Source organism: Plectropomus leopardus, chromosome 1 (genome assembly GCF_008729295.1).
Source record: "Plectropomus leopardus isolate mb chromosome 1, YSFRI_Pleo_2.0, whole genome shotgun sequence".
Taxonomy (NCBI): Eukaryota; Metazoa; Chordata; class Actinopteri; order Perciformes; family Serranidae; genus Plectropomus; species Plectropomus leopardus.
Window position 1 is genome coordinate 32,102,752 of NC_056463.1, and position 122,814 is coordinate 32,225,565.

At 39.9% G+C, this 122,814-nt stretch overlaps 3 protein-coding genes across 3 annotated transcripts; all 3 read right to left on the bottom strand.

Moving 5' to 3' along the window:
• Positions 1 to 3,412: 3,412 nt before the first annotated feature.
• On the bottom strand, positions 3,413 to 56,642 carry csk (C-terminal Src kinase). The gene is made up of 13 exons (XM_042483755.1): positions 56,393 to 56,642; positions 27,673 to 27,756; positions 21,925 to 22,038; positions 19,923 to 20,035; positions 14,387 to 14,606; positions 9,946 to 10,039; positions 9,243 to 9,308; positions 9,020 to 9,119; positions 8,749 to 8,839; positions 7,526 to 7,599; positions 6,661 to 6,856; positions 5,234 to 5,320; positions 3,413 to 4,844 (listed from the first exon to the last, which is right to left on the bottom strand). The coding sequence occupies exons 2-13, from the start codon at positions 27,685 to 27,687 to the stop codon at positions 4,662 to 4,664; spliced, it is 1,353 nt and encodes a 450-aa protein (XP_042339689.1). The 5' UTR covers positions 27,688 to 27,756; positions 56,393 to 56,642; the 3' UTR covers positions 3,413 to 4,661.
• Positions 56,643 to 58,203: 1,561 nt separating this feature from the next.
• On the bottom strand, positions 58,204 to 86,101 carry LOC121941053 (enhancer of mRNA-decapping protein 3-like). Its single transcript, XM_042483767.1, has 7 exons — positions 86,028 to 86,101; positions 83,983 to 84,154; positions 83,160 to 83,356; positions 74,165 to 74,524; positions 64,507 to 64,660; positions 61,978 to 62,195; positions 58,204 to 61,411 (listed from the first exon to the last, which is right to left on the bottom strand). The coding sequence occupies exons 2-7, from the start codon at positions 84,144 to 84,146 to the stop codon at positions 61,077 to 61,079; spliced, it is 1,428 nt and encodes a 475-aa protein (XP_042339701.1). The 5' UTR covers positions 84,147 to 84,154; positions 86,028 to 86,101; the 3' UTR covers positions 58,204 to 61,076.
• Positions 86,102 to 86,325: 224 nt separating this feature from the next.
• Positions 86,326 to 90,620, bottom strand: LOC121941062 (cytochrome P450 1A1). The gene is made up of 7 exons (XM_042483779.1): positions 90,526 to 90,620; positions 89,228 to 90,103; positions 88,998 to 89,124; positions 88,820 to 88,909; positions 88,019 to 88,142; positions 87,739 to 87,825; positions 86,326 to 87,487 (listed from the first exon to the last, which is right to left on the bottom strand). The coding sequence occupies exons 2-7, from the start codon at positions 90,065 to 90,067 to the stop codon at positions 87,190 to 87,192; spliced, it is 1,566 nt and encodes a 521-aa protein (XP_042339713.1). The 5' UTR covers positions 90,068 to 90,103; positions 90,526 to 90,620; the 3' UTR covers positions 86,326 to 87,189.
• Positions 90,621 to 122,814: the final 32,194 nt, after the last annotated feature.

Genomic DNA, 122,814 nt, shown 5'->3' on the forward strand with positions numbered 1-122,814 from the left:
AAAGCAACATTCACACCTCGATTAATAACTACAGTTGTGGTGCCATTGAGAAAGGACATTAAAATATCATTATTCAGTGATGTACCCACAATGGGTGAGAAAACATGCAGTTGTTTAATGGATTCACAAATGGGTGTTAAAAGCCTGAGAAACCTGAGAAGTGTCAAAATGACTCCACTCTATCATCATGCACAGAGGTGCCCTTATTTAAATTTTGCAACCACCAGCTGCTCCAGTTAAAATTGACTGGTTTTACTGGGTAGTTTCCAGAAAGAAGTGGTTCATACATGCAAATATAGAGCAGGGTTGTGCAGCAAAAACTATGACGCTTGGGGGAAAAAGTGAGGCAGAGACAGCACACAGATTCATGTGTCTTCCTGGTGAGTCATGTGGCTTCAAGAAATCTGCCATCATGGAACTTAGCACCACCATGTAAAGCCAAGACTGGCTGAATATTAAAAAAACAAAACAAAACAAAACAACAAAAAAAACCCACGACCTGACACCCTCCCCACCTCCCCACCCCACCCTCATTCTGTCACACATGTAAATCTGTCATGTCCAGCTTGAAGCGCGGGACGACAATGCACATGCTATCCTCACAAAAACACGTGCAGCCCTCAGCATCTTCCTTGGACTCCCCCCCCCCAAAAAAAACTGTGTTGGAGTAATCAGATTAATTCAGGAGCTAATTTGTTGCTGTTGAGTGTGTGCCTGGCTGCCGTCAGTAGCACAGATCCATAACTTATCGAAAGCTGATTAACACATCAATCCTCCTGCTTGTGCCCACTAAGAACGCGGAGCTGTGCGGTTGTCAGGATTACTTAAGTGTGAACGAAAGACCACGGCAGGCAGACGTGACAGCTGTGTATTAAGTCTCACTCCTGTCACCACACGCTCTCATCATGATGATACCTCCAGCTGGGCTTTACATTTTAAAATATATTATAAGAATGTATCATAATATATCAAATCAAAAGATTTTACTGTACTGTGACTGTAATGATGAAGGATATGGTGATAAATCTGGAGTGAAGACAAGTTTCTTGTGCTGCTTTCAGGTGCCTTTCACAAGCATTTAAACCTTTGATGCAATTTCTTAAAAAAATGTTTTTTAAAATGAGCAACTTGGTAATACATGTTTCACAAATTGCAGAAATTAGTAGATTTAGAAAATTATTTTTTTTAAAAGCTAGGGGGAAAAAGGTAGGCAAAAACTATATTTAAATTATCATAATTACATATTTTAAATGATTATAAAATTATTATTTTGAATTATACTTTTTTTAAAATACTAATTTTCAGTTAATTTTAAAAATGCTTATGCAATTACTTGCTAAATTTTTTGTCATTTCTTCTTCTGGTGCTCATTGCCTTCTTCTCGTGTCAAGTCAATTATAAACAGCCAATTTGCTCGGGTTTCAAAGGTTTAAAGGATTCCTCTGACCTTTGACCCCTCCAGCTGAATTTCCAAATCTAAGTCTGCTATCTTGACTAACTCCTTCCCAAATGCAAATTTATTCCAAGATTGAGGCTCTGTGTTGCACATTTCAGCTCCCTCTGGGGTTCAGACTGTATTATGCATCCCGGCGGTGTCTTTTGGCAGTCAGGCGACATCCAAAAATGTTCCCCCATCGGCTAATGAGCTGTACTTTTTGCCAGTGAACCAAGGAGACAAACTGAGTGCGTGGGGGTTGGGGGTCTCTGCAGCAGGCCTGTCTCGTGCAGCCGTAGCAGGATGGTAAATTGGAGCTGGCGTGATAGGTCCTGACAGCAGCACAGTCTTGGCCATGAGCATAAACTGCCTTGCTTACGTAACCGGCCCCATTGTTACCGCCCTGCTACTGTCATTAAAATTCATGGGAATCACATGAAATCACGCCTCCAAACACTTGTTTGCTGCAGCAGCAGAAGATGCAGGGCTGATCAAAGTCAAAAAGATGAGATCTGAATGAGTTAAAGTTAAAGCACATGATAAATTCAGTGAGACTTAGGGACTGCTGGTCTCATGTCGCCCTGTTAATCACTTGGGGCGAGTGGACGCCCTCCAAAGAGTGGAGGCGGCACAGTTGAACCCAGCTTAGTGTTAACTGCTCAGCTGATCTTGCAGTAACACTCCTTCACACCTATAAGGCTCTGCTGACACTTCACCACCTGTTCACGGCACTTCTGCTCTCAAAAGATGATCACTGGAGGATTTATTTATAGCCGTACATCTGTGAAGAGATTGGGCTTTGAGACAGATCCGAGACAATCTTTAGAGAATCAGCTCACAATCACTTTGTCTTGTGATCCTCGTCAGATGTTGCTTGTGCAGTACTGAATAGTTGAATCAAAGAAGTATGTTGTTTGATGTGATTCAGAGGAACATGGAGGCTAAAAACTAGTCAGCGTTTAAAAAATAAGAAAGAAAACACACCTGTTGAGAGAATAGTAGTGATGACACATTTTCCATCCTTGTAAGTCATATCAAATCCCTCATTTCTATTTAAATTGATCACTTGTTCAATATATGTAATATTTCTTAGTCTTAAATATCTTTGTTGTAACTGGCTAAAATCTGCAGCCTCTTTATCAATCTTTAATATGAAGGGGGCTTTGAGCCCAGCACTTAACCCTGCTCCAGTAGAAATATGACCTAGCTATGTGCTCAATCAGTATTCCTGAATTAAATTATGGCTAAATATTCAACAATCTGCAGCTGAATATTTCCACTGTGGACTCCAGGGGGCCTAATACGGTCTGTAATTTGAAAATCCTGTATGTTAAAGGCATAATTCACCCCCCAAATTCATAATGTGTGTATAAATTAAAAACACTCCTACTGCACAAAAAACACCCTGCTAACATCACCGGTATTTGGCGCTACTGAGTCAGAACGGCATTGATGGAAACGCAACACGAGGGCGAACGCAGTAATTTCAGCTCCTTAACTTGCGACATGCAATGATGCGCTGACACTATTTACCATCCGTCTCCGCCCAAGCAATACCCATCAAAGTAAATCTGCACAAAGTTTGAGAGAGGGACTGAATAAATAAGAGATATAGAAAGAGAAGTAACCACTGTAAAGTTTTCACAGAACTCTGTCACTGCTGCTTTCAACTTTTCAGCGGTCCGTCCATGACGTCAAACGGACACACCAAAACAACCCCCCAGGTGAAACCAAGGTGTTTTTTATGAATTCAACAAAACACAGGGTGAGTAACTGATATACAAATGGTCATTTTGGAGGGGGGGGGTTTGGGGTTGAGTATTTCTTTAAAGCAGCGTGTATTCCCTTCTCACCCTCACAAACAACTGCACATGAATGGAAGGAAAGACGCTTGTATGACGTCACTCCTTCCCTAACACACAATCGCTCTCTCACCTACACACACACTGATATAATGATGCAGGTGTTTCCACACTGTTCAGATGGAATGATTTATTCATAATCATGATAGCATAATAAAACAATGAACATTGAAAGCACTGACAGTTGAACCCAAGGCCTCTCACACACAGCATGCACCACCCTGACCCCAGCGTTCACAGAGACACTGAACATTCCTATTGCCAAGACACTCCTGGCTGCTGAAAGTCCTCCTTTTTTTTGAATTCTCCGTCAAAGTCAGTTTTTTCCTTGTTCTTTTTTTTTTTTTTAATCCTTTAAATATATTTTGATATAAAAACAAGCCCACGTATGATGAATCGACCATGTTTGTGAACTGCCTCTCCCCGAGCTCCTGTTACTGTCCTGCGCCCCCACCACCACCACCACCACCACCACCACCACTGGGGCTCTACTGGTTGGAGGACAAACATGATTCTGGCCCCCAAATCCTCCCTTGTCCTGTTCATGCTCTCTTCGTGGAAACGTGGGGGGAAAAAAAAATCCCCAGTCTTGATGGGTGATGGTGGAGGTGGGGGAAACGGCACTAAAAAATAAAATGGTTTGATAACCTCCCTGAAAAAAAAAGAAAGCAATAAAAAAGATTTCCTTAAAAAAGTAATAAAAAAAAAATAAAATCAAACCACAACAGTCCAGTTGAAAGACGTGCTGGAGGGAAGTCTGGAGCTCTGTAGACTGGAGGCACTTTAGCACAGAGCGAAGGCCCCACACCTGACACCATGTCGAGGGAGGGAGGGACAGAGGGGAAGATGGAATGACAGAGCTGGGCTGAATTCATGCAGAGCCACATGGTGATACAGAGATCCAGGAATGATGGGGGGGGTGAAGAAAGAGCACCTGACAAACGTGGAGGAAAAGGCCAGCCTCCCCTCTACTTAATGTCGTGTTCAGGAGAGGAGGAGGGGAGGAAAATATAAGAAAGAAAACTACAGGAAAAGAAAGTTGGACCAAGAGAGGAGAGAGAATGAGCAGCGGCAGGTATAGAAGGAGGGGAGAGCAGTGGCCCACCGAGAGAAGAGGAAACTGTCTGGCAAAAGCTATACAACACAAACAGGAAAACAGTCCTTGTATGGAAGCAGAGGGCGGCTGGCGGACGCCTGAGGTCGGGGGGAGGGGGGCGCAGTATGGCAGTCCCACAGGTCAACAGGCTGAGCAGGAGGAAGGGTGCTGTGGTCCCTCTTCTTCTCCTCCTCCTGCTTTACAGCTGTGCTGGGCTTTGTCTCGCCCCCCTTCTCTCCCTCCCCATCGCCCCCCCTGAGCCTCCTCTTCACAGGTAGAGCTCCTTGGCTCTGATATGCTGCAGCTTCTCCCTCAGCATGCGGAAGGAGGGCCGCATCACGGCGTCCAGGGTCCAGCACTGCTTCATCAGGTCATACACCACGGGCGGGCAGCCGTCTGGGGCGTCCATTTTGTATCCATTCTCTACCCGGGGCACCACCTCTTTCAAAGGCTGCGAGACAGAGCAATGATGACATAGCGTCCACATGAACATGTCAGCTGATGCAGCTGACAATATGACTTAAAGGCAACACAACATCCCAGGCAAGTGTTGTTTTTCACAACAACAAACAACTAAATATGTTAATGTGACAAGTGGCGAAGCGTGCAGAAATAATGACATCCATAACACAGTACATATTGCATCATGTTTTCATCACCTGCTCCAGCAGTCTAATGACACAAATGTAATTATTTTGAGGTCAGCACTGAAGGTACAAGATATTTCACTAATCCTGTGTGAAAATAAATAAGAAAAATAAACACTGGTCTTAGCAATGAAGCCTGCCATCTGCTGGTATACCCTTAGACCTCAAAGAGCCACAACAATCAGGTACTTACAATTCTAGGGTAAGGCACGCGCCCAAAGGAGTAGATCTCCCAAAGTAGGATTCCATAACTCCAGACGTCTGACTTGGTGGAAAATCTCTGTTGGACCAAAAAAAGCCCAAATGCACACATTAAACAAAGGCATTCAGTGGGAAGCTCTTCCTTTGCCTCCTTTAGCCAGACAAAATAGTCTGTGCTTGCTTGTTTTAGTGCCATTTTTAGGAGATCAAGTGAGGAAACGAGAATAATAAACACAAAAGTAACACCAAATGTGTTCAGTGAGTTGAAATTCCATGTCAGCACAGGCTCCAAAGAGCATGTGCACATGCAGATTTGGTAGATTAAGAGACGAAAATGAGGGAACAGCAGGCTGCCTCTTAGTTAAACTGCTGCTATAAAACAAAGTCCTTAATGGGATTTCAGTCCACCTTAAAACAAAACAGGTTTTAGGGGCAAAACATTAGAGAAAAGTTATCTAAGCTTTACTATAAACACGCGAGACCTCGTGCAAGGAACACCTGTGCGAACAGATTTGTTCTTAATCTGCATGTATTAGTCATTTGCGAGAATTTGCTGCCAATTTTTCATGCTTTTCCAATCTTGGATATTAACAAAATTCACGAGTGACCCAGACTTGTTGTACAAGTCACACACAGATAGTCTGCCATGCCTAATATTTGTTTTTTTCGTGGTTAATGTGATGTCAGAGCAGTGTCAACTCTGGCATTAAATTATCTAATTGTTTTCATGCCTGCTTAAAGCGACAGTGAAGGACTTAGTACATTTATAAAAATATAAATCAACGTCTGTTACATTCAGACCTTTGCTGAATGAGTGAATGACACCATGATGGTTGAGCCTTTCACCGCCAGGGAAAGCTCTCTGTATTTCCCACTTTAATGGTGCTTCGGGGTCAGTTGGTAGTGATGACTTTCCTGTGCAGGCCTTTTACACGATAAATTAATTGATTTTTTTTATGTTATATTTGTTTGATTTTTGTTTTATTTTGGTACTGTTTTTCGTTCTGTTTTCTCATTGCTTTTTCTATATGATGTTTTTTTCTAGAGTATGGCTGAAGCTATGTCGGAAAATCCTAAGAAGCCTCTAAGAAAAGTTTCTAGAGTGGGTGGTCCAGATAAAAAAACCCCTCAACATTCATAAGAAGGATTAATTCCACAAAAGACTTGAAAAGAGCGCTCCCGGGGATGCGGAAATGAGGCGAGATCACCTGCAGGCCAATGTTATAAACACACTTCCATAGTGTTTATGTCATTACTCTCACTGCCAGAGGGGGGAGACACAAGGTCTGCACTCCAGCTTTAAGAATTGTCCTTTTTATGTTATGTTACGCTGTACTCAAATTAAAGTAGGTGAAGCAGAGAAAAGCGACGGATGGGCAGCCCGGGTCTGCGACCCATCCATCCCTCATCGTCTCTCACCTTCTCTCTTAGTGCTTCAGGGGAGGTCCATTTGACGGGCAGCTTGGCAGTGTCCTGTATGGAGGAGGCCTCCTTGGTGAGGCCGAAGTCGCTGACCTTGGCGATGTTGTCATCGGACACCAGCACATTACGAGCTGCCAGGTCTCTGTGGACGAAGTTGTTGGCCTCCAGGTACTCCATGGCTTCACACACATCGCTGGGTAACACAGCGAGACAGGAGAGATGATGAGTGAGGACGGGATGACTAACATAATAACAACTCACAGGTGTGCATCTACTCCTTAATCTAGGTGGACATATTTGTGGCTGTGATTAAGACCTGCCAGGACACATCAAACAACAACTGCGGTGAAAATTCCAATAATGCAAAAAGATGAGAATGCTGAATCAGAAAGTAACTGCATATAAATTACACTTTTCTACTTGCTTCATGTTAATGCAGTTTAAATCTCATCACATGCACATCTCTAACAAGCTCATACAAGGCTTACATGGGTCAGACTGAAAATGAATCATGAAATACTTCCTCGTGGATGTGCGTTTTTCTGCCTACTGATCTGAATGTTTACTCTTATGTAACGGTTGCGCTCATTTTAACTTGTGCCGGGTTACAGCATCAGCTAAATGACCTCCAGATAAAGCAGCTCTTTATAAAGGCAAACAACCTGCATGATGGCTGCTTGTGTGAGCAAAGGGCTTCTTTTATGTTCCCAGTCAAGAGGGTGACACTCTTCTGTTGAAATTCTATTCAAATCCTGACAGAAAAAGAGCAGCAGTTTACCTGTAGACCCTGAGCTGTGCTGATTAAACATTTGTCTTTTCTACAAATGTAATAAGTACTTGAACAGAGATGAAGAGGACTCACAGCGAGAACTTGAGTAAGCAGTCTCCGCCGAGCACGGTTCGTCCTCGGGAGCGCAGGTAGTCCACTAGGCTGCCCTGTGACACAGTTCAGAGGAGGAGGAGGACATTTTTAGCACCGACTCTCTCAAATCTCAAGTCTCTGACCCCGAAAGTGTTGGTGTACTCTCAGCTAAGCTACATGGGCCCACACTATATTTAGAACAATTTACAAATTCAAACTTTGAGGGGGCAACAAAACAAAGGAGTGTCATTCAAAATTATCTGTTCTTATTTACATTATTTTATCTTATTAATAAGGTATTGCGATTATTGTTAATATTAGTTTAACCAGTGATTTTTTTTTAGGTTGTATATACAACATTAAAAGGAATAGCTTATCATCTCTGGAAAATACTCTCATTTGCTTGCTGACAGAAAGATAGATGATGATTGATACTATAATATCTATACAGTAAATATGAAGCTAACCGGCAAACATTGTCCAGACGGTGACGACATGTTTGTATCCAAAAATTCTCCTGGATGGACACCAAAAATTGCAACGCAGTTATGAGGAAGAGGGCCAGATGGTCTATTCAGAACTCTCTTACAAACCAGGGAATATTGATTGTATTAAATACTATGAGACAAAGCAAATGAATGTATCTTTTAAAAAATATATATTTTATTGACAATGAATTTATTTGGTTGTGAAATGGTTGTTATTAGACAGCCACACTGTGATGTTCACTCCATGTCCAAAGACTAGTATTAATTGCTGCACATTTTTTTAAAATATAAAAACATGTTCATGCCATTTATGTTGGCCTACATGTTAATTGTATTCCTGTTTTTATCATTTTAAGACTGTGGTTTCTTTCTGCCAAAAAGTGAGGTGACATAATACAAGAAATGGACTTTGAGTTTACAGAGTTCTGGTGGATGAATGGGTAAAGCACAGGGCTTTGACCCAGCAGACTTGGGTGCATTCTGGGTTGCTGATTTGGTCGTGTTAACATCGTATTTCAACATTTCTGGGACGCTCAGGAAGGAAGCCCAGCTGACAGCCAGCTAATATTGCAGACATCATCACAACTTTCCTTTTGGAACCATTTTCGAACCATAACGAGACGTTCTGGTTGGACGTTCAAACAAATTTTTCACTGTCTGCTAGGTACCCCCGCAGTTGTTTAGCTCAGCAGCCACTTTAGCTGTGTTGGCTTGCAAAAAATGGTTGTGACAAACCTTAGCCATGTACTCTGTGACGATGTAGAGACTGCTCCTTTCCTCCACGATTACCCCTAGCAACTGCACCAGGTTGTTGTGCCTCAGTTGCCTGAACAGAACAAAACGAAAGCAATCAGGCGTTAGCCTGCTGGAAAACATGAAGGTATCTCTTGTTGTATCTACAACAATAATCAGATGTAAAAGTAAACGGTCTGCACGTGTACGCGCGCACAGACGAACATATTTTGTAGGAAGTGTGAAGTACAGAGCGATAGTCAGAGGAACTTACGTCATGACAGAAGCCTCAGCGATGAAAGCCTGTGCTGTGGCGTCATTTTTGATGCACTTGACCGCCACCTTGGTCCCTCTGTAGTCTCCCACCATCACATCTGACAAGGACACAGCCAGGGTGAGGTTTTAGTAAATTATGCGCAGCGAACTCGGTCTCTGTTATTATGGCTCTGATGTATGAAATTAATGATGAAGAGATCCTTGTAAAGTCAATTCCTCACCTCCAAACTCCCCTTTGCCAATAGTCTGCAGGAGTTTCAGCTCCTTTCTGTTCAAGGCCCAGCCGCCTGCCAAGACAGCACAGATAACACTTAGCAGACCTCACAGTCAACCACAATCACGCTATACGTCTAATAATATGACCATCCAACACCCAGGGAGGAACATGCATTAACAAAGGGATGATATTGATTATTATTACATATTTATATGATTTTGCAAGTAAAACATTGACACAAAGAACCAGCGCTACTTAACTACAGACAAAATGTATTAAAATATTCATTAATATATTCAGCTTTATTTCTGAATATCTGTCATTTGGAAGTTATGGAAGTGAAGTGTTAATTTATTTGATCATTTAGCTTTCCCCAGTTATCCTGTGCTTGTGTTCGCCGGGTCAGATGGGTACATGAAGAGCAACGAAAAGAGACAGAGGTGGAGGAAGACTCTGATTGACCTTAGGAACCGGTGAAGCCCAGCAGTTGTCCCCAGACGCTGAAGATTAATTACCCTCTGTTGATTAATGCTATTAGGACGAGATGATAGGGGAACTCCTGTAGGAGATTCAGGCTTTGTCTGTATGCTGTGAATGTGCCACAGACTGAGGATAGCGTGACTGTATATAAACACAATAACGTCCGTGTGTGTGTGTTGGTGCCAGTGTCCCTGTAGAGCAGCGTAATGAGCTCAGTGTGTACTTACTCCTGGAGAACTCGTCTTGTGCTGCCACTGTTCCTTCCATCAACTTGGGTTTAATCAGCCGGGTGCAAAGGCCATCGGCGTCTTTGGTGTAGTGCTGGGGACAGAGATAAAAAATATTAAATGCATTTTCAATACATAAAGACAAAAGTCAGTATGTAGTGTTGAAAACAACAACAAAAACCCAGGTTTTCTTTCTGAAGGGATTCATTCTTCTTTTTAAAGATCTAATATAGTCAGGATATACTGTAACAGTTCACTCTCACTCTGCCAACTTGAACTACATTGAATGATCAAGGACTGATGTTCAAGGATGGAATCTGAATGGTGAATCTGTGCACAAGCTTTTGATATGCAAAACAAAAGTGAGGCGGATATTTCCAGCAACTCTCTACAGAAGAACATGAAAGTAGTGATGAAAAGAAGATTCAGGTAAGGGTTGATGTGCGGGGGCTCCACTGATTTAATATGTGCAGGACATCGAAGGTGTTTGTCTTCACCAAAGACAGAAAGCATGCATCACTGTAACAGAGGAGGATGGCTGTCTTGAGGGAATTCCTGCCTTATTTCCATTCAAAAGATGAAATGAAATTTCATTTTTGACTTTTGACTTGTTTGGCAAGTTTAGGGTTGGCTGCTACTGCTCTGACTGGAGGAGGAGATATATTCCATCAATGGGGGAGGTGAAGATGAGTTATTGAAGAGAACACCATGTCAACGAACTGAGGATCCAGGGTTGCTTTTGTGGAAGTAGCACTTATTTGAGCTCTGTGCACCCCTAGTCAAGTCCCGCTGGAATTATTAATAGAGAAAAATCAATTTTTGATTGACACATTTCTTCTTATTACATAAAAAAAGAGAACATATAACCTTATTTATAACAACAGATGCACCTGTGCTGAATGGCATCCAGCCTATCATCCTAACCATGACGTCACAAATGCAAGCACGATGGTGATTAAGTTCTTTCAGTTTAAGTGGAGAGTTCGACACTTATCTCATCGGATATGAAACCTTTAGATCGTTATTGAAAGATGATTTATATACAACTATGAACAAAATTAACGCAATTCTCTGAATCCCAGTGCATCCGTGCTGCAATCATACATCAATTGATGTGACAGGATCTTTAGAAATGAATAAACCTCCGCTGATGATTGACAGCCTGTGTTAGGCATTTGAGGAAGACTGTTGAGAGCCCACCATCCCCCCCAGGAGCTGTGGAGTTTATTGTGGGAACCAGCAGCCGAGGAGGAGTGAGTGGATGTAAGAGAGTTCAATCCATCTGATCCTTCACCTCCAGAAACACAGTGAAGCAAACAACCCGTCAATATCTGCTCATCATCAAGAAATCACGTTGGAGATTAGGATTATGAATGCAGATGTCCCCTTTTGGTGATATTTAAATGTGTGAGACAAATCAGTGTCTTCCTAACAAAGATAACTGAATCTCTGTTTGGTCACTAAATTAATAAAGCAGAAGAAGAAACTCTCTACCAACAACAAAGTCAATGTTACACAACTGCAGCATGGCAAATTGACCACCGAGTGTAAGTTACCAATTCAACCACCAGGGGGCAGCATGGTGAAGGAGGGCTCTCCACTACATTATTCAGATGCTCACACATGCAGACACGTATGTGGATTAACAACCGCACCACACTCATACATACATGACATACACAATTATACATATATTCACATTTCTTTCAGCACTCATCTGTGATGTTGCTGCATCATTTGTTATTATATGTGCAGTGTTCTCATTATCATGTTGGTTAACGCAAATTAACATGTTGCATAATTGATACTGCTTTTTAACACATTACAATTACATAAATTCAGTCTTTTAATGCATGAAAAAAGGTATTTTTAGCATGCAGCGGTGCTGCATAAATCAAGATCTTCCCATATGTAATTAACGCAGAAGGGTGTAATCACAGAGCGAAAACACAGAACGGGCATTGTGTCTGAAAATACTTTTCGCCGTGCTGTTACACCCATCTAAATAACATATGGAGCCATCTTTGTTTCAGCAGTATCACTTCATACATGTGAATGACATACAAAACATCACTGTGGATGTTGTGATTGACAGAGAGGAGGCCCAGTAGTTCCAGTGTATAAGTACGCCTGTGGTGTGTGTATATGCAGGTCTGTGTGAAGCCTGCTGTGACAGGCCAATAAGAGCAGGGCAGGCAGAGCAGGGGAACGGTGGGCAAGCCAGATAAACACACAAGAATGTGAGGCATCCTCTCATAGCCTATTATAGAGAGAAAGAGAAGACACGGGGGAATGCAGACGAGGGAAAGGATAAAGATATAGTGAGATTGAGAGAGAGAGACAGAAAGGCAGGGTGGGGGAACAGAGGAAGAGGCTGAGGTAGATAACAAAGAGAGAAGGAAAGAAAGCAATATGCCAGGTATACACGAGGGAACACAAAGAGAGAAAGAGAGGGAGGGAGGGAGGTGGAGAAAGGAAGTGGAGGCAGAACCAAGCCTGGAGGGTGTGAACAAGAGAGGGGAGGATAGAGATGGAGAGATAGAGATTGTGGGTGGCTGATAACGAGAATGCACCGGGGATGTAGATGGTCTCGGTGCCAGCTGGCACATTCCTGTCGTCCACTTCCAATGCCCCGCAAGGCAAAGAGATGAGGTACAATTAAAAGTGTGATAGCCGCCAATCCAGCTCTTCTCTTTATCTGAGAGGATGAAAGGCCTCTGTCTCTCTCTCCTTCCCTCTACCATCATGTCTCCTGCACTCCCCTCTCCATGTCCTTCCTCTGAACCGGCTTTCAGATAACAGGCAGAGAGTGAGAGGATCAGACAGCTTTTTGAAGAATGTGAACGTGTACTTGAGTCTGGTTTTTAGGGAACCTCCTTGGGGACAGTGAATATGTGTGCGTCTGTGTGTGGGTCTTGTGTTTACAGAGTTATGTAATCATACTGCTGCATGATTGAGTTAATTTTACTAATCTCAATACTGGCAAAAAACTGAAAGATGGGTTTCAAATCTCATTCATAAAAATCATAAAAATAATCCGAACATTTAACTGACTGTGAACACTGTGTGATTGATCGAGTTATCCAAGAGGCATTTTTGACAACATGAATGTAATTCAAAACAAAGCGAGAAAAGTTGATGGCATAAATCCCACCTAGTCTTGTACATTAATTTTTTAAGGGGGAGGTAAGTTTGCCAACTCTACATGCAGGCTGAAAACAAGAACTTGCAGCACATTTTGATTATTTTTTAATTACTGACATTACTTTCTTAATTATTCATTTGGTCTAAATAATGTCAGAAAAATAGAAAATAGTGAAAAATGCCCATCACAATTTTTCAGAGTCCAATGTGACGTCCTTAGTAAGAGATTTCATTATTTTTAACGTGGTCTCATTATAACATATGATGAGACATACTAGTTTTGAACTGCCTATGGGAAAAAGGAATATGTAAGAGTCTGTCTGTTCTCAATTAAAAGCTCAGTTTTCGTTGTCTTACACATCACGTGGCATTTCTTTCCTCCGACTAAAACCTGTCATCTATCGTTTCGTCTCTCACGTGTGTGTATCTCACTCGCACAAGTGGCAACAAAATTGTATTGCACAGATTCGATTGGCTGAGTAGCATAACAGAAGATTGTCTGATGAATGAAGTTCGTTTGTGAATTTTCTGGTTACTAAACATATGATACAAATGCTGCACTACTGAAAACAGACACACTCCATCAAAATGTTATAATATGAAACAATTTATCAGCTTTAGGTGTGGGTCCTGATAGGATGGCGGCCGGGTACCTAAAAATGCTTTGTTTACAATCATGTGAGACAAAAAAAGAGCAGCAAATCCACACAACTAAGAAGCTTTAACAAGGGAATATCTGGCATTTCTGCTTGAAAAAAATATTGTTAAAGTTACTAAATGATTAAAATAGTTGGAGATGTTTTTCCTGTTGATCGACTAACTGTTTCTGCTCTCCAGTCTCCCTGAAGAAACTCTAATGTGGTATTAAGTTTGTGGAATAAATATTCTAAATCCCATTTTCTGCCACAGCAGTTGTTTCCAGGCAGAGTGCATTTGCCAGAAGCCTAAAAAAGTTGCCCTACATCTCCATGACTTTCAGAAGAGAGGAACTATCTCCTGGTACAACATGAAACAAAAGCAACCACTGATATTCTGTCCATAAATGTCAGAGGTTTCATTTTCTTACCAACATCCTTCTCCACATGCTCTCTGTGGTTCAGCGCTGAACACTTGGTGACTTTCAGTTCTCACTATTATTAAGTTTAAAGACAAACCAACCAACTGGCACTGATAATGAGCGGCCAATTATCCTTTTCATCTGCCAGACTGAAAGCCAGGCGTGTGATGGGTATCAAGGGTATTATGTGGGGAAAAAATAGAAGCGTGAATGGCAGCTAAGTTGTCTGCTGTCCCTCACCTCAACCAGCTGCATGAGGTTCTCAAAGTACTCCTCCTCGTCGATGGTAAGCTTGCCGTTGTGGTAGATGATGCGATAGTGCTCCACCTTGCCGTCGCAGCTGACGCACAGCGTGTAATCGCCGGGGTAGTTGGTGCTCTCTCTCACCAGGAACAAGCCCGTCTCCGGAGGGTAGAGGAGTCGCTCGGCCTGCTCTCGAGTTATCTTCCCATGAAACCAGCTGCAGAAAGGGAAGATGGGCAGAAAGACAGTGACAAGACAGTGAGAAAAGGGAATAATTTGGAAAACGATGAAGAGAGGATGTAGATGGAGAACAGGAAATGAGAAGGGATGAAAAGTGAAAGGATAAAGAATTACGGAGGAAGAAAATGAATCAGATATCAAAAAATTGCAAATGGGAACAGAAATTGACAAAAACTGACATTTAGTGTTTGCATAGCAGACACACACACCAACACACACACACAGACACAAGTTGATGTAACAATTGTGGACTTTTAAGAGACAAGTCTGATTCAGAGACACAACATGTGACAGTTCTTGTGAAAAACAATCGAACTCCTCATCTGCTCTGTGTCACTGCTAACAACACCAGATAGGCCTAAATCCTTCAACACTCCCCACAACAGATCACACAGGTCATTTTCACTACACTTCTGAAACAGACACAAGGATCCACGCATCACGGTCAGTCGCCCACTTATTAAACGAGAAGTGAAAAACAAGACTGTGGCGATAATGGGAAGCTGCCAGCAGCACTTCCAGTCATGTTCAGCTCGAGCAGAGGGCGGGGTCGCCTCCACTCCTGGAGCTGGTGAGAAAGTACCTGAACCCAAACAACAGGAAACATGGTGCTCACAAACACACATGAACACACACACAAGGAGCCTGAGGCAGAGTCGGAAGCTGACAGGCAGGCGCTGCAATAACAGGAAAATGCAAAAAAGTGCTCAGACGAGGTAGTGGTGGTGTAGGACAGAAACGAGTCACCCACTCTTGGCTGGGGACAGGGAGACCAAGAGACGGGCTGACTCTGACTACATATTTAAAACATTTCGTCAACTCAGGATTCTGCTGAGATAAAAGCTGTTGAGAGTTGTGCTGGCTTTAACGTCCTCTAAGAACAAATAAAGCTCTTGCTTTGCTGACTGCGTAACCCTGCTTCCACCTCACCATATGGCCTGGTGGGTGTATCTATAGGCTGCTAATGGATGGATTAGACAGCTGCATTACAGTGAGTGCATTTACATGCACATTACTAAAGTATTTTTGGATCACATTCAGAATTTGGTGTGTACATGGAACAGAGAAACCTTCAAATATTAATATCCTTGTTCAATCATATCTTATAATACAATATTGTATGATTTCCAATTATTAATGTTGTCATTCATATATTTCTTATTTATATATACAACACCAATTCCAAAAAAAGGTTGGGATGCTGTGTTTTAATTATACACTCATTCTGAACTTGATGCCTGCAACAGTTTTCAAAAAGGTTGGGACAGGGGCATGTTTACCAGTGTGTTACGTCACTTTTGTTTAATACAACACACAGTAAGCATTTGGGAGATGGGTTTGTAATGCAGACAGGCTGATCTAATAACTGCATTTTGATGAAAACCACTGTGTTCTACCATGTGCAGAATGTGGCTTAGCATTGTCTTGAATGGAATAAGCAGGGTCGTCCCTGAAAGAAATGTCTTCTGGATGGCAGCATATGATGCTCAAAAACCTGTATGTACATTTCAGTATTCATGGTGCCTTCACAGATTAGCAAGTTACCCATGATGCCATGGGGACTCACACACCCCCATATCATCACAGATGCTGGCTTTAGAAGATTTTTGGAAATGGAGTTGTACTTTTAGGACTGAGACAGCCTTGCATTGCAAGGATGCATTTCATTGCATTTGAATATACTATTGTTAATTTTAATGTATATGACAATAAACTAACTGGAAGTTGTATTACCACTGAATGAATTGTAACCTATAATCTGCACATGTTTAAGTGTAATGTATCTTAGATATCCCAATAAAATTAAGTTAGACAATGACAATATTTTTGTCCACACTGTTTATAATTTTAATATGAATCAACTTTGGCCTCTATGGACCACTGGTCCGAAGCTTAACCTCACCATCATCCGAGCAACCTCAACCACAAAACAAGCAATGTATCTTCTTATGACCCTCCCTGTGTAAAAGGTCACATTAGCTGCACACAGTAGCAGCCTACAGGGTCTCTCTATCTGCCTTGGCTAGTGAATAGATGGTAATCAACGGCTATAATTGATTTAGCCTGTTTTCCTGCCTCCGTCACTTCCTCCTCCTGCTCTTCATACTCGGCCTCCTCAGACAGCAGAGGCCCTTGTGGCAAAGGAGCTTAATACGGGTTGAGTTGATTAGATCAGTGCAGGCAGCTTCTCCGATGGACAGCAGCTCCTTAACTCCCACTAATCCGAGAGCAGGCGCCAAGCGTGGACGGCCCAGAGACACACATAGCCCTTTGGTGGACACACACTAGCTGCCCTGTCCACAATAATTAACTGCAGTTTTTATACATTACATCATGCTGAAATAAGAGGAGGCGCAAAAATGTGGTCAACAACCTGATGGTGGACAACAGGGGAGGAGGACAGCAGGGTTAAATCTCTCCCCAGCTTATTTAAGGGGGTGGTGCTGTTCTGTGTGATAGATATCTGCCACAAGGGGGCAGCAGAGAGAGCAAGCTGTTAAATGCCAGGGAGGGAGGGATAACTGTATCTGCTGCTGAGTATCAATCGGTCAGGGCGAGAACGGGGACAGAGGACCACAGCTGAACCCTTATGTAACTCAAAGGAGAGGGAGAGGTCTTCACTGAGACATCTGTTAGCGATTCACAACTAAATCAACAAGTCCCTGTGGGTTACAGCTAATGGCTCCAGACGAATGACTTCTGATGACTCCAGCGTTTTGAGAAGGAAAAAAAAAAAATCAACAAAAAAAACCACTTAACTGCGCAGTGATCTCAAGGGCAGCAGTAAGAACATGAGGTTAGCAAGTGTAACCATGCAAAATATTTGAGAGTCTAATAAATCCTTTAGTTGAGATCAAAGAGATGATTTATTCTGTAGTATTGACATTACTCTCAATTTTCTCCCAACAATGAAAGACATTTATATGAAAAAAATTCTGTGAAAAAACTGACTTTTTGTCAGACTACATGGGTAATTGCATTATCAATCAATATGAGCAGCTCGAGGTGAAGTTTAAAGGGACAGTTCTGAATTTTTAAGGAAGGGTTGTGTTGGGTACTCATCTAAAGTCAGCATATTGCATGCAGTAGATGTAAGTCAGCACACCTCCAGTTTGGAGAAGCAGGCTGAAGTCCAACATGGAAGCAAAGCAACGTACTGCTGTCGATAGGGGTTGGCAACAAAATGTATTTAAGCAACCTAAAAGAGAGTAAAAGAGTCCTACCACTCAAAAGAAAAAAAACAAAAAAACAAAAACACATTAGTTAAAGAGTACACTACATTGAAAGTATTTTCACTGCTTCACTCTTGCATCAGACAGCCCATTCTGACTGGCAAGCTATTAACGGCTTCAGTACCTCATCTATGCTCTTCTCAAAGACATCAGACTCCATAAAGAAAAACGGTAATTAAAAAATCTAAACATGGGAGTTTCTGCTTCACTTCTGTTTCAATCAATTAGTTAGTTTGTGCTATTGTGTGACTTTGGACAATTTGAACTAACCCTTTTTAAAACCATAACCACAAAGTAACACAAACAAAATAACTGCTTGAGACAGCAGCTCCTATGTTCAGCAATGTTTAATCACTGATTTTCTCAATGGAGTTTGGCTTTGAACAGAGTGATAGCTTTATTATCCAGTTGGAAATCACTCTCTGACATTAAGGTAACGTGGTGAAAATACTCTAAATATAGCATACACTTAAACTGATAGACTTTTTTAAGTGTGGCTAAAATACATTTTGTTGCCTAACCCTCCACAGCCATAGCTTCTATGGCAGACTCCTGCCTGCTTCTCCAAACAGGGGGTGTGCCAGCTGACATCTATAATATGTAATACACTGACTATGGATAAGTTCCCCAAACAACCCCACTCAATAAAATCTAAACTATTCCTTTAATTTAATCAGAAATCCAGAAAAGTCAGAGCTAGCATTGGAGTATAACAATTCTTGCAGTTGTTGTGTGTTTGAAAAGGCCTTATAGCTGCACAAGGCTAATTTACAGTTACCACTGGGCCTCTTCAGACCACACACATCAACATGCCAGAGCTGAGTGACCCAGTGACCATGCTCAAAATGGTGCAGACAGGCAGCATGAGTGGTGGCAAAGGGAGAGGTTAAAGCTTTCAGCAGCAGTTGATGAAGTGCGACAAAGAGGGTCAAAAGTCTGTTTAAATGTTTCCTGCCAACAGCATGTTACAGTGGCATACCATCAACTCTATAAGCACTGTTGAACTAAAGACTCCCGTGCTTATGACAGATCTGTGTTTATGCAGAGAACACACTTAACAGTCTTCTCTATAGATGCACAAAAGTAGAAACACTGATAAACTTAGATAAATGTTTTTCAAGTATGGGTCTGACTTTCCGACTGCTGTTTTCATTTCCATACAGTTGATGGTGGAACACACTGCATCACTCCTCCCAGAAGAGCGACTTCTTGTAATCCTACATTTCCTCGCATCACCGAAACACTAAAATTAAAAACTCCTTCTAATCTCTAAAGTTGAAATACTTGTTTATTACCACTTGAGGGATGAACACAAATGCTTTGACAACTTTCAGATGACAACATCTCATAGCTATGTGACGATGCTGCAGCAGCCTGTGTGCTCTCGGCTTTCCTGTCTTGCTTCATTTGCATATGTCTCTCGTTATGTTTTCCTCTTTTTTTAAATAGCTGCCGTTTCAAAGAGCCTGATTCAAATGCAGTGTGCAGCTGGTCCTGGCCTCTGTGGCAGCCAGACATCGACAAGAGAAGACGCAGTACAAACCAAGATAGTGTAAAAGATGGAATTTCCATCTTTTGATGTTTTTCCCGACTTTTGAAATCAACACATTTTCCCTCACTGCGGGGAACAGAAGTGAACGGGGGTACGACAACTTGTTCACACACTTATAAAGGAAAGACAGCATATGTGGAAAATGACAAAGACAAGGATGTGGAAGACACTGAGCTCAAATTGTTATTTTAATCTCTGCGTATTGCGTATCATTGTGTTTACTGTGCAATTATATTTCCAAAATACTGTTAACAGTCTTCAGTTATATATCGTATAGACTAACACTGCCTCTATAATGCTCACACAATAAAAAAAAGTTTACATGGACTTAAACATGGGAAATCATTTCTAGAATTATGGGTAAACAAAATAACAGTATAATATTTATTTTTCAAACACATAGTTTGAGTGTTAGTGTATGTTTCGAAATATATGCGACATTTGAGAAAGACAAACACACAAACACAGTAATTTGGGGTTTCTCCTCCATTACCCATCTGATACTTACGGCATAAGACTGAGCTTCCCTCCTGACTTGACTCCTTCCCTTTTCTGGACATAGTTAGCCGGGATGGTGCCCTCTCTGCCCACTGTGTTCCTCGCTCTGTACCAGTTGGGATCCTGAGACAGCCAAACACACAACAACAAAGCCTTAATACTAGTGCTAAGATCTGAGGTGTGCTACCGAAACATTCTGTGGCTGAGGAGCATTTCTGTCCCCCATGTCCCTCTCTAAACACAGTGAGTTTGGAGCACAACTGAAGCAGTGGGGTTAGACACCTACAGTACTTTACATACAGTGGTCAAAGGATGCAGAGATGTACTTAAAAACCACTGGCTCAATTGCATACTTGTGGGCATTTTTTTTGTGGCAAGCAGAACTCCTCCAGATCTCCTTGAGCTAAGACACACCCGCTGACTGGGGATACAGAGCTTTCTAAGCAAATTGAGTTCACTGTTTTTTTTTTTTGCAAGATGATAGAGTGTGTCCTGTAGCTAGTTTTGTGCCTTGTTTGCCTACAGTACTTATGCTAACTGCATATTTCTTTCTGACGGTAAGAAGCATGGCTGTTGATACATTTATTTGTTTGGACAGCAAAGGGTAAGCTTTTGGGTCATAATTTAACATTAAATTAAATTCAGATTGCAACCAGTTGAAACTTCTCCAGCTTAGAATTCCTTCATTGGTCATTGTTCAGGAGGTTTTCATAAGAGCCAAATTCTCCGCAGAGGTCTCCTCTTCTCCAAAAACAAGCGAACCCAGTGATTTAAATCAGTAAAAACACAGAATTAACAACAATAAACACCACATAAAAAAAAAAAGTGTTTTCAGGGCCTGAGGGGCTTCTACTTACAGAAGCCAACTCGAAATGCAAAAGGGCCTATTTAGACACAGTGTTTGGTTGTGCCAGTATCTGTTCTGGGCAACTGTACAAACATGGTGGTGCGACATGGCAGTCTCCATAAACGAGGACCCACTCCCAATGTAGATATAAACTTCCCATGACAAGGTAACTATAACACAATGATTGTTAATTTCAGGCGATTATACACCACAGAAAATATACTATATATATATATATTATATAAAATAATAAATAAGAAATAAATATTTCCCCTAAATCCTACACACTGGACCTTTCAGACAGAGGTCACATTTTAACATAGATACTGTAGCCCAAAAAGACATTAACACAGTGCTTACAGTTATTAGTGTTGTTCTTTACTGAAATCCTTTTTTCCTCTGTAATCATAAAAATAAGTTGTTTTCTGGGACATAAAAGAAAATGTGGGACACGAAGAATAGTAGAGACAACTTTGGCTGTGCTGGTGTTGAGGTGGGTTGTGGAAAAGTGCACATTTATCTGTTGGGTAAATAAATTATCTACCTGAGTACAAGGTTCCAATGTCAGAAAAACAAACAAAAAACATGGAAAAAGAGAGCTTGGCTTTCTACATGTGACTGCTTTTGGGCATGTTTTTTCTGTTTCAGCCCATATGAGACCATATTTGTTGCTTTCTGAAGCAAGATAAAGAGAACAAGGTGTCGATAACAGGTCTTTTATTTGTGGTGGAGTCTCCCCTTCAGGTGCAGCAGTTTGTTTGACAGTTCTGAGGAAAGTTATGTTGGAGCTGATCCTTCAATCCAGCTTTCTAACTAGATTATTTATGTTAAAATGTTTGCATGGAAACATGGTGTTATAGGAGAAGTGTGTCCTTTTCAGAATAAATCAATGGCTAGTGAAAGTGTCGCGAGCGTAAGGTCGAGCAAGAGAGTGGCAGTGAACATGCTCATTGCAGAGACATGTTTGTGATAGGAGCAGAGAAGACAACAGTAAAGTTTTCTAGTAGTGTGCAACCTGGAAGTCAGCATCAACTTCAGCCCTGGAGGCAAAACAAAGTTTTCCCTGAGCTTCCTGAATAATGATCACTTGGCCAGGATAGCAGCTTTGAACATTTAGTACAGTGTGTCACATTTCCAATATATTCCAAACCACCTGCCTACTTACCCTGGTGGCTCCGATGATAGTCAGTAAATCTCCTTTACAGAAAGGCAGGTCCTGTTCGTTGGCAGTCTGGAAGTTGTATTTGGCTACACACTCTGTGCCAGTCGACCATGGTGCCTACATCAAATTAGACAGACAGTAACATTAATTACAGTGGGGCGACTAATTTTAGTCTGAAGAGTTGATCTGAGATATTTGTGACAGACGTGTTACAACACACAGCAACAGAGTCGTAAACAGAGGTAACAGGGCACTGAGGGTTGGCATTAAAATAATAAAATGGACAGCAGGTTCTATTTTGTGGTTCAGTCACTGACACCAAAGCATCCCTGCAAGATGGTGCGATGGTGGACTCTTTGTGGAGATGCTTTTCTCACGTTTGTGTGATTTTCTTCCACGTTGCAAAGGACATGATTCATTGTCTGCTGTGAATGTGTTTGTCCTCTAAAGTTAGCTACTAAACACGCAAGAAAACTGGAGCTAATGAAGCAAAAAGCAAACAAATTGACTCTCTTAACAGCCATTTAAACACAAAGCAGAGGAATAAAAAGATACGTCAAAAAGGACGTCATTTTACATGGAAAAAGGCATTTATAGCGTATCTGCAATTATTACCGCTAAAAACTTCATCCTGCACGTTTAAAGCACATGATGATATTTCAAAAATGACACTGACTGCACGCACATTGGTGTGACACAGATCCCTGGAAATAATCCATCTCTGTGCATATGCATGCTAACACCACCCACTTCAAAGTCAGATTAGCCCTGGGTGGTTGTATGAATCTTGGCATGACGCTGAGGACACACACACCGCACTTTTAAGGCAGAGAGCAGGAATTACAGAAGCAGTGACGTTGAGGGAAAAAAGGGAAAAAGTGTCTATACTGGGCCGCAAACTCTAAAACCAAACCAACAGGAAGGTTATTCCTTCATTTTATGTATTAAGGCTGATAATTTTAGCCAAAAAAATCCCTGCCACAGAACCTACAAAATACCAGTAACTAGAATTACAGTCTCACGGTTGTATGCCTCTTTGGACCAGTCAGGTTGCAGTTACAGTTTACATCCATGTCTGTCTACCCATGGCAGCTGACAATGCTTCAGATATGAATGCTTCTGCAAAAGAAAAACAAATTCTAAAACATGGATGCTTCAAACACATTTTTAACCTGGCAGCACAGAAGATCTATGCAACTGGCACAGTTCCAAGCTGTGCACCTCCGCTTTCGGTTATAATGTTAAATCGAAATGTTTTTGCAGAACATTACGATGTCACAGTGAAGCTAACCTTTGACTTCTTTTGGATATAACATGTCATCACTTTATCATTTTATTTATACATTTGTGTGAAATTTTGTCCGAATTAGTCTATGAATTCCTGAGTTATGGCCAAAACATGTTTTGTGAGGTCACAGTAACCTTTGACCACCAAATTTTAATTAGTTCATCCTTGAGCTCAGGTGGAAATTCACACCAAATTTGAGGAGATTCCGCGAAGTCCTTTGTGAGTTATTGTGTTAATAAGAACGAGACAGACGAGATCACAGTGACCATGGGCCAATAAACATCAAAATCGAATCAGTTCATTGTTGAGTCACAGAGGACATTGTGCTAAATTTCAGGAAATTCTCTCAGTGTTCTTCAGATATTGCGTTCACAAGAATGAAGCAGAAGGATGGACGGACAATCCAAAAACACAATGCCTCTGGCCACGGCTTTCACCAGCGTACAGGCATAAAGATACAGATACTGCATTCTGCCTTGGTATCATCTTGTGAGGTGAACATGAGGTATCTAAATCCAAAATGTGTTTATCTATTTGAGCTTTTTTGTTTAACACAAATAACTTTATTATATTTTTATTTACAGTCCATAGATTAGAGGATTTAAAAGGACCTCTGTTTTAAGGGGTGGATGACTGTCAGTCAGTCACTCTGGGATTAATATGGCTTTACTGTGGCCATCTCACTGGCTAGTTATGGTGTTGCTGTTACTGCAGTTTGTAGGAGACAAATAATGGGCTAAATACACATAATGGGTGGGAGTTGTATCAAATAGCAAGAACAAACAACCCTCCAACATAAACTTTGTGTTTTACGTGTGCTGTGCATTACATTTTCATCCCCACTGCTGTCCTGTACAAGATCATTGACTGACCTTTGTCCTATGCCTAATAGGAAAGTCCCTCTGTGAACCCTCAAAAGATATATGTGAAATTATTAACATCTATGCACTCAGATGGGACAACTTGCGCCTCCATTAATTGTGTGTTTAGCTTTGTGACTTCTAGTATTTTCTTGTGCAGTTCCACCCAACTGAGCATAGGTCTAATCAACCAGAAAGAAAATAATCAAAATCCCTCTGTGGGTTTTCAGTGTCTCCTAAAAAATAAATATTCTGTGCTTTCTGTGAGGGACATTGCCTGTTTTTTTTGAATGAAGTTATAATACTTTAGTTGTTGCCTCAGAGTTTGCCTTACTGAAGATTTGTTAAAAGGCTAGCTGCTCTCATTGTCAGTCACTCTGAATACTGTAAATGTGGCAGCTACATGCCTAAAATACAAATGTAAATGACAGCGAGGATAAGGATGCTTTGTGTATCCGCTTTGCTCTCTCACATCAGTACAGGGGGTGTGATCAAAAACAGCACAATAGAGGGAATGAGATGAAACGAGAAAGCCAGAGTACAAAGCAGCAGGTGTGAGTGAGCAGGTAAGGTCCTCGCACAAGCTGCTTTATTCCTGACAACACGCGGTACAGCTGAATGTGTCGGATGCAGCCTCAATCAAAACTGCATTATGAGTTTGAACCACTGGTGACGACTGTAACTAAGGGGGTATGTAGATGCAGAAAAAAAAATGAGTTCATCCACTCTTATTAATTTCCAGTTGGTCACTTGAACAAATGGACTTTATGAGAACTGGTTTTGCTGGATAGAATGTATTGTTGGGGATATTTCCTTGAGGATCTTAAGTAATTTAAAAGAGTAGCCTAGTGCAATACACAGAGCAACTGGGGAAGAAAACCAATGGCTATATTTAGCCTGAAGCTGGATTCACATATTTTAGAGCCAACACAGGCTTTTCCCGTGTGTGCTTCCTAAAAGAAAAGTGTCGCTAATTATTAAGTTTTGTTAAAATCTGATGTCTGAAAATTGTACATATTGGAGGCAGGGTTCCTACTGCTTAAGGCAAGTTAGATGTAAGACTTTTTAGAACGTTTTTAAAGCCACTCTTAATTAAGTTTCAGACCAATTTTTTTTTTTTTAACCCAAATTAAAAAAGGACAATTTTGTTTTGCCCAGATGCTTACTGTAACAAAAACATGACAGTTAAAAAAGTTAGATTATCTACATCAAATGTTAAAAAAAACTCGTTTTAGAGTGGATCACAAGGAAGACAATGAACATATATTATCATAAAGGTATCTATTTACATTAACCAACAGAAGTGGAAAAGATCCAGGATTTTTGGCCAGTTTTCTGGATGATTTTTGTGTTTCTCTATCTGCATGTGAGATTCATCTGCTTCCCATCATGACGAGTTTAGGGAAAGTAATTTATTAAATGATTTTTTAAAAAAAATGTTATTTTGAGATTTGACAATGCAAAACCAGAAAAAAAGATTATATTATATAAATTATATTATATAAAATCCCACTTCCAATGTCTGAGTATTTGAAATATTAATTTAAGTCAATTTAATACCAATTAAGGCCTTTTTTGATCAAAACTGCCTTTTAAGACTTTTCAAGGATTCGTGGGAACCCTGATTGGAGAACAACTGTATCTACTATTTCATCATTACCTGACATCCAACTCACCTCCTGATTGACTTAGTAAGTCATTTTGGTTTACTGTATTTGTTGCTCAAGGGTTTTTCACCATATGGCTGGATGCTGATAGATGCACAACACAACTAAATCTGAGCCTTTTGGTCACAGGTTGGTAAGAAAGACAATAGGTCACACTGTGCTTCCTCTCAAAATAGTCTGGGTCAAAAAAAATATTGTGACCGCTTGACCTACAGAAACCCACTGTGTAGTTCTAGAAACACACAATCAATATCCACAATGAATCCATAATGCATTTATGATGCTATAAACCAGAGTTTTTTGTCAGGGTCTCGAGGCTGAATAATCTGACATGATTATTGGTTGTGGCATTACAGCATGAACTATTAGTTTCAGCTGAGATTCACTATCAAAAACATTACGCAAACTAACAAGACTCAAACCATGAGAAAATTAAATTCAATTAATTAATTACAGCTGGACACTGAATTTCATCATTTTATGTGAATACACTTCCACAAGAGTGTAACAGTTTTAGTGTGTTAGTTGGATGCCGGCCTTGATCTTTTTAAATTCCAAAAAAGGTGATGTTTTTAAATTGTTCTCCTGACTGTAGTGGTGCACTGTGGTGTGACAGATTAATAACAGCCCAGATCAATAAGGACATGTGAAGGCAGGAAGCAAGGGAGAAAGTAATCCTGCTCTGAAGCTCGCACATGAGAAGCATTAGTTAAACCACTGTGACAGTCAGGTAATGTGAAACCACTAAAACTGAGCCGGACACACTTTGATGGATGTGTGCTCACCAGCCATGTGCATTTATACATCACTGCAGATATGAGTTCCTTTCAGCACCTCTGTGTTCTGCACGTAGTCCCTCGCATGTGCATGCGTGCTCACATTTGTGTACGTGTGTGTGTGTTAGCTGATCTTTTTTCCATCGAGCAGTCTCAGAGAAACAGGCACACATTACGGGAAGGTATTAAGGCTGGGCAGTAAGGCCAAAAACTTATATCACGGTATATTGTGATTATTGGTGAGTAAACATAAAATAGATGCATTTTTTTCCATATCCTCTCAGTATCTGTTGTGATGGGTGTTTTCTGATTATCTAATAATAAAAAATGGCAGAGTACATCCCACATACTGCTAAAACAATAAGTTGATCAACTGAGAGGAAATTAATGACAAACAATTTGAATAATTGACTCATTAGCAAATGCACCAATAGTTTTCTGATTTCGGCATCTCCAGTGTGAGGATTTGCTACTTTTTGATGAATATAAACTGAATGCCTTTTGGCTTGCATTGTTGGTTTGATAAAACAAGGAATTCCAAAAGCTGTCACACTGGGACTGTTTTATGTCATTTTATAGACCAAGTGGTTTTACAAAAAAAAATAAGGTGATTAATTGGTTTTGGTCAAAATCATTAGTTGCAGCTACATCCATAGTTCACCTTTTAACTTTTACATTCCTTGTTAAAATGGACTGAGTGTGTTTTTTTTTTATTTGCACTGACACGTCTACTCATGAAGTATCTTATCAAGTTGGTATATGTACACATGATCTCTCCCAAATTGTTAATAGTTCTAAAATTTCATCTCAGGAAAAAAAACAACAAACCCTGTGCAGTAAGGGAAACTGAACTATATATATATTAGTGTATGTTCTCTACCATTTAGTGCTGTCCAGAAAAATAAAGAATTTCAACAAAAAAAAAATGGACTGAGTGTGTCTTCATGTAGGTGAGGTGGAGTGCAGATTGCATCTTCCTTATGCTGGTGTGACTGCTAAGAAGCCAACAGCTGCAGAAGCTGCTTATCCTGAGCAACTTTGTGTTTAGATGTGTGTAAAATATTGAGGGGGTAGTGCTTAAAAATAATTGCCTACCTGTGCACCTGAAAAGCTGTAAACTGAGTATGTAAATGTGAACCAAAACTTTGTGCTTGACTTACATGCATCCCAGACATGGTGAAGGGAATTGGGCAGCAGGTGTCCTCAGGCAGGTAGCGGTCACTGTTCAGCTAGTACCATCAGAGCTGTAACAAAAAGAGCAAAGCATTAGAAATACATACAACAATCCGTCAGAGGATAAATGCAAGCTATATTATTTCCCTACACTACAGAAAAAAAAACTGATTTTTCTTTGTGTGCAAGATGCGTATGCAGGCCATTGTTTAAAACCCCAATAATGAGTCCTAAAACCAGGAAATAACTTAGCAGCCCTTCCAGTTCCCACTTTTCAAGGACAATTAGTTTTTTGAATGGGTTTTTGTTTAGAAGCCTGAAATAATGTCTGTGGTTGTAGAATTTGTAGTTGTAGAATTATGTACCATGACATGATTTGGCTATACCCTCCATGTAGAAAGCCAAATGAGCACATCACATACACGATGTGACCATTATGTCCATCAGTGTATCTTATTTGCATGGTTTACCTGTGAGGGTATGCTTCCTTTTGTATTAAGGCTGAAGACAGCACTACAGAGCCAGGACCAAGGGATAAAGAAATATATCAATATGTAGAACAGTAAAAAAAAAAAAAAAAACGCTCCGACCCCAACATAATAAGGTCATTGTGGTTCAGTTTTAGAAAGCCAGTGGTGCAAAACAAGCCTTAAATGTGCAAAATGTAAATGTAACACACATATGTATAATCTGCTACAGCAGGTTTACCAACTTTTTGTGACTCTAGTTCAATAACAATAAATGTAACAATCTCTGAAAAATAATTTTCTTTGACAACAAATCATCCAAAAACTCTTAAGGGTTTCCACACGTTGACATGGCACAGTATGCATATTTGCCTGAACAAAATGAATTTATGCAAATGTGACTCAGATTTCTATATAAAATATTGTGATTCCAAAAGGTACAACAACTCTTACCATCTAATCCAGCATCCCCATTTCTTTTTTTTTTTTTAATTTCTTCAACAAATAAAGTCAACTGCTGATGAAAGACAGCAAAAAATATACACAACTAGCTAAAAGGTGGCTTTCTAGCTCTTTTTTTATCTGATTTCTAGTAATATCCTACAGATTGGAAGCAAAATCTGAAATCCTGAACCTGGAAATGAGTAAGAGGCAGCTCTCTGGTGTTAGCCAAGTCTGCTGAGCATCTTGGTTTTGCAGCCAATAACTAGTCTTTAAAGGTGACCTTGATACAGCGGCAAAAAGGAGAGAGGGAGTGAGCTGCAGAGAGAGGAGGGGGGTAGAGTGAGAAAGAACCTGAGGATAAATTGTTAGTGATGAGAGAATAAACATACTGCCTCAGTATGCATCTAACAGAGTCCATGTATGGTGGAGTGTGTGTGCCTAGAGGAGCATGTGCATGTGAAAGTGTGTGGCTGAAACTGGGTGAAAGAATGTATAGGGTGTTGGTGTGAGTCTGAGAGGGTGTGTGTCTGCAGCGGTGCCTATATAGACTCATATCTGCGTGTGTTTTTGTGTGTTTTTGTGTGCTTTGAGTGTTTTTTACATGTCTCTTAAGCGCCACAGGGACGTTAAAAGGTTTTTTCATTTCTAATGTAATCCTTCATTGTAAACGGTGGTGGTAACTCAGTGGCAGTACAGCAAATATTGTTTAAAGGTGTAACAGTTAGTGGATACGGTCTCCCGCAGTAGCCTCCATTCAAAGCATCTCACTTCCGAACAGCTAAGAGAACAGGAAGTTGAAATGGGGAGGGAGGTGAATGAGGAGGAGGAAGTAGCTGACGCATGTTTTCCAAGGGCTTTGTACGAGGTAGGGAGGAGCTTCAGTTGGAGTCCAGTGTGAGCCTGTCACTGCCTCCCTCACTAGACTGATTACAGTAACTCATGTCAGAACAGATCAATAAACACAGCGAACAAAGCACTTGAGTATAATGCATAGCTCAATGATCCAAGCTGTGCTCTTTAACGTCTCCCCTCCCTTTGATTCCCCCTGCATGTCTGAGGTGTATACAATTAATAAGAGCCCATAGCTTTCTCTTTGATTAGCTCTGTTTCACGGTATTGTACTGTACTGAGTACTGAGCATGAGCCAGCTGCTTTCTGCTTACAAAATCACAAAGTGCTCTGTATAATTTTAGAGCCATGAAAATGATGCATCTCCTTCAGAGGGCCTGACTGCTGGCTAGCATACTCCCTGAGAGCATCAATGGCCAAGCTTCACAGCATATCCTGTGTTGAAACAGGAAACAGCCTAATTGCAGACCACTGCAGATCCGAATGCACACTGACAAGAGCCAAATATATCCAAGGCCAGCCGGGCTGCTCTGTCTGCTGCATCCAGAGGGCACCCGCTTCTCTCCCTTTGCCCATTCTTTACGTTCAGAGCAGCACTGCTGGAACAGGGCAGTGCGGCTCACCAACCCACAGCCACACTAGCTAGCCAACAGAGGAGAGACGACTGAGTGCTATTCTTATCTCTCTCCAGAGCTGAGGAATGCCTGCAAGCTATTCAAGAGCTTCAGCGTCACTGTGCTCACACCGTTCTCCTCAATATAGTCGAGTGGTGCTACGTAAAGCCTGTGAGTGAAAAGAATTCTTCAATTCAATTTGGCAAACAGTAGAGTAAAACCACCGTGGACACTTTGTCTACACTTCAATGAGTTTCTCACAGAGAAGAATAGAGTTCCAACACCCAAACGGAAAATGCATTGTGATACAATCCATGTTTGATGCCCTGAAAGAAGGTGTGGATACTCCTCCAGATTTTACACCACTGTATGATGCAACGTCACTCCTGCTGAGTATCTGTGAACAAACTTAAAGACTGTGTCCACACATACATTGGCACCGTGCCCCAAAAAAAGAAGCAGCGTGCTACGTGTGTTGCTACTGTTAATGGTCAGAGGACAAAATATGAACCTGGAAGTCATGTCTGAAAGCTTATCAGATGCCAAGAAGCTGCACAACAGTTTATATCCCTTCAAACAGGATTTTACAACTCTGACTTGCTCCTCTGTCTTGATGCTTGCTGTATAATATACGTATATATATAAACGGGAGAATTAGCAAGGCTCCATGGAGCAACGTATTTTACTGGGTGTGTGTGCTTTGCATCGATTAGGCCCGATCCCAGTACACCCCTTCCCCTACCAATTAGAGCTTATCACTCTGTTTTGAATCTAAGGGCAGAGTATCCCAAGTCTTGTTGGGATAGAGGTGTAGGATGAAGTGTTAGGGGTACGAGGATGTCCGGATGGCTGTGCACACAACAAAAGAAACTGAAAATGCATTTTCTTTGATAATAAAGGTTTTTAGAAATATGATAACTGTTGTATTATCTTAGTTCAGTGTTGTTTCAGGGTATTATCATCCTTAGCATAATAAAAAGAAATTGTTGTTTGCTGACAACTAACTAAATGTAACTAATGGGGTATGCTTATTATAAGCACTTATCTTAATTAATCATCGGTTAAATGAACAATCAATTCAATGAGATTTTTAAAAACATTAAAACTTTGCTTATACCAAATACATTTTTACAACATACATTTTTTCAATCAAAGCTCACAGCAACATACTGCATATACTCTGACAGCAAAAAAATTTCACATTCTTATCGCCAAATGAATCCATCATTGATTAATCATGATCATCATCAACATTAAATATTTTGGTGGATTTGTGCTTGACACATTTTTTTATATTTCCATGGCGTCATATGACATATGATGCCCGAAATTTAACCAAAGCCCAGTGGCGAGAGAGCAGCTTTGTTACTGCTTCGCTAATATCAGTGCATAGGGGCAAAGGTCACCAATGTTCTACTGAGCACTGCTTGTGGTCTAATTCTGATGCAGTGTTCTTTTGTAATTGATGACTTGTGACAACTGATAGCATGAAACTTAAGTTGTGAATGAATTGCAATGTCCTGACAACTACAAAAAGCTGCCTGTAGCCCAAGCGAGAAAAAATTCCACTGCAGAGGCCGGAATATTTGTGCAGTCAGGAAACACTCATCGCGATTGTTTAAGTAGATACCTGCATACCGATGATGTATCAGGGTCTTGAACGGCTGTCCCATTTCGGGGTACCCCTTGTTACTTTGTGCTGAGGGGCAATGAGGCACTCAAAAATGAGGGGTAGGGGTTAAAAAATGAAATGGGAGTGGGCCTTGGATTGGACAAAGCACTTCCAGCTGCAACAATTGAGCTGGAATCGAATGTTTTGCCAGACTGCTTTGCATTTTTTTTACTGAATTTAATTAGGAGCGTTACATGTTTTAATGCAGTGCTATTGTTGGTCTAAACATGGTCTAATAATTTGTATTCAAACCATGAAGATGGACTAGCTGAGTGCTTGACACCAACACTTGAATCTAAATGGTCTCATCTTTGTATGGCTCTTCATATGTCAGGGTCACACTTCAAAGTATACATTTGGCATTGTTATTCACTCCAGCTACCACATGTGCCACACATGAGTGGAGATCACTTCCTCTCCGCTCCCCACCTCCTCCTAATTTTCTCTTGCTGTGCAACAGGAGCTGATGGTGACAGTGTCATGGCAACAAACAGTGATGTAACGGCAGCCTTTGATGTAGCTCTTCCCAGAGTGCAGGCCTCTCTATTCTTTAGCTATGCCAGATGACAGTAATATGATTACTGTTGGTGTCTTATGTGCTATTTTCATTATAACTAGCATTGTGCTCTTCTTTAACTGTCTGCACGAGTCTTTGTGCTCCATGTCTGCCGCTGCAACCTCCTGCTCTGGATGTGCTTTGATGAATCTAAATGAAAGTGGTACAGTGAGTGTGGGGTCCTGTTGCTCATCTGCTATCTACTTTGTATCATCTCGTTTCACCACATTAATATTTCACTGCACTGTGCCTCTAAGACAGATTCCTGCATATTCATTATACTTTTGAGAACAAATCAATGTTATCTTTTGTTTCCATACCACAACAACATCCAGAATCCTGGAGCCTTGCTGTGCAAAAAAAAAACAAAGAACCCCAAAACAACACAGCATAACTATATAGAGCGGTCAAAAACATCAAGTCTGTGTCTTTGCTCTAAGCCACCCAAGGCCTTGTTAAAAACTTCTCAGACATGCCAGACCACAAATCATCACTAAAAAGACAATCAGATGAGTCTCTAACTTGTTGAGATACCAGTAAAGACATGATTACTTACTACACTCACATATCGAGAGAAAACCATAAGCTGTGGGGGTCCTGCTTGATTTTAATGAAAGAGGGGAAAAGATTAAAAAAAAAATAAATGAAAAAAAATTGAATTTTTTTCAAAGGGTTTGCCTTTGCGCAACAGTCAAGTTACACCTACAGTTTACATCCATGTGTGTGAAAACACGGACGCTTCATACACATCTTCCCCCGGCACAAGAGAAGATCTACACAATCAGCACAGTTTCAGGATTCCTTTTGTTCCTGAGATATGATGCAGATATGATGGCCAGAAAAATTGTTTTTTTTTTGCAGAACATTATGATGTCACAGGTGATCTCATCATTTTTATCCATTAAGACATTTGTGTGAAATTGTAGCATACGATTTCTTGAGTTATGGCCAAGTTTTATGAGGTCACGGTGACCTTGACTTTTGACCTTAAATTCTAATCAGTTCATTCCAGAATCCAAGTGTACGTTTGAGCCAAATTTGAAGAAACTCCCTCAAGGCCTTTTTCAAATATTGCATTTACGAGAATTAGACGGACCCAAGGTCACAGTGTCCTTTGAACACCAAATTCTAATCAGTTCATTGTTGAGTCCAAGTAAATGTGCTAAATTTGTAGAAATTCCCTTGAGGTGTTCTTGAGATAAAATGTTCTCGAGAATGGGACGAGCGGACAACCCAAAAAACATAATGCCTTCGGCTACAGCTATCGCCAGCGCAGAGGCATAAAAACTAGGAGGTTGAAATTATAGATAATGAGACAGTAACTTAGTAAATGGCCTTTGGGTCTCTGCTTGTCAAATTGTTTCTTTTGCAGCGGAGTTTGATCACACCTTCGCATTATAAAATGCTCCTCTCTTGGCTTTATGCAGCTGCAATTTGTTCCAATTAGGACATCATTTCACCTTTTCTGTAAAAAAAAATACGCTAAAATACAAAAGTGCATCACAGACATACCAGCTGCTCTAGTGTTGGATGAGAGACTGAGACTGAGACTGAGACTGACTTCATTCAGTGACAGTACAGACTCTGATGGACTAATAGCACTTATTTGCAATTGTTAGCACTGCCATGAAACTCAGCATATCTCGATGTAAAAGCTTAAATCACCATCTTACAATTGCACAAATCGGTCTCCTGGTACCTTGTCAATGGAGCAAGTTTTCTATCTTTCTATCTTACATGCTTTCTATCTCCATATTTCTGCTATAGAGGCAAGCTAACGTTTACAAATCTGGACATTTATCTTGCTCTCTAATCCAGCTCTGACACTTAACCCAAGCATCAAAACGCTGTCTGCACTGGACACCAACCATGCGCAAGCGACTGTGAGAATGTTTAGCTGATTGTTGTTCTGTCAGCTTTCTCTGGATAAACAAAAGCTTGAACACAAATCACCGGGGAGGGATGATGTTTAACTGAGACAGCTGTTGTCAGTTTCCAAAACTACTGTGGTAAAATGCTGGGTTATATAAACCAGAAGTCTGGTCCGAGGAGCCCCAAGGCCATTCAAAGATTACAGTCCTACGAGCATGGCGTCCACAAGAGGTTATAAAAGTCTCCTTTTACTTTGGGTGACAATTTAGCTCGGCTCGGATATATGTCTGTTTAAATAAGGATGTCATTAAATGTGCCGAGAGAAAATTCAATTTACTGAGCCAGCATTAAACAACAGCTCCTATCGCACTCGACAAAGGACAGCATTATATAGATTAAGCAGTAAACAACATTCCCATCAAATTCTGTCTGAGACTGAGACAAATAAAACCACACAAGAGCTCTGTATGCTGAAAGGAAGGCCCTATACACCAAGTGGTTTTACATTTTACATTTATACACATGTGAAAGTTATTAAGATAGCATTCAACCTGACCAAAGTCACATCATGTCAGAGTCAGGTGTTTGTCTTTTTTTGGTTGCTGTGGCTGAATGATTTGAAAATGTGTAACCTAGATCAGATGCAGACCCGGAGCTAAACATCTGCTATGCCTTCCTGTGTGGTCTGACTGCCCGGCTATGGCTTAGCTGACAGAAACAGGCCTGAACACCCTATCATGCCTCACTCTACAAACAATCACACATAATCTACTATTAAATTACACTGGTGTTATTGACAGATTGGAGGCGAGCCACTCATATACTGAAATATGAATGATGAATTAAAATTATAAAATGTAATTTTAGCATCAGACCTGCCTCTGGTGTATTGTAATAACTAAACAATTGTTTAGGAGCAAATATTGACCATTAAGCTCCTCCAGTAACTATTGTATCATCCAAGTTGATGTCAACCTGCATTAAAAGGCTTATTTACGGCATCACATAACCATATTTGGTATAGCATACACATGCTATTACTATTTTCAACCATGACATAATCCCAGCAACAATGTCTTATCTCTTAAAAGGGATTTTCAAGGCAGCATCACAAGTACGGTGCAGTTAAGGCTATCGAACCTTGACTTAGTAAAAACAGTGCAGAGTTTGTATGGTAGAGTCATAGTACTGGCAGCAAAAGAATCGGGAGGGAAAATATGGAAATGTGACCTACTGGGTATGCAAATACACAGTATAAGCTAACAAAAACCTCACAGTGCTAGAGGCTCTGCAGAGTGGACAGCATGGAGCTATCAACAACAAATGACTTGTGGCTACATCACATTTTCCCATATGTATGTATGTATGTTTGCAACAGCAAATGATGCACACATATGAGGTGTTGTCCCGTGAACAAAAATGGTAGCCCTGGCTGAACAATGCAAATATACATGTACACATACACAGAGAGGCCACAGACAACTTTTGAAAGATTTTGGCTAGCAAGACTAGGTGCTCATTAAATCACAGTCTACTGCAAGACCAACAGGCTGGCAGATGAATAACAGAAGCATATCTAACAAGAGAATCGGAAAAAAAAAAGGGGGGGGGCATCCCATCAGAAATCACTTTCCGACCTAACACCTTTCAATTTGAACATTTTTTTCCCGTACATGTTAACCAATATGAGTGAGTGAAGGAATGTGGTTCGATTAACCGGAATGACAAACTATTCAGGTGACAGGGGCCCTCAAAGTTGACTCATATTGGGTGCCAACCCCCTCTAAAATTAGTTGATCTTCATCCTTAAATCTTGATTTGCAAAAAACTGTAAACCCATGAAACTGCTGGGTAGTTGGTTTTTACATATCCTGAAGTTTTCTTGTCATACTTCTGTTGGACTTCTAAGTACTTGGTAGGTAGGTCAGTCAAAAATCTTTCATGCCATTCTTATTTTATCTCAAATATTACTTTGGATTTCCTTTTTTGTTATAATAACATGACTGGAAAAGCCTAACATTTATATTAAATACTATAATAAGGAAGCTAAAGTCAGCAAAAATTAGTAGTGCAAAGTCATGTAAAGGTGTGAAGATCTTTAATTTTTAGGCCACTGGTTGAGTGTTGGGGATGCTTTGCTCGTCTCTTTTGGACTTCGTATGTTCTGCCTGTTGGTGTGTATGGCTCCACTGTCGTGAACATTGCCCAAATCAATTGGTTTCCACCTGATGCTGCTTCAGATCATACCATACCAAGCCGCCAGTCTCTGGCATGTTGAACTGTGACAAAGGCTTTGATTTCAGCACGATCAGGACAACATCTTCAACTGTGATAGATGAAATGACGTACTGTAAGACATATTTGGTCACTGCTTAGTACCAGGATGAGGCAACTTCACTGTACATTTAAACAATGTTCCTCCAAAACAACATCAAAATAAAGGTGTATTTTAAATAAATTTCCACTCTAATGCCCCAATACCCAAGGTCATTTCTGTCCACATTTTAATGGATCTGTACCAGCTTAAATAAAGCTGATCAAAACCCTTTCTGTACTTTGCTGTGTTTTGTCCATCTCATCCTACAATGGGTAGCAGCACTGCTCTCCTCTACAACAACCAAAGGTCATTTGTGGAGGAAGAAGCTCCACTCAGTATCACTACTGCACACTCAGAGTGGACTGAGTGCTGCAGTATTTCCAACAAGTCCAAAAATATGAGGAGTCTTCTCTCGAGTAGATTACGTCACACCAAATTCAGGAGTCAAATTCTACCAGTTAAACTTTGATTAATATCACATTCATAAGCCGAGCTAATGAATTTAATCATTTTGAATCAGGACCTTCAGGATTGGGGTCAAGTACCTTGTGAAAATGAGGTGTTTCAAATGTATCAGTCTGCAGCTGTTATCTCAATTCATTACATATATCAACTGTCAGAATTGAATCAGACTCTTGCAACCCTGACTTGCCTAGAGAACACATCACAATATATTGCAATATCTATTATCTAACTTTGATTATTCAACCTGCTTATAAGAGCGGACTGACAGTCAGGTAAGCTCTTGCCATCCTACATCCTGCTTACCCTGTCTACAACTCCCTCTTACTGTAGCCTCGACCTCAGGGTACAAGCGGAGGCAGTCTCCACTCATTTTACACAAGTGGTAACCTGATTTGAGAGCCGATACTACATTTGAGCAATTTAAGATAAGGTTGCTTTTTTTGTAGTGATTACAGACATATTCCACAGGGTTAACTTCAATTCAATCAGGCTCTTAATTCTATATTTACACATAGGGTTAGGCGATAAGCTGGTTTAGAAATTTGTCAACCTTTAGAAATGTTGCTATATCTTTTAAGCTTTTCCCTTATCTCTATGTACATTAGACCATTGAAGGCTATACCGCAAACCACTGAGCAAGACTGCTTTAAGGCAGTATTTTTGTATAATTTTTGCATTAATGATGAAGCGCCATGTTTTTTCCAGTACATAAATGAACAAACACAGTCTGACAAATAATGGTGTAGTTATGCAGGTAGGACTAGATATGCACCTTCACAATACGTCCCTCAGAAAAAACCTGCCAAGTGGTAATCAAAATCAATAGACAACAATTAAACCAACAAGGATTAAAACTAAAGTGCTAAATCTAAACTTTAAAAAGCTCAGATACTTTTGAGTGTGGATCGATTCCTGCTCCTGAAAGCGTTGGCTGAGATTATACCGGGGTGGAAACTAAAGTTGAGTGAGTATTCTGGTAAAAGCAGGTGCAGGGAAGAGAAGCTGAAATCTCAAGTAGAGCAGAGAGACAGGAGAGAGCTGCGAGCGATGGTAAATAATAAAGGAGGAGATCATGGAGCAAAAAGAAGTTAAGAGAGACTGTGGCTTACTCAGTCATTAGGACTGTGTGCCTGCCTCTGCCATCTGCAACATGAAATATTTCAAGCCTTCTTCACCTTTTTTTTTTTTTAGCTGTGGTACCGTTTTCACTGTCCCACAGAGACTCTTTTCCCTGTTCTACTCTTCACTTTGGCTAAGCAGTAACAGAAATAAGGATGGATGCAGTCTTCTCAGTTGAGGTTGTTGCGGTCGTTGAAACATTTATTTAACTTTCAAAATGCTGCCCGACACAACCACAGACCTCTAGCATCAACCAGCAGCTGCACAAGAGGGATTAGATGAGGGATAAGATATAAGTGCCTTGCTCAAGGTATCTCACTGTTAATCGTTAAGGGTGGAGAGGAATGCAAGATTAATGACATTTCCCCTCCATAGACTCACCAGATGGCTCAGAGATTTGAACTAACAACCTTTAGCGTGCACTTGTGTAACTGGATCACTTTACTGGCTTTCAAATGCTGAATCAAACATCCCGATTTCAAAACTTTTCCATGACTTTTCAAGGACGCGAAATTTGTTTTTTCTTGCCCAGTGTTTTCTAAACATATCAGATTCAAACTGTGTTCAAACATAATTTCAGTCCCATTATGTGTTGAAGGGCTGTCAGAAATTTCAAAATCCAATAATAATTTCTGTTTTACAGTGTCTGGTTTGATAAATTGTGTAATTTTAGCAATCTTTTAGCAAAAGGTTTTCTATTAAAATCACCAATAAAATTTGAAGGAAAAAAACCCTTACACCAATAATGTTTAAAGAAAGCATTCCTTTCAAAACAGTGTTCTTAAAAAAAATAAATACACAAACAAATGAGTTTTCTGTAAAAATCGGCCCAATATAAATTAATAAGGAAAATAAAACTTCACCAAGAATTAAATTCAATCATTTAAATTTTAAAATTTAAAAAAGTCTTCTATTAAAATCGCCAAACAATAAATAAATCACCAAAAATGTTTAAGTTTTCTATAAAAACACCACCACCACGCCCGCAGGCTCTTTGTGTGTTTTGTTGGATAATTCCATGGCTTCTCCAGGTTTTCCAAAAACGTGGGAAACCTAATAATAACACATAATGACTTGAGTAAGTCTGAATGTGTTGGACGTCAACATTTGTCATCAACTCCCGAAAGTAACAGGCAAAACCAACAAAGAGCACCGAGGTGGCCTGCTGGATTTCTGAACTGAGCAAAAGGAAAAAAATAATCACATCCTTTCTTTGCAGTAGAGCAAAGGAGTCATGTGCGTGTCTAACAGCCGTCGTCCCCTATTTTTATCTAACTGAATGAAAAAATAGAGCAGCGTGACAGAGAAACCTCTCCCAGCACAGGCAGACAGACAGGTGGGCAGACAGGCAGCCCTCCTTCCTGCCTCTCTGACGTAACAAGTGACAGGATCGGGCTCGCCACTGATGACAGATTACAAAAGCAGGGGAGGCAGGAAGTGGAAGAAAGAAAGGAAGAGGAGAGAGAACCTCCTCACCCCCACCCCCCTCTCCCTCCCCTTGAGCTCTGGGAGGCTGCTGGACTGGAGAAAGCGGAGGGGAGGAAGGGTAGTGGTGACGGCTTATTGTTTGAGCTCTGTGTGCTGTGGTTCCAGTGTCAGCACACACTCATCCAGGCCCGGCTATTTATATCCTCTCAATATCCATGCAGGCGGAGGCAGGCTGCAGTCGTTTTCATCATTGCATACATTATGGAGGCGCTGCATTAAAGAGTCTGCCTGCTGTGAGTTCGCCCGGACTGCTTTGCTTTCAGGATTTCCCTATTTTTATTTGGGCCATTTTGGCTACTGCGTCCAGAATTGTACGCTATTTTATTGCTTTTAGAAGCACATGTATACAAGCAAAGCAAATAAGCATCATTAAATCATCTAAAAACATTTAAGGCTAAAAGTTTTAACCTAAAACCGAAAAATACAGCAATTTAGCATAGCATGTTTATAAAACTGGGGAACTTATTACAGAGTGAAAAAAAGAATGATTAAAGTTGAAGCAGAAGAAGCGGCCTTTAATTAACAAACACGGGTCAAGCTCCAAAACCTCTTGACCCTTCATATCCCATAATGCAACTCGTAAACATCTTACATGATCTTTTAATGATAATGGCATCATCAGGAATATTTACCCAGGCTTAGAAAGGCTGCCTCGAGAGCCACAGAGGACACTATATAACTGTTTTTGCAGGCTGGGTTTTACTCCTCATGACGAATAAACTGAACTTCATGTGTAAAATAGGTGGAGTTTCCCTCAATTGTTTAATCCTTTCAGCTCATCAAACTAGCAATGATGTGTAGCATGGCAGACGAAGGGTTACAGGGATCTATGCTAACTTTTTCCCTAAAGCAGTGCATGTACTCCTAAATATAATAATTAGGAGCAAAATGAAAAATGTTCATGTAACACAGATTAAAACAACATACTACAACATACTACTGTTATCACAATACTGGGATTTCTCTCTTCAAAATAACACATTGGGTGATATTTGATACTATTTTCTGTTCTACAGGGTAAAAAAAAATTGAGGGTTTAACATTTACAATTTTTATTAAACAATAAATATAACAAGGCTATAAAATGTCAACAAAGACTTTACCTCTCTTAATTGGAAACAGAGACCAGCAGAAGGACTGCAGTAAACATTAACAATGACAGAGTGAGAAAAGTGCAGCTGGTACCAGTGTATCAATACTGCCGATAATTAGAATTTAAACCATTTCTAATATTCAGAAAACATATGTATCTATAAATCAATATTGTTCACTATTATATGCATACTTATACTGCATTTGTGAGTGGGCTGCTTCTCCTTGTGTGCAATTGTGTTATAAAAACCAGTGGAGGAATATGAAAGTGGAAAACCCTTGCATCTAGACGCTAGGCATAGACCATATATATATATAACACTGACAGATTTTTTAAAACACTGACATGTTGAAACACAGCTTTTTAAATAAAACATAACAAGAGATTTTTTATTTTTATTATTATTTTTAGACACTGAAGCACTGAAACAACTTTTTGAACCACTAAAACATTTTTTGAAAAATATTGGCAATGCATTGTATTAGACATGTTGGTTATATGATTTTTTTTCTTACTCCGTGTGTGTGTGTATGTGGATATATACTATAATTGTACAATATTTGCAGAACATGACAGTTTTTGAACTCTAGCCAAAATTTATGAGCAAATTTGCATTAAATTTATCTTCTCGCTCTGCCATTAGATTTAAGTGACAGCGGGGGGTCACAGTAGCTTTGCTAACATTGTTCTCAGCCATCCTGTCGTTACTAGTCTCCATGCTAACTTCAGCCACCTCAGTTAAAGCCAGTTGTGAAACCATGTAGGTTGAATGTTGTGATTCGCCCTCCCCTGAGTCCTCTTTCTTTTGTGCCCTGGGATACCCTCAAAGATTGAACATCCACCAATGCAACAAAATCCTTTCATGCTTTTTAATGGTTATATTAGACTGTCAAAAAAACAAACCTTTTAGATAAATTAGTTTGAGTCTCTTTTGGAGAAATACTTATAATAAAATGACTTGGTGATTATGGTTAATATCCTCTGCTCATCATATACGCAATTTTATGTTGATCATGTAGTGATGACAGCTAAAAAATTAGAGTGGAATATGCTGAAAAGTACAATAGGAGCACTGCGAGCACCAACTATCCATTAGCTATTGCGTGTGAGATTAAGAGGCAATCTTGCTGGTGAAGGTATGCGTGTGTCTGTGTTAAAAGGCAGAGGAAAACAGAAGGACAGAATGACTACTCTGGCCTGAGTGCAAAATCAATGCAGAGGCAGGTGAGAGTAGGAAGCTCCCAAAGTGGTGATGGGAGAGTTGGGAGGTGGAGGGGATGCAGGCTGAGAGCCGGAGGGTTGTGTGGTTCTGGGAGGCTATGTGCTCTTTTGACAAGACATCTGCTTGGCAGGTTGGGCATGTACACACACACTCTTCAACCTTTGCTTATCCTGTCAGTTACTGCACTCTCACTGCCAACATACACACAAACACACAAGTACACACAGAATGCCCCCATCCTCTGGCCTAATATATGCTGCCATTTACATACATATGCGAACAGTCTTCGACCATGGCCTAATATATGCTGTCTCTCAAAACACACACACACACACACACACACACACACAGACAGAAGTGGTTTCAAGCATCAGGAGGTGAGAGAGAATGAGCGAGGAGGATGGGGGGGGAGCTGCTTGCTGCTGCTTTCATTGCCTCTCCTCCTCCTTTGATGGCAACACACGACAAGTCCTCCATTCAGACCAGAGGAGGAGGAGGAGACGAGGAGGCAGAGCACGAGGACGGAGACACAAAGAATGTCATTAGCAGCAGCCACAGCAGGGTGCTGGTACAATATGGCAGCGGCATTAGTGGTGACTGGAGCTCCAAATCTCTTTAAATAAAAGACGCATTCAGCGGCGGCAGCACTGACACCATGGAGGAGAAAAATCAGACTCAGTGGACTGAAAAGAAGGGAGAGAGGGAGATACATAGGAAGAAAAGGGAGACGCCAGAGGCAAAATCCAAATCAAAAAGGCCACCGGTATACAATTTGGCTCAAAACAGAGATTATAAGATTACCTGAACAGAGAGTAATCCTAAATTGAGAAGCTGAATATGTGTGAAATCCAGTAAGCAGCCTTCCAAACACAGACTTGGTTGTCCATGATAAAACCTAAAGACAGAAAGATAAGAGTTGTCCTTTCTTATGAGAAATGTTACTATGATTCTGATCTTATGATACAGTCTAAGGTTGTCACGTTCAGCTGGTGTTTGTTCAAACAGGCCAAACAGAAGGGAAGACACCAGTCCAAATCTGGTGCCGTGGAAAACTGTGGAACCATTTCTGATCAGCAGTCCTCCCTGGACAGAAATTACTTTGACATTATGGATGTCAACTGTTAACCATCAATCGTGCATTTTTGATCAGTTACACATGTTGTTCTATAGCTTAATTTTATTACTCTTTACTGCTCTGCGCACCACTCAGGTCTGGTAGGAGTGAGCTAGTTAGGGACCGACTTATTAGGCATTTTCTGCTCGTAAGGTGGTTAAAGTGACGCCACTCACCAGGGTGACCTGGGGGAACCGAAGAGTGGGCTTAATGTTTCTTAAGCAGTGCGCCACTACTGGGATGGCGTCATGAGCTGTAATAACTGAATGAGCGGCGCCGCTCACTGGCCAACATCACCGCCCACCCAAATGGGTGGTCCGCAGTGCAGAGTGGCCGGGAAACCAGTGGAGACTAAATGCTGGGCAGTGGGAATGTTTTCAATGTTATTGGGCTGGCCAGTTCTCTGTCAGCAAACCAACACAACATAAAAGTAAAGACATTAACGTCACTAAAAAAATAAACAAATAAAAAAAATAAAAATAAAATTTTCACCACCTCTAAATGATCAGAGCTTTGAATTGCAGGGCTAAGGCTCACTTAGGCAATGGAGCACTGGACTAAAAGGAAAGGCCTCTTGTATTTAATGTCTCTATTTTTTTTCTTTTTTTAAAAAAAAATTAACCTCATAGTTACTGTTGGTGTTAGCCTATCATTAGAAAATACACCCAAAATTTGAGACATTAGTAGACACTGTACGATTTACCTGACAAATCAGTATTGGCAGAAAACATAATAAAATAAAGGTAAATTGAGTGAGGTTGCTCTGATGTTCATTGTTCTGTTTAAGTAATTATATGTTTGAGCTACTTTTCAGGCCCAGCTGAATGTCTAATATCTTTCTGTTACATAACATTTTCTTACCACAAATTTAAGATTTTGTTTTTATCTTTAATTTAAGAAACATCTTGATGCAGGGAAACATACTTAAATTTGAATTAAGAGCTCACAACGAGAGAGTGAACAGAAGACAGAGAGACAGAGACAGCACAACAGACGTGAAGATGCAGAGAGGGATACTGGTGATACAGAGGGAGAGAAAGAGATGATCACAGATGGAGAGGACAGAGATCAGGAGAGCAAGGGCACAGCAACAGAGGAGTGTAGACGAGGATAGACACGGACTTGAAAGTGTTGAAGACTGCCTGGTTTTTTGGCGGAGGACTGCATCTGCTGGTCCTTAATATTAACAGCAGTCATCTGTCGGTTCCAATGCCAACCATGAATAATAGAGGCTCCACCCAGCTATGCCAGCACTCTGAATTATTAATTCACAACCACAGACTTGCATTAGCGCACAGTGAGGGGCGCAGGCACATTTTGCCTGCTTTGCCTGAACCACATGCATGCACTCACACAGGAAGTGATTTTTTTGTGTGTGTGCCCAGACAGTATATGTGCACAGATTTAACACATGCACAGTCTTGCATTCATATTCACACACTGACAGGAAATGAAACGATTGTACTTTCTGAAGCGGCTAGCAGGTTTTTCCTTAAAAAGCTCCTTTGGTGCAGAGCTGCTGATACATTTGACATTCTGGGCAACAAGAAAGGTGGTTTCTTTAGCATGAACATGAATTACACCGCCATGTGACCATTTCTGAATCAGTGATTAATAAATATGGAATTATGCGAAATCAATCAACACTGAAAAGGCTCTTTCTGTCTGTTACTGATAATGTAGATTCACTGAAATAAAATACAGGAAAGGAAGTATTTGTTTCCACAATTTCCAAGAGATTAAAGTGACAAACAATTGATAATATCTGGTAAAAAAGCCCAGTTAATAATCATCTTTGTCTCAGCTACAATAGTAGAACCCTAGAGACAATGTTAACTAGGTCATTAGTTTCTTTTCATAGGCAAGGTTAAGATATGTACCCTAATTAGGTGACAGGAAAATTGCCTGACAGATGTAAATCAGTGCTATGCTGCTTTGACAGCACATTATACTGTACATTGTATATACTGGAGGTTTGAGGGCTGAGCGTGTGTCTGTCTGAATGTTAGTGAGTGAGAGATGAAACACTGTGGCATGTGCTGTCACTTCTCCCCATATACAGTATGCCCTAGTTTAAGCTCTTATTAAAATCACGCCACACATACAATGATTCACATGCAGACAAAATCATGCGCACATGGGCAACTGTTACTCTTGTCACCGTCTTTGCATCTGTTGCGAGGAGTACCTCGCCTTGAAAACAGATACGACTCCACACCTCTCTTGATCAAAGCAGAAAACAACTCTGCTTCCCCGCACACACGCACACACACAAAGCCAGTCAACACAGCCTGCCAACCCGTCTCTAGTGTCAGGCAGGAAAACTAAACACATTAGCTGAAGCAGAAGAAAATGAACCACAGTCAAATGATAACAAATTCACATAGACTGCAAGATCAAAGAGCTGAGTTAAGTGTTTTTGTGTAGGCTGTAAAAAATGCATTTATGCAGCACTTCAGAGTGTTTTCACCTGTAGACGAGGATACTGGGCGATAAGGTGATGGTAATGATGTGGGTGAGAAACCCAGGTAGACAGTGAACCACACAAGAGAGATCACGCAGGAGAATTTCTGCTAATGTAAAGCCAGTGTTTGCAGAGGCAGCAACTGCAAATCTTGCCTGCGGAGAGCAGGGCTCAGGGATTTCTTCAGTAAATTCACAAAAGCCTCACACACACTGCGTGCAGTGATAACCCTGTTCACTCTCACAGCCCAGGGACAGGCATACAGCCTTAAAGACAAGTCTGTGTAAATAGGCCTGAGCAGGAGGACCACAGTATCTGTCTAATATTCCCCAGGAACAAGTCTGCCACATGTACTTTCTCACTATTCACGCTGTTTGTATGTTCACCTGGAAGGTAAACCACGCCAAGGACCAATCCGGGGTCCAGACTTGATATTAAGAATATTCAGGAGAAGTAGCCTTAATTATTTCCACTATTTATTCATATCTTTTTTTTGTAATTAATATTTTGCCTATAAAATGTCTTAGAGTAGCAGAAAAAGTCTTCAAATGGCTTCTTTATTTCTGCTAATAATTAACAAACAGAAAATATTCACATTTAAGAAGTGGCTTTTACTTTGGCAGTATTAATTTCTTAAACAGTTAATTATTTAAGTGATTGTGTTGTTTTAAAATTTTATGTATGTGGTGACACACGATAGATAGCCAGTAGGAAGGAACAGCACAGGACACACGATGGACACCTGAGCAAACATCCTGACCTTTTGTTGCATTTTACAGTTTAACACAGCATGAAACTGCCTCTTAAAAATGTAGAAGAAGACTTCAGCCATGTGCCGAATTTTCCAACAACACACCATTCAGTGTATGAAGATATATGGCCATACGCTTACAAAAGTGTTCAAGGCTGGTTCAGGAAAATTGCTTTACCTGAGCATCCAAACAGACTGGTTCTTTATTACTGCAATAACATAATGGCGACAACATGAAGTTCCTCCTATGCCAATAACAATAGGCAATCCTGTGGTTGCCTGGCTGAGCTAAATGCTGGACGCATATTTGGCAACAAGCATTGAAAATAATCTACAATATAACATTTATCTAAACTCTGCCCCTTACTCAACACAATGAGGTTGAAGCTGAAATAAGTCGAAGAATATGGAGGGAGGGGTCTGCGTATCCTAAATAGCTGGTACATTCTTACGTTCCCCAGAGACTCAAAACAGAGCTTCAGAGAAACTTGAGACGGGTGGCTTTATTTTGCTCCGATGCTGACCCTGTGATCTACTCAGGGGCTTGGACATCAGCTTGAACAGCAGGTGACCTATGTATGTGTGTGTGTGTGACAAAGCATGTAATAATATATGGGTCTGAGCGGGTGTGAGCGGCTGAACGTGTGTGTATAAGTTGAGTAAGAACGAGACTGCCATGACTGGAAGGGTGATTTTAATTGTGAATGAATTATTAAGAAAAAAGAAGTTAAAGTCAATAGATTAGGGATGTCAGCATCGACTATTAATACAAATCGCTACAAAAAATGTAACTGCACAACTGCAGTTATCCTGTTTCCTCATGACTTACACCATTTCTAGGAACAAAGAATTGAACGAGCACACTTCCACATAAAAATGCAGAAATAGATCATTATAATACATTAATGAGCAGAGCCACGATTCCACAAAGCAAAGGCCATATAGGCTTTTTGGTATGGCCATCACCTTCTAGATTGATCAAGAAATAAGACATATCAGGTTCTAGGTGGTTTTGCCGAATTGGCTGAACAATTTCCGGGACTCTGTACCAGATGGCAAGCCGATATTGATCGTTCATAACTTGCACTGAGCAGGGGACAGAGAAGAAACTGTGTATTGGCATGCACAATAATATTCTAAACTATATCCTGGATCTTTACTGGGATACAGCGTTTGCATGAGACAAACCAGCACTGGTCCGCATCCCAACAGTAAATAGGATACTTTGCAACAACAACTCTTAAAAACAACTCCATTAACAAACATCCTGAATACGAAGATGATATTAGCGTGCATGTTGAGGTTATAAGCGAGAAGTTCAGGTGAAAAAAAAAAAAAGAGGAAGAGACAAGAGACAGAGTGACAATATTTCTGTAGAAATCTCAAGACTGCTGTTGTGTTTTACAACTGCTCCCTGTGATTGATGCTAATGTCAAAAATTCCAAAAAAGGCCACTAGGTAGTAAATAATCATCAATAAAAAGTGATCATTAGGTCATACTACTAGATCCTTATCATATCATATCACCGTCATATCACCAAAATTTGTGCGCGCATGCAGGTTTTTCAAACACTGGTAAACCTGCTATATATACAGTATATGCATTCTCATTGCATTAAAAAGCCAGATGTTAGTTTTTTCAAGTTTTAAATTACCTGGTAAAGATGGGTTAGAAGAGAGTACACGCACGTGGACTATTGCACATCCAGCTGTTTGTATTTCTAAAAACTATATGCTATTTAACAGTTATTGTCCAGTCCCTACTGATATATGTGTAACATCCTGATGCCACTGGCCCACAACTGGAGCTGGGCTAGCGAGTCGACACTGTTGGCTGAAATGGAAGATCAGCCTTTGCGCTGTTAACAGCTAATGGTTATTCAAATAAATTAATCAAAAATATTGATTCTCAGGCACTGGTGAAGAATATGATGCTAACTTCTTTAGTGCTGGCAAACATCTTATTTCATATTTTAGTTGCAGCCTTTATTCAGAGTGTGAAAGAAGAAGATATGGACCATTTCCCTAAATGTTTGACATTTCAGGCAGAGATTTAAAGGGTACGGACCAAAGTGCCATGATGAAAAGCATAAACCACGGTCAAATTCTCAGTGGTCACTGCTACAAATTTAAATTATCATTAAAACCATTACCGTGTTTAAAAAAGTCAAGGTGAATACAGTCCAGCATCATCCAATAGCCTCCAAGACGCAGGCGCCGCATGCATGGGTTTGTTTAGCTACGCTCTTGTTAACAGGCTGGGCGAGCTGGGCGAGCAAGCTGATGCTAGTAGTCCCTTGTCGTCATCTACAGTGACACAGACACTCAAGCAAGCATCACAAGAACAGACTATCTTCAACGTCAATATACAACTGATATGTGTGTCACGTATCTACATTATGTACTGGCTGTATTATGTAACAAGTGTTGCTCATTTTATTTGTGGTTTTCAGTATAAAACTTGGTGAGAGTACCAGTGCTTTTTTTTTTTACTTTTTCAGCACATTTTTAACAATACCGTGATAAGTCTGATAATCACTATAATAAATGACATAAAATGTTCATGCTGTTTCATCTCTAATGACGACATTCTTGTGCTGCTAGGATTTCCGTTTATGATAAAATGGTGGAAGATAAGAAATAAAGAATTATCCATTTGCCCTTTTCTAAATCCATCATTCGGTATCTATTTATGGATCCATCTACCTTTCAGTAAGTCATGGGGCTCATCATCTGGTGTATGAGAAACATCCCCAGATGTAGGCCACCGTCACCAAAAACATCTCTACAGTGTGCAGGTTTAATCTCTCAATTGAAAACATCAGGAAAAAAAATGTTTGCTTTTATTAAAAAAGATTGCCTGAAGGGAATTCCTCTCAAAGAATAGATCAAGTCAAATCTTCCTTAAATAGAAAAGCCTGTATTAGGGAAGATCTCATTCAGGTCACTTTACTGTTAGGCACTCTGTGTGACATCATTAAAGCAGAAGCATTATGTTTTGAAGAGCACTGGATGACTCAATTTCACAAAAACTACTCGGGAGTGCATTGAGCGTCAGATAAAAGAGGAAGCACTGGAGCCTCCCTGCTGAGGCAGGATTCATTATCATTACCATCGTCATCATCATTAGTCATTCATCCTGTATTTTATTAGGACATTCACAATGATTGCAGCAGAGTTTAATATGTCTATAAATGGAGAGAAGCCATCAACATAATGCTGACTACTGCTGCACTACTTCCTCCTTATCCCCCCATGCTGGCCTGAATATGGACTTCAGTTAAACAGGACACAAGTAGAAAAGCACAATATTGCGCATCCCTACGGTGACCAGATGCTGCCCTTGTTTAGTCAATGAAAGCAGTCTGGCTTTGTCCAATCAGCGCTACTTTATCAGCTATATGAGCTATATCCTTAATCGCAATAATCCCTAATAATAAAAATTTACCATCATCTCCCAATAGTTTATTGACCCAATATAGTATATCGTGCATCCATTGACACAAGTGTTGTTGTGTGCGCGGTGAACGAGTGATCAGACAATGGAGAAAAGCAGCAGACACCCCATATATAATTACATGTTGGCACAGGTTTTTGGTACAGTCCACTTCCTGCTCCACTTAGGAACACTAGCGATTCACTCAAAGGAGGAGGCGTCCGCTTCCCTCAGCTGAAATTTTCTACCGCTCATTAACTCATATCACATATCGCACAACCCAAAAATGCAGACCAGTGTCTTCCTGCTGATCTTTCATTTCAGCAACCAACCACTGAGTCTACTGGTTTGCACCGTGGGTTAGCTTTGGGTGTAGGTGGGGGTGGTTAGCTAGGGATGAGGAGGGACCCATAGGCCATATTAAAGTTGGTGACTTGGTAGTTTTGCTTGATTTATGTCTGTCTTATGAGCTGAGAAATTCTTCACAATGGCGTTTCTAAATTATCACCTCGGCTAGAAAATAATTATGTGGATAATAAAACATTTCAGCTGCATGTTACAGGAACTGGTGGAGGTTGCGTTGTGAGTCTGCGTTGTCATCTGACTGATGATGCTCCTGATATGATACCATTATCCCTTAAAAGTAGCAAGCTCAAAATCAAAGATTTTAAAGAAAAGAAAAAAAACATTAATTACTGAAAGTTGTTTGTTGACACAACATTTGCATCGTGTTTAAAATGAAGATGTTTTTCTTATTCTGTCACTTCACTTTTAACACCGCCACAGGTCCAGCGGCAAAACATTAACACTGCAAAGAGCAAAACTGAACAATGAGCTATGCCTTTCCTCAAATGGCATATTCTAGGAATACTAAAATGTTGGATTGCCATTATCTCTGTGAGAAACAGTTCCCAGCGGGAAACCTCCAGAGTCCGTGGGCGTAGTGAAAGACTGGGCATGTGTCAGGCCTGCGGCTCGACTCATTGCCTACATTGTGCAGCTAGCCAGCAGTAGGCGTGGCAGTAAGAAGCCTCCCGGCCTTCAAGGAGCTGCCTGACTGACCGGCCGCTGCCCAGATGGAGAGGCCTCGCTGAGTTTGCACGCAAGATGGCAGCCACAATGCCACTATTCTACTGGGCAGCGTGATCACTAGGAAGGAGGGTATGAGGGGGGGTTGCCTCTATCACAGCTCAGCAGGTGCTGAACAGAGAAGATAGAGTCACACAGCAGTGGGGGAAAGTAAAACTAATGATGACTGTGGTTCTTGTTTCTCCACTGCTGATTTTTTTAGACAGCCAGGCCATGTTTATACAGCATCTTTAGACAATTCTCTAGTAACATTAAATGAGATAGCATGATGTATTGTTGTGCTGCTAAAAGCTGGTGTTTTCCAGCAATGCATTTAAGGAGAAAAAAATACGGACTTCAAGCCACCGTGCACCAAATGTGTGTGTGAAATAATCAGCTTACTCAATCTCTGATATTATACTGTCAGAGACTAGAATATAAGGCAAAGAAAATAACCTACAGACTGAGATGAAATGGCAGATAGAGCCATATGCGTAGATTTCAGTAGCAGAGGTCTGTTTGATGCTAAGATTTGGGGAGGACCCCAAACCCCCTGTTTCTTATGAGTTGCCCCAGTGTTGAAAAAACCTACACCCTTGGTTAGAGCTTAAACAATGAGTTGATTAACAGATCTGTCAACTGACAACAAAAATTAAAATGCAACTATTTGGTAATGGATTCATTGTTTAATTTGCTTTTTAAAGAGGTATTTCACTGCTGGAAAGAAAATCTACAACTGACAGACTGCACTGTGCCGCAACTGGTCAGTTAATGCTCCCGCTTGCAGATGACATAATGTGAACTCCTCATTTGACACAATGGTGGCTGGCTGATAACAAACAATCTTTTAGTCGGGTTTAACGGTAAGCTAAAATGTGTCTGAAAATATTTTTGGTGAGATATAGGCTAAGCAGCAACAAAATCTTGAGAGAGGGCCAGGTCTGTCTCTTGATGCACTTCTATACTCTTTGTGTCTGTGGTGGCAGCACGGGTGGCGAGAAACAGCCCAAGCCAGCAAAACTCTGCCGAATGACACGTTTCGCATCATCTGACAGAGTTTTGCTGGGGGGCAATAGGGAGATTTTCATGTGGTGGCAGCGGCATCTTGGTTGCTTGGCAACGATCATGGTCTCTGTCAAAAGTAAAACTTAGATAGCGACTGCAAAAGTTTCATCCTCATTGGAAAGTGATAGTTAAGATATGCCAAGGAGGAAGAAAAAATGCCAACTTTCAACGGAGACGGATCATCCAGATCAGCTGCGGGCTGAAGGAGAGCTCTGCTCCGCTCCGCTGCGCTACTGTGAGGGACAGACAGTAGGGGAGACTGGGGACAGTTGTAACACTGTCTCTTTCAGCACCCATAACTTGCTGAAAATGTGCGTTATAGCTCTCAAAGTTCTTTGGTGGAGGCTTCAACAGACAGTAATGTTTAGAACTGTTTTCTGTTTTATTGTTTTTAAAATTAAAAGAAAAATACACAAGAATGGCAAAGACAATGCAGTGCAGGGAGACACAATAAACCCACTGGACTGGTTAGGAGCCTCCACCTAAATAATGTAAAAATTTTAGCAGATATGGAATTCTGGTCCTTCTAGTGTTAACATCAGTTTTTATTCAATAAACACAGAGCCTGTGGTTGTGACCTACAATGGCTGGAAAAATTCACCTGGTTCAGACACAACTAGGAGAGAATGAAGAAGAACAGGAGGCTGAAATGTTCTGCCTCTGGCTTTGAACTGTGCTCATAAAAACTAACTTTAATGCAACCGCCCTGTAATGGGGCGATATTTTGGTTATGTTTAAAGGCTTAGTTTGTATCCTGTGAACTTTTTTCTTTTGTCTTGTTAAAGGAATAGTTCACATTTTTGGCATTTTCCCTGTAAATTAATATATTTCTATTTTTTTTAAATATTATATTTAAAGAACCACTAAAAAACACTTAAATAAAATATATTTACTGAGAGGAACCATTTTGCCATCTTTTTTAGTTATTATAAACTGATTAGCCTTAAGTATCTGAGACTGTGGTTAATTGGCATGAATTTAATATGTTATGAAAATGATAAACCAAAAACTTTTTTGCCACCACCGCCTTATTTGGAGCCATGAAAAACCCTGATGTACGCATAGTACCCACATTATTATGATGCAAACATGGTTGAAAATGAACAAAGTATCCCTTTCAGCAAAAGTACTGAAAATGTCTAAAATGTTCATGATTTCTGCTTTTTATCAGCCCTTTTTGATTGTACAATGAACATATTTGGCTTTTGAGCTATTAGTCATGCAAATACAAAAAGGACTAATCAATCAATCTAGATAACAATCAAGAGATTTATAGATAATTCCAATTATAATTTACTTTAGCCCTAATAGGAAACCATATGTAAATAAATAAGCAGTATGTGTTTGCTTCACACACACTTGTTTACCGTATTGTGATATGATACATCTGTCTCTACACCAAAGAGGAAGAACTGCAGGTGCAGTGCAGATCAGCTGCCAGTTTCACTCTCCATCACTCCTCCTAAAGTAGTGGACCATGTGCTGCTCGCCACTTTGCATCTTGCAATGTCTACAATATAGCTGCACAACTCAGAAAGTGCACATATGTTATCAGACACAATAAAATACACCACTGTGTGCACTGTGGGTGTATTTGGGCATAAAGACTCACACTAACACACTATACCAGGCTGCTGAAATGCAGACAGCCATGAGGTAAATGATGTTGAATGCATGTACGCAGTGATACAGCCTACTGTGCAGAGAGTATGTCTTGCACCATCTGTGATGTCCTGTTGCTCATGAGTGTCTGTATACTGTTAAGCTCTGCACCAAAGTCACCACGATAAATCCCTCCTCTGTTATTGCACTTGCTGATTAAAGGGACAGCGGACATTGGAGAGAAGAGGCTGGAGGGGAAGAACGGACTAAACGCGGTCATTGTGTTGAGGTCAGCAGGGCCTTGGACAGGCTTCAAATGTGCAATGAGATGGTCAGTGTACAGACAGAGGGGCCATTACTTCCCTGCTGAGCACATAAGACAGGCTCAGAGCTTAACATAAGACAGTAACACAGCTCAGCTACTCGCAGCTTTAAGGATTGAACAGACAGCGATTTCTTTTTCAACATCCTCATAACTCATTAGGAAAAAAACAAGGGGCCACTGGCCAACATGTAGCTGGGCCTGCAGGCATGATTCCTGTCACCTCTAGTCCATGTCAAGCTGCCCCTCGATTAGACTACAACCATCTATCCATCAGTCAGTCAGTGAGATGGAGTGAGAGCTATTGACAAAGAGGAGATAAGGAATGAAGGAACTAAGGGTGGCAGAAGATTCAATATGTGAGTTTTCTGCTACCTCTGACATCACCAGTGGAGAGCTGTGCAGTCTAAATACTGAGACCAGGGCTGACTCATGCTGGTACTTTGCACATGGTGCTGATCTAAAACAGTTTATGTTTAAAATCACTTCAATTCTTGCACCAAAATAAAAAGGCATTCACTGCAACTCTCAATGCACTGTGTTGGACATCCTTGCACACCGGCAGCAGCAGGTTATCCCTGACAGACGCGGCATATGGATTCCTAACATGTTGCAGTCTGGTTCACCAGATTCCTCTGGGGATAATGAATGCCAAGCCCCAACACCCCCACTTTGCGCCAACCAATCTTGGTAACACTCTTCTCAATTAGAAAACCCGAAGCTATCATGCTGCTTCAGCAGCACTCTGCACTGACTATAAACTGCACAACAGTTAAGACAGTTGGGCATCTATATGAAATAGGAACTATCTGACAGCAAAAACACAGACACCTACTCTAACTAATTTTTGTTTTTTTTTAATCACTTTTTAGGACCCTTAGACAAAAAAAGAATTGAAATTCTGAAGACAAATTTTCGCAAGGCAAACAAGCAAATTGTGTAAAGTAAATATCAAATCAGACAGTCTACTCGCTAATGCATCTATCTAGATCATAGTGCAGTATCTAATTGCTGATCAGCCTCAAGCTGACTAAAAATCAGCTATCATAATAGGCAAGATCAGACAAGATCTGAAGGGATGATAGTTTTGATTTTGAGCAGCAACATGTCAGATAACATGCGCAGACACTGAGATAATACGCTAATCATAAGATTTGTTCCCTGAAAACAACCCAGGAGTAAGACTGTGAGTGATAATGCCTGTTACAAACCATAGAAGTCGGGCATTCTTCACCTACAGTACATGGGAACACCATGTAACAATGCACTTCAGACACTACATCACTTTTGTCAGTCGTGCTGCAGCTTGCAGAGGTATGTGCATTTTTTCAGTCAGACAGTTACCTTGAAATACTGAGTGAGCACTAATAAACAAAGCCAAAGCTGCAGGCTACAATGCTGATTCATGAAACACCAACATTTAACGATGGCTCAATTGAATTTATTGTTATGCATTTTCTGCTCTTTAAGCTGAGTATGAGCAGCAATTCATGCTGAAGAGTCCTTGAGCAAGATCCTGAGTTCTAACGTTACCAGGGCACCAGGATGGTGTTCAGTGGCTTCACCTGACCTCTGACCTCCCTGTGGAGGGGTGCAAAAATATCCCTGTGGGATAAACAGTACTATCACATGTGGGTGGTTTTGTTGTTGTTTTTTCAATTAGCTGCTACCATTAAAAACAAGGCAACTCTGTTAAAGGACTTTTCCAAAATAATATGAAATTAAGTATTTCAATCAAAGACATATACGAAAGAATGTTTCAAAGCAAGATACATTATATTAAAAGAATATCAGCGGAGAGATACAGATTAGTGTTTCCACAATGCAAGGGGCTGAACCTCAGCTCCAGCCCCCTGTTCTGATGCAGCGCGGAGGTGGCTAAAATGACTGAGTCCATTATCGGACAAATTTATTCTTCCATGCTCTCCGTCCGCATTTCCGAGCGAAATATAAAACAATACCAACCAGCCGGCGCACAAGTTTCATACGCACAAGACCATTATTTCAACAATTCACTAACTATCTCTATGCAGTCGGTTCAATGACATTTTTACACAAACCCAATACGGCGCAGCCGCCTGGGATACAATGCTGCATGGTTCCTTGTTTCACTGAGTCCCAGCTTTATTTTTTGGGCTTCCCTGCAGCAATGGTCCATGCTGTGGCAACAAATACGACGAAGAGTAAGGTCAAAATCATAACGCGTTGGGCGCAACAGAGACGTCCGATTATGGAACCAGGGGAGAAAAAGGTGGGTGACTCGGAGGTTTTGGGCACCGCCATAAATTCACCCCCAACAAAAACACAATTGTGGATAACAAGAACGAAAACCACAAACGTCGTTCACTGTTGCGCTGTTTGCGTTAATGTTCTCGCTGCTCTACTGTCAAACCCGATGAATACATTGGGGAACAGACTGGAGATGTAAAATCTGTTTGAGACCTAGCATAAATCGTGTCCGATAATGGATCTCTGACGTTACTAGCAGCTAACGCTAACAGGTTTAACGCTCTGTCCACTGAAACCCGTTTATCATAACATTTCAAAGCCGTTGGTGAATGTGAGGTAAACCCCAGATAAATACAGGACATGTAGCCAAACAATGAAACCTCCCTGTGCTATACCGAAGCTACCCGAAGCTAAAAACGTTGCAGCGGCAGCAGCAACACAACGAGACAAAACAGTGACTGCGCTGAAGGCAACTCACCCAAAAGATACCACTGTAGTGTCGACCAGATGTTGCTGCAAATTAGCGATGAAGGCCCATCAGGAGGACTCCTGCGGTCGGGGGGCATCCAGGTATAGCGGCGTTAAGATCAGACAATCCCAAACGTGGCTTTGCTTTGACGCTGGTCCGTACTCTGTCTGCATATGTGTGTATGTTTGCGTGTGTGTGTGGCGGAGCCGCGCGAGGCCTGCTGCTGCTGCTGCTGGAGGAAATGGTCTCCGCCGCTCCGTCAAAGCAACACGCATGCGCGGAGGAATAGCAGAGCCACGGGGCGCGCGGTCTGTGAGCACAACCGTGTGGCCAACAGGTGAGACTGTCAACTGATGGACGACTTGTTACTGAGGGAGGAGATTCCCCCTGAGCGGCCTGCCTGCCTGCTGCCCTTCAAACCGGGTGACACTATGGAATGCAGTCGTGCAGGATGCATGTAGCATATGTTGTATTATAAAGGGAACATCTTGTACTTCTGTATTCATGCTAAGTGTGTCACTGCAGTCAGGGACGTATTACATCAAATTCGGGGCCCTTTGCATTAGCAGACTCTGAGCCCCCCCCCCCCCCCCCCCCCCCCCCCTTTTTCCTCTCTCGACCAAATGACTTGTCTCCAGCACCTTTTTCAGTTTACTTTCTTTCACTTTCTTTTGGTTCCTTTCTTTATTTGCATGCCTGATTTCCCGTTTTTGGGGAAAGACATGAAAGTGTAGCCTACAGTCTTTACTCATTCGACTTTAGACTAAACTATTTTGCGGCTTTAACCCTTAGGGCCCGCTTTAATATTACACTCAATCATATCGCTCTGCACACAAAATGTGCTTTACAAAATCAAGCTTTACAAAATAGTATACATTAATATTATTTTCTGCTTTCATTGAGTTTTTTTTTAACTAAACCTTTTTTTTATCACAGCCTGGGATATGTCAATGATTTGCAGTAACATTGATTGTGACAGGGCACCTAGTGGAAATAGTATGCATATTCTATATATGTCATATATGGTTAACAAAATAAATGAATGTAACAATTTTGTTTACACAGTGTATTTTAGACTTATTGTAGGAGCTGAGATGGAAATTCCAAGATCAAACAAAAATGCACAAGCTTGCCAAAATGTATGCCATATGCATGAACATAGCCAAAATTATTTAAAAAATGAAGAATGAAAAGCAAGTAAAATGCACCAAACAGTCTCTAAGGGTGTAAAGGGTGAGGGGGGCTCAGAATTTCCACTGATTTTTACATACAAAGTTCAGCCTTTCAATCAAATTTATGTAGCTAATTTTACTTTACTTATGGCACTAATAACTTAGAAATAAAACATTCAAATAATATCAAACTTTTCAGCCCAGGCTTTTGTAGAATAAATATGAGGGTTGCTGGAGCACCTTCACCTACTTCAAAGGTGCATTGAGAAGGGAGGCGAATCAAAGGCATAGAAACTCCACAACACTTGTTGTATTTAGAACATCTTTGTTAAAAGACAAATGGGTCTCGGCTTGTGGCCTGCATCAGGGTCATCATGAATCACATTACAAACAGCCCTTAAATAAGGTATGGATAAACAGAAAAAAGAATCGCTCAGGGGCCCATCTGTCCCATCCCCCAGTACAAACTGGACCCCCACACCGGTGTTTCTAATTGACATCTCCCTGAGGATAATTGATGTGACCAGTGTTGTTAAAATATTCCATGCAGTAATTGCATACAGCTGTGTAGCAGTAGAATAGGCAACTGTTACAAAACACACCATTTATGTCCTGTTTGACATATAATATAATATAATATAAATATAAACCTAGATAGGTCACCTGTGGTCTCTATATTAACTGTTTGCCTCTTAGTTTGTGGTTGTTTGAATAACTGCAAATAGTATTATAGGCTACTTACTTAAACATGTCTAGTTTGTCTGTGTAGGGTCCCATGCAGACTATGTATTGGTCATAGTGGTGGCTGAATTCCATTTAGCTGCTTCATTTTCAGGATCATGTTTGTTTTTTTTTTTTTGCTTCCTGGCTTATCGTCACACTGTCATGGTTTACTGAGACTAGAGCAGAGCCACTCTTAATGCTATTACTATTACCTGTGCTTTTCCAGCAATGAAAATAAAAATTTAAAAAATGCTGTAAAAAGGCCCATTACAATGTGTTGAATATCTTTATTGCATTGATAGAAGTGTTTAGAGTTGCTTAAGTAGAAATGATCACTGTCAGAAATAGACTCCACTAGAAGTGGCTTATAATAGTACTATGAAATGATGCAGAGTGGCTCAGTCAACAGAATGGCCCCTTTCAGACTGTTGTATCATTGCATAAATATCACTGATGCATTCATGTGTAATTAGCATTTGAATGTTGCAGCTGGTCAAGATGGAGCTAATTCTGTCTCCATCACTGGGTAGTTGAATCCATAACAACACATCATATTGTATAAAACTGATTATATAGTATGTGTATTTTAAATCTTCAAATCCAAAGTCGTAACTAGTCACTATGGCAGTCAAAAAGATACAACAGAGTAAAAAGTGCAGTATTTCCCCTTTAAATTTAGTGGATTAGAAGTATGTAGGCGCATAAATGGAAATACTCATGGATAATGAGTGGCTCTAAATTGCACTTAAGTGGAGTAATTGAGGTGTTGTATTGTCTCAATAACTTAGATCTCGCTATACAGTTTGCACATTTGTCTTTATTATTATCATTTTATTTCCATATAGATGAGCACCCACTGTCGGCATCTGCATCTAGTCAGAAGATCCTGGCTGGATGTTTATCTACGAGATATTTTGAACAGTTTCAAATGTTTTGTCTGGTGCTTCACATGTATACCTAGAGATACATTTCAGCATGTTTTTAATTCATGTTCTCCATAGACAGTCTCTAGGCTTACTTACTTATAATAACCAAGCAGGGTGTCAATTAATTAGCAAACACCTAAGGTGCAAAATATTTTCCACACTCCTGAAAAACATGAGACATAAACCCATCGGCACTAAGTTCACCTCATTTTGTATCACAATGTTTTCCTTTTTTTCCCTCTCACAGTAATTAACCTGATTGCAGTCATGATCACATCTTTAGTGTTTAATTTTGTCTTTACTGCAGCAGAGAAGAAAACGAAAGTGGATCTGAGAAAGGTCAGGAAAAGAGGCTGCAATGTCTTAAACAGCCTGTGTTTCCACAAGTGGAAGTCAATTTATTGTCAGATCTCCTGAAACTTTGTAGTTGTACCAACAGATTAAGCTCCATCTACTCTGCCCCCTCTCTTACAGTTTTGCACACCTGAATCAGGCAATTTCTGGTTTGGACAAAGCTCTGAGAAGATTTAAAAAGTACAATACTCAGATTCCTTGAGGAGCTATGAATTGAACAAGTCTCTTGGTCATCACACATTCCTTGAGTCTTTTCTAACTATTTTTGTCAGAACAGCCTTTATCACCTCTCCATCAGACATTCAGTTCAGAGACTGCTGATGAGGTGCATCGAATCCAAAGAGTAACAGTAAGTTAGTGAGAACTCTGCAAAGTCCATCAATCTGTCATTTATAACTTATGATTACAGTCTTTTGACTCTGAGGTTTTAAATTGAACAAATTCCTGACACAAGGACTTCAGTGCTCTTATGAAAGCTACCAGCATCATATCAAAAGTGCATAGCTGCCAGTCTCAAAATAAGGCTGTTTTCCCTTGATTTAAAAAATTGAGGTTTTAATAGAAATTCACTGTACTGATCAAAATAGAGTGAGTGGTCATTTCATTAAAGGTTGTTGAATCTCGTGTCAAATATGGAAACTGTTTAATAATTAGGTTTCACAACACCTAACTAGGAATTATCCCTGAAGTTTAACCTGGTCCAAGATGTTTTTGGTCCTTGGTATGTGTGCTTCAAAATCCTGTCAAATCTGCAAGACTTCAGACTGGGTTTTCATTTTTAGTGTCAGTAGTTATAAACCCAAGACAGCCAACAGTAATAATGTCAGCTTTTGATGTAAATGCAAGTTTTTCAATTTTTCATTCATTGTTCCTGAGCTGTATGCAAAAATAAATACAAATAATACAAATATAGATTCTGGGTAATATCCCCTTTTTCAGTGAAACATGCAGCAACTATGACTAGAAAAAAACAACAACACCCATTTGAGTACAAAACTGCATTAAATTAAATTAGAAAAGACAAAGGACATCAGCTGAGGGCAAGACGAACGGCAGTTTCGGGTTGGCAGACAGCTTTAAGCTGAGCTGTGCGTAAGGTTCACTGGGTCAGGACCAGACTCCACAGGCAATCTAAAGGAGGAAACAGGAACTGTGTCTCTGCTGCTCTGACTGGTCACAGGATCAGAGGTCACAGATAGACTCACAGTGGTCAGCATTTTGTAAACATATTCACATCGTCACAGAGCCCTTATCAAAACACACCAAAGAACAGGAAACCTTTCCCTCTCAATAACAAGAGGTGTCGCACGCAACACGCAGCAACCCCAGGGAGTTTCAGGCAGGGTAAGAGGAAAGACCAGCACCGTATGCTTTCAGATGTGTCATGAAGCTGTATACACTTTGTAACAATATTGTTTGCATCGTGTAGTGCAATGCTACCTCTACCCACTGTGGAAAAGCAGACCACTCCCTCCTATTGTCCATTGGTAAGTATGTGCAATGTCAGTGGCCACTCTGTTACGCCGTGTGCAGAGGAATGACAAATTTGCATCCAAAGGGTGAGTGGTAGCTGATTCCAACTTCCTGGAAAATCAGTTTAGGGATGCCAATGTCACAGAGGTAAACCCTGCTTTCCGTCTCAGCCAAAGGTAGAGGAAGGCCCAAGGAGAGGGTCCACTTCGCCTCCACAGTCTGATGCTGACTGCTGACCGCAGGATCAATACTCAGGACCGGAGCCCGGTTCTTGTTGGCCCAGTCGGCGGCTGATTGGTACCAGTTCTGCTCCCTCAGCAGTGGGTTCTCATGGCAATCCAGGCAGTTGATGACGAGGTCGACTGGACTCACAGGCAGGTCTGGGACAGAGGAGAGGAGAGACATAACGTTTTTGGATGCAGTGTTTCAAAGTGGCCTCACAAAACCATATGAGAATATATATTTGTCGCAAGAGACCTGCAAAAAACTGTAACACTAAAACGCTGTGAACCGGGACAAATGCAGTTGCATAAGCTTTAGAAGTCAAAACCGGTCAGTGTTTTTATGCAAGTAGCCATGTTCTAAAGGCCTTTAAACCATATTCAGCTGCATTTGTCCCTCCTCTATGCATAAGCGCCTCAAGTTTTCTTTTTTCTTTTTTTTTGGTCTCTACTGTTTATCCAGAGGAATTTTAAATGTGTGGTGTCCCAAATGACAGTCAAAAATGATGCTGCCCCACTAGAGGGCAACATTTATCTGTGCTGGTCTGTTAGAACAGGACAACATGAACTGATCCTATCAGACACTCCAAATCATGTTCACATTTATCACTGTCATTTTGGACACAAATCAGCCAAAGCACCTAGCATGGTCCTATCCGTCAGTGTCACTAAACCCTGGGTGAACAGGGATTTAATCATCTAAAAACTCTGTTGCTGTGTTCTACCTTTGACGCTGGCCACCTGCTTGCTGCTGGTCCTGCTGTAGAGCTGGACCTCACTAGTCACCGACTCCTGCATCTTGACAAAATTGGGCAGGAACAGGATGACCTCCACTTCGTGGTTGGCCAAGTGTCTCCCACAGCTGATGCCCTGGGCTCCCTGGATGTGCGGACCACACAGAATAACCACAGTGGGCCTCTGGTGGACATTTTTTGGGGTGAGTCTGGGGACATCAAATGGATGACAAAGAGATTACTCCACAAACAGGGAACAACCAATGTCGTGTGCATAAGTTAAACAATGTAGATGTTATCAAACAACTTGCATCATATCCAGCATGGTGACTGGCTGATATCCAACAATAACCTAGTCAATCAAGGAAAACATAAGATATGGTTGTTTAAGGACACCAGGGAGTCCTCTATCCTGCCGGTGTACACAGCACATGCTGTTAAGGAGCTGCACGCAATGTCATCTCATACTGTGTTTCAGTCACTTTGCAACATACTTGGAACGATAACAGCATTCACCTACAGTCAGGTTAAAAACACTACACACACACTCGCTTGCATTTGTATTTAATTAAACAGAGATGCAGCATTCCAAAAAAACCTTCAAGTAAACATTAACAAACATTTTCAACTGTCAAATATGAATAAAAACAAAGCTAGTGCTCTTAAAAAATATGGGAAATCTGCAAAGCTTAGAAAGTCTTTGGTAGCGTATCATGTTTAGTGATGTTTGCAATGTATTTCGTTATCTTATTGTATTAGCTACTTATTTTCCTCCTTTAATCTCAGTGTCCGATGACATTTTTGCTTATTTTTACACAGCTGGGATTATTAATCTTTCTTAATAAAAACACTGTTTAGGATTCTAACAGGAAAAAAAGAGGTTAGATACATTACAGACAAGGTTGCTCTTAAAAAAAGAAAAAATGTGTCATCAAAAAGTGGAGGGTGATATTTGCTCTATTTTGTCAATATATAATATATTAAGAGCCCTGCATATAAGTACACAGGTTTGGAAAAAAAAAAATAAACCACTTTGGCTTAGACACCCTGTTATTTACCATAGCTAAAGCGATTCAATGGCATGTATGCAGAACCTGGCTGTAAAAAGAACGCCAGTAGGTGCACTTACTAACCTCCTCCTGTTATATAATGGTGAAGGATAAGTGCTAAAACCTGAAAATAAGTTACAATTTCAGCAATCATGGTTCCCTCATCTCAGAATCAGTGATTTTTTAAGTATGTGGTTAACATAAGCTTAAGAGACTTTCACATTTTGCTCTAATACATAAACTATGTTAGTAAATAACCCACTTGTGTATTTTGAATAAAAAAGGCGGTTACTAGTGTCAAAAAGAGACTGCAAAACAACATCATGCTGAAAATGAAATTAAAGTCCTGTTGTGGTGGCAATATTAAGTCATAAGACCGTGGTGTAGTTTCTTTATAGACTAACGTTAGCTTTTTACTTCTTGCAAATGGATTTACGCTTAATAAATCCTAAAATTGGTGTCTATTTGTGGAAATAATCTTGCTAAACAAAACTGTAAAAACTTGTCTTTCTGTAATAATCCATAATCTGATGGAAAAATCTCTTTGGCTTTTTGACAAAGGAAACAAGGTGAAGCTAATTCCCATGTTGTTCTACAAAAAAAGAATGTCATCCCTGCAGCACTATTTTATCTGCTTCATTCTGCAATATTTTTTATTTAAAAAAAAAAATTAAGCCCAACAGAAAGACCTTCATCTTATTTATGATAACAGTCTGAGTGTCCCTTAAGTTCTTTTTACTACTATTGAACATACAAATAAGAAATTAATTTGAAGCTTGACTTAATACTTGAGTACGTGTACACTTGTTGGGTATGAATTGTAAGACTTGTAAGACAGGGGGTAGGGGAACAATAGAACACCACTGTAGTGTGATCCTGGTGTAACAAAATAAAGTTACACTTGATCTAAGCTCGCAGTAGTTCCAGTGTAAACTTAAGACACTTAAGTATTAGAGTGCTCTATTGATAAAAAGACCCTAGAAAGTAAACCAATTTGTGATATGAGCCTCTGGTTTTTTGATCTTAAATGAGACTACACAGCTCATTCAAGTAAACAATTGCAAACGGACCGCCTCAGTCTATAAGGATGTTCTTGAACTGCAGCGTGACTGCTGGCTGTAGTACTTTGCTAAGAAAATAAACCTTGAGGACAGGTCAAGGTTAAGACAGCATAACTTATGTAGGAACATGGCAGTAAAGACGATTGCCATGGAAACCAGTAAACATGACATGAAAACAAAAAGTTGCACCGACCTGCTCAAATGGTTGTATAACTATTCAGACAGGGATGTTTGGCACATTGGTAAGCATTCTTCTTCTAATTATACACACAAAAGTGACTCTATGTGCACTGTACTGCACACCAGATGAGAAGTCACGTATGCTAGGAACCGACTAGCTTCACTCTTTTATACATTGACCAGATATTAGGCTGCCCCATAACACCAGAACCCAGAGTATTACTGTTTACCTGTTTGGTCCGCCAAGCAGAGTGAGAGCCATCTGACTGGAACAAACACCGATCATCTCCAGCCTGCGCTCGAGAGACAGGCCCCAGCGCTCTGCAGCTGCTAGTAGACGCTTATAAAGGTCATAGGGCACACTGGGAACCACCAGGCCAGAATCTGCAGAAAGAAAACATGAGATCAGACAGATAGCATGGTAATGCTGCTCTTTCCTTGTCATGTCTGATGTAACAGAACATAGAGCATGACAGGATGGTTTAGTAGTTAATAAAAACAGCTTCCTGTTCTTGAAAACATCTGCCCAGATGAAGCATCCTTAGGCAAGACACAAGCCACAAAAAAGATTTTCTCCACTGACAATAAACTCATTAACATTCTTCCATTGGTATCAGAGTCATCTCACACACCAGGCCAAAAACAGGTAACTGAACCATGTCTGGCTTCTTGGTTAATGTAGGCCACTAATAATTTTCCCTTGAAAACGATCTACTACTTAAAGTTGTTAATTTTAAAACAGTGGGAGACTCACTGCCACCACATTTTGATGCCACAAGGTGTATTTGATGTATAACCAAATCTTAAATGTCAAAAGCTCACTTAAAATTCAGGGAAAGAGTAGGAAATATAATCTAATTTGTTCAACATTATCTGAATAAGTGAAAGCTAAAGCAGGTAACTTTCATAAAAAATACATTTTTCTCATATTTCCTGAAACTATTACTGTATCCTGACAGTAGTAGATGGGCATTTGCAAGAATTGACTGCGTCTGAATAAAAACAACCAATCAGAGCCAAGGGGTCTCTAATGTAGCTAACAATCACTGCTCGTGTACACACCATGCTGTCAACAACATAGATATTAAGGACAAGTGAAATGAAGAAAAAGGACAACAAAAAGCAAGACTTCACTTACACATACCTGTTTGTGTTTACTTACTTCTTTGCCATGTATGTTGTTGTTGGCAGCGCAGCGGGTGCACAAGCAGTGATTGGCAAAGTGTTAGAGACTCCTCGGCTCTGATTGGTTGTTCTCGATCAGGCAGAGGAACTATTACAAATGCCATTAAGAGTACTAGGAGGAGCCAGAGGAATATGATTTTTTTCATGGTTTGTCTGTTTCATGTATCATTGTTGAGATATAGTGACGGTTTCAGCAAATATGACAAAAAGTTGTTGTTTACATATGGTAGCTTTAATATTCACATGTATATTTGTACTCTTAATTTCCTGCATCCATTGGAATGTGACATGTATCATATTTCTAATTTAGGCCTGAACTGTCAAAACATCCTCACAAGTACTATGTGGTTTTCCATTTTATCTGCATCAGTGCACCTTGAAAAACAACAAATGGGGTAATAGTGAAACCCAGAAACCTGACCTCTAAGATAACGACAACCGTTGGTCTACAGATAAACACAGAGGAGCCCATTCCCCAGGGAAAAGCCCTTCCTCCTCCTCATGACCTGATCTCTTTCCCATCACGAAAGATTCTCCATTTCCTCTCCTGTTTGTCACTGCTGTCTGTGGCAACAAAGGGAAGATTGGCAGCCTTTACAAAACATGGCAAACACGAGGCAGCCAGAGTGAGACGCCTATTCCCCGCAGGCCCTGAGTTCACACGCACCATCACATGGTTTCTGACCAATCACCAACCCCTTAGCTCTAGGATGGGGCTGCATTGGGCTGGACCCCCCACATGGGCTGCTGTCTCAGTCAAAACATACAGCAGGCTGGCGTGACAAAAAAGGGACAAACATCATATATAAATACATATGAACACCTGCACCTGTATCCCAACAGCTCATGGTGAGAGACTGGGAAGAGTTAAACATGCGGGAGGCATGGTGGTGACTGGGCTTAACAGTAGACTCAGTTTTGTTTCATATACTCAACTGTCAATGGCTATTAAACAAAGAAAAGTCTTTTTGTTCTAACCAAAGTAATTTAGAGATTTAAGTTGTAATCATCCACCTTATTTGCAGTTGTCTTTTCTGTGTCATGCAGGCAATAATATCAAAATTTCCTGCCATGATTATCCTGGCCAAAATCAGATTTATCTTACTGTCCCAATAATCATCTAAATGTCCTTGAAACTCCTAAAATGGCACTAAAGCATACTGGAATCATTTAACTTACATTCTTTTAAAAGAGATAAATAATTTTATTACATCACAGAGAGGCCACACTCATTATTTTTATAATTTCCTCTATAGCACATCATTTTTTGGGCTTCAACTCTTAATTGATATCTACCTGCAAAAATTCACAGCTTTGACAGGATGCGACAGCCCATAGCCCTGAAGGCAATGTCCAGAAGGGGGTTTATTGCAATCAATTATATTCATATATCTCAATAAAAATGAAATTTAGGTTGGACTCAGAGCACTGTGTGTGTGTGTGTGTGTGTGTGTGTGTGTGTGTGTGTGTGTGTGTGTGTGTGTGTGAGAGAGAGAGATAAAGAGGGTGATAGGGTGATAGAGAGGGGAAAGGGAAGGTGAAAGGTGGACTATTGCATGTAATGTTTCTATAAGTTATTAATAACTCAAACGTGTTGTATTAACTCCATCACTGTATAAAAAGAAAAACAAGCATTTTACTACAGTTGCCAGCCCACAATAACTGTCTGCAACTCATCTCACCTGTTCCTTTTCCTCACTGGAGTGTCAATTTAGTTGTATGAAGTGGGAGTCAATGACTGCAGTGAGGACACAGGCCGCATTCATGTCTGAAAATTGCCACCTCATTTCAATTTCGTGAAAAAAAAAGACAATAAACAAAGCATTTGGATACTAATTATGATGTCCATTACCAAGGCAGGGATTGAAGCTTTGAAGCATTTGGATCAGCCCCTACTGCAGCCTAGTTTTGCAGCGTCTCTTTTATTGTTGGTTGCCTTTGGATGCTGCTTTTCGACATGACACTCATGATTATCCTGATAATGGAAGTTCACCACAGTCAACCACAGTCCCATCCCTACTCTGTAATGAACAAAGCATTTCAAGAACTGCAAATCATTTTTCAAATGGTCATGTGTTTGATGCGGCGCTTGTTAATACTTCATGAAAACACTGTCAAAACCCTCTTTATGTTCAAGTCAACAAATTCAGTGCACCTACAACAACTACAGGCAATTCCATCTTTTCACATTAGGAGTAAATCTCAGATGTTGTTTGTGTTCGTCGATTTGGCATCAGAGAAGCAATGCAAGCACTATGGCAGGATCATGAGAGCTCTGACCAACTAACCTCAAACCACCATTACCACAAAGGTTATTCTATCTTAAGGCCCAGACATACCCATGCGACATGAGAGAACTAGCATCAACAAAACCCCACTGCTGTGTTGCCTCACGTCACTATGTCTCTGCCAAAAAGTTGCTCAGGATCACATCAAACCAATGGACAACCAGCACCAAAATCCTGCGCCTATGTGAGAGGAAATACGCCTCCATACCAGCAGACAGTCATCTGTAATCATCATTCAAAAGACAGTCTTGACACTAGTTAGTCAGTTAGCACATTAACAACACAATCTAATGTTGATAGAACGAAGCATATTTACCGTACACCAGTGAAGAGCAACAAAAAGCACCAGGAAGTGTTTCTGCTAAAGAGCTTAATGGCTAAAGACAAACAATCTTAACCTTACATAACAAGTTTGTTTCCACCTCACTCCCTCTTGACTTAAGCCCTTTACATTTTTCACTTTCATTTGTCCTCTCTTGTGCTGAGCTGAACTACTGGTAGAGTGATTTCATTCACTGACGGGCTCCATGCCCCCCGCTGCTAATTCAACATGCTGAATCTGCAAAAAAAAGCAGATGAGGGTTGACAAGGCCAACAGTGCGGGAAACATTGCAACAACAAGAGCCACAAATGCTCACTAACTGCCCAACTTTGATTGATGGCAGACTGTTGGCCTGGTGTGTCAGGGCCTTTTCTGTAGGAGGCCTGACATGTAGCTAAGGCTGGGCTGATGCGTCGACTTAATCGATTATGTGAATACGTCGCACCGTTTCACATGAGAGGGTGAGCAGCGCCAGGTGTGTTGTTTTTTGTTTCAGCGCTCCTGTATCAAGTTAGAGTGTGCACACTGCTCGCCTGAGCAGCGCTTGTCAGGAGCGTCTGAGCTGCGTGTCAGCTGCAGCACATCTACAGAAACAGTGGCTCACCATTTTTTTACGCGTGGCGCTCACGTTTGTTGACTCTGTACCACTTTATACTGCAGTTTAAATTCTCTCTCTTTCACAGAGATGAGGAAATACAAAGATGTTTGTTTCACCTCAACTTCCTTGCTTTCCTTTCAAAACAAAAGCTATCTGACTGTGTCTCTGTGGACAGAATGCCATCAGTTGCTAATACAATGCATTTTATTTTGAAACATTTACAGGAAGGGGTTGTCAGCTGTGCAGGAGCTTGTATAACTTCATAAATGAGTGGAATATGTGCTTATAAATATGAAAATACAGCACTCATATCAGCAGGCAGCGATATGCCTGAAGGCCCAGTTAAGGCTGGACTATTCTGATGCAGAAAGAATGGACTAATTATAATTATTTCTGTTACAGAAATTTAATGTAATTTTACTCCAAAATGTTTTGTTGGACTGCTAGATTTGAGGTTTGTTACTGTAACAAAGAGTAACTGTTTTGTTAAGTGACTTGAATTTTACATTGTTTTATTTATTTTGTTGTTGGATTGCTAAATGTAGACTGCACTAAGTCCTTTTACTTGAGCGGAACAAGCCCTTTCATTAATTTTATTTTGGAGAGACTTTATATCAGACTGTAAAACACAGATTACCCGTTAGGACTGGGCTATTTTTTTGTTGGGTAATAATGCCCTGCAGTGTATATCAAGTTTTAAAATGTAATTTTCGGTAAATTCGTTGTTATATTTATTGAGTAATCAAAAAAAATAGTAGTTAGATCAATTAAAAAAATAATCGATAGATTAATCGATTAATCAAAAAAATAATTGAAAGATTAATCGATAAAAAATTAATCGTTACGTGCAGCCCTACATGTAGCACATGGTTTTAAGAGTTGTGTAGAACTTTACCTATTGTATGAAGTACAATAGGTAAAGGTAATAGGTATTCTTAACCGCGTCAGATATCTAGTGTTTACGTGTAGATTGCAGGTCCTTAAAAACTTTAACACTTCCACTATCCACTATTTTCCTATATACTGAGAGCAAAGCTAACCGGAGTCAAATTCCTTGTTTGTGTAAGAATACTCCGCCAATGACGCAGACTCTGATTTTATCACATCCAGCTTGTTTTTCACCATCTCTTTAATAGTAACCAACATTATTTTGAGAAAAATGCTTCAATTCATGTGTCTTATCACACAAAGTCTACTAACTGTCAGAACTGTCCTCTTTAGTGTTTTTTTGGAATGACTATAACAGAGCTATAATTCAGCCTTTTAACGCTGTACAAACCGAAGTGTGTGGAAACCTTTAAAGAGCTTGTGCTAATCCCTAGCTGTCTATTGCCCATGGCACATTAGCGGGGTAATGAAAGTCAAGCTGGGGGAACTGCAAGGCTCAGGATCCCTTTGATAAATAAAGCTGCTGGGAGGCAGTTAAGTCCTTAATGGCCTCCTACGGATCTCTGGCCTGGTAGCTGAGAACTTGGTGGCCTCATTGATGTGTACAAATTCAAACTGACACGCGCACGGTGGCACACACCTCATCCTACAGCGCACTCACTGCAGGCTAATGTACAAACACATATACACCCACAACTTTTCACCCTGGCATGCAACACGGACAGAGTGACACACACACACACACACACACACACACACACACACACACACACACAAGATAATTACACATAAACACAGAGACTTATGCCGTGCCTGACGAAAATTCTTGCTTATCTTAGGTTGAACCCTGCTCCCCTCCCACTATTCTTTTATTGATACCGCACTGAGACTGACAATATGTTTCAGTGGGCAACAGAAATCTGGAACACGCCATTCCTCACGTGAGCGATAAGCACAGGAAAGTCAACTGCCTCTTGTCATGCAAACTGCTGGCTTGAGTGCCAAGCGCAGAGGAAGTCGGAGTTGCACTAGTATGCGCTAATTGCTTTTCAACCATCCCACCAGGTGCACTTCTTAATAACTCTCTTGCTGAAGTTGCCGCTACCAAAACCACCCTCACATTCTCACACACATGCAATGATTTCTGCACAAATAAACACACACACACACACACACACACACACTCACTCACACACGCACACTCTCAATGTGGTGCAAAAACAAAACTCAACAGGCAACTAGCTGAACCGGGTAGTCGTGAGTATGCAGCGGCACTAAAATAAACTGAGCTGGAAGCAATCCTTCAAGCATGACAAGGGAACTGACGGGACTGAAAGCAATACACGCTGGCTGGATGCAGGCCATTTGTGACTAAGGCTTGTGCTGGGTTAGGGAGGGTTACACGAGGCTGTTACATTCCTCTCTGCTGCACTGCAAGAGTTGAACTATGTTGACCTGCCCTCCAAGGAGGTAGCAGGATGGGACACTGGTTAAATGGGGCACAGAAGAGAGGCTTAATGCAGTAATCTGTGCTTTTCCTTTTGACCATTTTGGTCATATTTTTGGCACCGACAGCTCATTGTTGGGGCTTACATCTCACCTATCAATCAATTAATGTAATAAGATGTATTTTGTTGAATTTTCCGATGGTAAATAGTGCTTCAGTTTCTCTGTTCAGCCATAGTGAAAACCAATGCTCATGTCAATGATGTTTATTTGGAATGATTATTACAATAATGAAACAAGTTTCCGTAACCGGCTCAGATGAGTTACATTTTTTGTCATGACACATCTCTTTTGCATCCCAATTTCTCCAAAGTGATAGAGCATAATCGAGAAAGAAAACTGGGAAAACCAGCTGAGGGTTGACGTGGTTGCAATTTGTGTTGCAGTCTGGCTTGTTTGCACTGAGGAGGTTTTGCTGCACAGCTGGAGTTAATCACACCACAGGAAAGCAAGACAATAGCATAACTTCACTTATAGACTGAAACCTTTACAATTAACAATAGACTATAGAAACAGGCCTGTCAAACACTCATGCCAGTGTACTATGGCAACGCTAACACACAAGCGGGAATTTTGTTTTTCTTTCTCTATTCTCACATTGTTGATTTATCTGTTTACTGGCAAAGATTCTAGGTCAAAAGCACTGCGGTTTGTTCCTGCTTCAGAGGTGCTGTTTATGTAAGGCTGTACGGCGGCATGCTAATTACAGAGTGCAGAGGATGGGGATTATGATGACAGCCCTGGGAAGCAGATCTGCCCGCACGGTAAGAAAAGGAGGCTCTGCTTGGCAGCTGTCTGCTGAATGGTAGACAGCTGCTCCCTGCTGAGCTGCTCTGTGTCACCACAATCAGATAGACAGTCTGGGATAGAAATGCTGGAAAACACCATCACTGCTAAACCCGGGCTGTCACCCAAACAGCCTTGTTCCAGTTATCCTTGTCCTGTTAATGTTTAAGACAATGAAGATACTGCATATAGAGGCTCGGATACTGACCAAAGAGACAGATTTCTTAAGGGCCTTTTCCATGACTACTCTTGGTCGTGCTGAGTCAAACCATGCTGCGCCAATTTAAATTTCCTTTGTCAGTTTTAACATGCTGAACCACCTTGAGTCGCCCCGAGCGATGCCAGAGATTGACAATCTCTGTTGTGGGGCCAAAAAGGACGCCCAACCACTTCCAAGCTTGTTGCAGCGAACTCGCCCACCACACCCCCAACGACCACCCCTTCTCCCCCTGAAACAAGCCTGTGTGTTGCGAGACTCCACTCATCTCTGGCTGAGCTGAAGAGCTGAGAGAGAGATGTTTTTAAAGACTATGTGTGCTCTGCTTTCAGTGCTTTTGTAGCTTCTAACTATATCTCTTTGGTTTGGAGTTTAGTTTCTCTCCTGCGTCCTGTGTTAACTTTAGATATCTGCTTTATTTGAATGTTTTCATGTTCACAATCAGCCATCAATAGTCTATCAGGTTACTGCTGATGAAAACCAAACATTTACATATTTTGCTGCTTCACAATAAAAACTTTTACATAACAAAATAATGGAGGATGTTCATTGTGAGGAATCTATAGGAAATTAAAAAGCATATCTCACACAGGCAAAGAAAGAGCCTTTGGTCCAATATCATGCCTGCTTCCCCAATTTATTCCACATCAGCCCTGTAAATGAGCTTATCTTGTGACCAGACATAGGTGGAGTTTGATCCCTCTCGTATAACACCTCTTACACCACACAACTCAGCTCTTTCTCCAATACTACCCACACTCCACCTACGGCTCCAAAGCCTGTGTTAGCATGCCATTTACTTATCTCACGATTGTGTTAACCAGTTACGTAACACTCAAGTTCCTAGAGTGAGCTCATCATCTCTTTGGGCCTATTGCAGGGGGCGTGTGGGGACTCAAAAGTCATGATAAACAGCAACCAGAAGGATATGGTCTCAGCAGCCTGCCACTAAAGTGAACTTTTCTGGTCCTTTAATACTGCAAATTTTTTTTCTCATTAGGTTCAACAGAATAAAACCACTACAGCACAATCTTCAGTGAGAGCTTCTCAGTGTTGTGCCCATGGTAAAGTGTAAAAAACTCAACTCGCAACTTCCAGTTATGTAAACAGATGGTACTCCTGGTCAAAGATTAAACACAGTGGAAAAAAACTCCTTCCAAAACAAACACTATGTTCACAGAGCTGGCACGCTCACTGATAAAATGTCCCAAAAACGTGTTTATGTCAGGTTGTCAAAGTGGCTCCATAAAACCTTCAGAGCTGCTCTGAACAACACCTGATTTTTTTTTTCTTTCTTTCCTTATGTCATCTATACAAAACCTCATATGACAAACCCTTGTCGGCGCACACCTTGTTCTCAAACAGTAGCATTGTGACAGATGAATCTGCCCTCAGGCCAATAACAACACATTTGTTTGTTTTTCTTAATAGTGACTAACAGTGCGTTAGTACACCTTTTGATACTTTCTGACTTCCCTGCCCATGTCCATTGGTTCCTATAGAAAATGTATATTTATAAAAGAGATCTAAATATATGGTTTCATTTATAAAAGGCCAAGTAATTTTCTAAAACAGTTGGAATCTTTATTTTTAACGAGCATTACTCACACCAGAGTAAACATTTAAAATAAAATACGTTTGTTGTTGTGGACTATTGTCATTCGTTTCGTGGCCCTGTGAGTATCTGCAGTCGCAATACAATGCATTTGCTGACAACAAAGAAAAATATAAAGTATAACCAAGGTTATCATTTAAGTAAGTCACCTTTGGCTTTGGTGAACTGAAACTGATGTTTTTCTATTTCTTGACATTTTTCTGCCAGACAAACAGTCCTAATTCTGCATGGTTCATGTCTGGATCAATTTCACAATTGCTGAGGCAAATTTAGTAGGGGCACCTGAGCTGAGAGCTGGTTTTCCTAAAACAGCTGTCTTTGCAACACTTTTAAAATTTGTAGAAATGTTTGCAGTAGCCATTTCGACTGACTAAACTACATTAAGGAATTAAGTGTAACTCAAGAGGCCATAAGTACATAAATAATGCCTTAACTTCTGTTGATGTGTGAGTGTGTCTGTGTGCATATATGTTTTGTTCTCACCGGTACAGTACTCTTTGCCCCCGTGCTGAGGCACTGTTATCTGGCGGTATATGATGGGCTTCACTTCCAAAATATTCTCATCATGGCGATAGGACAGGGGCTTCTGTTGCCCCTGTGTGCTCTGATGATGCGCCCTGTTGCCGTGGCTGTCGGTCCCATCGATCTGGGAAAAGACAGCAGCTTTGTCGAACAGAGCCAGGTTTCCCTCAAAGTCGAAGTCTGTGTCTATGTTCTCGTCAGTCCCGCCTCCAAAGCACTCGTTATCCTTTGTTCTCATCGGCCCACCAGCACCTCCATTCCTCACGCTTTTCTTTTGTGTGGCCTGTGTCGCCCCTCTGCTGTTAGATGAACCTGTGGGGGCTGGAGAACACAGAGACATTTAGATATCAGCAAAGTCATTTTAAATCAACATGCACCCACCTTATGACTTCCTGAGAGTCCTTGTTATGTAATGTTTGTCTCATTGTCTCTCTATCAAATCACCTGTGTTTTGACTTGCTTCACCAATAAAGAACAAACAACATTCACTTGGATCACATCCAAGTTACAAAAAAACCCCATCACATTAATTAGAAAATAGGCGTCCGACATGTCACATCTGACTATGAAAGGATTTATGTGTTATTTGAGACACTCTGGTGTCAACAATAATATGAAATGTATCTATTTTTGGTAATTAATTGCTATTAAATCAGTTTTGAAAAAGACCATTTTTATTTTATTTATCTCCTTTTGTAGAAAAATAAATATGTTTTCCACTCAAATCCTTTTATTTAGTATACTTTTGCTTTTTTAAAAAAAATCTAATCAAAATCAGAAAACAATAATTGGTCTTCAATTCAACCAGCAATGGTTGTAATGTCAGTGTAAGCAAATGAATGTATTCATCATCAGCTATAACTCCTCCTGTGGGCACCCATAAGTGGAGGCTGGCGTATAAAATGATAATTAACAGCTATACAGTAAAACAAATTATATAAATTATGTCTTTATGGGAGAAAGAATTGTGTTCAATAAAATTAAAGTAAATAACTATTCATCAAACAGTTTTATGCTTCTTATGAATGGACTAACAGTACTACTGACAATTTCTTTATATCCTGAGTTCAAGTTGTATTTGTGAGAGAACACTGACTTCTTACAGAAAAAGAAAAACCTCAGACTACGAAGTAATGACAAGGAAAGGGAATTTTCAGTTCATGAGAAATGAACTGGGTTTTCATCAAATTTATATTTTACTCCAAATTTCATTCATGAGCAAATACCTCAACAGTATGACGACTGCAATAAAACATACTATTGAGACAGCTGTAAGTGCTGAATTAATAACATATAACTTTGGTTTGGGTCCCCCGGAAGAAATCTTATAAACTGAGGGCCAAAGTGCAGCAGGTTTTGCTCTGGGCTACCACAGGCCTATTATAGCTTTAATCTCAAACCCAAAATGCACAGATTACACAAAAATCCTCCCATCTCAGCCCGGCTCACATCCTAATCTTGCTCAAAGGAGCTATGAGCTGTCTGACTACACATCATCGTCTTGTAAATGTTGTAATCCACACACAATAAGTTCCTGCACTCGGCCGTTTCAAGTTCTGTCTTGATGCTCACATCTCCTTTTATCTTGTGTAACTCAGGCTGGAAACTTTTCTTAACCTGTCTCGGTTAGTTACTATAACCTGCCGAAAACAAAACACCGCACGCAAACTACACATACAATGGTCGACTGAGCGGTACTCAATAAAGTTTACATACATGTATGCACGAACAAAAAAAAATAAATGAACAGAGAACAAAAAAAAGAAAAACTGGAAAAACCTGGCCTTCAACCCCAACCATGCTGAGCTCTCACGCTAACCAGGAGACAGAGAGGCACAGTCTCACGCTACTGTCACTGTGACAGCTACGGTACTTTGGACTCTCTCACGCAAGACACTGGGAGGCTCAGTCAAAGTACACTGGTATTGATACAAAGCCACTAACCAACTATTGGCTAATTTGAGACCTGCCTCAATATCACAATACGGCCATACAACCGCCAATACACCCAGACTGATTTTTTCATATTTATGTGCCTAATTTCCCTTTAAACAAAGACAAGGGTACTACTACGTACCTAATTATGATCCATTATAAGTTGCAAGGAAAATATTATTGAGACTGGTCCAACAAGTTGAGAGACAGGTGGTGGGTTGTTCAGTTCACCTGTGTGAATGGGGATAAAAGCTGCCATCCTTATTAGCACAAGCCAACAATGTCTTTATTTACAAGGAAGTGTTGTGTCATGCTACAAATCCAAAATCTGAATGAACTTGGCAGACCTCCAAGGCAAACAGGCTAATGAATAACAAGTGCAGAGACAGACAGTGAACTTCACTGATTTCAGTTTAGACAAACTCGCCACCACAAATTAGCACAAGTACAAAGGCAAGGAATACTTCAAATTGAAGTAGGGGCTATAATGAAAGTGTGCCGCTAAACACATACATGTTAAAACACAGCAATACACTTTAACAAAGCATAAAATTAGGGAATATTTATTACTATTTCTCAGTGGGGCTGGGCAATATATTGATATTGATATAAAAACTGTACAATCCCCCCATTGCATTTTTTTGTTCATACATTTTGTGTCTTTTATATTCTATTTTGTCATTTTCTATATTTAATTTTATACATTTATTTATGTTCTATTCTATTTAAATTCACTATATTTATTCTCTCTTTTATGTTAATTGTTTTGCACCAAAACACACATTCCTTGTATATGTAAATGTATGTATTTGGCAATAAAACCAGATTCTCAGTCTGATTCTGATTTTATTATATCGATATTGTGGTATGAGACTAGGCTTAAAGTCACCACCACAACAAGGCTGTAAAGCCATATTAGACGTGGCTCACTGTGATGACATTCTGTAGTCTAATTTAGTTTAGTTTACTTTTTAGCTACTGACTTTTTTACGACACATAAAAGCTTTAACGTTTAACAGTGGGGTACTTACTGATGTATTTTATGTTGTAGAATAAAACGGGAAAGTCTCTTAAGCTTGTCTTAAAAACAGACCTTGTTTCATCTAAACAGAAACACTTTTGAAAAAACCTATTGACTTCAAGACAAGGAAACCGGGAATCCAGGAACACTAACTCATTTACAGGTTTTTGGACTCATTCCTTAGACACTTTATATTATGAGTGTTGTCTTTTCTTGGCTTTAAAGTCTGCATTACAATAAAGCATTGTGGGTTTTTTTAATTACTATGCTGCTCTAGCTCCTCTATTATTTGACTTTGCATATCTAGCCATTATATCCACATTACTCATTATTTATCAAAAATCTCACTCTGTAAATATTTGTGAAAGCATCAATAATAAACAGAGAGATATTTGATTTTCTCATTATTGCTGGGCCCAGTTTCTTTTTAAGTGATCTCCCAACTGGTTATTGAACATTTAAACCTGAATTTCAATTTTAGTTCCTGACATTTTCAGATAGTTTTTCCCAGCGGTTCCATGCCTAAAAAGTACAATGTTTAATTAAGCTGATTGTCACCAGAATTCTGTGATGGTACTGTTGAAAAATGCTACTGAGGAAAGATAAATCAGTTGGATATAAAGATAAATATCAGACCCACAGTGTGTAAAATCTACAGGCTAGAGGGGGTAAAGGCATTCAAATGCTAAGACTAAACAGACATCCAGCCAAAATAACTTAACAACATAACAACTTTGCGTGTGAAGAACAGCCAGTCAAGAAAAGGAAGAGAGCTGGTGGAGAAGGCGGTGAGAGAAAAGTAACAACACTAAGCAACAGGACTAGGAATGACCAGAGCCACCTAAATTACTATACACAAATTCCTTGTTGTTGGTTTGAATGACTGAACTAGTTAAGAAAATTGATCTGCAACATTCTTCATTACCTCAGTAACTGCAGCTGATATTTCGAGCGAGGCACTTAACATACAGGAGTGGCTGTGCGATTAATGGCAGAAGTCTGTTATTGTACTGGGAAGGCCTCAGTGTGAATGCGTGGAGTTATATGAAGCTAAGCAGAGCATTGATGCACAGCAAAGCCTTTCTAAGAGAGGTTGAAAAAAAATCTGAAAGCAGGGATTTATGGGAATAAAAAGCAAGCTGCACACAATTTCAGTCCATATACAGAGGTAGCATGCTGGTTATGGGAACAGTTTTCATAAGGGCAAAGTCTGTAGGTCCTCTCCCAAAATGCCCTTTTAATGAGATCTGTTTGGGCCTGATGGAATTTGACTCTGCATCATTCACAAAAGCAGTTCCTAAATTCCCGTCCTACTCTCCCAGAAAGATAAATGGCAGATATTCAGAAACCATTTCTGGAATCCGCGATCTTGTATAAGCAACGGCCCACCCTGCTCTCCTTTTCTTTGTGGCCGGGGGGCTTCTTGGGAGCATGGCATTGCGTGTGAAAGGACCAGCCCAGCCCAAGCCACTCAGCACTTTGGCCCCATGCAATTTGGGCATTAGCTCCCTGGCCACCAGCCTGAGAGCTGGAGATTAAAATAAAAACTCAAAAGGTAAACACTGCTTCCACAATTGATATCGCTTTGGCCTTCCGAGCACACTGGGACAACATGGCTTCCTGTTGGGGAGCCAAGGGGGGGTGGGCGGTTTCCTGTGCTGAGCAGGAGCGAGGGAGGGAGAGGAGATGTGGAGAGAGAGAGAGAGAGAGAGAGAGAGAGAGAGAGAGCGAGAGAGAGAGAGAGAGGTAGAGAGAGAGAGAGAGAGAGAGAGAGAGAGAGAGAGAGGGGACAGGAGGGCACGAAGGCACGAATGCAAGGCTTTGCGTAACATTCTCTTTAGGAACAGACACTGGGAGGGAGGGGGAATGTTTATTGATCTTAGTCACACACATATTGTAAAGAGGAACTTTGATACAAGCCTTTAGCACGCTATGGGAATCTTAGGGGGGAGTCATGGCAAGACAGCGCTTGGTCCCATGCTAAAGTTTCTGAGTAGGAGCTAATGACACACAGGGAGTAGGAGCAGAGATTGAGTCAACGAGCTATGAGTCTTGCTGACACAAAATGAAAAATGCAGACTACAGTATAAACATATTTATTTTCATTATCTTTACTCTGGAAAAAAAAGACTGGTTTCCTTTTGTGGTAGCTTTATCTTCCATGCACAGGAAAAACACCAAGGCAGAGGTCATTTTTACAACCAGGCTGAAGAATATTACACAGTGTCCATTCGCCAATTCTACTGACCTCTGACTTCTCCATTGTTTGGTTATCCTGAGTGTGAAAGTGAACTGACTTTAATTGATTCTGGCAGAGGCCACAGAGCTGTCCGAGCAGACTTCCTGCTGACTGCATGTTGACAAGAGGAAATGCTGTTTTGAGTCTTTATCTAATCAGGAAGGTTGAATAATGCATTCTGATTTTTTACAGTGACATGTACAACCTGGGAGAATGCAAGTGTGCATTTCTGCATCAACGCGTGACTGAGACATGTGACAGCAGAACTGACCTGACAATTCATTGAATTTTGTGGCTATTCCAATTATTATCGAATTGAATTTTGGACACTAAAGGTGCTCATTTAACTTAAAGCATATACTGTGCAGGAATTGTTGGTTACCGTTAGCTAACATTTCCATCGAAAGTGAACGTGAAAGGCAACCCCAGATTCACTCTCGTTTTGGAAGTAACTTTGTCCAATGGGCATTTTTTCTTCACTACTCCACGATTTGTGTCGCTACCTTTCTATAATGCTCTGACCTTCCCTTTAGAGAAAAGAAGTAGTAAAAAAGAAAGATAATAAGAAAATACAGATAGAGGGCAGGTTCTCTGCAGACTTAGACACTGCCACACACTTGTAATGCGTGATAACTGATGACTGAGAGGAATTATTTCCATATGAGTCTATACATTTTTTTAAGGAAAATACTGCGTAGTATATCTTTACTCAGCACTAAAAAAAGACATTGCTGCCATAACAGTAAAAGTGTTGTTAAAATGTCAGAGATTTCAAAAATAACCGCAGAGCGTGCACACACAACCTCACATCAAACATTTTCTAGCCCTGGCCAGGAGAAGGGCTGGAAAATATCAAAGGTGCAACATAATAAAGCATATTAACCTTGAAATAATTCTGTCACATTGACAAAGATAGCTATATACTGTGTGACTCATAATGTATTCCCAAGTGCCTCTCGACATCTGCCAAAGAGGAACAGTGGTCACAAGTTGACCTTTATCACTAATGACTGTGAGACACTGGATAAGACACCTGCTTATCCACACTATAAACCATGGCACCACAAATTACTGCTGATGAGTTAATTCAGCCTGACTGCTACACGGGCTACGCTCTAATAAAACAACAATATGAGCTTCACAATGGTAAAATCTTTTGGCTAAAGCCGCTGTGTTGCATGAAATTTCTAATTGTTCCTGTTCTTTGTCTCCCTTTTCCTTAGACTGATTGAGCAGGTGATAACATAAAAGTCAATAACATAAAACGAAACCTCACTTTATATTAATTACATGCAATTATGTTTTTAACACTGTGTCCTTTTCATATTTAGCCCCAGTACCTGCTATTTTTTACTGTCAATAAACCCCTTCAAAAGACCAAAACCAGCAATGAACTGATCCTATTAACACTGTTGCACTGGCTAGAATGTTCCTTTATTACCATAAACACAGGCACTGTAGATTTGTTTTTAATCTGTCCCACATTCACCATTCTGGTGCTAGCCCAATCAATCAATCAATCAATCAATCAATCAATCAATCAATCAATCAATCAATCAATCAATCAAAAAATGCTGCTGAAAATATTCCCTTATAAATACACTATTTAGTCTCAAATTTTACGAACTAACAGCGCCTACTTGTTAAAGGAAATTAATGAGACGTAAAAAAAATGCAAGCGCATATTAGTGATCCTTTTTTATGGATTTCTTTAGAAGGAACTCATGGTCTTGGGACTGAGAGCCACATACCTGCTGGGAGGCCAGACAGTATTGAGAGACGGACTGCAGTACTTTTTGTTAGGGCTGCAGCTATTGATTATTTTCATTGTTGATTAATTTGTTGATTATTTTCTTGATTAACTGATCCATTGTTTGATCATAAAATGTCATAAAATGATGAAAAAATGTCAATCAGTGTTTTACAAAGCCCAAAAGGACGTAATCAAGTGTTTTCTTAAGTCCTTAACCCAAGAAAATACAAGAAAATCACTCCAAGTTATTAATCAGGTATAAAATTGATGTCCGTTACTTTAATGGTTTTGGTTTTTTAATTGGATTTAACACTATTTAAGTGTTGTTGTAAGTTCGTCTGTGAAAAGTTGACAAAGTTTTTATTTTTAGAATCATCTGACATCTCAGGAATCATTTGATCTGCTGAGACTTCTGCTGACTTCCTTCCTACTGTAGACTAGAAAACATCACAAGTCTGTGGTACAACCAAAGAGAGTGATGTGGAGTGACTTTGCATTTTCAGCCCATCATAAGTCGCAACTTTCTGGAAAAAAAAAGGTTGAGTAATATGTGACACTGCTGAGTGTCACATTTCCTTCAGTTGATGAACACTATCTATGAAGCGTTTGTCAACAGAGGAGTACTGTATGGCCATTGCATGGTAAATTCCTGTCATGTAATACATGACTCCCAATATGAACTTTGCAACAATAGTTCTAGGATTTGAGAAATAAGAAAAGCAGCTTCACGATGAATAAGCAAAATCTTTAAATAAATTGGGCTTTCTTAACCTGTGAAAGCCTGCGTCAAACTGTCTTAACATTTTAGAACAATGGTAAATTAACTGCATGATCATGATCTGCTTGCACAGTTTCACTTGTAGCTTGTTTAGCACCTGTAGTGTTGAGTGTTGCAGGTTTCAGTAGAAAAACAAAAGTCTGTTATCTGCTGTTGATGCTATAAGCAAACTGTGTGTATTCTTTACTTATCAGAGCAGCAACAAAAGCTGCAAAACTATTCAATCATGCTAGCTTAAATAAAAAGGACTGGAACTTCATGAGAGGTTACCAAATTATATCCAATTAATGAGATTTTTCTTATGTGACATTCACAGTGTCACTAATTGCTAAGCTTATAAAACTCTAACATCAGTATTTCCTCATGGTCTATGGTCTATATCAAAGAAAATGTAAAGAAATACTTTGCGGATTTTCAACCAGCTTTGTATCAAAACAATGTGGATGGTATGAGTAGATGTACAATCTAACCAGTGCCGGATTATGTAAAATATGTCATCCAGCAGACTTTCGCCAGCTCCCAGGGTTGTTGCTCAAACCACAGCCTGTACTTTCATATTTTTATGCTGCCTGCCAACCATGCTGCCAGCGCTGAAACAAAGAGTATAGAGCTGGATCAAGATACAAACTGACCCTTCTTTCTTTCTCTCTAAAACTCTGACCAAAATCTGACCACATGGTAAAACTAGGCAGTGCTGAAGGTTATGTTACTGCACTGCCTGTTTCTGACCTGTTCTGTTTTCAGAAACATATTTAACGCCCTGTTTTTTTTGCTGTAATAGCAAGATATTGTGAACAGGAAGTGGTCGCCACACTGCCTCCTGCACAGAGAAAACAGAGGCTGAAAAAACTGAGATCAAACATTAAAAACTCAGCAGAGCTGATCAAATATAATCTAAGATTCTGTTACTCAGTTGCATGTTTCTCCCTTCAAATGTTTTTGGAAACATGTTTTAGCTTATCGTTTCGGCCGACTGCCACTGTTTCACATGGACTGTTCCATATTAGGTCACCCAACAGCAGGAGCATTTATTGGTCTGTTATGGCACAGTGCATTCTGGTAGTTGTGGATTTTCTACCTCATTTCTCTGTTTTCTCTGGCCAATTTCAGTATTTGTATTTGCATCTTTCTACTGCATAGACAGCTCAGTTTTATGTGAGACCCCCTTTATATCAGTGAAATACTTCTTTACATGTGAGAATGATTAAACTCCAGGTCCCCTTCACCTACCTCTGCGTAGGATGGTGATCGGAGCAGTGCTGGAATGAGAGCTGCTGCTTGTTACAGTAGGGTGAGTGACTCTGTTACTCTGACCCTGGCGTCCTGAAGGTATGAGGCTGGGTTCTGGTGCAGCTCCCTGACCAGAGCTGGGCTTGTTGACTGAACTCTGGATATCCAGGAACTTCAACTCCTTGATATCCATGGCGCTAGAAAACAAAACAAATGACTGAACTTAGAGCTCAGACTGCATGTAAATTTCAGCAGATGTCTAAACTTAAATTTTTAGTGATTGATTTTAACTCTTGCAAGCCGAAGCATGAAACAATCAGACATAGTAGTTGGAGCTTATTGGGCAGAAAAAGGTGCTAACATTTAGGGATATGCTTTTTTTTTTTTTACATACCTCTACCAAGGCTGCACAGTACTTTAAGTTTAGTTCTAGATCTAGATCTGGACCTGAATCACATCTTTTTAACCAAGTTAGAGTAGAAAAGAACAAAAAAAGATCAAAAGCACTGTCTTGTAATGATAAGCGATTCCTTGATCTTACGTGCTTAAAAATGATCACTTGTTCTTCAGCCCACAAAATGTCATTTAAACTTTTTAACAAAGTTTCGTCACTAAAATTATACTACAAATTACACATCTGATTAATGGCTGCATACTGACATAAGGCTTTTTTGTCTGTGGAAACTGAAGGGGTAGGATAAAATAAAAGCACTGCAATACTTGGAGAGCCTTTACCATTACCCAAAGTAAATTGCTTGAATCTGTGCATTTCCTGTTGATATGCAACACAAGAAAATGTGTCAGCATTCTTCATCTTTCTTACCTGAAAGTGACCTCTGGAAGAGGACATCTGATCCCATTGTGATAGGGCTGTCTCAGTGAGATGGTCTGGCTGGCATGATCAACAGATGACACCTCTCCCTGATAAACTCCTAGTGTCAGCCCACAGTTTATAGACACGATGCTGCCCAACCAGTCTGTGGCCATGCTGTTCACTGTGGTTCAAAAACATCAGCAATAGAAATGAAAATCAATTTAGCAGCAGCTGTAACAATCACTTACTTAACAATTAAGTATATTTAAGCCACAGCTTATCTAGCAGGGACGCTGTATTCAAGGAAAGAGTAGGACTTTTGACAAGGGCCCCAATGGAAAGGGCGCCCTCAAAAAGCCTGAAATTAAAAGTTAAGTTTTCTTTGCGGTTTCTCAATTCTAAGTAATTAGTGCTGTTACTAAATTAAAATGAGCTGAAGAAAGCGGTTGAGAGGCTGAAACCTGTATTAAAAAGTAGTGCCTCTCACACCTCAAAGGCAAAAAATGGTTTAGTCCACCTCTTGACTGGGCATCATATCTAAGCCCAGCTGGAGACAAGTGACAGACTGCTTATGCTGCTCATATCTTCCCCCAAGAAAGAGAAATTGAGGTTCCAGAAATGAAAAGATTAAAAAAAAACTGGAATGGAAAGAAATCAAACAAACGGACTTAAAAAAAAAAAAAAAAAAAAAAAAAAAGAGACCGCTAAAATATAGGACCCAGAATTTGATGTGACGCCCCTGGTAGCTGCTATTGATGACAATGAGGGTATTGGGTGTTATATTTGGCAGTTTTAAAACATAAGTTATAGGTTTCCCCGTCCATTGAGACATTTAAAACCTGTCTTAAAACCCATCTCTTTTCTTTAGCCTTTTAACCATCATTATGAATGACATGCCCAGCCAAACTGCCTGGCCCTGCCTGTATTTTATTTTGTTGTTTGTGCAGTGCTGATTTTGTTTTAAGATTTTGTCACGATATTGTATGCTCTTATTGACTTTACCTACTTCCTCCTATTTATGGATGTTTTTATTTGATCATCTCCTCGTGGAACCCTTTGGTCAACATGTTTTATTTTTAAATGTACTCTATAAATAAATGTGACTTAACTCTGCTGATTCAGGTATTTGAGACTTTGGGCCAATAAATAACTAATGTGTTTAAAGGATTTAAATGGTGATTTTTTTTATTTTTTATTTTTAATTTTAACGCTCTTCTATTTGGTGTCTTGTGAAACCAGGAGGTTACTTTGGAGGGACGTGGCCTTATTCGACCTCAGTATTTCCAAAATCATAGCTGTGGCCCTAAATTAAATCCTCATCATCAGGCTTCTCTAATATGGAGCATTAAGCCAAACTCAACAGATTAATCTGCTAAATAACTGTTGCCACAGTTGTCAAAAATTATTAGAAAATACGCTTTAACTGACGACATTATAAAAATTAATAAAGTGTTCTTGTATACTCAGTCCACTAACGTTTCAACATGCAGCACCTGGTATTAACTGATGGGTTTACGCTGTTCCCATTTAATGTATGTTAGGCTAATTAATTCCACCGGTGAAGAGAGTGCAGTTAAATTACATGTTAAATATGAATTAGATTTTTCTTTTAAATTTAGACTACTTTAGAGGTCACTGTTACCAGATGCTCCCCAAGTTAACAGGTCCGTTAAGTTAAAAGGTCTCCCTTTATCTCCCACTATGCAACGAGCTGTGTGCAAATATGAGCTAACTAAAGTTATTTTCAAAGTTTTTCGTCCATAGCGTGAACCGGTCTGAAGTAGAGTTATGTAGTAAAACTTGTGGGGACGGAGACATAACATAAAATAGCATTCATATGAGGGCAGTGTTCAGAGAAATAGCTGAAAAATCACAACACATGTAGCTAAACTAATAGTAAGCTGTGCTAGCAGGGCAGTTAACATTAGCTTCCACTCTGTCCGCCCTGTTTGTTTTGTTTATTATCTCCGCGGACGGTTATAAACTTGTGACGGCTGCTTACTTCTTTCGAACACCAAACCTGAGTAAATTCAGTCGATAACGTAAAGATGTACCTTGTCGATAAATCTGTAGCGAGGTATCAAGAAAAGCCAAGGCTCCAGCTGTTGTTTGTGCCGATTTCCGGGTTGATACGTAACGTCACTTCCTTTATCTCCCACGTGGGATTGTTGTGATTTTTTTCTCGTTCACGCGAAAGCTAAGTATTCTTAAGTCCGACATGGATTCATTTTTTTGTACACATCATTGACAGACATATATGATGGTTATCACTGTATTACTGTGTAGGTGAATTGGTCTTGGAATCTTTTGTTTTTTGCTTTTAAAATCAAGCAAACAATAAGGACAAGATGATCATCTCAACATGTTTATTTAAGTGGCTGATTAAAAGATGCTCAGATCACATGCCCTTCCACGTTATACAATCATTGATACATTAGAGACAGAAGTACAAAACTGTATAGCCTACTAATATATTCAAAAAATCACTGGAACTCTTTTGGTGTCCTGATATTTCATATAGATGCAGAGCAAAACTATTTCACCTCAAATATATACAAATGCTAGGCACATAAAAAAAATGACTTTATAAAATACAAGCGTGGTATACACACAAAATCACATTTTTGGGATACAATTATAGCTTCAGTGTCTTACATCCACATTATAATGTAATACAAATAATTAGCTTACAAGTGGCAATGGTATCATAAGGTAATATAGATTTAGTTTAGAGTCCTGTGTCACAGAAGAAAACAATTCAGGTTCCAGTGGCCTAAATAGTAATGCCTATTCAGCAAAACATACTTTGTGTCCCAAAGTTAAACAAGGCAACTTAGTCTCTGAGGATTTTTTTTTTTTTTTTTTTTACAACTTCTTAATGTGAGCCATTTACTACACACCACAGGAGAACCAGGTATTTCCTTATACTTCATTGAGAAGCACCAACCCTTTCCCTTTGCAGGAACATCTCTTAGAGAATCAAAATACATGATAGAGATGTGTTCACACAAACCAAGACATCTCTGACAACCTGCAACAAGCATTTCACTTAATTGCTTCAATGCCATTAGCTCTGTAGATCAAATTCAGCATTCGATGCGTTACATTCTGAGAAAGCTGCTTCTTTCACTGACTGTTACACTGACTGTGACCCATACATTGTAAGAGTCAACTTATACCAGCTATTGAGTCATATATTGCACATTATAAATAGCTTCACTGTTCACTCTTCTGTCGCAATGTGGCTGTCAGGTGGCAGCGTTTGCTTCTCATTGTGAGACCATATTCTGGGGTCATGTCCAGTGGCTCTCCAGGCTTCGTGTGAAAGCGCAGCTTCTGGATGATGATTGCCAAGAAGAGGAAGACTTCATTTCGTGCAATGACCTCGCCAATGCAGCGCCGCTTTCCCATGCCAAAAACCATCACCTTCTCCCCCTCAAGCTTGTTGACTTCAGTGCCATCAGCGCTCAGGAAGCGGTCTGGGTTGAAAGAAGTCGGATCTTTCCAGATCTCACTGAAAAGTGCAGAAAATGAAGCAATAAGATAAGCTGCAAAAATGACAGCGTCAATAAAAATGCAGGTCTATAAACAATTAGAGGTTTAATGTCCTGAGGACTGCTATTGTCTTTTTTTACAACTACCAATGGGGAGCACATAAGCAAGGCCTTCCTGTACTTTAAAACAGAGCACTCTCTGCTGGTGATACTGGGCAGCTCTGAAGAGTGAAAGTTAATCAGTTGTCTTCAACTGCAAAAAAGAACTTACGGATCTTGATTGATCTGCCACTGATTGATGAAGACACAGGTGTCTTTGGGAATGAAGTAGCCATTCAGAGATGTGTCTCTTGTCGTGCTGCAAAAGACGGACAAAGTATTAGTCCCCTGTGTATCTACAGGGTTATATCACACATATTCTTGGGGTTGTGATAGCTATGTTTTTGTTGCATGTTGCTATGTTTGTTGTGTAAAAATATAGCATGTCATTAACAGCTAATTTTCATAGGAACATGAGATACTCTCATGCATCTAAAATAAATGAACCTCACCAGTGAGGGATAGTGAAGGGAAGGAATGAGGAATGGCGAAAGATCTCCAGGATGAAGGCCTCCAATAAGGGTAAATGGGGTTTATCAGAGAGGAGAGGCGTGCGATCGACACCCACTTGGTCCTCTGAAAAGAAAAAGAGATCATAGACTGTTAGCTCAGGATGGGGATTTAGGTTGCAGTCTATAGTATTGTCCCAGATTTTTTTTTGCTTATAACAGTTCAAAAGATTAAATCCATGATTACATTCTTGATTCCCCCTTTAACCATCTTTATAGCACCACAGAAAAAGGACAAATATCAAGGGACATTTTGATATGGGAAGGAAGGGAGTTCCATTTTTTGTGGCATTATTAGCTGAGCAAATTTTGTGGATCTCAAGGGGACAACAGTCAACAGATGTGCGTCCAAGCTGTGGGTGATTTTTCTTTTTAATTAACTGTACATCAGAGAAAGATATGAAGTTTTTGAGGATTAAAATTTCAGATTTGGTAAGTTTGAAACAATGGTGTTGGTCTGGTGGTTTCTTTTCCAAAAACATCTTATAGATAGAGTAGAGGGGCTTCAGGGTGATTGCGCTGGTCTACTAGCAGCTTGTGGTTTAATAGGCCTGGTGAGAGGAGATCATGAAGTGTCAGAAAATCTGGGCAGTTTCTCAGAAAAGGTATTTTCATATGTCTGGACGTTTGAAAGTTTTGGACATCTTTTTGATTTCTTTTTAGAGTACCCCCCAACCCCTACCCCACAAAAAAATAGAAATTATATATCTGAGGAAGTATTTTGTGTAAAGTAGCTGTACTTACTTATTTCTTGATATAGTCTTTCCTGAATCTCTGGGTACGCCACCAGGTACATGACTGACCAAGACAGGCATGTTGAGATGGTGTCAAAACCTAGACGAAAAACAGAACCTCTGTAAAAAAACCTTGAAGTTTCCCTTCACACATCAGATCATTCAATTTGTAGAGAAAATTAACTTACCAGCTCCAAACAGGTCATTGACAATTCCCACAATCTTCTCATCTGACATCTGGATATTGGAGTTCTCATCCAGCTTCCTGTCTTCACAGTGATCAATCAGGGAGTCAGTGATGTCACGAATGTTGTCCTGAAAGAAGATTGGACAATCACAATAAATAATTCATTCATGGAAATTATTTCTCATTTTTATTAAAAATGTGGGAGACAACTGGACTTAATGGATAGTGTACCTTGTTGTAAGTGGCATAGTGCTCAGTGACGATCTTTTGCACAAATTTGCTAAAGCGGGCATTGATGTTCAGAAACTTTTTCATTGTAGTGCTGGGCAAGAATTGAAGAGCAGGGATGAAGTCTGCTGGATTACCGCTCCCCACCACCTGAGTGAACTGATCACTGAGGTTCACCAAGCTCAACAGCTCCTGGTCATCGTGGCTGTAGCGTCGTCCAAAGCACATTCCACAGATCACATTTGCAACGGAGACAACAATGTGGCGGAAGGGGTCAAAGCTGCCATCAGCCCTCATGACTTTGTCGACCTGTTTGATCAGATACTCTCCCTCTTTGCAGATGTGTTCCTCCAGCATGCAGGAGTACTCTGGGGTCGTGCCCTCCAGGATGGAGAAGGAGCGCAGGGCATTGTAGGCCAGCTTCCTGCGGGCACGCCAGACACCTGCTTTGTCTGTGCTGAAGGCCAGACTCTTGCCATCATTGATGAACCGGAAGCTGTACAGGTCAGGTCTGCCAGAGAAATCATCCCCTTGCTTGATGAGAGCCTGTCGAACTGTTTCGCTGCCACTCAGAACAACAACGGGGCGCATGCCGATCTGGATCTGGAAGACGTTGCCGTAGAGCTTGCTCATGGCGGTGAGACTCAGGTAAGGTTTGCTTCCCACCTCCAGCACATTCCCAATGATTGGCAGGGGCTTCGGTCCAGGCAGGCGACGAAGCCCCTCAGGAATATCAGTGCGGAAAAACTTGAGGATCAGGTAGACCAAACACACTGTTGTCATGGCCACCAGACTCTCGGATACCGACACTGATCCAATGAATGGTAGTATCATTAGCACCATGATGACAACTCCTTTTTTTTCTGGCTTCTGCACAACCTGGAAATTAAATAGGAGGGGCATCAGAGTAATGAAGGCAGGGAGGAGAGGTATTGTGCAACATGTTGACTACATGCACCATAAAGTTGAAAGTAAATGAAAACTGTCACACGTCGTGTGTTTGTTATTAATTGGACTCTATGGGTTTGCATGCTGCACAAAAACGATTTTTACAAGGCTATGAAAAGCAGAAGTATCTAAAATGTATTACCACCAAACTGACTCATAGAAAGCCCCTGAATACAATGCAAGGATCAAAAAGAAAGAGTATATTATTAGTTATTAGAACTTGCAAATGCAAAGATCAAACTCCTACTTATAAAGCTTGCAAAAGAATCTCCACTCAGCACTTTGCTCTTGTTACTCTGACATTGCCTGCTCAGTTAGAAATCAATCTGTCCTCATGCATATAATAAGCTTACCTTAGTGGAACAGTAACAGAGGAACAATGCTGTGATCCCAGAAGTACTTTTCAAGACAGTAAAAATGTCGTTTAGTAGAGTTTATGTCCGAGTTAATTCTCTTAATGTCCCCAAATCTGAGAATGGTCTCTTGCTTTATAGTGCGCTCCACAGCTTCATTGGCTGCTGTTCGTGACGTAATCTCTCTCGCTCGCTCGCTCGCTCGCTCCCACTCTGTTAGTCATGAATGAAGTTTAGTGCAGAGAGAAAAGGTGTGTGTTATGTGCGTGCTTTTGGTGTTTGTGTGCGTGCCAATGCGAGATTAGTAACAGTTTGTAACTTCGTGTCGGTGAAAAAAAAAGTATTTCTCACAAGTTGTTGAAACAAAGTTTTTGGTTTGCGTGACTTTAAAGCCTAAATGCGTTTTACGTTTTATAGTTTATGGACAGATAAGAGGTAATGGCCAACACGGGCAAGTATCAGTTCGTCCACTATAAAACTGTAATAACACTGTTCAGTGTTATACATGCAGGTTGCTTTTAAAGCATTTGTAGATGTAATGTTGCGTTTGGCTTCTATGTAAAAAAAAACCAAAAACCAACAACTAAAAATCTATTTTATTTCTTTGCAATATTTGGGCTTTAAAATCATATTAATTTAAAGATGCACTGCCTCTAGGCTATAAAACATTCAGGCGTTGAGCCCATCTGTGTCATTGTGGTGTTAGCTTTAATTTTATTTTTAAAATTAATGAATTTTATGCGATCAAATAATTCAATGCACTCGGATTTTAGGATCCCATACAATTTAATAAAATCGATGCAGGTTGATGCATCTCACGTGGATCAGGCTCTGATATCGCTCAGTCAAGCCTTTGATGAGGTGATATTGTGATATATAACTGACTTGAATCAATATTTTGGGGAGGCTTGCTATCATCGTGTTGTGAGACTGATTTTATTGGTCAAGATTAAGAAAAGTATTTCTCTATAGCTTGGAAAACGTCAATAACAGCCCCATGTAAAAGAAAAAATAATCTATAAATATCAGGAACGTTTGAGGTGAGCTTCAACACTATAAAAGTATTATTTTTTGTCAGCCTAAACTTAGGTTTCTGTCTTCATAGTCGATCCTTTATGCCTGCAGTAACGAAATCAGGGTTTAGGTGTGAGAACTGGAGTTTCTGACAACTTCCAACCACCCAGGCAGCTTTAAGTCCTGATACAACAGCCAAATGCCATGTCGTGCTTGTACCTGTTAGTTCTCCGCTGGAGTTAAAGATTGACCAGTTGCGTGAGAGCGCAGTGATCAAACCTCACCTCCCCTTTGAAGAGGATGCGGAGGGGGGCAGCACTGCTGGAGTGCAAGGGTAGATGAGTTCAATACCATTCCTCTTTGTCCCCTTTTTCAACCGTTTATAGTATATGCTACACAAACAGCATCTTCTAAGAGGGCATTAATAAAACACGACACGACTTCACACTTAAATGCTTTGCCATATTTCTCTGTGCCTTATACGATATGCACAATATATGGTACGTTCATTCGATAAATCTATATAAAGTGATAAATTGGATTTATAAGCCTGATTAACTTCAAAACGTTTAAAATGTGACGTTTCACATGGGATTTGCGCTGTCCAACTAATCGTGGCCACTCAGACCGATCAGAATGCAACAGGTGTTACACCAAAATCCGTGACCTTTTAAAGTCTGTGACAGTCAATGACGGAGAACAAACGGCTGGCTCTGCAGTCAGATTTTTACACCCTCAGTTTCTGTTATCAGTATGGACGACTGTCTAAAAACATGATTTATGACCATAATCAAAGATTGTATTATCTAATTCACAGTAGAATAGCCTCTCTAATCCACTTTGTCTCTATGCTCACAATACAGCAGCTTTTACACAAACTCATTATATTTACAGGCTTTTGAACATATTTGACCAAAGGTTACTTTATGGTAGCCTAAATCCTTCTTTATCACCATTAATACATTTTATATGGATGAATTTATTTTTGCATTGACTGATTTTTTTGCCCTTATTTCTTATTAGGCTACTGGTCTCCTCATTGTCAGTGTAATGATGTAATACAAGTATTAAAGTATATATGCTTTGCTGTGTTTACTTGGCCTATAGACTGCATTTTGGTGCAGTGATTGGTCATCCTAGTTTAGGTAAATACCTCTTTAAGTCCATTTGCACTAACAATTTACCTGCGCTGATTACCATACAGAGCTTTACCATGGAGAAACAATGTAATTCAGAGCTATGAATCTAAACTATCAGTGTGGCTTTACATTGTTGTTTTATTGAACTTGGAATTCAACAATTTTATTCAGTCCCTTGGGTCAGCCAACATGGCAATAGATTAAGTTGCCTATCAGGCATCTGGATATAATTATTGTACTCCTTATGATGGCATGTCTGTGAAAATTGCATAAAAGAAAAAAAAACCCACTTACACTGTATCACTAAAGGAATCTAGTCAGTAAAATATTATTTTTGGCCCATGAAAGCTGAGCATTTTTTTCATGGTGATGTAGCAGAGTGAGAAGCCCTTTTCTTTCTTTCTTTTTTTTGTTGAAATACTATGTAATCTAGATTAATATAAATGCATGTTATAATTTGATTTGGGGATTTAATTCTTGTTTGCCATCCTTGAATTGTGTGTTCTAAATATGTAATTCCAAGTGGTATCAGAATTGGCCATAATCATCCTGTTATTTCCTGACATGAGACAGGAGTTGACAAATAAAAAGAATGAAAAAACTGTCACTGAATAAATCCATTAATGTACTGTCTGCATGATATAATATTTTAAGAACAGCCTTATTTAGCCTTTTATCAGCCATTTCCCTTTCATTTACACAGCCTTTAGAGTGCAAAGCATGTCTTTGCCTTTTGAAGAGAAATGATTTATTTGATTTAATTGAAGATCAGTAGCAACAGTAAGTTATGTAGAGGCTTCCAAAATAAATGCACTTTATTTTATTTTATTATTGTTTATGTAGGCTATGGGATCTGCTTCATAATATACCAAAAATGCCACATGTGCTCCAGAACCCAACAAAATATATGTAAGTCTTCATAAAACTATTACAGATACTTGTTTGTTTGTTTGTTTGTTTTTTTCAAATAAGACTGTTGGCACGTTAGGGGTTACTATGAATGTTGTCAGACGTGTGCGTGGGTTTTAACCACGCTTGAAGTTACTTGTTTAGAAACACTTACATTTCAGGGGGGAAAAAACAGTTTTTACCACACAGAAACACCGCCACCAAAAAGTACAGCTCTGATATCAAGGGCAGAATTGGAATTAAGGAAAAATCCGGCAGGTAAAAGTTTGGTTTGTATATTTATTTTGCGTAATCCGCGCGGCTCAGCGCTGTCCTGATCCGCCCAGACTGTGTATTGACTCTCCGGGGACTCTCGCCGTGCGCCGCGGGACTGCGCCTCTGGTGTTGCAGGTTGCGTGAGAAGCGGAGCTGGCGTCCAGAGGGGAGGGTCCCGGTCTTCTGGACAATCCTAAATCTGCTTGGTCAAGTCACGCGAAGGCAGCAGCCTCTGGAAAAGACACAAGGGTCTTAAACTTGCAGAACAAAGAGCGCAGGACGCGAGACTCCCCTTTTCCCCTGCTCGGGCACGAAGGTGCACATATTTGCGCGCTATAGCTTCTGTAAATGCGAGGATCTTGGGGCTTTGGAGTCATGCAATCTGCCACTCAGGCTTCATTCACTGCAGTCATGCAACACGGTGGGGCCGGACTGAGCAGTCACACAGGCGAGAGCCCACCAAACGGCAAAACAAGTTATGAAAAGTGGAACTTATGAAAGAAGGTGAAACAGGCACCCTTTCTGTCACGCAGCGGGTCCAAGAGTGGAGCCTGGGATCACTGGACAGGGTGCGGGGAGTCGGTTGGTAAAATTAGGAATAATTTCATTTTTATCTTGAAGTCAGGGCAGTGAGAAAATGATAAGAACACTAGCGGTGGAGTCACTACACCATATGATATACAGAAACAGCTGTATTGCCTTAGTAAATAGTTAATTGATAAAACACGTACTTAAAAGAGATCAATATAAATATTTTTGAGAACCAAAAGCCATCTTTTAATCCAATTGATGTATTACCAGCCAGCTACTATAGAATGAACTACCCTGGAGTGAAGAAATAAAAAACAAGATTCTAATTATTCGCATTAGAAATAGATTACAGCTGCAATAATATGCATCACTGATTACTGCACTGTAAAATCTGACAAGTTGATTTTACTTCCAAAAAACCTAGGAAGCCGGTTTCCTTGAAAAATGTAATTAAATATTACTATTAATCTTTATTTGCGTTTATTTAATATCTCATTGTTAAATCTACTTTAAATTAAATTTTATTTATTTGATTTGTGAAGTTGTATCAAGTTGTATCAAGTTGTTTCAAAAATAACAGGTTTAATTAAATCCATTCTTTTTTAAGTTTTAGCAATTCCAGTATACCAAGTTAACAGTGCTATATATCGATTTTCCTTTGGTTTCATGGTAGTCAGTCATAACATGTTAAACATGTTAATTAAACAGAAATTAAACAGATCTCTCAACTTCATCAATGGATAATTTTTTTGTCATGATCAAGTTTAGTCAGACTAACTTGGTTTACTGAACAAGGTAATTTCACTTGTCATTTGTAGTTGTAACAAAATTTAGTAAATGCAGCTCAATTTTAAGTAAACTTAACACTTAGTAAACATAAATTATAATAATATAAAATAATATATATATAACATATAAAAATAATATATACTTTCCCTTTTCAAGGAAAAGCATGGCTCAGTGGATAAAGCAGGTGCTCCATATGTGAAGGCTGTGTCCTTGCCACAGCGGCCGCAGGTTTGATACTGGCTTGCAGTCCTCTGCTGCATGTCATCCCCTCTCTCTCCCTTTTTCATGTTAGCATCTCCTGCCCTATCTAATAAAGGCAAAAATACAAAAAAAAAAAAAAAAAAAGAAAATCTTTAATAAAAACAATGTTGTTGGATGGACACTAGTGGTTCTATAGAGAGGACCTTTGGGTGTCATCCTGGTGTTTCTGTGGGTAAATAGAATTCCATCTTTCTGCATTGTCACACTGTTCAAATAAAAAAACTCATGAAGGGAGAATTTCTATTCAAGTACAATGCAATGAACTTCACTACATTTCAAAATCAAGAGCGATGTCTCCAAACAAACTTTAGTCATTGTACATTAAGTGAGTGTAATAATGTTCCTCAGGGGTGAAACTGAACCTGATTAAAGATAAATGTGACTGTGATTGTGGACCGCCTGAGGTGAAAGCCGGCTGCATTCTCAGTGAGCGCTCAGGCTGCAGGAGTGTGTCAGATCGCAACAGGTGAGCAGCATTCACAGCTGGAGACAGAGCAACTGTAAATGTCACACAACTAGGCTTCAAAGTACCATCTGTGCTTTTAAATTCACATTTCAGGCTTTTGGCCATTTATCCTCACGTCAGCCAAGCTTTAGTTTCTAGATATTAAACCTTAAAAGCAGAAAAAAGCAGGTCAAAGAGTAGAAAAACTCAAAGCTGAAGTGAGAAAGAGCAGAAGATGAAGTAATCTCAGATGTAAGTCAGTGGGGAGATTCTGCAGAGAGGTACTCCCCTAACTTCTTAAAAAGATTAAAGAGATTACACGCTACTAAAGGAAGTCAAGAGTGTTGCTACTGTGTAGATCCAAACCCCTGCGTAGAGTTGACCTCAGCCAAAGCAGCAGTGGGTCATATCAGGATGCACAGGATGAGTTGGAATGCAGAGCTGGACGCTGGCCTGGAGGTGTGTGGTATTACTTTGCTTTGTGTCCATTTCACAGAACTGGGGAGGGGTGAGAAAAGAAAAAAAAAACAGGCAAAAATGTTTTGCCCTCAGCCATATAGCTCTTAAAGAATTCTTGGACATAAAAGCAGGTGTAATGACTGTGAAGGTCGTTAGTTTCTACTCACGCAAAGCCTGTCACGCACACACCTTCAGAGCAGGTGTGTGCCTCCGTTTCACTGTGTGTGTGTGTGTATGTGTGTGTGTGTGTGTGTGTGTCTTTGCATACCGCCGCTGTCAGGCGGTTGTTTTTCTTTGTGTTGGTTTTCATGATTTAGCACGAACTGACTGAATGAACGCACCTCTGCGGGTTGTCGTGAAGCTATAAAACCTCTTGTGAACACTTAGAGTAAAATAATAAATTCATGGTGGCCAAACTAAAAATTATGCTTTTAGAAGTAAAACATTAAAAAAAAAAGAACTTTTCAGTTAAGGATGTACTTCTAAAACTTGCTCAACATATAATCCCCATCCTTTAAAATCATTGACCACCTCCCTTCCTGACAAGAAAAGAGACATTGTGTCATTTCTGTGTGGTGACGGGGTTTTGAATCATTTTCAAGACCAACAGCTGCTCTGCTGACACGTTTTCAAACATGACTCTGAAATCTTGAGCTATTACTACTGTAATGATGAGCTATGTTCTTCAAGGAAATGGGGAAATTAAATAGGAATTTCCCTTCAAGGATCTATCAAGTATCACATTAAATTCTGCAACAACAGGCTGCTTTCACAAAGTAACACGTCATCTTTGTAGGTAACCAAGGTGTAATAATTGTCTGTATTTGATATTTTACTTTTTACTATTTGACCAAACATGCGTCAGCAGAACAGCTGGCCTTTGAGTATTCATGAAAATTCAGTCATTGTTTGTTACCTGTAACACTGCAAAGGAGTATTACACTTGTCTTAAAACATGGGCCTAGCAAGTTACTTGAAAATCGTAATAATTACGCATTGAAAAAAGTAATTACATTTCTAAAGACACAACAGCAAAAGTGATGCATTACATTACTTGTTACATTACTTTTGTTACTCTACCTTTTAAAAATTTCAAATCGTTGTCACCCACAGGCCCCATCTTTAGTTTTTAACTTGTGTAGAGACAAAAAAACAGCACATTAAGATAGGTGTACCTGAGGACAACTTGAGCAAACAAGCTAAAAACACACAACATTGTGAACTTCTGAGTAACTGGGAGTCACATTTCTCCTCTTTTGCAGTGGTGGAGCAAGGGGGTGGCCTCTGGGGTCCTAGGCCCAAATGTTTTCCCTAAAATCCTCTTTAATGTTTTCAAACTACTTTCAGCTTTGTGTCATTTCTTCTTAGTCTCTCCAACTGGTCCAGCAAATTAAAAGAGCCTACTCTTTTTACTCTACCCATGTTATGTTAGTTAAATAATTGTAAAACAGTCAGTTTTCTCTTTTAATGTGGCAGGAGTGATAGCCCTCCTCAATATTTGTTGTGTTTCAGAATAATGAGGACACTTGGAGAACGCTTAGATATAAACTAAGATGTAGGCCCAACACAATGATTTTTTCTTTGGCAACCACTGTGTTTTCCCTCATGAAAGTACAGAGTCTATCATATCCAATGGCTTGAAAAATATAGCATCTAGCTGCTGTAAATGACTTACTTGACCCACTCCTATCCAATCCAATCCAATCCACGTTATTTGTTAAGCACTTTAAAACAACCATCGATTGAACAAAGAACTGTACAAGGTAAACGACAATAATAATATGAGGCATTAAAATTGCATACAATAAAATGAATAAAATAATAAAATACATTTAAAAAGGGCAAGGAAAACCCATACAATAAAACACTCCTAGACATTTCTGCCTTGACATCTCTTCTCTAGCTGTTCTTGGGGCGACCTCTTTTCCTTGTTCCTTGCGGGTTCCCTGGACTTGGACTTGGCATGGTGGAGAGGCTTGCATACTCCACTGACCCTGAGAGCTATGCCAGAGAGGTTTCATACCTCTGACAGGTTCATCCAAACCAGACAGGTAAAGGAGGAGGGGGCAGGTGAATGCAGTCTCTGGTCCTCCAGTTGGGCGGTTGGGCATGGGGCTAACTACCCCATCCTGTAAAAAAAGAGTGAGCTGTGAAAATGCTGACTAATGAAAACCAAATCACAAACCTGATTGAAAAAGGTTCCCCAGTGATGGGAATTATTACGCTTCCCAGCCAAACCCACAAAGGAGCTGGGAAGCCAACACACCTTCTGACGCCAAGAAAATCCATTCATGTGGGGACATGGAACATCAGCTGCTGTAAATGGAAAAAACAAATTTGGGCTGTTAACAATGTCTGGCCTCGCCCTTCTGCTTTTGGTAGAGGGACCAAACAACCAAGCTCACACTTCTGAGAACAGGCTGCCCATTGAACACAGAGAGTCCAGCTGAGATTAGCTCTCCAACAACACTAAATCCCAAATGTCAATGAAGTGTTTCTGGGATTAGTAAATGTCATGTAATAACTGATTTTCAAATTCAAATCCGTTACTTCCCAACATTGCTCATGAGAGACAGGTTAAAAAGAATTGTCAAAATCAAAATGCAGCAAGAGGCTGAGATATCTTGACTTTTAGTCCCTTCTATTGGTGAAACTGGATCCTACATTTCCCACAATTCAACTCAGTAGCGTCTCTCATGATGTCCTTCCTCACCACCAGGGTTGTTTTCTTCAAACTTTGGGAAGCTCCCGCATTGTCCTAGAGGACATACGGCTGTTTTACTTCTCATGATGAGTAAACTGAACTTCATGTGTAAAATATGTGGAGTTCCAATTTTTTAAACTTACTCTACATTAATTTCAAATGTAAAAACTTAACCTTACAGCAACAAAAAATGCAATACAATAATACAGGTCTTTTTTTTTAAAAAAAAAAGAGAACAGTGGCCTGACCAGTAGGACATCAGTGACATCAGTCATGGCCTTGCGTGTGCCCGATGTGGCAAATCTTGATAGGATTATTTTGGACTGCAGGTCATGACACCTCACATGAATGTTGCCCATAACCTAATACAAACCTACAGTATATTCCACTCACTGCATGTTGGTATAGAGTGAAAAGGGTATTATTGTGGACCAATGCACTCCATTACAAGTAAAAATCAAAAAGTATTGGCAAGAAATTGTAGCCTGATTTTAATATTGTTCTTGTACCAAAATTTAAAGTACAAAATGGCAGAATAAATATTCCCTTACCAAACCAAACCAGATATTTTGAATCAAGACATTATGACATTTCCAGCTGTGTTTGTGGCAACACAACCAGGTATTTTTACATTTCATATCTAAAGCATATGTTGAAACTTTTAGTTTAGTTTTCAATTTTATGTTGTGACAATGCTATGGTTGACATGGTTAGATTTAGGCCCTCCCAAAAACTTGGTTAGGGTTAGGAAAACATCAGGTTTTGCCTTAAAATATCTGGTATAACTGCCACAAACATGGCTAGAAATGTCACTGGTCTCATGCCATCCATAAGACCCTTCTCTTCCTGACAAGAAACTCAGCTCATATACAAGTAATGTAAGCTTTACAAGCTTTGAAATGGAATATGATGTTCATCACTAGGATTTCATTTTGTTTATAATCACCAGAAAATAAGCATTGTTGTCATTTTGTCACCTTAAAATGACCCATTTATTTCTACATACGGAGTGTGTCTTCTTCCATGGAGACCACCATGTTGTTTCTGTGTTGCCCAGAACAGACAAACCAAACACTTGCGCTAAAAAAGGGCCATTTGTATTTTCACATCAGCCACCATTTCACCTACATGCTTGGAATTTTCAGTGCTGCAACCTCACTGCTAGATGCCAGTACATCCAACACACTGGACCTTTAAATCTGCAGATACACATATTCGTGTCTTGCAGATATGAACAATTCCAGCATTTTATTCTGGTGAATGGACAGTTTAAATATTGGATCATTACTATTGATGTATTACAATATAATTAGTACTAAAATATTCTGGGTCATTGTGGTGCTAACCAAGCCCCCAGCAGTGACAGCGTTTGAAGCCAATTTTACATAGTGGTCAGAGGTGAAATTATACCTGGGAAAGTAATGTCTGTAAATCAGTGTATACATTTTATGAGCATCAAAACACCCATGAAATAACTCATTTATCAGGATTTCAGATATTTTAATGTGAGGGGGGCAGAAATTGTTTCAGGGTGGCCATGGGCCCCACTCACCTCCATTTGGGGCAACACTGGTGTTAACATTAACTTATATCATTGTGTGGTTTATTAGAAATAAATAAATAAATAAATAATATTATGTAGATCATGTGATTTGTTTCAAGAATCTCAATTTGACAAGTAGCTAGAGCTGTTGTAAAAGTAGTGGAGTAGAACTGTTAAGTAGCATAAGATGAAAATACTTAAGCATAAGTTCCTCAAAACTGTATGTAAATTAAACACTTAAGTAAATATACTTAGTTACTTTCACCGGTAGGACGCCCCGGGGAAGACCCAGGACACGGAGAGACTACGTCTCACAGCTGGCCTGGGAACGCCTCAGGGTCCCCCGGGAAGACCTGGACGAAGTGGCCGGGGAGAGGGAAGTCTGGGTTTCCCTGCTTAGGCTGCAGCCCCCGCGACCCGACCCCAGATAAGCAGAAGAAAATGGATGGATGGACTTTCACCACCGAAATTTGCTGTAGTGAAGTTCAGTCATCATGCCTTCAAATCCATGAAATCTATCCCTTTTCCATCACTCAAGTGTTGAACCTGGAGGATAAAGGCTCCTCGTTATGTAAGACATAAGGAACTTTTATAGTTTTTTTGTAAGATGAGGAATAGTATTACATGACACTACTACATTACTTTAACCTGTTGAAAGGCAATAGTAGTGACTGTAAGTGGGATGTTACAAATTCACAATAAAATGTTTATTGAACTACATATTAAATAACACCATAGAGCACAGGTTGCATACAAACATCTATATTGTCTTTTATAGTGCAAAACAAGTTCAGCTAATCACGCTAAATGACTTTTTCTTTTAAAGCAATGAATTCATGTTTTGTTGAAAACATTTTGTACTGCAGCAGTAATGAGACAAATGTTTATCAAAAGGCTGGTGCAACAGGTGATAGCATTTCTTTAGAGGACAGAGTCAGCTGGATCTTACATCAGCAGGTCAAACAGACAATCAATAGATAAGAGGGTCAGGGTGGGTCACCAGCAAGCACCAAAATCAGCTGATCAGCTGCTACTGATATGTATTTCACACGCAACCATGAACTCAACAGTTCATACACTGAAGTTGATGAAGGGGAAAATACTTTTAACCGAGTGTGCGTGTGTGCGTGTGTGTGTGTGGGGGGGGGGGGTTACTGGATCACCTTCCCTTCCTGACCAGGCGTGAATACCAGATTAGTAACTGAGCTAATGGTTTCCCCTCCCTCCCATCCCCACAACCGTCCGTCTTTATGCAAGCCAGTATTTGCGCTCCGCGGCAGTAACAATGGTTGCGTGCGGAAATATCTCGGTCATCCATCTTTCTGTCACCTCTCCCTCTCTCGTGGAGCACGAAGGTGTCATATCCGAGCGTAAATAAGCAAGGCAAAAGAAGGCGCGGTCAGAGCGGGAAACCCCTTAAGATGCGTGTCTGAGGAGAGTCATGACCCACTGAGGAAAAAAAGCACCAACCCCGACCAGGCACGATGTGCGTGTGAGAATATTGGACTTATTTTCAGTTTAATTCAGCAGGATGCACTCAGACATGTAAGCTGATGGAAAGTGTATAAGGAAAGGATCTTTTTTTTAATTGTTTTTTTTTACTTCTATTAAAAAAATCTGCACTGGTATCACATACACTAGATATCAGTTATTTAACTGTATTCCAGTTAAATTGAATTTTATAATGAAAGTAACTTAATAAAAAAGTGGCACAAGAAAGCCCATCAAAACTAAAAGAACTATTCATTACTTCAACCTATTTAAAAATAAAAAACAAAAAAACAAAATTCAGTTATGACGTTGAAAAAACACAAAAAAACAATTAGAAAACACAAGTTAAATTCTTCTTAAAACATGCACAATGGACTTTGGAAGACTTTGGACCTCTACCCTATATTAAAAAGTTAGTGGAAATGTGTGTGGTAAAGGTTTTTCAGAGGTAGGCAGGGGCGTAGCATCAAATTTTAAGGGCCCTGTGCATAAGCAGTGCCTCCATCACACCACCCCAATTTTTAACAAATAAATGACCTGACTACTGTACCCAAGCTAACCTGTTCTCATTCCAAAGTCATCAAATACTGCCACTTGGTCAGTGATTTATGTCAGGCACCAATAAAAAAAAGGCATCCTTTCTCGGTGGTATGATACACCGCTTGGGCAGTGTCAGTTTATAATTCAATGGGATGATGTCAGTTTTAAAGGCTACCAATCAAACAACGTGACTTAATGAGCTGGAAAGTCCCCATTGGGTGGATGGGAGGGATAGTTGGTGGATCCAGCAAACCCCAGACTTTCACCCTGGAGCCCAGTTTTTGCTTTCCGTATGAATGTAGAGCAAGGAAATAAACCTTAATAAGAGGTGTTTTTCTAATGTTGTAAATTAATTTAAAAAGACTGGATGCATCTAATGAGCAAAAACTGCGAAAATATAAATATTCTGAAAAGACACAATGCATGTGAACTGACATGGCGTCCCAAACATCAACAAAAGCAAGGATACCTAGCGTGTCATATATAAAAATCAAAAGTCCACTGAACATGCAGCAATATGTCACAAGTTGAGAGTGACAATATGTTGCCTAAGCATGAAGCATACAAAGTTGACAAAACCTGCTCATAACATACATATAATAAATCAGGCTAAAATGTCATGCAACATTTTAGTTCTGATGTTAATTTATGATACAGATTAATTAACACAATGCAATATTCTGCCAGCTAGATTCCTGGCTGTTTACAGTTTTTTCAATCTAAGAAACTGCTGACAAAGCTAAACTGTTCTAAAACTGTTAATTGTGCTCACCTTACTCAGTCAAACCTGTTTTCCCTCAGTTTTCTTTTTTGCCCTTTCCTTTCTTCCTTTGCTTTGTTTTGGAAACTGGATTTCCCTTTTCCTGGGAAAGACATGGCTGTTGCTCAGGCAGCAGAAGCAATCACTTGCTCGTCTCTAGCTATGTTCTAAGACAAATCCTGGTGCAGGGGTGGATTAAACCTTTTATTTACCTTTTGTAAGAGGTGAAAAGGCCTCAGAAAGCCCCCACCGTTTTTGAATAACAAAGTTCAGTCTCTCAGACTATTTATTCAGCCAATTTTAATTTAGTAATATCAAAAACTACTTAGAAATTAAAATCAGCAAACAAAACCAAACTTTCGTTCTAGGCTTTTTAAGGGCCGCGCCCTCAATTGGGGCCCTGGGTAATCAGTCCGCCTGACTGCAGGCAGCATCACACAACATCCTCCTCACGCTGCAAGAGAGTAAATGAGTAGATTGAGGTCATGGCCCCCAATTAACTGTCTGGCCATTGGCTACATGCTGGCGCCATAAAAAAAGTTTTCCTCCTTCTACCAGGAATATATGTAAAGCTCCACTAATCAATATTTTTATATTGACATAAAATGAAATGTCTGTGTGTAAAGTAGAAAGTGTTGCTAATAGTGTCAAAACCAAATAGAATTATGGCCCTAACACACAGCTTTATATATTTTCTTTTAGTTGACTGTTTTTGGTTTTATGACATGTTTTGATTCTAGTTTCAAACAGCATACAGCTGTTTCATTGAAAAGTAATAAATAAAGAAATAAAGAAAGAAAGACAGAAAAAGCTTTGACAATATTCAAACTTCCCAACTAGAGTTAGATGGCGATGAAAATCGCACTATAGCGCAAATATTTTTCTCAGAACTAAACCAGATCATACTGGACTTTTGCCCTCTAGTGGCTGAATACTGATTGTAGCTTTCAAGTGTAAAAATATCTTCAAAAAGTTAACTTCTGTTGACAATGAGCCAGTTGGATTTAAATCTAAAATATTATTTTATAATTCGACCTTGATAAATAGTATCACAATATGTAAATTAATTGTAATATTCAGAAATATGGTTTATATTTTTTGTATAACCTTTGGCTTTCAATATTCATATAGTAATCTTTCCATCTAGTAGTGAGCTTTGATTCACCGCTTAATCAGTTTATGGGCACACTCATTATTAGCCCATTTACTCTCTATAGGATGAATAGTGAATAGTTTTGCTGTGGCATTTCTGCTGGTAGCCAATCCGTTTTTTTCTATGGGGAAATAAGATATGGATAAGCTTGGCACGCAAAACAAGTCATGCATGACACAAATTAACCTCTTCTGCCCCCCTACACAGACACACACACACACACACGTTGCCCCCACCACAACCTTCATTCTCTACAAACCAACCAGCCTATCATCCACGGGTTAATCCACAGAGAATGATTTCAATAACGAGGTCTCACTCTGACCCTTTTTCTGGGCACCATAAAGAATGAGCCATGGTATTTGCTTGCAGTGTATGGGGGCCGGGGTAAAATTTAGCATTATCAATAGTTGTAACCTCCTGTAAATTTTACTGAATTAGCTGTTTTCCTGTAGACATAAGTGAAAAGTAAAATACTTTAGAGATTGATTAGCTCAACAACCACGAAACCTATTAATCAACGGTTTCATTAAATATTAAGATGATGATTATAATTATAATTATACATAAAAGCTGATTTAATGAACTTAGTAACACTGGCTATATAATGATTTGTACATTGCTTGTGGACAGTGGCGTTGTTAGGCCTTGGCTACCGAGGCTTCAGCCTTGAATGTTTTATAAATAGCTCTTGATCTAGATATGTAGGCTATATATATGTTTCAAAAATAAGAATAGGCCTAATAGTAATAAAAATCGCAGGACTGAATAATCTGTCATTGTGTGCTTACTTCTCCTTGAATAAATGTACTTAATATTATTTCACCTCTGTTAACTTTTAACCCTTTGAAACCCGAGCAAATGGCTTGATTTATTGCAAAAACATGGAAAAGAGGAAATGAGCAACAAAAGAAGAAATGACCCACAGTTAGCAAGAATTTAGTAAAAAAGTCCAAGAAAATTACCTGAAATTTGTTAAAAAAAAAAAAAGTATATATATATATATATATATATATATATATATGTGTGTGTGTGTGTGTGTGTGTGTGTGTGTGTGTGTATGTGTATATATATATATATATATATATATATATATATATATATATATATATATATATATATATATATATATATATATATTAATTTAATTATTAATATAGTTTTTCCCTAACATTAAAAAAAAATTCCCTTAGACATTTCCCCTAGTCCTTTTAAAAAATATTTTCTCAATCTATTTATTTCTTGCAATTTGTGAATTATTTCTTATCAAGTTGCTCATTACCTTTTTTCTTATTTTTCTGAAATAAATCACACCAGTTTGCTCAGGGTTCAAAGGTTTAAATACATGTAAAGAGCATATGAAAGCAGCACAAGAAAAGTGTGCCATTCCAGGTTTGAAAGGATTAGTCATAGCAGTTGAAAAGTAGTCTGTCTTTACTCAACTACTAATATGTTTAATATCAAAATTCATATTTATTCAGCAAAGGGAAAAAAACCAAAGTGCATATAAAAATAGAGCTGGTTCATAAAAAGAAAAAATACCCCTAGACCCCCTCAGAGGTCCAAGCCAATCCTCCTATGTCCTCAAATCCCAGAAATGTCCCTGCTTGTGTAACTGTGATCCAAACAGTGTTTTTAGGCTTCACGTCTATTATTTCCCCGTGAAAAATCTGTGTGCAAATTTTGAAAATTTGAAAATTATACTAAGGAAAGTATCTTCATGTATCAGAGACAACAACAAACACAAAAGGCTTTGCATAGAGCAGAAACAAATGAAGAGGGGAGCAGCAGGGTGCGTATTGCAGAAAGTGGGCCAGTTTTTTGTCAACAGAGTGATTCCTCCCTCCATTGACGATCTACGGGTTAATCATTGTGCATTGCGTGCAGACTGTGTTTGCTTGGACAGAGCCAAGGGTCGGGAGGTTGTGTACAGAAAGAGCTGAGGGAGGTATCGGTCACCCTTTTCTATCAAAACAATCATCGGCCGTTTTTTTAGACAGCACGCTAAGTTGTGTAAAAGAAAAAGAAAGGAGAAAAAAAGTTTGCTGTTATGCATTTGTAGTTACTGTCAGCGGGAAAAGTTGGATGTGCTTTATAGACTACTGCATGTTTCTAAAGATGAGTCAGCGTGCTTCTTTTGTCACTTTGTAGGGATAATCCATAATATTAGGAAGCAAAATTAGCTCGAGACAATATTAAGGAATATATTATAGCCTCTCACTCTACATACACCAAATCCTCATGGTAAAATGATAAAATAAGTTGGAGTAAAATCCAAAATGCCCTATTCCAGAATTCACTGATCTGATCTCCTGTACTCATTCAGCTTGGCAACTTAACCACATGGTGAACGTAAAGAAAAAATTGTGAACACAGAGGAAAACTAAAATTGAGTGTTGGAAGGAGACACAAACCGTCTCTAGTTGTGTTTTCTCTTTCAAAGTCAAACACACTGTATATGCATCTGCTATAACAACATCCCTATTTCCTGCTGTTGAACCAAACCAAACATAGGCCTTTCTAAAGTGTTTGACGAAGCAACTAGTGCTGTCATGTCTGCCTCCTGTACTCCACGTGAGATAGCTTTGTAGTAAAAGACATAAGAAAAGAGAAATGTTCTGACAGATGGACACAGGAGAACTGTTTTGTGCACAAAAAGCTTGATGAGACTGATGTCTGGCTGTGCTGACCTTTTTCCAGGACCAAAACTAGAGACTATGGGGATAAAAAAAGGTGAAAACAAAACCTCTTTGATGTGAACTCATGAGCGTGAGTGCTCTTCCATGCATGTGAACATTGTAGTCATCCTGGTTTCACAAACCTGAAAAAGCTCTTTTAATGGTTTAGAGAAACGCAAGCATGTTAGGTTTACTACTTCTGTAGAAATCAGTAAGCATGTTTATTCAGGATCCTGATCAAGTCTGCTATCTATGCGTCCTTGGGCCTTATAGCAGTAGTAAGTAGGAATTAAATGAAGCCAAGTCTAGCAGAGTGGTAAATACAGGCAGTCAGAAATCATACTAAATTTATTCTCAAGTGCTGAGGGAAGTCAGAAATGACAAACTGGCTGAATGTGGAACATTCAAAGATTTGTGCACTGAAACAGATGATCAAAAACCTGGATACTGTTAAAATCATGCATAGTGTACACAACCTGTCACTAGAATAATATGTTGGCATTGTATGTTTCTGCAGACCACGGATACTTTGTATGTTTTGTCACATAGTTGAGATTACACGTATATGAGCTGAGTTTCTCATTAAAAGGAAGAGAGGATAGTGAAAGGTGTGACAGCTAGGTGAGACTGCTGAGCAAACAAATCACTATTCAAGCTCAACAAAACTGGATATTTTTTAATGACACATCGGGACATTGTTAGTCATTTTTGCTGGGCCAAACCTGGTATTTTTAACGATGTCAGGACATTCCAAGCTGTGTTGGTGGCAACTAAACCAGGTATTTTTAACGAGATGATAGGACATTTTCAGACATTGGGACATTTACCAGACTGTATGACATTTCCAGCTGTGTTTGTGGTGCCTAAAGTAGGTATTATTTAATGAGATGTCAGGACATTTCCAGCTGTTTTTGTGTCAACCAAAATGGGTATTTTACGCTAAAACACAAAGTTTTCCTAAATCATATAAAGTGGTTTATATAAGTGGTTGCCTTAACTGAACCACACGATTTTAACCACAGTATTGCCACAATATAAAATTGAAACATTAAAAATTACAATGCCAACGTTTATTCTGAGGAATGACAATGAAGGAGGTTAATGCTACAAAGTGTATTTAGGATCTTTAACTGATATCCAGTCAGAGAAAGAGAGCATGATACTGGGCTGCGTTGCAACAAAACTTGAAAAAAAAAAACAAACAAAAAAAAAACCAAAGAAGATGCCAAAATTAACAGTGATGGAAAGACACATTCGGAGGAAGTTAGTGCATACCATCCACTTGGCTCCTGAATGTCTCCAGAGAGGGCTTCCACTAGTGCTGGGCAACTAATAACTGACTCCCTCACTATTAAATACACAGGCTTTGGCAAATACGATAGTGCAACCCAATATGGACATAGTCACGTTACATACATCTCTGTGCTTGCACCCTGCCATGTGAAGTAACCACTAATGCCAGGGAAAACAGAATGACAAGAAGATGAAGGCACTAGAGGGAGATGATGCTGACACGTGACCTGCCTCCAACTTCTGATTCATTGTTTGGACTGAGAGCTGGACACTCCACACTGTCCCCATGCTCACCTTTGAGCCTCCAGGTGATCTTTTAACTGGTAGGTAAAGTCTTGCCAAGTCAAACAGGCCAGATACTGACCATGACCAGAACCATGACACAGCCAAATACTGTGGCCACGACCCTAGTAAGGTTGTTTGTACAACGTGCAGCTTTGTGTGTGTAATATGTAATTTTCCTGAAGTTATCTAAGTTTTGTTTTGGTAGTTGGGTGTCTTTCCATGTGCCAGAGTGGGAGGAGAGGCCCAGTGGTGGTCTGTCAACTGTTTTTGTGTCAAGAGTCACCATGTTTGCGCCACATGCTGCATACACCTTCAGATTAGATCAACCGTGCACAGCACTCCTGTGCTCTATTATGTCACTTTAGTTACGAAAACCACACATATAGCCTGCCTTTTCAAAAATCCCATATCCCCTTTTTCTATATTTGTGTTTGACTTTCATGACAGACAATTTAATTAGCATAAATATTGTTTGGTAATGATACCAAATGATACCAGTACCAGCCATGTATTGCAGCTTGCATATATGAAAGCGTTTCACCTCAGTTCAGTTACAAAATGAAATTATGCACGTCAGATCCTCCTTGATTAACTTGATTAAATCTTGCTCAACCATTACATAGCTGTAATAACCAACATTATATTTGGGCTGCTGTATACTGACACCTGCAATCTGCGCAATAATTCTGAAAGAAAATTAAGAAAATTATAACAGGAAAAGCTGTTTGGGACTTTCTTCTTGTTACTGAAGACCCTTTGAAATCCCCAATAACCTGCTAACATCTGGCTTTTTTTAATCTAATTGGAAAGGTTAGAATCAGTTCCAGCTCCAAATTGGCTCAAATAGGCAGTGATGGAAATAGGACACCCAGATGGACACAACAATATTAGCCTATTTGATGGCGCAATGCTACCACAAAATACCACCCGTCTTCATCCAAGCAGTGCTCGAACATTGTTCAAAACAGTTAAGGTTAAGTGTGAGAGAGTGAAACTGAATAGGTGAGAAAAATAAATAAAGAAGCAATCACCATAACATTTTCACTGGCCTCCGTGCTGGTACGTGTTAACTTAATGACTTGTTTTCTGCCCTGTCTGTGATGTTGAAAGTAAAACACAAGTTAAAAACAATAGGAAAGGAGTCTATTGCCTATTTTTGCAGCCTTTTCCTGTGTTAAAAAAGTCCATACAGGCAATAATTTTGATGGGAAATAGGTGAAAGTTGTCACCATGATGGGGAGAGCACTGCTTTTTAAGTGGATGAGAGGACACAATGGGAACATCAACGATTATTACCAGCTGCTAACACACCCATTGATAATGATATGGTAATAGATTCTTTCTAAGCCCAACTTGTTTCCGTGTGGCCGCGGGTGTCCCATCTATCTCTAGTCAAAAAACTACCAAGGGTATGCTGCCACTTTCTCTGCATATTGTACCTTGTTGATTGATTCAACATAATATACATCTATATACTACTGGGTTACGTTTATAATAACCAAGTGCTCATGTGCGTGTGAGTTAGTATTTTTCTACTGCTTTTTAAGGAATTCCACATAACTTTCTGCACCACTTGGTCTCTTTCAGTGGTAAATTTCCAAAGGTATTTTTTCATATATGTGACCCAAACTTTTCTTCAAATTTCTACAGATAATAGTCCTGTTGTTAACACAACCACTTGATTCTTGAAGAAAACAAACACCAAAGGACTCAAAATTCACAATTCTAAAAATGTGACACTTCTGTTTTCTGTATTTTAGAAACTTTGGTAATAAGGTTGTTGGAATCCAGAATGATCGACAGACATGAATAATTCCCTTGCGTGAGGAAGCTCTGGTTATGCAGGTACACGTGTAGTATTGAGGCTATTGTGTGCCAAGCTTTATCTCCTTAATCAGTTCTCTTTGCCACCAGTTAATCATTTGTGCATGCCAGGGCTCAGACACATTGGATTCATTACACGCAGTGGGAGAACAGGGGCAGGATGACGACACCCTGGCTCAAAGTGCTGACTTAGCCGCTGGACAGGGGTGTAAATTACACAGCCACCGGCCCTTCTTTTGTACCAGTGGGAATAGATTTAATCGTGTGCATTGTGAAGCACTCCAACATCTGATCCCTCCATGTCTCAATGTGCTCTTTTATGCAACGCAGTGAGTGACAAGGGTGAAGACAAAAAAGAAAGTACAATAGCTGACACATCTGGCTACTTGGCTTGTGCATGAATGTGTGTGAATGTTTGCATGTCAAAATGTGGGTTATTGCATGTGACTTGGCCCATAGTAATGTGTATTTGTGCACTTTCACATCTTATTTTGAAGTTATTTGCAATAATGACGTATGCAGTTTATTGGCACTGTGATAAAACATAAAGGAAAACCGAGCAAACACACCATGTTCTTTAACTGACATGTGCATAGTATATGCTTGTATTATGCAATCCAGTTAGATAAAAAATGAAGAAGTGTGTGAGCAGCGCCGGCTGTTGTGTGCCGTGCTGGCATGTGTAATAAGTAAAGGCAGTAATCAAATGTCTTGTTAGCGCACTGGCCCTCACACAGCAAGAGATTAAAGGTGGTGATCATGATTTGGGAATATTAAAGAGAGACGATAGCAACTGCTGAACGAGCTGCCACACCTGGCGTACGTTTATGTCGCAACACTTGTGTGCATGTTCGCTGCTGTAGGTATGTGTAGAAGCTCAGGATGTGAGCGTGTGTGAGAATGAGAGAGAGAGTAGTCGGGTTGTTCGGTGCCAATGGGTGTAACCTGGCTTAAATAAATTTCGATCCCTACAGGGCAGCGCTGCTTGTCATCCACCCATCTCTGAGATGTGAGCATCTCGTAAACATCAAAACAAAAATTTGGCTCTCCTCCTGTCATCTCTGTTTCCATGCCTTCACATGTTTACAGAAACACAAGACCCATTCACTCCTCATGTCTGTCCACACTCTGCAGGCCTTAATAAAAACTGAGAGCTGTGATCTTAGTTTGGATTGGGGAAGAAAAGACTGTCACACGAGGCAATGCTATTGATGTCACATCACATGCAGTGGTGTCAAGACACAGTGTTCATACAGTCTGCCCTCCAGTGACACATCAAATGAAGTTACAAATATCTCTGCCAACAGCCCATTACCCAGCCTGTCAGGTGAGAAATGATTCTGATTTGATCTCAAGCCAGATCTCAGTTTCCAAATGTAATTTATGAGCAATCACAACTGTTGCAGATCCTCAAAAAACCTGCCGAATACGTTTCTGCTTGGCCTCGGGTGACTGCACCACAGCTTCTGTAGCTTTGATTGTCGGTCAGAGTGTCTTTGATGTGCTGTCTGCACATAGCTACTCCAAAATCACAAGCTGCCTTTTTGTGGTGTAGTATGTTATCTGAACTTGTACAAACACACAAAAACAGATCAGCCACAACGTTTAAACCACTGGCTGTTGGCGTGAAAAACATTGATCATGTTATAATGTAATGTTCTGCTGGGAAATCTTGACTTCTGAGATTTGTGTGGACTCCACCTGACACACTCCACCCACCCAAACTTTATTGCCGACCAAGTACACCATTTCATGGCAATTGCACTCTCCGATGGCAGTGGCCCCCAAGGTGTCAACCTGGCCTTCAAATTTCCAAGATCCCAATTTGATCAAGCATCAGTGGGATGTGCCAGTACCCCACCTCACAACCCATGGGACTCAAAGCATTTGCCACCAATGCCCTGGTGCCTGAGACCACAGAACAACCCAAGAGTTTGTGTGTCCATGCCTCAACAGGAACTCTGGGGGTTGTTCCAAGTCCAAGTCCAATCCAAAGAGGCCCCATTATGTATTGTACAGTATGTCCTATGGATGCACGATCCAACTGGGATAATGGGAATTGGAAGGCCAGGTTTATGCCTTGAGCTCTTTGTCACATTCCTCGGGCCATTCCCATATAGTTTTTGAGCTGTGGCATGGTGCATTGTCCTTGCAGCAGGGTTGGGGTGGGGGTGGGGGGTACACTGTCATCAGGGATTGCTGTCTCATTGGTTATTGTTCTGCAGCTGTATTTGGGTGGGAGGATATGTCAAGTGTCATTCACATGAATGCCAGGACCAAAGTTTTCCCAGCAGAACTTTGCATCGTAAGTAGATCATCAATGTTATTCACTTCACCTTTCAGTGGTTGTAATGTTTTGGCTGATCGGTGTCTAGTATTTAGGTTTGTTCAAAGATCATGGGCAGACTGTATCATCAATTATGTTCCAGCAATACCAGTTTTTGAATTAGTTAAGGGGTTTTAGTATCAGCTGTTGCGCATCGTTTCATGTGTCAAATAAACACTAGACCTTTTGTTGTAAAGTAAGCTGCTGACGTCAGCAGAAAAGGTGGCTACTATAACTGCTGCAGATAGTAAGAGAAGTAGATAAGACATTGGCACCAGTCTGTAAATACACACTCTGTTTCCCCATTTACTTCTTATTGGCTAGAAACCAGCTGCATGTAATCAGTTAAAAAAAAAAAAGTTTTATGTATTTATTACGTTGCTTCGCATCTTTTCACCACGCAGGAAAGCCTTTTTTGGTATAGGGTTAGGGTAGGATTTTTTAGCTTTATTGCCCAGTTTAAAGCATTTCTGAAAAGAAATTGAAAAGTAATCAATTGCAGTCTGTTACAATGTGTGATTATGTAATGGTAGCTTCATATTTGGCATACAGGTATGAGGGTGGAGTTGATCTTCTCATTTATCTCAAGAAAGGAAATAAGCCAAACATTATCAAAAATAGGAAGAATATGAGTCAAGTTATAATAAACTGGACTGGAATGTATAAAAATATAAAAAATATGTTTGTTTTCTTAAGGGTAAAATCCTGGCTCTAGTCACAACCATTCACAATTTTGCCTGTTAGCAGTAGACCTACCTGTGTCAGAAAAACACAGATTTTTTAAAAAAAATCTTAAATTACTTTATTATATATAAAAGATGAGCACACATTAGCAGGTGCTGGGATAGCAGCCTGTCTCTGATGATCCAAACAGGGTAGGAGAAACACTGATGTGTAAGTTAAACTGCTTTATTCAGTGTGTTTATTGGCCTTAATCACCTGGTCCATTTGTTCTGGAAAGGAGGTGACCTCTGCAGATAATTTGGCTCCCGGTAAATATCTCTTGAATGAATTATAAATGGGAGAAGTTATAGCTGTTTGCAATCTGTAATTCTAACCGCTCGACGCCACTAAAGTCCCTTAATCTTTCACACAAGACCTTTAACTTTGTATTTGATGCCATATTACAATAATAGAAAATGATATAAATACAAAAGGCTTGGTTGATATCTAAGTAGGCTTAGACATAGTAAATTAGACCATGTAACTGCTATAAAATTGCGGTACAAAAGTATCTGAAAAATGTTGCATGTAAATTCATGCAGTGTGTACAAAGAGGGCAGTAAAGTCAGGAATAAAGATGTTCGTGCATGGGTGGGGCACCAACAATGTCCTTGCTAAGTATACACCTCAGTTTCTTGTGGATAAAGGCGGGTTGGTGAACGTGCAGGTATGCCACTTTGCATTCCAGCCTAGCGTGACTCAAAAGTATGCTTTCGAGCAATCTGCAAATTCTTACTTGCAAACAGTGCTTGCTTGACTTGTTAGGGAGATATTTTTTGTACAGACAGAAGTGGCTGCAACAATTAAAATAAATCTTTTGAATACAGTGTGACGATCCTCATAGAAGCTTTTGATTTGACTAATGCATATGGCAGAGATAGAAATGCATAATACTGCATGTTTTCTCCTTTTGTCATCTTATAGGTGTCAGTATTAAATAAATAACATGATAATAAAGTGTACATTGAACAAAAAGATTCACATGTAGCTTTGCAAGATATCCTTGTTTTTCTCCGGGCTCCTCAGTAAGCACATAAACAATCTCAGAGACACTCCCATGCACAGATGAATGAAAACTTTTTGTGAATGACAGCAGCTGCTTGACAAAGAGTTCTCATCTGTCTGTCATTCAAGATTTTTCACATGAGAACAGGCTGTTTTCTTTGGCAGTGGCAGCCTGGAAATTGTATGGCAGAGGAGAAAAGATTTTATGTTTTATGTGGTGCAACCTTCATCACAACAGTTTTAATGAAGGAGTGACCTGACATACCAGGAGGAAATCAGAGTCAACCGAAAATCGACATCAGTTTTCTTTTGCTGCCTTCAGATAACTTTCACAAGCAATGTCACAACCCTTGAAACCTGCTGGTTTGACTTTTTTTAAAGACATAAGGGAGGAGAGCAAATGAGCAACTTAAAAGAAAAATATTTCCACAAATTGCAAGAAAATAGTAAAAGGTGACGAGAAAATGCTCTGGAAATTAGGGGAAATTTTAAAAACAAATTGGAATATTTGTTTTAATGGGAAACATGTCCAGAAAACTTTATTTAAGATTCTTGTAATAATATTTTGTGTGTTTTTATGCTGCAAAAATAATTATACTAAAAAAAAAAAAAAAAAATTCTACTATTTATTTTCAATTTTCATCACTTTTTTAAATTTTAAAAAAAATGTTTTTTGAAAGAAATTAAATCAATTTGCTGAGGTTATTAAGAATTAAAGGTTACACATCAGAGTTTTAATTGTCTTGATGAATTGGAGTGAATGCTTTTCTTCTCTTAAGACTTCGACAGTCTCAGTCTTTTTCTGGAGTCAAATGCACAACTGTTTACTATTATAGCAGTGTTGCCCCACTTTTTTATTCATTTATTTATTTAATTTTTTTATGTGAACTCGTTTGTTAGACCCTGAATGTTTGCATGTTTGCCACCCAGTGGGGAAAGCCTGTGGTAACAACAACACAATTTCTCTTGGGCTTACCACCCCTAAACACCACCAGTTATGTCCAGTGGAGCCAGAAACAACACAATTGTTACTGTACCCACTAAATTTATAAGTAACTGTCATGGTAGGACAAGTCATGTTTATTTGGTGTGAATATCAGCTTGCAAAACTATTATGTACAAAGCCGGGACATGTCTTGCCAAATTAATTTTCACTGAAAGATAAGAAACTGGAAAACACTGAAAGTTTACTGAGCCTGACAGATCTGTGTCTCAAAACTCAAGAATAACAAGTTTGAAATACCCTTGACAGCCCATGGAGTCGTGTAGCGGAGACATGAGAATGTTTTGCTCAGCCAGATTTAAGTGTTGTGTGTCCCAAGCAGATGATTGTTTAGTCTTGCCACAGGGGCTCCAATGAGATGCTTTTAATGAAAAAAGAACTGTGTTGGATTTAGAAGTATTAGGCACCAGTGTACACCCCAGTGTCATCAAACAGGACCCTACTTAGACAGCCACTTTATGAATATCACAAATGGCAGAGGTGACACCCTTGTCAACATGCCTGATTTCTTGCCAAGAATGTAAACACAGCTGAAACTTCCAGCATACAGGAAATGCAGCAGCGACCCAAGGGAAACATGGTCATACCTTTTTTTCCAAGTTAACAAATATATACAGCCCAGATTATCAGATTCACAAGACCTGTCAGTTATCTGGTTGAAGGAAAAAAAACTGGTCCCCTGTAGTGTACTAGAGAAAATTGTTCTTCCTGAATGTAAGGATAAATATTAAGTACTTTCTCCGGATCATGACATAGGCAGTCCAATGGAGGCTGATTGTGAGTCCGTAATAGTTGAAGAACAGTTCTTTTTGGTCATGCTAGCAATGGTATTCCTGTGTCGGTCTGTTGGTCCACCTTTAGTCCACACTGAAATACCTTAAAAAACAGTGATGCTGTCCTACTGACACACAGGAGTCCATTAAGTGTCTATATGAAACTCATTGCATACTGCAACAAATTCCTGTATGAACCCATCCACGGCAATAGATGCTCAGAGCAACTGCTATAAAGAAAAACAAAATCCACATAGGAAATTGGTTGGGTCGGTGGAAGGGTCAAAGAAAAAGGACTTTAGAAACAGGAAGTTACAAATGAAATGTACCATTAACTGAAGTTGTGACGTGGCATGAAATGATATGACATGTCACGGCACACCACATCACGCCAGGCCATGCCAGGCCACGCCACGCCAGGCCACACCACGCCACGCTACATCACGTCACGTCACGTCACGTCACGTCACGTCAAGATGTGTTTTTGTGCAACCATGACACTACGTATCAAATGTATATATTTTATCTCAACCCATGATTTTTTCTCTAAACCTAACCATGACTGTTGCTCCAAGTTGATCAGGCATTACAGGAGATCACTTTGCATCTCAAACAGATGCTTAAGGGTGCCTTGTGCATTGATATCAGATGCCAAGCAAGTGTGGCAGAGTCTTGGTGTTTGATGACCTGGAGTATAAGAGCAGGTTGGATATCCACAGTGCCCAGAGGATTCATCCAGAGGGATCAATAATGATCTTACTGTTCCTTGACTTTTCCTCTAGCACCACCAGCAGGGCAAAGCAGCATTGCCCTTGTGGGTTTGTTAGCATGCACGTTAGCATTGAGCTCATAGTACTTTTGCACTTAAATACAACCTCACAGATTGCTGCCGACATTCGTTTGACAATAGGGACCACCACCCTCTTTTTTAATCCAAGACCACTGTTTCATGATATCCATCCACATGTGACCAATGTGTCACTCATAACTGCCCAGACAGTATTTAGTCTCTTTTGACCTAATACTGTACTTCTCTGTGTTCTCACTGTGTCTAATTCAACCTTGACAACTTTCATCACTGCTATTATTTACCAGCTGGGTTTGGACACAACAGCTTAACAGTAACTTTTTACATAGCTAGGGCACCATGGGATTTGAGGGTTCGGTTATATAAGGGGTGATAGGTCTTCCTGAATCACCATAATGTGATTTGATGGCAATTTAACAGATCTGTAAACCATTGCTCCCAGAAGAACTCAGGAGCAGACAACCCTCCACCATTTTATTTGTATAAACCTGTTGTTTTCTATGTTCAACGTTATTTTCTCAAGAATATATCAAACATAAAAATAACCTAACCTTCCAAATTCAAATTGTATACATTTTGGAACAAGATATCGGCAACTGGCTGCTTCTACCTCCCTAAAAAAACTTCAGTATAACTATCAGCCTTCAGTAAAATGCATGAGTCAACGAGTGTCAATGATTCACAGTTATGCAACATGAATGTAACCTAAATTACAGTAACAGAGGGTTAAGTACAAAACATAAATACCTTAAACAGCATTGCCAGGGTTAATTACATGTCATGTTTTATTAACAAATTTTCATGACCCAGCAGGCACTGCTCTGTTATGACATTAACTATTATCAGCAGGATAGGCATGCTCTCCCTGTGCGAAAAGAAAGACAGGAAGACAGAGAAGTCCACAGCTGAAACCTTCATCTTAAAAAGCCTCTTTGTAGCAAAACAATTAACATCTAATAGACTGGCAGCACTGATTTCCTTTCATTTACTCCATTTATTTTCATGAGTCAAGATTTTTAGATCTAAGTGCTGGGGAAATGCCAGTGTGCCCTCAGGGTGAATCCATCAAAGAGGCACGATGAAACGCCACCACGGCCCGTTGATGCTCCCTGATTTCTATGATGGACTGTAAATCAAAACTTCTTTTCTAACAGTCTGTCAAATATTTTTATTAGAGGAATGTTTCCTGCTTTGCTCCCCACCTCCAGTCTACACACCTGGTGATGTGCACGCACATGGCACCCATGCACACATACCAGTATTAAATGTTATGCATTTGCATGAAGAAAATAGTTTTTACCCTCGCATGGTATATTCATCTGCACCTGAAAAAATACTGCAGCATTCACCATGCATGACTGAGTTTACTCTTTGTTGTGTTGTTTTACTGTACATGATAAACATCCCAATCACCAGAATAAATGTTGGCACTGTACAGTTTAGCAAGCCATGAATATGTTAACGCTTGTACATTCTTATGTTATGGATATGTAGAAAATTAAAGGATTTTTCATGTTTAAACAAGCTGTGTGTTTAGGCATGTTTAGGCACAAAAACGACATGGTTAACTTTGGAAAAACACCATGTAAAACCACAGGTTTGGTGGCACAATATCAGCTGGAAATGCTGCCAAAATCTCTCTAAAAACCAACTGTTTTTGCCTCAGACAGCGGTCTGCAGCCTGGTGACCATCTCATCTAGGTGTCTGTCATGATCTTGGGTTTTTGTTAATATTCTGTTGTCCTTTGTACTTTGCTTTTGAGTTTTCTGTTTGGGGTTTTCCTTATTTTAAATGTTCAGTCTGTTTCCTGATCTATTTTATAGGTTATCTCCTCATTTGTCATGTCTTGTGTTATGCTGTGCTTAAATGGAATCATGAGCTCATACTCACGACATGGAAAACTACGTACAATACATGCTTGTCATTAGAGTTGTTAAGTTATGAGAGCACCGCTGCTAGACAACGGCAATATGGACGCTACTGCCATTGTCTAGAGGCCACTGAAGCTAATGATTTAGCAAGCTAGCGAGTGAGTCACATAATGCAGGGAATGCAAAAGCAGAGTGTCAGAGGAAAAAGATGAGGATGTTGGGAATATCAACATTGTCCTTGGACATTTAAAATTACGAAGAATAACTCTTTACAACTAAATGTAAAAGATATTAACTTACCACCTGCTGAAACAAGTCCATGGCCCGCGCCATTTTCAAAAACGTCAGCAGACATGCCACAAAACGTTCCACTCACATAATAATCATAATATAATAATAATCATTATGAACATTCAATAACTGTATTGTGTCTAACACACAAGGATAGCACACAGTAAAAGACGTGCGCATATCATGTGTATCTACACCAGATAACTTGCAACTCATAACAGTAAATATTCCAAGAAGGATTTGAGCTGAACAGCTGTCATATAATACTCTCTATCAAAGGTGCCTCTAACTGACAAGTAGGTATAAATATAGGTAGAATGTAGACACACAAAAAAACACCTCTAGAGAAACATCAGAGTTCACACATATTTATAAAAACATTTTTAAAATATTTACTACTTCACTCAAGATTTAATGCGCCTCAGCTGAGTCACATGATTTTTGACATATATTTAAGGTTGTGACTCATTAGAAAACGTGTAAGTCTGAAGAAGGGCATTTTGGCTCAAAACGTCACTTATTTCACAGAATAAAATCCTTTAAGGGGAGCTCCCTGGTGTGTGGATCTCTGCCTTTTTAACATTTTGGTTTACCTTGGATCCAGCACCAACTACGGGATGTGTGTGTCTTATTTTTGTATCTCTTTGCATAGACAGTAAAACACACACAGACACACACACTCAAAAGCCCCCAGAAACACACGAAAATAAATCTACTAAAAAGATCCACAGGTGCTGGTGATGATCCTGCACCTGTAAATTCCTATCAAAGCCACATATGTTTAGACTGCGGCCAAGCCAAATCTAAACATCCATTTTTTTTTTTTCATCAGCTGCTCACGGGAAGCTGAGTTGCATCTTGGTTTTCTTTCCAGTCAACAGATTGTGAAATGATAAGAATAAAAAAAAAATGTTCCTATGCTTATAGGTTTTAAGTTGATGTAGAAAACAATTGAGAATTTCCTGAAATGTAACTGGATACTATTTGGGGTCTTGGTAGGTTTGTGATTGCTTTCAGACTGGGGTGTTAGTAATGTACTGTCTATATTTGTTTTGACAGAAAAATGACTTGTATTTATTCAAATAAAACTGGAGATGTCTATTTGTGTATTGGTGATCTTTTTTGGACTCTACTACTTTTGGCATTTATTTTTATTATTGGCATTATTATTATGCATCACTGTTGCACAATATGTTTGCTGAAGAGAGCAGTCAAAACATGTATTCCCATTTTAAATCTTGTACTGTGTTGTGGTAAGTGTGCCAGGGAGGTAGGCTTGATTATTTCACTAAAGGAGTGCCTGGATTAAGCAGGTGTCAAGTATCTGCAAGCTGGTTTTCACAGGAAAACCATTACCTGGAAGATATAAAAATACTTGTAGGACTCTGTTAAAACTAAGGCTGTCAGCATTAATTATGAGGCAATTGAGGTACGAACATAACACGTTTTTGTTTTTTTTAAATGGCGTTAAATGCGGGCCAACATTCCTATAATTAAGACGCTATACCATGCTGAGTTTTAAAGCTGTGGTGGTGATACTGATATTATACAAAACTAGAAGACCTGACGGTATCAAACAGGTCATGCTAGCTTTTTGGGAAGGGGGAAAAATAATGCTCCAAACTTAGGCTAAATTTCAGTAATGGAAAAAAGGTATGGCCATTTCACAAGGGTCGTTTGACCTCTGAACTCAAGATACGTGAATGAATATGGATTGTATGGGTACCCATGAGACTTACCTTCACAGAAATGCCTACTGCATGCTGTTCTCATGCAGTTCTTTGCTATTATTTAATTCCTAATCAAGACAATTTGGTGGGGATTGCTGTACCTTGTTATTATGGACTTTAAAACTGCTTTGTAATGCAGAATAATGGAATTCAAAACATGTGATTGTGAAAATGATGAGAATGGTTCAGCAGAATTCTGCACATGTAAATGGGAGGAATACAATCACAGTAAGAGAAAATTAAAGCAAAGAAGAAAAATAACACTCTCCCTGTGTCCAGGCCTGTGGTGTTGATCTGTGAGCGTCTGCTGCTGGATAAATAACGGGTCAAAAAAGGGCACTAGGCTCCAGTCTCCATGCCACTCTGCAGTTCCAGGCAGCTGCTGTCTAAGCAAGACCTTTGTTATGGTGGGAGTTATTTCGTAATGCTACTGGTGTCTGCACATTGGTTGCCAAGCTCTAATTGAATTATCAGCCTGTTTTCCAAAGCAGGCCACTTGGAAATTCCACTATCATAGATACCACTATCGTGCCAGAAAACTCAGTCCGCCGGGGCCAAAAACAACAGTTTGTGATGCTGTGCTGTGCTGTGCTGTGAGTGTGTGTGTGTCCGTCTGTGTGTGTCCATTTCTCTGCACCACTTTCAGAGGGAAAAGTTGCTGCGCATGTATCTGCCTTGACAATCGAATTGGACTCCGACAAAACAAACAAGGGTTAAACCTGAATGCTCTAGGTGTCATCAACAGATCTTTTGCTCACATGATTGCCATTGGTTTATTTAGTGGTTCGTTGGCATGCCATCACAGTTATCCAGCTGTGGTTTGGCCCCAGAAAAGTCCTGAGATTTACACAGCAGGTTAAGTGGAAAGCACATGTAGGAGATTAACTGCCATTGCAAAACCAAACACTATCGACAGGATGTGTTACAACTTGCATTTGTTTTGAAGAATGTGAAGACCGCAGGAACACACGTCATCATGGCAATAATATTATTTTCTTCAATCATAAAACAAGCCGGTGTGAAATGCAGCTTATTATGTTGCTGACAGGGAAATGATTGACAGGGTGACATTGTGCAAAGAGCTGTGAGAACACATTCAATTTCGAAACATTAATCAGTGTTCATCATGGACAAATAAACACTTGGGGCGTTGTGAAATAGCTAATAGATGTTGTGATGACTTAGAGTAGAAGCCCTGGAAGTGTTCATGTTGTGACAAATTTATCAGCTACTCATGATTTAATTAGTACTCACCAAATGTAGGTAACCTTTTAGCAGTGGTTTGTAAAAATGTTGCCATTTTGGTGAACAGAAAAAGGCACAACTTACAGACATGTACTGCTGTATAAAAGAAACACCACCTGTTACTGGACAGACTTCCCTACCTCACACGTCAGTTTCCTCTGAACGAATAGCTCAGGGCGTAGTGAGTGTGTGCTGGTCGATGGTGAGAGACTCAGTGACGGTAACAGTGGATATGCTCAGAACAGACAGGTGTTGGCGATCGGAGCAGTTAAGTTGTCAAGTGGTAGCTTTCGTGACTTTCATGGAGAGATTTATAATCCTCTCACATTCAATTGTGCCTCTCCTTAGCGGCTAAAGAACCAAATAACCACAAACAGCCACAGTATGGCACCCAGGGACCAACTCAAGTTCTTTAAAATGTACTATCAAAATCAAAAGTT

What these genes read in the sequence shown, in the direction of transcription:
- csk (XM_042483755.1), bottom strand. An exon ending in ACCTCATGCAGCTGGTTGAG is followed by an intron (nt 10,040 to 14,386) that starts GTGAGGGACAGC and finishes CTCTGTCCCCAG; the next exon opens with CACTACACCAAAGACGCCGA. An exon ending in GCTGAGGCTTCTGTCATGAC is followed by an intron (nt 8,840 to 9,019) that starts GTAAGTTCCTCT and finishes TGTTCTGTTCAG; the next exon opens with GCAACTGAGGCACAACAACC.
- LOC121941053 (XM_042483767.1), bottom strand. Translation starts at nt 84,146, where the DNA reads ATGGCCACAGACTGGTTGGGCAGCATCGTGTCTATAAACTGTGGGCTG. An exon ending in GGGCAAAGAGTACTGTACCG is followed by an intron (nt 64,661 to 74,164) that starts GTGAGAACAAAA and finishes TTCTTTCTGCAG; the next exon opens with ATTCTGGCCTGGTGGTTCCC. An exon ending in GCAGGTGGCCAGCGTCAAAG is followed by an intron (nt 61,412 to 61,977) that starts GTAGAACACAGC and finishes CCTCTGTCCCAG; the next exon opens with ACCTGCCTGTGAGTCCAGTC.
- LOC121941062 (XM_042483779.1), bottom strand. Translation starts at nt 90,067, where the DNA reads ATGGTGCTAATGATACTACCATTCATTGGATCAGTGTCGGTATCCGAG. An exon ending in CAATGACCTGTTTGGAGCTG is followed by an intron (nt 88,910 to 88,997) that starts GTAAGTTAATTT and finishes TTTTTCGTCTAG; the next exon opens with GTTTTGACACCATCTCAACA. An exon ending in AAGACTATATCAAGAAATAA is followed by an intron (nt 88,143 to 88,819) that starts GTAAGTACAGCT and finishes TTTTCTTTTCAG; the next exon opens with AGGACCAAGTGGGTGTCGAT.